At 39.4% G+C, this 119,128-nt stretch overlaps 1 protein-coding gene across 2 annotated transcripts; it reads left to right on the forward strand.

The window, feature by feature from the left end:
* The first annotated feature begins 2,983 nt into the window (after window positions 1–2,983).
* On the forward strand, window positions 2,984–118,414 carry POLR3B (RNA polymerase III subunit B). 2 transcript variants are annotated; one of them, XM_082850196.1, is made up of 28 exons: window positions 2,984–3,161; window positions 6,739–6,771; window positions 10,639–10,695; window positions 10,780–10,844; window positions 12,939–13,014; window positions 15,656–15,756; window positions 19,797–19,888; window positions 21,062–21,179; window positions 22,846–22,954; window positions 31,848–31,970; window positions 37,563–37,682; window positions 42,863–42,997; window positions 54,191–54,352; window positions 56,973–57,173; window positions 59,102–59,264; window positions 60,512–60,665; window positions 63,608–63,682; window positions 64,275–64,373; window positions 69,868–69,995; window positions 78,299–78,508; window positions 80,873–81,031; window positions 82,543–82,660; window positions 84,165–84,307; window positions 103,180–103,283; window positions 104,221–104,387; window positions 109,659–109,772; window positions 112,536–112,709; window positions 117,653–118,414. In XM_082850196.1, exons 1-28 carry the CDS (start codon window positions 3,090–3,092, stop codon window positions 117,780–117,782), a joined length of 3,402 nt encoding a protein of 1,133 aa, XP_082706322.1. In that variant the 5' UTR covers window positions 2,984–3,089; the 3' UTR covers window positions 117,783–118,414. The 2 variants fall into 2 exon arrangements, with proteins under 2 accessions (XP_082706322.1, XP_082706323.1); XM_082850197.1 differs by lacking the exons at window positions 2,984–3,161; window positions 6,739–6,771; window positions 10,639–10,695; ... (1 more) ...; window positions 12,939–13,014; window positions 21,062–21,179.
* Window positions 118,415–119,128: the final 714 nt, after the last annotated feature.

Raw genomic sequence — 119,128 nt, forward strand, 5'->3', positions numbered from 1 at the left:
ATGACTAGATGGCTAGATGGTCATCTGGCCCCATCTAACTGCAAAGGAGTCAGGAAGATGTGCCCAGGAGAAAAGGCGGGTGTGGGTGTTGGGTATTGGTAAGCATTAGCAACAGTCTCCACCTCAGATCCCTCCAGTTTCCTTGAATAAGCTCTATGAATCATCTTTTTATGAAAATAAGTTTATTTTTTTAATGAACAACAGAACTTACTGGGTCCTTGCGTTAATGAAGTGCTGGGCATTGCCTAGTAGACCATGCAGGAATTACCTGATTCCGCCCCCCGCCCCCCACTTTGGCCATGCCACACGGCATGCAGGATCTTAGTTCCCCAACTGGGGATCGAATCCAAGACCCCTGCGTTGGAAGCGCAACGTCCTAACCACTGGACCACCAGGGAAGTCCCATGAAAATAAGTTTAAGGTCATGTGTCTGCTCTGATCTTTTAGTATTAGCTCCCAGAGCACTGTGTTGAGAGGATTTTGAAGCTAAATCCAGGACAAGCAGTAAAGAATTCTGTGGCTGATTGGCTAAGTATGCCATGGGCGTGGGGAGTGCCATCTTTTGTGCAACATATTTTTTTCACTCGAATCCTTCTTAAAACTAAAATTCAGCCTGTTCTTCCTCTGATGATGTTAGGTACCAACATTTTCCACTCATTATTCAGTAAAAGTAGCATGGGACTGAGAGTCACAGGACCTGAGTTTGAATTCACTTCTGCTTCTTAGCTATATGACCTCAAGCCAATCTTTTAGTCTCCCTGAACATCCATTTCCTAGCCTACCTGACTGCCTCGCAGAGCTATTGTGAGAATCAAATGAGATAATGTATTTGAAATTGTCTACAAACTCTAAAGCATAATGTGGACAGAATACATTACAATAGCTCAATTATTTGTCCTAAATCTCTTTCACACTTCAAGAGGTTTTAGTATTCTGAGAAGTGATGATTGAGTACTTAAGTACATAAGACCAAAAATTGTCAAATCATATCACAACCGTGGTTCATTAAGCCCAATATTGTCATTGGCAGAGAAACTCAAGGGTACATAGAAGGCTGCAGTTATTGTCCTTGCTGTCAACTTCAAAGGACAGTGACACACCCAACATGCTCTAATTTCATTTAGTAAATCAGGTATGGCTTTATCCTCCATGATTTAATCTAACCTTTTAGAACGTACATTTGTACTAGCAACTTGTACCCTCTTGTTCTCTGTTTTTCAAGTGAAGCTTTATCTTTTCATGTCTAAGCTTGGTATGTTAGCCTTGTTCAGCTTTCAAGGGAAAGGGACCTAGGGATTTATCGCAAGGCTTTATGAAGAAGAAAGGAAACCTAGTAATCTGTCCCAGCAGCTGCACTTGCCGGCATGGTAGGGAACCTGAATATAATTTTTTTCTTTCAGAATGTAGTAAAATAATTACTTACCATATTATGGCCTAAGCACTTTATATAAATGATCTCATATAACTGCACAACCCGCTACAAGGCAGGCTCTATCATTTTTAAAAAATTTTTTTAATTTTTTGGCTGTGTTGGGTCTTCATTGCTGCGCGTGAGCTTTCTCTAGTTGACGCGAGTGGGGACTACTCTTCATTGCGGTGCGTGGGCTTCTCATTGCGGTGGCTTCTCTTGTTGCAGAGCACGGGCTCTAGGTGCACGGGTTTCAGTAGTTGTGGCTCACAGGCTCTGGAGCGCAGGCTCAGTAGTTGTGGCGTACGGGCTTAGGTGCTCCGTGGCACGTGGGATCTTCCTGGACCAGGGATCGAACCGGTGTCTCTTGCACTGGCAGGCAGATTCTTAACCACTGCGCCACCAGCGAAGTCCCTGTAAATTCACTTTAAATTAGGGATACCAATCCTTTCTCTTCTGCCAACTTGTATTTCTTTCTTTCTTTTTTTTTTTTTTTGCGGTACGCGGGCCTCTCAATGTTGTGGCCTCTCCCGTTGCGGAGCACCGGCTCCGGACACGCAGGCCCAGCGGCCATGGCTCACGGGCCCAGCCGCTCCGCGGCATGTGGGATCCTCCCAAACCGGGGCACGAACCCGCGTCTCCTAGAATCGGCAGGCGGGTGCTCAACCACTGCGCCACCAGGGAAGCCCCAACTTGTATTTCTTGAAAACCATTCATGGTGATTTTTAACCATCTGTTCAGAAAATTTTAAATTTTCCGTGGAATCATAAACCTATGGCTAGAATTATATTATCCAATCTATGAATATTTTCCTTTATGATTTCTGACTATATTGCTATCCTTGAAGGTGGCCACAGCTCAGTGTTATTTTACTCACTTTATATTTTCTTCTAAGGTTTTGTTAACATTTAAATATTTAATCCGTATAGTATTTACTTAGATGTATTTTTTTTCTAAATGGCTAATCAGCAGCTCCAACATCAATTTTTGGATAAGCCATCTTTCCCCTGCTCTTTTAAAATGTCATCTTTTCATACTAAATTTCTGCTGGAATTTACTCCTGGATCTTCTGTCTAGCCCTTTTAGAATATAACACTATCTTAATTACTGTCCTGTTATGCTTTTCTCTCTAGGTAAGTTAACTCCTCCTCACTTCGTGGTCATTTTAATGATTGTATAATAGGCCATCACACGCATGTACCTTAATTTTTTAACCAATCCCCTCCTACTAGGCATTTGGTAAATTTCCTATTTTTTCCATACTATACAATGTGTAGTTTGGGCTTAAATTAAATGAATTCGATGCCTCGGTGGCTCAAGTTGTGCAAATTATCCATTTACCGTTTTCTTTGAATTATTTTTAAAATGAAAATACGCATTGTTGGTCTTGATTGTGGGATAACTGCCAAAAATCTGTCCGCTGGGGTTTAAGATTACCCAGGCGAGACTTCCGAGCGACACCAGGGAGCGCAGTTTCCAAGCTCCGCCTCAGCCACATCCGGGTTCAACCGCAGGTTCTGACCGAGAGCAGGCGGAACCTTTCTTCCGCGACTCCAATTAAGTTGCGCGGCGGGGACTATTTAGGCCACCGCGCACCGCTCTTCACGGGTACAGCAGTTTGCCTGGCGCAGCGAAGGGGTGCGTGAGGGTTCTGTTTGCGCCTTCCTTTGTCGTGAACAGCATGGACGTGCTTGCGGAGGAGTTTGGGAACTTGACCCCGGAGCAGCTGGCCGCGCCGATCCCGACTGTAGAGGTGAGGGCAGGGCACGCGTGGAACGGAAGAGAGGCTGGCATGCGTCCCCGGGAGGCGTTGCCCCGAGAACTCTGGCCGCGGAGGGGGGCGGGCCGCGTCTTCCGCGCATGCTCAGGACTCCGCGCGTGCTTGGGGCTCCGCGCGAGTCCTCTCCAGAGCCGGGCACTGCTGTTGGTGCAGGGTCAAGCTGAGGGGAGATGTCAGCCGCCGCGCAGACCCAGCGGCTCCGCGCACGGCTCTCGGGATGGGCGCATTCCAGTGTTCGTGTGTTATCAGGGGAGGACTGACTCTCGCCCACCTTGGGGGGACATATTGCATCTTTGACGGCTTATAAGGGATAATGAGGTCCAGGGAGCTTAGGCCACGTTGGTGAGGTCCCACAGCTGGCTGTGGTGGGAAAACCAGACGTCTGGATCCCAGGCTAGTAATTTTTCCTTTTCACCGGGAACTCAAGTTTGGGCTGCAGGAGTATTTTAAACGCCGAGAAAATTTACTCCAAATTTTGCCTAGGTGTTTTCGGGGGAGTAGCCCCGTAGCTTTCATCAGATTCTCAGAAGTTAAGGATAACTGCCCTACAGTGAGCTGCCTAATGAAGTTCAGATGTTGACGTAATTTTATTTTCTGGAAAGGTACATATAACTTCTCTGGGCCTCAAAATCTTAGTTGGCATGGGATGGGAAGTGGAGAAATAGTCAAGGGAGAGATTCAGGCAAAGGGAACAGGACACTGGAAGCCTGGAAGCAAGACCATCTGTTTTTAAGGAATTAAAACAAATCCAGTAGTACTGGAGTGGAGAAAAGTAGAGGAGAGACTTAAGGGTGACAGATAAGGATCCTGATTATGAAAGGTTTTGTTAGACATCTAAAGGAGGGCTGGGATGCCATTGACAAGTTTAAGGAGGAGAATGGCCGACAGGATCAGTAAATCTGTTTCTTTAATAATTATTCGGCAAATAAAGGAATTACAATCAGTCTGTTAGATTCAGTCTGTGAGTGCCTGCAATACACTGCTGATCTTCATTGGGCAATACTGGATTTTTAACTTTTTTTTTATATTGGAGTATAGTTGATCTGAATTTTTAGCTCTTGAACAGCTATTTAAGAGCCAGCATTTACTGAGCACGTATGTGCCAGCTCTGTTCAAGCCTAACGAGCATTGTGTATTTAATCATCTGAAGCAAGTAATATTTTTGCCCCATTTTGCCAATGAAGATTTTTAAGGCTCAGAGAGGTTAAGTAACTCACCCAGTTTCAGAAGGTTGTTAAATGGCTGATCTGTATTTTGGACCCTGGCAGTCAGACTCCAGAGCCCTCATCCTTAACTGCTGACTGGACTGCTTCTCCAGAGAGCTGAAGGAATAAGCCTAAAGGATTTCTGTGTCTTGTCTGAATTTGCACAGCTGTGAAGGGACCAGTACTACATTTCCAGTCTTCTGATTCAGGAATAACAGTTCCTTTTCCTGGCCCTCTGCATCCAATCCACCGTCCCATCTTAAGGGCCCCCAACTACAAAATGTACTCAATTCTGAAACTTCCTTTCTTCTGTTCTCCAAGTCTGAACCACTGTCATCTCTTATTTCCTAGGCTCCTGACTTGTCCCATTCCAACAGTCTGTTCTCTGCTCTGTAGCCAGAGCCATCAGTTTAAACAGGCAGATATGATCACATTACTCCCTTGGTTAAAATTCTTCAGTCTGCCCATTGCTCTCAGGGCAAACTCTAAAGTCCTTACCATATTTATATGAGTCCTTTTCTCATTTTGGCCACTGCTTACTTCTCTAACCTGTTTCTGCCCCTCCCCCACCCAGATCTCCTCAAGATCTTTCTACTCTCCTCATATAGTCTTCTCTGATTTTTCTCGCATTCTTCTTTGTAGATTTACATACAGTAAGATGCATGAGTACTAAGTGTTCATTTACATTAGTTTTGACAGTTATGTATACCCAAATGACTAGCACCCCACACAAGATATAGAACATTTTCAGCATCCGACAAAGTTCCCTTTTCAGTTTGTGCCGTACCACACCTTTTGATTTCTATCATCATAGATGAGTTTTGCCAGACTCAACTTCTTTTTTTTTTTTTTAAGATTTGACTTTTTTTTAGAGAAGTTTCAGGTTCACAGCAAAATTGAGAGGAAGGTATAGAGATTTCTTACGTACCCCCTGCCCCCACCTACCTTTTTTCTTGAAAAATGTTTTTACTTTTTCCAGGTCGTCTGCCTCCCTCTCAGGCCATTCCTCAGTCTTCTTTGCTGGATGTGCTTTCTGCTCCTCCTCTCTAAACGTTGGAGTGTTTTTGATCTCACTTCATGGAACTCTTCTCCACGTGATTTCATCTGTTACACGGCTTTAACTACCCTCCATTTGCTGACCTCTCCCTGATTTAGATCTCCAGGCCACTCTCTTCCCAAGTTCCAGACCTATATTTGTTGTCTATTTGGCATCTCCAAATAGACAAATGGATATCTCAAACTTAACATGCCCCCAACCAAACTCCTGATGACCCCTGCACACCTAAACCTGCTGCTCTGACAGCATCCAGACATCCAGCGTCCTCCTCATCTCCAGAAATGGCAACTCTAAGGTGTCCGTCTCAACTCTTCTTTCTCTCAGAGTCTCCATCTAATCTACTGTCAAGACCTTTTGGCTCTAACTTCACATTGAGTTTCCTAGCCAACAGTTTCTCACTACCCATATTGTTATCAGCCTGGAGTATTGCAGTGAACTCCTAAATGATCTCCCTCCGTCTAACCTTGCCTGTTCTCACCCCAGCAGCTAGAGTGATCCAGTTAAAATGAGTCACATCATCTTGTCACTCTTTTGCTCAAAACCTTCCAATGCTTCTCCTGTTACTCAAAGTAAAAAAGTTTACAGTTCTTGGGAAGTCTTACATGATCCTGGAGCCCTTACTCAGAAGCTGTGTATTCTTACTTAGGACTCAGTTCTAACCATTTGTCAGATTTCCCATTACCAGATTAGATACCATTCATGAAGAGTCTTATCATGGTAGGCTATTTACGACCTCAGGAATGTGTGAAGAGCAGGCCTAAGAACTCAAGAAGTGTGGCAGTTTGCAACCATTTAAAGTAGGAGGTGGACACCATGTGATATCCTTCTGCAGCCTGAGCTCTGACCAGGCACTAGTTGAGAAAAAATAAGGGGAAGAAAGAACTCCCTTTGGGTTGAGAGAACTAGCTTCCACACCAGCCTCTCTGAAACTTACTCACCCTTCCTCAGACTGGCAAACCCTGCTTACTCAGGAAGTGTCATGAGAATAAAATAAAGATAAAAAGTACTTGGAATCTTGAGTCACCAAGAAGAGATTAAAGTATATTCTATTTAAGAAATCTGTGGTTTATATATACTTGTGTGTGTACATGTTTGTATACATGTACATACACAGCACATATATGATTTCCATAAAAGTGGTTGCAATGTAAAAATTGTTCGTTTTCATTTACTTTCTTTTGCTTACTGTGATGAAGTGAGTCATTTTGGGTACATTAAAGTAACTTCTCATGAAAATATTATGATTGCTAGCACAGAGTTCTGATACTTTTATTGTTCTGATTCACAGGAAAAATGGCGGCTGCTTCCAGCATTTTTAAAGGTAATTAATATTTAATAATAATTAGTTGTTTTTCCAATGAAGAGTGAAGAAATAAGCCTTTTTTAAAATTAATTTTTTTTCACCAACATTTTTTGACTTTGTACAACTGTGTGCTTTTCTAGGTTTTAGAAGTACAAGAAATTATAAGGCAGTATCCCTGTCTATAAAATACTAGTTAGGGGATTGCTAATCTAATTTTAGAGATAGGAAGTAGTATACGTTGTAGCATGGCACATGAATAATACAAACCAAAGTGCTGTTGGCAAGAGTGATGCCACAAGTGGTCAGAGAGGACCTCCCAAAGGAGGTGAGATGTAAGCCACATCTTAAGAGGAAAGGAATTAACTGAGCTGAAAGGTAGGATGCAGGGAGCATGGCTTAATAAAGGTGCTGAGGAGGAGCCTCCACGGGGTCTGTAGGAAACAGAGTCCAGTCTGCTTGGCTGGAATGGGTGAGTGGCGAGACAGAGGAACTACAGATTATACGATTCCTATTATTATTGAATTTCAATTTTAAGGAGCTTATGCTGAGTAGTAGCAGGTTCCACAATGATAGACCACTTGACACACAGTAGGATGGTTATAGTCAAAAAAAGACAGTAGCAAGTGTTGATGAGGATGTGGAGCAATCAGAATCCTAACGCTCTACTGATGGGAATGTAGGATGTTGCAGCCGCTTTGGAAAGCAGCCTGGCAGTTCATCAAATGGTTAAACATAGTTACTGTCTGATCCTGCGATTCTACTCCTAGGTATTTACTCAAGATAAATGAAAACGTGTCCGTGCAAAAACTTGTACACAGATGTTCCTAGCAGCATTATTCATAATAGCCAAAAAGTGTAAACAACTCACATGAACACCAGCTAATGGATGGAAAAGTAAAGTATGGTCTATCCATACAATGGAATAGTATCTGGCAATAAAAAGAAATCAAGTGCTGACATATGCTACAACATGGATGAATCTTGGAAGCATCTCGCTAAGTGAAAGAATGAAGACTTGAAAAATGAGTAGAGTTTTGTCCAACTTAGTTTTCTGTTAATAGGCAGAGGGGAGAGTGCTGGGAGAGGAAGCTGGGAAGCTGTCAGGGCCAGATTTCTGACCAGATTTTATGGTTAAGGAGTTTGATGTGAAGGATTTTGGCTTTTCTTCTAACAGCAATAGGAAGCTCTTGAAGAAGTTTTAAGTAACCAAAAATGAAATAAAATGATAGTAAGGTCAAGGGAAGTTGTTGTTGTTGTTGTTTTTAATTATGACTTTTTTCTTTTTCAAAGGGAACTATATATATATATATATATATATATATATATACACATATATATACACACACACACACACACACACATACGCATAAGCAGAGGAGAAGGGGTAGGATTTATGATTCAAAAAAGAGGAGACAGTTGGTGGTATGTGGTCCAAGAAGAGGTTGTCTACTACATATTGGCATTTTCCATTGGCACTTGCCATCTACCTCTACAAGGATTAAATCATGTGCTGCTACAGCTGCTGACTTTCAACACCCCCTGAAAGGAGTTCAGGGTGGAGAGCAGAAATGAGGCGCTGTGTGCTCTAGGAAAAACTGGCAAAACAGGTCTTCAGATAGTTAGATATATATTTTTTAAATTTTATTTTATTTATTTTTATTTTTGGCTGCATTGGGTCTTCGTTGCTGTGCACGGGCTTTCTCTAGTTGTGGTCAGCGGGGGCTACTCTTTGTTGCGGTGCACGGGCTTCTCACTGTGGTGTCTTCTCTTGTTGTGGAGCACAGGCTCTAGGCACACGGGCTTCAGTAGTTGTGGCGCACGGGCTTAGTTCTTCCGCGGCATGTGGGATCTTCCCGGACCAGGGCTCGAACCCGTGTCCTCTGCCTTGGCAGGCAGATTCTTAACCACTGCGCCACTAGGGAAGCCCAATAGTTAGATATTTTCAGGAGCCAATTTTATGAGCCCAATTCTTGCATCTCCTCGTATCTAGAAAAGCGCTAAAATCCTTCATGGTGACGTCTGCGCCTCGTGACTAGCAGTAACCTTCACGAGAGTAGCGGAAACCTTCTGCGAAGAATGTGTGCTTGATTGCATGTGCTCCCCCTGCACCAAAATCACATGTATACTGACCGTCCGCCCTGTGTCTTTGGAGAAGTTTCTCAGAGCTATCTGGGATGCTGTCTCCTGGCTGTAGTCCTCATTTTGCCCCAAATAAAACTTAACTCGCAACTCTCATGTTGTGCATGTTTTTTAACTCGACAGTTACTATGGCAACCTTGAAGGGACTCGAACCTTCAATCTTCTGAACTGTCGACTAGAGTATTAGTGCTTAGATGGCAGGTGCCAATGGAAAATGCCACTTTGTAGTTGACAAGGTAGAGAACTTAACAGAGACATGAGACTACAGCTATTTCATTCATTTAAAGTTGGGGTTCTCTTTTACTCAGACCACCTTGAAATATATTTGTCCAAGAACAAAAATGTAAAGATTTTTCATATGTAACTGAAGACAGGAACTTGAAGCTTGTGAGGCTGCAGTGCTGTGGGCAGGTAGAATCCAGACTTGGAATGTTAGGTTGGGGTGACAGCAGTGAAGAGGGACTCATGTAAGTCCCTCTTAGTTTTGCACAAGTACCCAATGGGGTGTGCTCGACTTAATAGCATTCTTTTGTGAGCATAAACAATTACCTTTTGAGTTTTAGTTGATCAGCCTGTAACGTGACCTTGTTTTTTAATAGCAGTGGTAAAATATCCAGAGTGAGGGAGGTACGTAGTCGCCCCAGTGTACACTGGTCAGGCTGTGGAGGATTAACATCCACGTGATGACAGCGTGGAGCCCACTCAGGAGCGGTTCATGGGCTGCTGAGGGGTCTGGAAGGCATGCCTGCGAGAAATAGGGGAAGTGCCTGTTCAGCCTGGAAGTGAGAACGTGAAAGAGAGATGTGATCACTCAACAGACTGTGGTAGAGCAGGCATTTTCTCCAGAAAAGACAGTTAAGCCCCAGGGGTGGAAACTGTGGGAAGGCAGACTGCGGATCATTGTAAGGGTGAATTTTTCCCCTAACAATCAGAACTATTTCATAATAGGATGGCTGCTTTGTAAGCCAGTGAGATCCTGAATAAGGAGGTGGAATTAAAGCAAAGGCCCTGTGATTATCTGTCTGTTGAGAGTGTTCTAGAAATGTTGAACTAATTGTGTTTGAAGATTAATGTAAAATGATGAACATTACAGTCCTTTAAATCCTAAGACTGGATTCTACGTGTTTATCGTTTCAGTGTTTTTCATAGCTCTTTGTGCAGCCATACTGACTTGTGAGATGAAAGGAAGTCGCTGCCAGCTGGTCGATCTTAGGTCCCTGATGTTCACTCTGCTTCCAATTTTAAATGCAATTATTTTTGGTTTTCTTAATAGAGATCCTTGTTTTTTCCCTTCATTCTTATAAAAGTGATATGAAAGACAGATATGTGGAAATCATAAAACTGCTTACATAGGAGCAAGACAAGAAAGAAAATAGATGTTGTTTGAGGGTTGAAGAGATGATGCTCAACTGCTGTATTTGTTTCTGGGATTTTTTTTGTAAATTCAAAGCATGTAGGGAAAATCCTGCCTTATTTGTTAGCTCATGGGGAGTCATTAGGTATATTCAGGTACTCATATCTTGAATTCCAAAGGTCAGACTGTTTTTCAGGGAGGAAAATTTGAGGGTGTTCTAGTAAGATGGAGGAGAGATGGAGTGAGGACACATAAATGTAAAGCTTTGCTAAGTAAAATTCATGGATTTTTTTTCTCACTTTGGTTTTGAGGAAAATTTATGGATCAGGTGAGATCCATTGTGTAATCTGCTATTTTGTTGCTAACCTACTTTTTGCTTTTTATCTGTTTAGGTGAAAGGCCTTGTGAAACAGCATATAGATTCATTTAACTATTTCATTAATGTAGAGGTAAGCATCAGATCTTGGAAAAGGATATGGTTAAGAATTAACTGGAAGCCAGAGTCTTTCCTCATGTTACTCTTTCCCCTGCAGATAAAGAAAATAATGAAAGCCAATGAAAAGGTTACGAGTGATGCTGACCCCATGTGGTACTTAAAGTAAGGAAGCAACTACTCTTAATTTGCTATTTTGATTATGTCTAACATTTTTTTATAATGAATGTAGTTGCTGTCAAAACTCTTTTAACATAATTCTCCTTTTATCTGTTTGATAGGAAGATATTTATCAACTGCTTAATTTTTAATTGGTAAGCTAAGGGTAACAGGTAGTTATGAGTGAAAAGTTACTGAAACTATTAGGTTTAAACTTTTTTAAAAACAATTTTAGAGGAAAATTACAAAAAGAGGACAAGGAGTTCCCATGTTACACTTCACCCAGTTTATACTAATATTAACATCTTATGTAGCCATAGCATAATTAGCAAAACTAGGAAATTAGCACTGATACAATACTGTTGACTAATCTACAAATCTTAGTTTTCCCACTAATGTCCTTTTTCTGGTCCAGGATTCAATCCAGGACCTGCATTATGTTCAGATGTCATATGTCTCCTTCATCCTCTCCAATCTATGACAATTCTTCAAGCTCTCTTGGTCTTTCATGACCTTGACACTTTTGAAGAATTCTGGTCAGTCGTTTTGTAGAAAGTCCTTGATTCGGGTTTGTGCGGTATTTGCCTGTGGCTACATTGGGTTATGCCTTTTTGGCCAGAATACCACAGAAGCGATGCTTCATGTCATTCTCACTGTACCATATCAGGGGGTACAGATGTCAGTATATTTAACGGCTGGTGATTTTAACTTTGTTCACTTGATTAAGATGGTATCTTCCAGGTTTCTCTACTGTAAAGTTACTAATTTTTCCTTCAGTAATTAATCACTATCCTATAAGGTGATCCTTCGAGACTATGCAAATATCTTATTTCTCATTGCACTTTACCCACTACCTTTAGCATGCATTGATGATTGTTGTAGCAGTTACCTACAACAGTAATTGCTGTGGTGTTTACCTATTGGCAAGTCTCTATTTCCATCATTCTTTCTACATTAATATTAGAATTCTACTGTGAGGAGGAGCTTTTTCTTCCCCTCATTTACTCTCTATCTGTAATTTTATTTATATTAATATGAACTCATGGATGTTTATTTTATTCTATGCATCATAATCCAGTACTGTCATTGTTTTATTTCTCAAATGGTCCCAGATTTGGCCATAGGGAGATTCATCAAGTTGACTGCTGCATCCTTTCAACATGCCCCTGTGAATTTTCGAGCACTCCTCTACTTTCTGGTACCATGAGATGTGGTCCATCTAGTATTTTTCCTGTCCCAGCCTGGAATCAGTCATTTCTCCAAGGAGCTTTAGTCTCTTTTATTGGAGAGTAGTGTTTAGACACCAAGATATGGGTACTAAAGTCTCAGTAGACAGAGCTATATTTACTTACTTATTCAGTCCTAGGATATACATAACTAGTTTCAGAATTGTTAATTCATCACTGTGAGAATAAAATTTACTAATACTTGTATACTGCTTTTCTGTCTTTGCTGTATCCAATCAAAATACTGTTTTCTAAAGTTACTCAGGTTAGTTATTTTCTTTCTTACCTTTTCAGTGCCGTTATATTATTCATTTGTAGTGCAGTAAGGTTTGTATGCCATTTTGGGTATGTGAGACATTATTATGGTTGTAAGAGTTAGACCTATAGAAAAAAGTCTATTCAGAAAATTGTCCCTCCCCTTCCAGTTCTTCCCACCGTGTTCCCAGTGCTCCCTGTAGGTAACCCGTCTCTTTAGTTTCTGCTTTCTTCTTCCTGTTTCTTTTGCACAAATGAGCACATATATTTTTTCCTCCGTATCCTTTCTTATGAGAATGGTAGTGCACTATAGCTACTCTTTTGCATTTGCTTTTTTCCTTAAGTATCATTTGTAGGGAGCTATAGTTTCAATATTTTTGTAAAGAGATTTACAGTATTTGTTTTTTAAAGATAACTTGATAACATTTTCTCTCCTTTGTAAACTGTGTGTTCTATGACTTTAAGATCTCCAATTATAATTTGTTAATTTGTTAATTTGTCATCCTCTGCAAGATAAGCATTTGTCAAAGGGCAATCTTGTATTCGGGAGGAAAATAGCTTGATTGTTTATATGTTCTTTGAAGAACTGTAATTGGTTCTGGAATAACTTGCTTTTCAGGTATCTTAATATCTATGTCGGGCTTCCTGATGTTGAAGAAAGCTTCAATGTAACTAGACCAGTGTCCCCTCATGAGGTAATTATCAACCTTAATTTAATTGGATTTGTTTGGTTTAACTGGAAGAGTCAGTGCCCTTAAAATATATTCTTAAAAAATGATTTAAAAATGGGAAAAAATCTCTTATGAGACAAGATAACCAAAATAAATAAGCACCTGTATAATACCATACTGTATTAGGAAACAGTTTTGTATTAGTTGGTTTATCATTTAATCCTAGTTAACTTGCACTGTTAGGTCACTGTGTCTTTCTTATGTCCTGTTTCTGAGTTTTTTCATGGTCTCTCCACCCCCGCTCCTTGCTGACCACTGGTGTCTGGTGCGGTGTGCTGTTCCTGCAGGGGTTTCTCGCTTAGCGCGTATTTTGAGGGTCAGCAGGCCTTGCGTTTGCAGAGGGACTGAGGACAAGGAACTCATGGTCTAGCAGAAGAGGCAGAGGAGAAGAAAATGTAAATGCCAGGGTTTTAAAAAAGCTACAGGCAACGGCTTTTAGAACAGCCCTGTTTATTGACTTTTAACGGATTCTAGATTTCTCTTCAAATTCTTCCACTTAGTGTCCATAATTGGGCATTGATTCAGGAAGGAAAATGATTTTTGTAGATTTTTCTGGTTTGTATTAATGTAAAGCTAAAATAGCAATTAGGGAACATAGCACAGGAATCTTTAGTAAAGAACAAGTAAGGTGTTAGAGTGCTATGGTTGTTGTCTAAGCAAGGTGAAATAGGAAGTGTGATCAAGTACCCAGATATTTTTTATAGGTAATTTTGGTATTAATCACCGAGTATTGATTGAACATTTATTTTGTGCTGCAAAATTGGAAGATACAAAAGAAATAAGACATAATATCTTTGCTCAAGTTCATACTCTTATGGATTAAAATAACAAAACAAATGAAACAGAGACACCAGGGTTTGCAGCCTAGACGATAGGTAAGGCGAATATGTGACGTTGGACTGAACAGGGAGTAGTGAGGACTGGATGTTGGAAACTGTGCGCCCCGATTTGGCTTTCCCCACCTCTGCTTTCCATTTGGCGAGAACTTTCCAATTTTTCAAGAACTAAACAGCCAATTAACAATCTCCAAGTCACCTTCTAAACTAGTATATTACTGGGTTCAGAGAAGGGAGAAGACGATGAATTCGAAGTAGTTCAAGAAGGCTGAAGCCACAGTTGTCATTATAATAATTATTCCTGATGTTGAAGAAGACACATGGGTATTACTGCAATTAGAGAAAGAGGGTGCAAAGATTTCTTGGAGGGTATTGACTCTTAGAGAGATGGGGAGCGTGGGAGAGCAGGTGGATGGGCAGTCATGGGACCCACAGCAGGACTGGGGGTGCAGGTACTGCAGGCTCTACCCACACAGCCCTATTCCTGTTGATAAGAGAGAGTTCGAGGGGGACATAGGGGGCCCCAGAGGTAGTTTGGGGCCCCATGTTTACCACTTCTGTCAAATTTCATTTCCATTTGAAGGGATGAGTTTGTTAAGACCCATGAATATCTGCCTATCATGGGTGTTACATTAGTTTTATTAACAAAAATGAGATAATATTTATATAGTACTCTGTACCAGGCACCATTCTAAAAATATATACTCATACTCTTGGGAATTAAAATTATTCACATTCCCGTTTTACATATGAGGAGACTGAGATGCAGAAAGGTTATTTAAAACTTAATTGGTAGAGCCGGGATTTGAACACAGAAAATAGAGTCCACACTCTGATCATCATGCCACCCTACCTTTGGTCAGGCCTGCAGGAGGCTTGATATAATTAAATATAAGGTAATATACTGGTCAATAATAGGACTATATAGTATTTTTAAATCCTAGGCACTGTTAGGCTAGAAAAAGTTTGTATCTGTCTTTGGTGCAGTAAAAGCCAGAGAGAGGATTCAGCATCATGAATTGTATGGTTGAGGTTCAGAGAAATTCTCTTTTTGAGACTGCAAGGCACCTGAGGACCATCAATATAATGGAGAAGTCATCGGAAGATTTTGATGGGTTTCCTGATCATGGCCCAGGCAAGGGCTTCTCTTAGTGAGTCATCACCACGTGAAAGTAAAGCGCGCACCAACAATTTCTAAAGTTCCGCAAGTGACTCAGAAATTGTTAGAATGATGTGTTGAGTGATTCATGCTCTGACATATCCCTTGGAGAGGAATTTTGTGATATAGTTTAGTTTGTTTGGAGAATGAAAGGAAATATAGTTTAATTCTTTTAGTTTGTGCGTGTACATACTTTAGTTATTATTATACTGGTTGTTAACTATTTTGAATAAAGCAGCCATATTGATGACTCTCCAAGGACCCAGTTTGCAAAGGATGATCTAATGGCTTCAAAGATATGGGAGCAGACTGGTGATGGCATCAGATCAGTGAGAAGAAAATCAGTACCAGATTTATTGTCCCATTTCTGGGCTGGCAGGGGTGGGGATGCTGTGGCAGTGTCTAGATGCATGGCTGGCATCATCCCCTCATGGAGAAGGTAAGCTTGTAATTCCCAGTGCCCTTAAGGCAGCACAGGGGGCAGCTGTGTTCCATGGCGGGATCAGAGTCCAGCATGGGCCATACTTCTACTCGAGAGGAGCTCTTTGAGGCTGCCAGGATCCTTTCTTTTCCGGAGAGGAGGAGCCGTGATTGTCTGATTCTCTTTCAGTGCCGGTTGCGGGACATGACGTACTCCGCCCCCATCACAGTGGATATTGAATACACCCGAGGCAGCCAGAGGATCATCCGCAACGCCTTACCCATTGGCAGGTGAGGACTGACACCTCCTGGAGCCTCGCCGCCAGCATTGCGGCCCTGTGAGGTGATCGCGAGCAAGTACTAATGCTCTTCTTGCCCTATTTCCTCATCTGAGAAATGGGGGAGTTGGAGCCTACTTCACGGGGTTATTTTATGGGTCCAGCGAGTCAGCACATGTACAGCACTTGGAGCAGCATCCGTCACGTTGCTGTGGTTGTTATATTTAAATCGTGAAACCTTTTCTATAAAGCTAAGGAAATTGCTTCCATTTCCTCCTGTAACTCCAGGCTGTTAGGGAAACATTGGGTAAGATAGCATTTCACTGAACGCTCCTGGGCTGGTCTTCTCGGTGGATTCTTACATATTTTGAGTTTTCCTGGAAGAATGAGTGTTTATAACAGTATTTAAGGCAGAAGTTATTTATTTGCCCAGAACAAGTGTGGAAATAATAGATAGCATCAGCTAGCATTTTTGCTGCCTGCTTTTCCTAATTAGGGAAATGTATTGATTCTCCTGTAGAAATGGACAGAATCCACAATATTTAATAATGAGTTTAATAATGATGTTGGACTTTAAACTTAGTGCAAATAATTACCGCTCAAGTGTTCCGCCCCCCTTCAAAAGTGCTAAGAGTTTAATAAACATCCATTTGTTCATTAAATATGCACCAGCTAACTGTCATTGTCAGCACTCTGCTGGGTCCTCAGGTAAGTAGAAGACACTTAAGACATCGCAAATTTGGCTACATTCTCCTCATTCTTCACTTAGGAAAAGAAGTAGGGATATTAAAATGTTAATCTTTGTCTTAGCACGACTGTTTATCAGTGTTAAGATCAGAGCTTCTCTCTTTCTTATAAATGGACCATACTTGTGTCCAGTTAAATCTTGGACTGTTGCTAAATGATTATCCAGTTTGAGTATTGTGAAAGAAAGGCAGGAGATACTGGAGCAAACCAGAAATGCATTTAGGGTTTAGATCCTGAGTTAAAGAGGGGCAGGGAAGGATGGGCATGTAACTGGTATTTGTTGAATACCTACCAGGTGCCAGGTCCTGTGATAGGTGATTTCATTTGTTAGTCCTGCATTCCGAAAAACGACCTCTGTTAATTAGACTGCTTATATGTACCATGCACTACCATTGGAAACATTATCTCATTTAATTGTTTTTTTTGAACTGAAAAGTTTTTAGTTTAATCCAAATAATATTTATACTTGGTAGCAAATCAAATAGTACATAAGAACATTTGATACAAAGCAGGAGTCTTCCTCCCTACCCTTCCTCATCCCTAGTCCCATTCCTGACCTTGTAACCAGTTCTGTTATTTCTTCTGGTTATTAACATCCATAACTTTAAATGCTATGCTTATACCTTTTTTTCTTGCTACATCAATTTTAGACAACTATTTTTTGACTCCTAATATAGAAGGTGTGGATTGGTTTATCTGTATCATTCACTTTCCTTCTCTCTTCCTCTTCCAAATTTTGTTTCTTATTTCTTCTTTTGGTTACTCTGGTAATTTTAATATTCTTTAAAACAATTTTTTAAATATTCTTATATATTAGTCAGTGCCTTTTTTCTTTATTTAAATATCAAAATGAGGACTTTTTTTTCTGGGTTTTTTGGTTTTTTTTGGGCCATGCCTCGAGGCATGTGGGATCTTAGTTCCCCAACCAGGGGGAACTAAGGGATTGAACCCACACCCCCTGCAGTGGAAGTACAGAGTCTTAACCACTGGACTGCCAGGGAAGTCCCAAAAATGAGGATATTTCTATCCCTACCTTCCCATTATGATTTCTTTTTTAACCTATGAGTTACTTAGAAGACTGTTTCTAAATTTGCAAATTGGTGCTTTACATCAAGTTTTGGAACTTTGTGGAGACCTGTTTCTTTTCATACATGTTTCATGTGTGTTTGGAAGCAAGGGGTATTCTCCAGTTGTTGTGTCACTGTCTATGTTTTTCTTTTCGATCAAGCTTGTTAATTGTGTTGTTTAGATATTATGTGTCTTCACTGATTTTTTGATTGGTTTTAATAAGTACTAGGAGAGATGTGTTAAAATCTCCCACTATGATGATGGATTTGTCCGTTTTTCCTTATGTTTTTGTGTATTTTTGCTTTTTGAAGTTACGATATTAGGTACATGGAAGTTTTGAATTGTTAGGTCTTCCTGGTGAATTGAACCTTTTGTTATTGAATATTAGGCATTTATCTTTATCTCTTGTAATATTGTTTTGCCTTAAAATTTATTTTGTCTGCTCTTACTATAGCCACATCTGCTTTCTCTTGGTTATTTTTCTGGCATATCATTTTTTTATCCTTTTCTTTTTATCTTTACGTCCTTACATTTTAGGTTTGTTTGAAATAAGCTGCATATGGCTAGATTTTTAAAAAATTATCTGAGAATATAGTTCATTTATATTTATTATATGTTACAGATATGTGGATATACTTCTGTCAACTTATTTTGCATTTTTAATCTGTCCAGCTTTTTCATTTCAGTTTTTTCTCTTTTTGCTTTTAGGGTTCATGGACGTTTTTTTTCCTTGCTCTCTCCCAGCTGATTTGAAAGTCATGTATAGTAGTTCTGGTTGCTTATACTTACCTCAGAAATTTTGAATTGCGTATTTTACAAAGTTTGAAAATAATATGTTTATTCTTATGGAAAGGTCATGGACCTTAGACAGCTTTAACTTGGATCAAATCGACCCTCCTGATATACATGCTTTTGTTATGCACTTTAGTTCTAGCTTGTTTTGTCTTTTTTAACCCATATATTAGAAATTATTATTATCTTAGAGCTAATATTTGTTTTTACTTACCCACATTATTTACCATTTTCTTTGTTCACTATACATTTTTGCATGTCAGACTTCCTTCAACATTTGTTTTTCATCTTCCTGTAGTATTATCTTTTAGAAAATCTTTTTTTTTTGGCTGCACCGCACAGCTTGTGGGATCTTAGTTCCCTGACCAGGGATTGAACCCACACCCTCGGTAGTGAAAGTGCAGAGTCCTAACCACTGGGAATTCCCTAGAAATTCTTTTAGTGAGGGTTCGTTAGTAGTAACTTCTTTGTTTTTGTCTGAAAATATCTTTGTATCGACTTCTTTCTGAATGGTGACTTAACAGAATACACAAACCTAGGTTGACAGTCACTGGCTTATCACTGCCCTGTCGTCTGTTAATTGTATGTGTGAAGCTATCTGTCCATCCAACTATCGTTCCCTTCCTTTAAAGGCAGGTTACCTGCCATTACCTCTGGCTGGGTTTTAAATCTTCTCTTTGTCTTTGATGTTTTGCATCTTGATTATGATGTGTCTTTCTTTTTATTTATTCTGAATAGATATTGTGTGGTTTATGCTTTCATACATTTTTTACAAGTTCACAGCCATTGTTTCTTTGAATAGGACTTCTCACACATTCTGCGTATTCTCGCTGTGTAGAAATCTGATTAGACACACATGAGGCCTTCTCACTCTCTCCTTCCAGGACTCCGAAACCCTCATATCTTTATCTCTGTCTCTAACATACATTCTTAATAATTTCTTCAGATCTCTTTTTCCATTCAGTAATTCTGTCTTCAGCAGCATCAAATCTACTATTCAGCCTACTCCTAGATTTTTAAGTTAATGCTTACATTTCTCATTTCTAGAAGTTTTGCTTAGTTCTTTTTCAAAATTGCCTGGTTAGTTTTGATAGTCTCTCGTTCCTTACACTTTGATTCATTGTGCTGTTTCTACCTAAGGGGAGTCACTTTGTTTACCACAAATGAAGTGTTTCCATGTGTGACTTTCGCTCAGGCTTGTCTGCAAAGTTTAAGTAAACCACACATTTGAGTTTTTGTTATCTGTACCAGAAGAGCAGTGTGCCTGAGGAAATACTTCATTTCACTTGGCTCTTTCATGCAATACCATCCCTCCGACTTTCCTAGCGTGTCAGACAGGAATGCAGACCCCTTGGTGATGTGTGCAGTGCCCAGTATGTATTCTTCTCAGCTTTTGTACCAGTGACAACCTGTATGTGACATTTTCTTTTGTTTTATTTTAAACAGAATGCCCATAATGCTACGTAGTTCAAACTGTGTTCTTACAGGAAAAACACCCGCAGAATTTGCCAAACTGAATGAATGTCCTTTAGATCCAGGTATGTGTGATTTCTTGGATTTGTGCCCCCTTCCCTTTTTCTTTTTTTTTCTTTTTCTTTTGTTTTGCTCTTGCTGTTGTTTCACCACTTTTCCTCAAAAACGATACCAGCCTTTCTGCTTTATAGTCAACTTGGGTAAAACTTTGCAAAAGTCTGTATTTTTAAAAGATACACCGTTTCCTCTTTTATTTCAAGTTTAAAACTTCAATACCCCAAGTTCTGATTTATTGCTGTGGTTTATCAGGCTTTCCTTTGTCCCTTTGCTCAGTGGTTTCTTTTGGTATGCTTAAAAATTCAAGAGTAATCTCACGAAGTTCCTTGTCTACCTCATCTGAAAAGTCACAAGTAGCTCACTTCAGGCTGTTTTAAATGCCATATAGAGGCAAAAAATGAAGGTCTTCTGTTTAAATTTTTTTAAGTTATATTTTTGTACTTATTTCTAGGCAGTATTTTTTTTAATTTTCAAGCTTAGCACTTAACAGAAAGTTCTTTTAATTCCTTAATTCATGTTTCACATTGATTTAGTTTATAGTTGCTCTACTCTAATTCCTTTAAATTTGCGTAGATGTAGAATCCCAGAAGGTTTTGGAAAGAGGTTAACAAAGAACGTGACTTTATTAGAAACAGGATTTTGCATAAGTCAAATATATTGCCTTGTTTTTGCTTATATCCTGAAGGTAAAATTAAGTCTCACTTTATCCTGTTCTGAATTATGTGCAAAAGTATGTCATAATGTTTTACGAGTTTTATTGAATATCGAATATTATTTTGGAAACCTAATCTTAATCTGCCATTGTCAATGATTTGTTAGAAAACTAAGAGAAATTTTAGCTTATATTGAAGATTGTCAGTTAATTCTGTGCTTATAAAATCTGAAGACTAATTTATTTAACATTTTTTCATTCACCTCTCATATATGTCAGCTGCTGGTGATCCATAGACCAATAAGATACGTTCCTTGTCTTCAAGAAGTTTATCATCTTGTGGTTCATTTGCATAAAATCATGTGCTGAGACTATTACCAATTCGTAAAACAGTATTGACAAACCCCTTCGAACTGAGTGATGGCCAGCACCGTGAGGTGATGGAAGAGTGATCAGGAGATCACTGCCATTACTAGATCACACTATTGGAGGAATAGCTGGTGACACCTTTCTTGTTTCCCTTGGGCAGGGGGCTACTTCATTGTTAAAGGAGTAGAAAAAGTTATTCTTATCCAAGAGCAGCTGTCTAAGAACAGGATCATCGTGGAGGCTGACAGAAAAGGTGCTGTGGGTGCTTCAGTTACCAGGTATGGATAGCAGGGATGGTGTTCTTAAGAAATATTGATCATTCCAGTAGTGTCAGATGATTATCGTTCAATACGGAGGTAGCCAGTTATTTCTCTCCAATAACAGGCAGTGCGATAGTTAAACTATCTGCATTCAATTAATTGTGTAAGTCTGTAAGCATAGAGTATTGATTTAAAATTTCCAGCGATGAAAGTGTGAGACATTGCTCAAAAGGCCATTAGTTATTTTATTCAAGTTGGACTTTATGTTAATCTGTAGCATTAAAGGAACTTTTAAAAAAGAAATTTAAAAAACACTCTTTAGTTCTTCATGTGCCTTTTCAGTCTTTTCACCATTTTACATATGTATTCCTACTCTGATATAATCAGAGACTATTTTATACTTAATGAATTGTATATCATATACTTAACATTGTATTGTTAGACCAGCCTCCTTCATAGTGTACTCATTTTTCTACAACAGTATCCCTTATATCACTCCTGTAACTTCTTTTCTCTGATTTATTATTATGTCATTTGAAATTTGGATGTTAATGAGTTCTGGGAATAAAAAAATGTGGCATAGTTAAAATGTCAGTATGCAGTAGAGTTTCTCTTCTGACAACCTACAGTGAACAGCTTGGCTTAGAGTTTCTGCATTTTTCCTTTCTGGTGGAGAGGCAGCTAACAATAGTGCCCATTTATTGAGCAGTTACTAGGAGCCAGGCAGTGTACTAGGTGCTTTATATATATTTAATTGTCACCTCAGCCCTCCAAGATAAGTGCTGTTATTTCCATCTGAGTAACAGGCCTTGAGCACAGGGTGACATCGATCTTGAGGAAGCCAGCATTTGAATCCAGATCTAATAATTCTGCAAGCCACATCTTCCTGTTGTACGCAGCTTTTGAAGCCAGGGCAATCAGGACTTGAATCCCACAGTTGTTTACTAGCTATGAGCTAGTTGGGGGAGTAGTTACTTAGCTTCTCTAAGCCTTGGTTTCCTCGTATGTGATTTGGGGGCAACACTTCGAAATAAGTCTTAGTATGTAGGAGATTAGAGCTAGTGTAAGTAGAGTGAGTAACAGTGCACACAGCATGTAGTGGGTGATCAGTATGTGTTATTATTGTGGTTGATTAAGGCTTGGAAATGTTTTTAAATCCACTAGGAAAATTACAGCTAACAGATCAATAGAAGGAGATTCCTTAGTTTCTTTTAGCTTCACTGTATGCCAAGATTGTAGGTATATTTTATTGGATTATTAGTTTAAAAACTCATAGTATTTATTCATTTCCGTGTAGTTTTCCCATTATAGTGTAGGCTCATTTTGAAGTTTTTCATTTCAAATGTATAAAATTGATCAGAGATATATCCCACACTAGACCAAAGCAATTCAGGTGGAATCAAAGTGAAGTAGGTCAAAATGAATTGGTGATTGTCACTCATTCACGCATAAAACTTCCACCATAATCTCAAAGCTAAAGAAACAATTCTGGTGTTTTAAAATGTTGATGGAAGTGGCGGTGGAGGCAGGAGAGGAGTTGTGTAAAAAGACACCTATTTGGAAGGACCTTATTGATCGTTGTTGATCAATTGAATCTTATTGATTGGTGGTCATTTGCTACTGCATATTAACTAGCTTGGAACTAAGTGGGGATGTAGTTTAACCAGCTTGTGTTTCCTTACAGCTCTACCCATGAGAAAAAAAGCAGAACTAATATGGCTGTGAAACAAGGACGATTTTACTTGAGGCATAATACTTTGTCAGAAGATATACCCATTGTCATCATATTTAAGGTGAGGCTGCAGGTATCTACTGAAAATTATAAAGAATTCTTTTTATGGTTTATTTTCATATGTAATTAGAAATTTGGAGCATAAGGAGTCCTAAGAATAAAAAGATTTGTGGCATAGAGAAGCTGTCAGTATTTAAAATTGAAAGCTAATAAGGCTGGGGTTCAGGTACTTTTAAAAGTAGTGATCTATTTTGTTTTTTTTAATAGATACATGGTAAAGAATTCCAAAGGTACAAAAGGGTATACAGTGATTAGTAAGCCTCCCACCCACCTGTACCTAACTGCAGTTATCCTACCAAAGGATACCACTGCTACTGGTTACTTGTGCATCTCTCTAGAGATAGTCTGTGCATATACAGCACATGAGTACGTAGTAGGTTTCTTTTCTGTTTTTTTTACTTAACATACATTGCACACTATTTTGCACTTAGCTTGTTTTCTTTTTTGTAACTTACATCTTGGAGATAGTGTTATATTAGTTCATACAGAGCTACCATGTTCTTTTTTTTAAAAATAAATAAATAAATTTATGTATGTATGTATGTATGTATGGCTGTGTTGGGTCTTTGTTGCTGCGCACAGGCTTTCTCTAGTTCTGGCGAGTGGGGGCTACTCTTCATTGCAGTGCGCGGGCTTCTCATTGTGGTATCTTCTCTTGTTGCAGAGCACGGGCTCTAGGCACGCGGGCTTCAGTAGTGCCACAACTACTTGTTGCAGAGCACGGGCTCTAGGCACGTGGGCTCAGTAGTTGTGGCTCTCGGGCCCTATAGTGCAGGCTCAGTAGTTGTGGCGGACAGGCTTAGTTGCTCCATGGCATGTGGGATCTTCCCGGACCAGGGCTCAAACCCATGTCCCCTGCATTGGCAGGCAGATTCTTAACCACTGCGCCACCAGGGAAGCCCTACCATGTTCTTTTTAACCAAGGGTTCCATTTATGGGTGTACCATAATTTATTTATCCATTCCCTTATCAGTGGACATATACAGCTCTTACTATTACAGAGCTGCTGTAATATTTTATACAGGGCAAGGATATCTGTAGGCTAAGTTCCTAGCAGTGGAATTTTCTAGGTCAGAGAATATGGACCAAGTTTTTTGTTCTTTTGTATGGACTTCAGGATTCTGGTGAATTTCTTCATATACACGAATCTTTAAAGCTGATTTATCTTGTTTGTGAATTGTTGACTTAGAACCCAAAAGACATTTTCCCATAGAAATAATATTTAAATGGTATAGTCTTCTCAGATAATTCTCAGATAATAGTGGCCCATTTAGCCTGCTCTGCGACTTAAATATTATACATATGCTATGAATGGTTATTTGTAGTATTAGTCATTAATCAAACAGAAAAATAGTCAACATTATGTGATACAGTTGATGCTCAGTAATTGCAGATTCTGTATTTGGCAATTCTCCTACTTGCTAAAATTTATTTGTAACCCCCAAATCATCATGTGTGGTGTGATTTTACTGTTATTCACAGACACGTGCAGGCACAGAGCAGTGAAAAATTCGAGTCACCAAACTCGTACATTCCCAGCTGAGATCAAACATGGGGCTACCCTGCCTTCTCATTTCAGCTCTCGTACTACAAACAAACGCCCTTTTTGCAGTCTATTTAGTGCCATGTTTTTCAAATTTTTGTGCTTTTTGTAAGCGATCTTGTCATTTAAAATGGGCCCAGGCATGGTGCTGACATGCTGTGTAGTGTTTCTAATCACAAGAAGGCTGCAGTGTGCCTTACGGGGGAAAACGTGTGTGTTAGGTAAGCTTCATTCAGGAATGAGTTACAGTGCTGCTGAATGCAATCGCAGTGTTAATGAGTCGACGATGATGTATATTAAATAAGATGTCTTTAAACAGAACACACATAAAACAAGGTTCTGTACTGATCAGTTGAAGAAAGTGTAACCAGAGGCTCACAAGAACCTAACTCTGCGTTTCTCCTGGGAACAATGTTTCACTGTTCACTAATTCAGTGTTTGCAGCAACTTTGTAGAACATGAGGTATATGGGTATAAAATGAATCTTGACAACTAGGTTGATTGAAATAAAGAGCTCAGGTTATTTGAGGAATTACTGAAAGATACTGGGTAATTCAGATAATTTTAGAGGTTGATAAGCCGCCAGTTGTTCATAGGTGTTGAATGGATATTGACAAGTCAGGTTCATTAACTCAGGACATATCTGTATTCTAAAAGCAATTACAAGAAGGAGGTTGTAGGAAATTTTTTTAATGCTTAGTATAGCTTAATGTGCTTTTGAGTTCTCTAAGTGAGATGATGCCATTTATTTTCTTTTTAGAATGATGATGATGATCGTAATAGCAGTACCATTATATTGGTGGGGGGGCAGAGAGAATTCTTAAATTTACTTTTTTATTACCTTTCTTCAAAGTTTATATTTTTTGTAATTATAATTTTTGTAAAAGGCAAAGTAATTTTGTCTTTTTTTTATAGGGATCCCACAGTGCTCAGCGCAGTATCTTGTGTACATAGTGGGATTTAGTGGATAACGAAAATTTTATCTGTGTAAAATTACGTCTCCAGCAGAGGGCAGTATGTTACCATGCATCAGAAGGACTTTTATGGATGGTTTCAATGCTTGAAGGTGCATAGGACTGCTTTCCTTAGACCAGAAATTATGAATTAATTATAATGCAGATAATCTTATATCACTCATATGGAAAATGGATCACTAGATACATGCATGCCTTAAAACCAGAAAATCTTTATTAAATACTTTTTTTGACTAGTTGACAAAAGTTTGATAAGACAGTTTCTTCTGTCAAATTTGTTTAATATTATGTTGTAAATGTATACATATATTTATAGATGACTTATTAAATCCTTTTTAGAATGGTGCTGTAAATTTACAGTGTGCATTTTTATGTAGCCAGTAGTTGAGATTTCAAACTTCTCCCTTTCTGATTATAAAATAGTCCTTGCATTGTAAAAATTCAGAAAGCCACTAAAAAGTATAAGTACTTTTTTGGATATATTTTTTTCAAGACCTTTTTTCCTTTGCTTTTGTAATATACACATTGATTTTATTTTATTTTTTTCATTTAACAATGAATTGTGACTAGCTTTCCTCATCTATTAATAAAATCCACATCATTATTTTTAGTAGGTATTGTATTATAGAATGTGTGTATGTGGTATAATCTATTAAGCAAATTCCTATAGTGTGACATTTACATGTCGTTTTTTTCCCCTAAGTTTTCACTCTTATACACAACTCTGGGAGTCCTTGTACATACATGTTTGTGCATGTTGCTGATTATTTTGTGAGACTTGATTCCTGGGCATGGGATTATATATCTTTTTAGAAACTTGGTGCATGTCATTAAATTTTTCTCCCGAAACGTATTCATTACATTTTAATCAGCAGTATATATGAATTAAAATAAATATTTAGAAATTTTCAGTTCAAGTAAATTGATTAAATTCATTGGTCACATATAGTCATTTTTTTGGTCTCCCACAATAGGGATGTTTTAATAAACTTGTTTGATAACCACTCTTGAGACTTTCGCATCTGGGAGGGAGCATAGAATATTGGTATCTTAGAATCAGACTGATCTAGGTTGATTTCCAGCCTCTCCACTTATTAGCTATGTGTCCTTGGGCAGATTTCCCAATCTTCCGGAGTCTTGGATAACTATATCTAGTTAGTTATCCAAGTGAGCATTTCACCTAAGGGGGTTGTTTGAAGAGCAAATGAGATAATATATATTTTGAACAGTAGACTGCATAGAAAGACAATGCTATTTCTTTTTACTAAGTTCTCAGAAGCCCCGGAAAATAAAGTAGGATACGAGAAAAGTCACATCATTTCTCTTTTTGTGTTGTGTGGCCCTAACAGAGACCTTGACAGTTATTAGGACTTGATGGTTGTTGATTGTAGCCAACAATTGGCTAAAAGTGACAGAATCAGCAGGGTTTCCAGACTCCACGCTGAGTCTGAATATGACGGATAAAGCTTTTAAGGCCTAGATCAGCCTTATTAATGGACTTGAATCACTACAGACGTTCTCCTGCCCATGAATCTTCCCTACTTTACATTTGTATCCGTCAGTATTCAACAGTTGCACTATGATGGCATCTGTAGTTTGAAAATTTTTATGGAAGAGAGGACAAATAACGGCATTGTATTATATTGAGATTTTTGATCTTTAAAGAGAAAAAAATAACAAAGTTAAAGTGGGCCATCACAGTTCTTTTATTATCTGCTAGAACTGCTTTTGGTATTGATAGGTTGACTTCTGTCTACTTTAAAGAAAAATAAGTGATTTCTGAATGTTAGGTATTTTAACAACTTACCCGTTTTCCTTCTTCACGTAATATGTGTCAACATGTCATGGTTAGCTTACATATCATTCTCTTCTGCTCATTAGTATTCTTCTTTCTGTCTCTAAAAATCACACTTTTAGTCATACTTAGTGGATATCCAAGGAGAAGACTTCCTGCCACTTTTTAAAGAGCACTTCCCCTTATTTTTGTTCTTATTGCTGATCACCAGACTGGGTGACCTTCTGCTGAAACGTATTATCTCTGCTATTTTTTCATAAGGTTATTGAATAGCATTCACTTTTTAAAAAAATTTTTATTTTATTTTTTACATCTTTATTGGAGTATAATTGTTTTACAATGGTTTGTTAGTTTCTGCTTTATAACAAAGTGAATCAGTTATACATATACATATGTTCCCATATCTCCTCCCTCTTGCATCTCCCTCCCTCCCACCCTCCCTATCCCACCCCTCCAGGCAGTCACAAAGCACCAAGCTAATCTCCCTGTGCTATGCGGCTGCTTCCCACTAGCTATCTACCTTACGTTTGGTAGTGTATATATATGTCCATGCCACTCTCTCACTTTGTCACAGCTTACCCTTCCCCCTCCCCATATCCTCAAGTCCATTCTCTAGTAGGTCTGTGTCTTTATTCCTGTCTTACCCCTAGGTTCTTCATGACATTTTTTTTTCTTAGATTCCATATATATGTGTTAGCATACACTATTTGTCTTTCTCTTTCTGACTTACTTCACTCTGTATGACAGTCTCTAGGTCTATCCACCTCATTACAAATAGCTCAATTTCGTTTCTTTTTATGGCTGAGTAATATTCCATTGTATATATGTGCCATATCTTCTTTATCCATTCATCCGATGATGGACACTTAGGTTGTTTCCATCTCCGGGCTATTGTAAATAGAGCTGCAATGAACATTTGGGTACATGGCTCTTTTTGAATTATGGTTTTCTCAGGGTATATGCCCAGTAGTGGGATTGCTGGGTCATATGGTAGTTCTATTTGGAGTTTTTTAAGGAACCTCCATACTGTTCTCCATAGTGGCTGTACCAATTCACGTTCCCACCAGCAGTGCAAGAGTGTTCCCTTTTCTCCACACCTTCTCCAGCATTCACTTTTGACTTATTAGTTAGGTGAAATGATTTCAGATATCTGGAGTACAAAGAGTTCCATATAAAGCTAGTTTTCAGATGTCTGAATTATGTCTGTAAAGCAAACTGGTTGGGCATTTTGCTGTCATTTCCATAGCAATATGTCATTTATTTGTAGCTGTGACTTCCAAAGGCTAAATAGTCATAAAGTCAGTTCCATCTTTGGAGCTGGAGCACCTGACTGAGTTATCACCCTGTATTTCAGTGATCTGTTATAGGAAGAGTTTAGGCCTTTTAGAGCAAAGCTTTGCCACTGATCATTCTTTATGCACATATGGTGTCATTTACTGTGTGCTTGGCATATCTTTGCTTCATAACTTAGAAATATTTGGTAGGCCTCAGTCTGTTTAGATTCACGTTAGGCCACTCAAGAGTTCTGTGCAATTATATAATTACTGCCTAGATCAGCATCAGGACAACTTGAAGTGACCATCCATATGTCAAATAAGGAAGGACTTTTTCATTATTAAACACCAAAAGAGGCAATCAAGTATATAGTCTTTTTTACTTGGAGATTACTGAACTAACCAGTATTAAGTTAATATAGGTGGCATTCAGATGATTTAGATGTTAGCTTGCCTAAAGAAAGGGGGCTCAACCAGAAAGCCACTGCCATTTCAACTCTAGGATTCTATTTATGTTTTAGTGAGACTTTTTCCTGCTGCTTGGTTTGCCATCTCTCCTGTATAGCAGCAGTCCCAAACCTTTTTGGCACCAGGGACCAGTGTCGTGGAAGACAGTTTTTCCATGGATGGGGCGGCAGGGGGGATGGTCCAGGCGGTAATACGAGCGATGGGGAGTGATGCGGAGTGGCAGATGAAGCTTCGCTCGCTCGCCTGCCGCTCACTTCCTGCTGTGCGGCTCGGTTCCTAACAGGTCAAGACCGGTACCGGTCCACAGCCCGGGAGTTGGGGACCCCTGCTATATAGGTCTCTTTTTAGTGTTCTGGCTTTCTTCTGAGAAGGGAGGTGCATTAGTTACAAAGTTTCACATCAAAGGTTTTAGAGAAGGTGACTGCAAACTATTGCCTTAGTATTTTTTAAAAAAATGTTTTGGTTCCATTGAAACCCATATAACATTATTTTGAGAGATTGACAAGTAAAAATTAACTTATATTCTATTTAGCTTTTCACAGAGAAGTATTCTCATCTGATGTTTCTGAGTGGCTACTTGGCAGACCAAGGAGGAAGTGCAGATGGTTCTACAGATACGCCATCACCATTGGAGTAGCTGCAACTCAGTGTGTTTGGTCAAAGGATAATCCAGTTTTTTGTTGTTGGTTTTCATTTGTTTAAAAATTAGAACCGATAATTTTTTAGGACTGCTTTCTTCTTTAATCCATGAAAGGCTAAATGTCTTAATGAATTTGTGTAATTTTTGGAGTTGGTGTCTAGTGTCCATTTGAATAAGTACATCGTATCAGAGATTAAGAAAACATGAAAATTAACATACAAAAAAGAGATCTGTATCCTTAGAACTTCTTTATTTGTTCACTAAACAAAACTTTTTTTGAACAAAACAAGTTATACACTTAAAATATATTTTTTTAAGTTCAGTAGATTTAATTCCCAAAGTTGGTCTATTAGTTATCTGTGCTGAATAACAAATTACAGCAGAGTCTCTGTTGGTGAGGGGTGAGGGCATTGCTTGGCTGAGTGCTTCTGGCTCAGGGTCGTTCATGCGTCGAGGTGTCAGCCAGGGCTACAGTGGTCTGAAGACCGAATGACTGGAGCTACAGGGTGGCTCACCATCGGGGTAAGAGCCTCTGCTCCTCACCACTGGACCTTCCATGGATGCTTGAGTGTCTCCATGACATGGCTGCCGGCTGCCACAAGGGAGCCAGCAGGAAGCGGCAGTGCCTTCCATGACCGAGGCTCCAGAGTCATGCAGTCTTTTCCACCTTTTCTGTATAAATGAGTCATTAAGTTTAGCCCACCCTCAAGGGGAGGAGAATTAGTCTTTACCTTTTGAAGAGAGTGTCAAAGAATTCGTGAACATTTTCAAAACCATCACAGTTGGCCTGAAAGGGACATAGCATCTATTTAACTGCCCCCCAAAGCTTCAAAACTTTAAATAAGCTTACATCTGATCCTGAGGTGTCCAAATCGAATTTTAAGATACAGACTACTAAAATTCAAATGTAGAGCTGTAGAATGTTGAGCTGGAAGGGGCCTGGTTGTGCCCTGTCGTGACAAATGAAGAAACTGGGGTGGAGGAGGTGACGTGTAATAGCGGTTGTCACGCCTGTTGTTGACATTCTCTCTTGGCTTTGGAGAGGTTCCCTTTCTGTTGTACTCAGGTTCATGTTCTCCATGTTCTGCATCGGACTCAAAATTCCTTTTTCCTTCTCTCTCTCTCGTGTGTGTGGAGAAGAACTGAGAACTAGATCATTAAAGTTTAACTAGACAAGTACCTCTGGTTCTCTTTTCTCTGTGTAGCTAAAGGAAGAATTTTAATGCAGACATAACTTTCCCCTTCACTCCTCTGCCAAGAGAGGTTTACTGAGATTATGCTGTATTTCTTGATACGGCAGAATGCCAGGCAAATGTGTGAAGGAGTAAGCCTTAGTACCATATGGAATCTACAAGGACCTGCGTTGCCGGCTGCCACCTTGAAACACTTAAAGATAAGTGGGTTTGGGCTTCCCTGGTGGCGCAGTGGTTGAGAGTCCGCTTGCCAATGCACGGGACACGGGTTCGTGCCCCGGTCCGGGAAGATCCCACATGCCGCGGAGCGGCTGGGCCCGTGAGCCATGGCCGCTGAGCCTGCGCGTCCGGAGCCTGTGCTCCACAGTGGGAGAGGCCACAACAGTGAGAGGCCCGTGTACTGCAGAAAAAAAAAAAAAAAGATAAGTGGGTTTCTTAAACCTAAGTGTGTTCTTGGTTTTATAAAAATCTCTTTAAAAACCTGCATTAAGTAGAGCTTGATATCTCTAGAATAGTGAAGTAAAACATCCGTTAAGAAAGATTCTTTTAGCCTGAAGGTGCATGATTTGACAGTTCTCAGAGAAATTAATCTTGTGGCAGAACTAACCGGGGTTCTGTTTATTTTCAGCCGTGCATATTTTCTGATTTACTGCTCTTTGCCTGTTTTGTTTTTTTTTCAGTTTGCCTTTAACTGTGACCAGTGTCTCCACTATACCTCCCTACTTCTTTCTCATGATGAAAATCATAGGATACTTTAAATTATAGAAGACAGTACACATACAAAAAGTGCTTGAGAATGTTTGTTTTCCTCTTCCTAATCAAAATTTCTGTTTCAGGTTCTTCTGCAGCTTGGGCTATGGCTGCCAATGCCAGGTGGCACCGTTTCTGAGAAAAGAGCTAGCTTTTGCTTAGAAGTAATACCCACAAACAATGCCAAATTAGCATAAGCAAATGTCAGTGAGTTAACACAAAGCCAACACTCATTCTATCTTTTCTTTCCTTCCTAGGCCATGGGTGTTGAGAGTGACCAGGAAATTGTGCAGATGATTGGAACAGAGGAGCACGTGATGGCTGCATTTGGGCCCAGTTTGGAAGAGTGCCAGAAAGCTCAGATTTTCACACAGATGCAGGTGTGTCTTTTCATGTTGTCCTTTGCTATGAAAGGGAATTGGAGATTTAATGCTGCTCATTGATAAAGCATCAGATGCAGTGACTTTTAAGGGTATAGGTTTGGGGAGGATGTTGGGGAGATGGGAGGAGTGGTAGAGAAGCTTTTTGACTCATTATCTGAGGGATTGGAGGAAGGAGTTTGCCTAGACAAATTATCAGCCTTTGGTGTGTAACTTAGAAGCGGGGGGACCAAGAGGCTTTTATTCTGATAGAATAGCAACTACTCTTCTTTTCCTTATTTGCCTGAGTGATACAAGTTTTTAAACTACAGCAACTCTAGTGTAGAAGGTTTTTTTTTTTTATGTGTTTCTCTTTAATATTCCTTTTTTATTCCCTACTTCCAGTTGCTTTCAGCATCCAGTTGTATGTGGTCTGTATCCCTTTTCCTGAATTCCCAGTGTGTCCAGCAAGAAACACCCAGGTTTAGAACCCCTTTACCACCACAGAGCCTTCGTTGACCTGCCTTGGGCACTACCAGTTGGAACCTGTGGATTGTAGAACAAGACTCAAAGATGAAGTTAGGGAACTGTATATATGTTAAACATAATCAAAATAATTGCACTTCCCTTCCTATGTGACAGGGAGCCCTAATTGCCATACTTAGGATTTTTAGTTATACATTTGTAAAGTGCTTTCCTAAGTGTACATCAGTAGTGACGTTCCTCATAGTCATCCTGGGAGGTAGGAATTCCTTACTGTAGAAGCACAATGGACAGTTCTTATATATCCATACATATATTGTCTGTTCTCTGGGTTGCTTACGAGGTATAAATTCCATGCTGCTTTTTTCTTGTCACCCAGGATATTATTAGAGATAGCATCTTATATCTGTTAGTATGTGTTCTGAAAAGTCAAACCAGTCTTGATATTTTCATAGACTGAGCCAAACATTTAGGAAGGTTGGTTGTCATATGTGAGTACATATAATTCAAAAGCACAAATCAGTAGGGATTATTCTTATCACTGCCTTCTTTTTCTGTAGTTAATTAACAGTCACCTCTAGTTATCAGGCAGGCAGCATCAGGAAAAGTTGTTTGGATTTAGGAGATTCTAATTTTGCTCTTCATCGAAAGTGAAATATTTAGTGAATATGCATTTTTGTTATAAACTGAAATTACATTGTCCAGGGTCTCCAAGAACGTGAAGAGAAAACGTTAAGAAACACCGAGGAATTGGCTCAATTTTGGAAGATGCACTGTATGCTTTAAAGCTATATAATGCCTTGGAAGAACGATTTACCTTAATGCTACCCCCGTGGATTCAGTGAGATCCATTATTCATTTATTACAAACATCATTGTCGGTCAGATAGCCTTTTCACTGTAAAGCTCTTTGAGCAGGGGTTAAACAGTGGGTTGGAAAATCATTCATTTATTTCTCTTAAATAGGTACTGACAGAAAATTTTAGTTAACGGAACTAGAAAAGTTCAGTTAAAAGATGAGGAGAGGGGCTTCCCTGGTGGCGCAGTGGTTGAGAGTCTGCCTGCCGACGCAGGGGACGCGGGTTCATGCCCCGGTCCGGGAAGATCCCACATGCCGCGGAGCAGCTGGGCCCGTGAGCCATAGCCACTGAGCCTGCGCGTCCAGAGCCTGTGCTCTGCAATGGGAGAGGCCATAACAGTGAGAGGCCTGCGTACCGCAAAAAAAAAAAAAAAAAAAAAAAGATGAGGAGAATGTGCAGTTATTTAACTTAAGAAAGACAAATGTTCCTAATGTGAGAAAGACAAACAGGAAGTAGAAGTTTGAGATGGCTTGTTCTCTGTATGCTGGATTAAAGCAAAGATTAATTATTTGCAACTGATGAAAGGTTACAGAGGCACAGGTAATGCAAAATGGTTGATAAATTGAACATATGAGTTGGGGTAACATGAATATTTTATGTTATTCTAATGGAAAATGTAGCAAGTACACTTCATCTTACGTAATAGAACTTTTGACGACATGGCACTTTAGTGGATTGCTTAAAATCTGTGTTTTGTTTTGTCTTTAATGCTTCCCTTTTCAGTGGTTCCTCCACTTCTGCTCACAAAGCCTTTTTGCTGTTACATTGGTCATGGATGTTTTACATTTTCATTGCCAGCGGTTCTGATAAATAGAGAAGAAATTAGTTATTACCTTTTTGGGAGGATAGGATGCACTAGGGGTGTCATCTTGGCCTGTTTGGAACAGATTGGGCTCTTACCCTAACCCTCATACTGTGAACCCCTGGCAACTTTATTAGGTATTCTAGGGAAAAGGTGACTTTCTCCTACATCAGAAAGAATACCAGGCTCCCCTGTGTTCCTCTGTTTCTTCCTCAAAGAAGTGAAGAATCTTTAGCCTCTTTCCCAAGGGAACTAGAAGACCAAATTTTTTTTTTTTTTTTTTTTTTTGCGGTACGCAGGCCTCTCACTGTTGTGGCCTCTCCCGTTGCAGATCACAGGCTCCGGACACGCAGGCTCAGCGGCCATGGCTCACGGGCCCAGCCGCTCTGCGGCATGTGGGATCTTCCCGGACCGGGACACGAACCCGTGTCCCCTGCATCGGCAGGTGGACTCTCAACCACTGAGCCACCAGGGAAGCCCTAGAAGACCAAAATTTAATGAAGACAGCTCAGTTTAGGGAAAACTGAAGTGCCTGTCTATTCATGGTTCCCACCAACTGCTGACTTGCCTCAGTCAGTTACTTAGTTACTACTTACTGCTAGGTTACCCGCAGCTTGTGTTTTAAAGGTCTTAAGTTTATCTTACACTCTAAATGACCTTTTTTTTTAACCAGGGAAGATTCCTAGATTTGATGTCCAGTCTTAACAGAGGAGTTCCATTTAGTTCTAGGCACTATTTTAGTTGTTAGGAATCGAGGAAGAAGATGACATGTCATCTAGTAAGAGAGCCATACAGGTAAATAGACAATTAAAATATAGTGTGATCTGAACATGAATGGAAGTACTCAATTCTTTATACATAAGAAATTAAAATAGCACAGAGAAAGGAGTGTGGTTAGGAAAGGCTTCAAAGAGGAAGTGATACCCGATCTAGGTTTTGCAGCATGGAGAAGAAATTTCCCAGGCAGGTAACTGGGGACAGGAATTCCAGGATAAAGAATCATCCCTTTCTTCTAACTGAAAACCAGTTAAAAAAAAAAATGCATTCATTGCCTTTACAAAATAATAAGAACCACATTATCCTCTTCTTTTCAAACTTTTTTTGGTGGAAAATTTCAACATATACAAAGTATACGGAATAGTATTATGAACCCCATGTGCCTATCACCCAGCTTCAACAATTAAAAACACTTTGCCCTTCTTGTTTCATCTAGATCTCTACCTCCTCCTCACCTATTACTTGATTAGTTTTTAATATTTCATTTTTTAGGTAAAATGTATATATACTGATAAGTACAAATCTTAATTGTATAATTTTTATAAGATATAGAATATTTCCATTACCCCAGAAAGTTCCCTCGTGCCCCTCCTAGTTAGTTTTCACTTCTGTTATCTTCTTCCCCCACTGATCTTATTTCTTCACCGTAGATTAGTTTTGCCTGTTCTAGAATTTTATATATGGAATTATGCAGTGTAAACTTCTTGGTGTCCAGCTTTTTTTGTTGAGCGTATTGTCTTAGATTCAGCCAAGTTGTTCCTCTTTATGTCATCTATCCATGTGGTCTGTTCCTTTTTATTGTTTTTTTTGTTTTCTGTGTGTTTTTTTTTTTTTTTGTCTTTTTTTTTTTTAATTTGGCCACACTGTGCAGCTTGCAGGTTCTTAGTTCCCCAACTAGGGATTGAACCTGCACCCCTGCAGTGAAAGCACAGAGTCCTAACCGCTGGACCACCAGGGAATTCCCATGTTCCTTTTTATTGCTGAGTAGTGTTCCATTGTATGAATATACCACAGTTTGTTATCTTTTCCTGTTGATGGACGTTTGGTTTGTTTCACTCTTTTCCTGTTATGAATAAAACTGCCGTAAACGTTTGTGTACAAGTCTCTGCCTGAACAGTTTGGCATTTCTCTTGGATAAATACCTAGGCGTAGAATTGCTGGATCAAAAAGCAGTTGTGTATGTAACTTTTATAAAGTTGGAACTGCCAGATCTTTTTCCAAAGTGATGGTACCGTTTTGCAGTCCCCCCAGCTGTGTCTGAGAGTTCTGATTGCTTCACATCCTCACCAACATTCAGTGTTGTCAGTTTTTTTAACTTTAGCTATTGTAGTGGGTGTTTGGTGGTATCTCATTGTGGTTTTAATCATGCATTTTCCAGATGACTAAGGATGTTGAACACTTTTTCATGTGCTTATCGACTTCCTTTGTGAGGTGTCTGTCCAAATCTTTCGCTCGTTTTCCTTATTGAGTTGCCTTTTTATTATTGAATTTCAGAGTCCTCTTTAAAAAATATAAATATAAAATTAAAATTAAAAAAATATATACATATATCCTGGATATAAATCCCTTGTCAGGTTTATGTATTGCAGGCATTTTCTCCCAGCCCATTACTTCCCTATTCATTATCTTAACTGTGATGAACAGTTTTTAATTTTGATAAAATCTGATTATCAATAGGGTGTTTTTATTTGTTTTTTTTAATGGTTATTGATTTCCATTTAAAGAAATCTTTGCCTACCCCAAGAGCAGTAACATATTCTCCTGTGTTTTATTCTGGAAGCATTATCGTTTTACTTTTTATGTTTATGTCTAAAATCCATCTTAAACTAATTTTCTATTTGGTGTGAAATAAGGGTCAAGGTTAATTTTTTACTTTATGGGTATTTAGTTGTTTTGACATCATTTATTGGAAAGACTTTCCTTTGCCCATTGAATTGCTTTGGCACTTTTGTCAAAAATCAATTGACCATAAAAGTTGGTTTATTTCCGTTTGTCCTTAACCTCACATCACACTGTCTTGATTACTATAGCTTTATAGTTGAAATCTGACTTTTTCAGGATTGTTTCGGCTGTTCTTTTTCATTTCCATATATATTTTGGAATCAATCAATTTTTGTTTTTTAAAAAGCCTGCCAGGAGTATAATTAGCAATTATGATATATCTCTTGGTCAGTTTGGAGAGAATTTTAATAGTAAGCCATCTTAACACTATTATATGTTCCAGTCCATGAAAATGGCATAACCCTCAATTTATTTAGGTTTTGTTTTCTTTCAGCAGTGCTTTGTTAATTTCAGGATAGAGGTCATACATGGTGTAATTCCTTCTTGAGGGGAAAAACTACTACTCCAAAGCATTAACTATAGACTGTGGTGCTCTCTGGGAGGAAGATTGACGGCTGATACATCTATTTCCTCTGTATTTTCTAAATTTCCTACAATGATCATGTATCAATTTTATAGTAAGAAAACAAATTATAAAATAAAAAGGGAACCAGTATATTAAATAGCATGTAAATGCTTCTTTGTCATTGGTTTATGACAAATGTTGATTTTTGACTAGGACCAATCCAGCTTTCTCTATAACCAGGATCCTTGTCTGTTTTGCTTAATAGTGTCATGTATGGGTAGTTTAACAAATTCTCTCTGATGATGTCATTCAAACATTATTATAAATATATTCTGTCTTTTCCAGGCTTTAAAATATATAGGGAACAAAGTAAGAAGGCAAAGGATGTGGGGAGGTGGACCAAAGAAAACCAAAATAGAAGAAGCGAGAGAGCTCCTGGCTTCTACCATTCTGACCCATGTACCAGTGAGTAACCCCTTTGCAACTGAATAATGATCATTGTGGGGTCCGTGCATTTCTGTTAAAGAATTTTGAATGCAAGTTTACATTAATTAAAGTATAGCTCCTTAAGAAAAGAGAGAATCCTAAAGAGGACTCTCCAGTGGACTGCCCTGGAAATAATCTTCCATTATCAATAGTTTATTTGTACTTAGAGAATGTTAGCTGTATTGTATCATCATCATGTTTACTCTCTCTTGGTTCTTCTTTCAATCCAAAATTACAGTTTTTTTATATTCATGTATATAGTAGCACTGCTACTAGATTTCTCCTTTTGAAGGACAGGGATGGTGTCTTAGATATTTTTAAATAACTTAAAACGAGCTTACAGTGCCTTGCCCATATGGATACTTTTTTTTAAATTGTAAAATATACATAACATAAAATTTACCTATTTTTTTAAAAATTTTTTTATTTATGTATTTATTTTTGGCTGTGTTGGGTCTTTGTTTCTGCGTGCAGGCTTCCTCTAGTTGTGGCGAGCGGGGGCTACTCTTCGTTGTGGTGCACGGGCTTACTCATTGTCGTGGCTTCTCTTGTTGCGGAGCACGAGCTCTAGGCGCATGGGCTTCAGTAGTTGTGGCACATGGGCTCAGTAGTTGTGGCACATGGGCTCAGTAGTTGTGGCTCATGGGCTCTAGAGCGCAGGCTCAGTAGTTATGGCACACAGGCTGGGATCTTCCTGGACCAGGGCTCAAACTCGTGTCCCCTGCGTTACGAGGTGGATTCTTAACCACTGCGCCACCTGGGAAGTCCCCAAAATTTACCATTTTTATATGTACATTTCTGAGGCATTAGGTACATTCTCAATGTTATGTTACCATCACTACCATAGATACTTATTAAAATATTGGATGGGCTTATCTGCTAGACCTTGAATTTTAGAGTTCACATTGTCCAGCCTCCTTCACTTACAGTGAAGATGCCCAGGTCTGGCAAAGCTAGATGATTTACCTTGTCATCCAGCTGGTTAGTTGTCAGAGAGAGAGAGAGCTAGAATCCCATCTTCTGACCCTTAATATTTATTTTTTTAAATTAAACAGAGATCAGCCATGTTGGCAAGAGTCGTTCTTCCCCGACTCCCATTTAATATATATGCTACTCTTTCTAAGTTATAAAATTATTTGTTAGTCAGACTATCTTGTTAACCAAACAGTCTGGTTTTTGATGAATTAGCATGTGTATTATGCACTATGATCTAATTCAGGGATTGCAGACACTACATTCAGGGGCTGATTATAAATAAAGGAAAGTTGAAGGAACTGCAGAAGTGAACAGTGACCACCTAAACTGAATCTTAATGATTGTTTTCTTATTTTGAAACACCTTCTTAGCCAAATAATATGGGTCTCTGATTCTGCCCTTTGGCTGCCACTCATTTATGTTTATCCTTGATCTAATTCAAAGAATTAGAAAACTCTTAATGTTAAAGCTGTGTCTGAACTGAATTTTAGGTGATTAGAAAAACAGTTTATGGGCTTCCCTGGTGGCGCAGTGGTTGAGAGTCCGCCTGCCAATGCAGGGGACACGGGTTCGTGCCCCGGTCCGGGAAGATCCCACATGCCGCGGAGCGGCTGGGCCCGTGAGCCATGGCCGCTGAGCCTGCGCATCCGGAGCCTGTGTTCTGCAACGGGAGAGGCCACAACAGTGAGAGGCCCACGTACTGCAAAAAAAAAAAAACGCAAAAATGAGTAGTGGAAATAACAAGGGCTTCAGAGCCAGAGAGACAAGGGTTCAAACTGGGTTTCTTAACTTCCTAGCTGATTTACTTTGGGCAAATCTTAACTTTTCTAAGCTTCAGTTTTCTCATCTGAACAATGAAACTAATACCATTGTGCCAATTCAGTGATAGGGTGCACATAAAGCTCCATGGTTTGCTGGCTCCCAGACATGGCCATCACGTCTCCATTGGGGCCTCACTTAGCTTTGTACAACAGCTGAGGAGACCTTTTGGTTAAAGAAGCCTTAGCTGATAGAATGCTGGCTATACCAAAACTTATTTATGTAAATTGATAAAGCTGAACATTGGTACTTTTGTGTGGTTGCAGTGGGCCTAAGCTACCGTTTCTATAGTTTTGTTAGGGCTTCCCTGGTGGCACAGTGGTTAAGAATCCACCTCGTAACATGGGACATGGGTTCGAGCCCTGGTCTGGGAAAATCCCACATGCCATGGAGCAACTAAGCCCGTGAGCCACAACTGCTGAGCCCGCGTGCTACAACTACTGAAGCCTGTGTGCCTAGAGCCCATGCTCCGCAACAAGAGAAGCCACTGCAATGAGAAGCCTGTGCACCGCAATGAAGAGTAGCCCCTGCTCACTGCAACTAGAGAAAGCCCCTGCGCAGCAACGAAGACCCAACGCAGCCAAAAATAAATAAATAAAATAAATACATTTTTTAAAAAAAGAAGTTTTGTTATATATGATCCAGTGAGGAGTAAAGTCAGAATAGATAAACCAAGAAAAGACCTTCATTTTCCAGAATGGTTTAGGATGGTATTTACCTAAGAATACTGTTAGAGGTGATTTTAGATTATGTAAGGACATTTTTCTTTAAATAATTATGTACTTATTAGAAAAAATACAACTAGCACATTAAATCCATTTCTGTGATATTTAGGATTTTATGGTATTATTGTATAGATGAAGCTTACTTAAAAATGAGTTGTTTAAAGTTGACCAAAAATATTAAATAATTAGGACTTTAAGTGTTACAGAGAGATGACAATAATCATGATGGTGGTACTTGAATGACTAAAATGTAGAAAGCACTGGTTCAGATGTATCTACATAGAGGGAGAGAGATAGGCAGGATGCTCAGCAGTCCCTACACTTGTACTTGAGGCTTTGGCTCCGAAGCCCAGCCTCTCAGTTCCTTGGAAGTGAGAGTTTTTCAGACTACGTAGTAGAGTCAGCATCACCTGAGAACTTGCCAGAAGTTCTTGGACTCTACCATAGACATACTGAGTCAGACTCTCTGGGAGTGGGGCCCAGCAATCTGTTCTAACAGGCCCTGCAATAATTATGATGCACACTAAAATTTGGAAACCACTGCTCTAAGGGTTTCCCCAAGATGCCTAAGACCTCTTTTTTCCTCCAAGATAATATTAAAAGGACTCCAGAGTTTTGGCGGTAACAGTTCTGTTTCAGTGTTCCAAGCTCATTTGGTAGGTCTTTTTTCTCTCCCTCTTTCAGATAGTTCACAAAGGGATAACGGAACTATTATTGGCATTCTACCAAAAAGCTACTAGATTAAAGGATTCCCACTCTCCATATCAGTAGGAAAAATGGGCTCAGTATTAACTTATTTTTTCAATTTAGACCTAAGGTTTACTTTTCAGCATATAGTAGTTTAAAAAGGGGGGAACGGCAAAATGAGTTAATGTTCAAGTGCCTTTTAAAGTGCAGTGGGGCATCTGCTGTAAATATCCATATTTATTTCTACTTATAAACGTCTTGAGAGAGTCTCCCACTATTTATGCAAAATTAAACACGTGATTCGGACTTTGTTAAAAGTTGAAAATTTGGTTAATGAAAATTTGCTTCATTTTTTTCATTAACAAAAAAAGTAAATACAACTAGAAGAGTTACATGTTCAATGTAACTCACCACATTAAAATCAGAAAAAAAAATAAATTAGATGTATCTGAATGGAGGACCATACAGTTTGTAAATACCAACTGCGAATGTAAATTACTTATAGCTACTCAAAGACTGGGCTCTTCTGCTCAGTGTTGTGGTAGTTGGTGTTAGGGTTATAGGGTTTTTTTGTTTGTTTATTTGTTTGTTTGAGGATGGACCAGAGACTTTTCTTTTTGAAGATCTAGATTTATTCCAACCTTTCTTATTGATGTAATTGTTTTGTGAGTACAAGATGACAAAATAGCTTTTAGGGCTGCTTTTTCTCTTACCAGATTCCAAAATTAACACATTTCTCTTAACACATTCTAAAGTTCTCAGTAATAGAAAGGGGATAAATTGACCTAATGAAGACGTGAAACTTCCTTTGAAGGAGAATGAACTTTTGGAAACATACAGAATTTCTAACATCCTATATCATTTAGTGTAATTCCTTAGCAGCAACAGAAGAATCTGTGAAGGAGACCGGTTGCTGTTCTTTAATCTGTCAGTGATAAACTTAATAGGATATCATTGGGCTCTTACTCAATGATTAAGGAAAGTAAAACAGAAATTTTATAATATGAATTTTCTATAGTCAAGCCTATAAAATGTTCCTTAGAATTGGCAGAAGCTTAGTCCATACTCTCAGAACTCATCGTTTAGGTTGTAGAGAAAGAATTTACCTAGTTACCTAAGGTTTTTGTCTCCCCAAACAAACCAGTGCAATGATTTAACCAGTTCTGATTTAACTTACTGATTGGGCCAGATTTGTTTATGTAGATTTCAGTTGTAGAAGAGAAGATTGAATAGAACATTTGCAGCAAATTTATTCATCAGTCTGTTGATTCATTCCATAGATATTTGGTGAGTCCTGACAACATACCATTCCTGTTATTTATTGCTGCATAAGAAACATTTCCAAAATTTAATGGCTTGAGATAACAGTTTTTTGCTCTCTCTCATGGTTCTCTGGTTTGACTGGGCTCGGTGGTGGGGAAGGAGGTTCTCAGTTTGGGTCTCATGAAGTTGCAGACAGACAGCAGCTGAGGATGGAGTCATCCAAAAGCTCGACTGGGGTGGACATCCAAGATGCGTCTTCACTCATATCTCTGGCTCCTCATTGCTTTTCCAAGTGGCCCTTTTCTCCCCAACAAAATTTCCTAGACTTCTCACATGGTACTTCAGGACTTTAAGAAAAAGGAAGTGGAAACTTCTAGTTTACAGGCCAACCCCAAGTGGGTGATGGACTCCACCTCTTAATGAAGGAATGGCATAAAACATATAGGGAGGGAAGGAGTTGATGGTGGTCATCTTTGAAGAAAAGTTACCACAGGTATTGAGTACAAAGATGAAAAGTCATCATCTCAGCTCTCAGGAAGTTTATAGACTAGTTGCATTTCTTTGAATGGGGAGAATCAAAACAGTTCATTATTTTCTTATTTAAATATGATAACATTGACTGTTTTCTTGAGGCACCTTAAATTTTAATGTGCATTGTCTCAGAAATTTTCTCTGATTTCTGAATTACAGGTTAAAGAATTCAATTTCCGAGCCAAATGTATCTATACCGCAGTGATGGTGCGAAGAGTAATTCTGGCCCAAGGAGATAATAAAGTTGACGACAGAGATTATTATGGTAACAAGCGATTGGAGTTGGCAGGACAGGTGATTTAATTATTTTATGTCAGGAATCTTATTTTATTTTCCTCAATAAAAATTAATTTAGTGTTCATTTTAGATAGGAGGAAGAGATGGTTGAATGGAATATAGGTTTTGTATATTTGGAGTATAAACATTCACACATGACTTACTATCTCTGACTTAACAATTGCTATGAAAACTCTTAGTTCTTATATATGTCAATAGTGTTACCTATATTATATCTTTTTTTGAGATGTTTACCCTCATTCTGTTTAATGTAGGACATGATGTATGGCTTTAAGTAATATCATTTATTCAGTTAACAAATATTTATTAAACTCCTATCGTGTGCCAGGCATAGTTCTAGAAACTGGTATACAGGGAAAATAAGACAAAGGTCCCTTTTCTCTTAGTCCATATAGTCTAGTGAGAGAGATAGACAATAAATAAGTAAACAGTCCCCTAACTTTTTTGGTGATGTAGTAGAAGTAGGTTAGTGAGGACATCTTTTATCTCATTTTCAGTCTTAGCCTGATAAATTTTATCTTATTTTGAGAGTATGTATCCCCTTCAACTGGGTAACAGGTGTCTAAAACTTTGAAACTTCATGTTTCAGCATTTAAATCAGAAATTCCCTTTAAATCAAACAGCTAGAATATAGACCTGGCTGCTTTTGATATTTTCTCTCTGTTTTATTTATTTAGTTGGTTGGTTGGCTGGTTGCACTGGGTCTCAGTTGTGGTGGGTCTTAGTTGCGGCAGGCAGGCTCCTTAGTTGTGGCTCCAGGGCTCTTTAGTTGCAGTTTGCCAGCTCCTTAGTTGCAGCACATGGGCTCCTTGTTTGCAGCAGGTGGGCTCCTTACTTGTGGCATGCAAACTCTTAGTTGCAGCATGTGTGTGGGATCTAGTTCCTTGACCAGGGATTGAACCCAGGCCCTCTGCATTGGGAGTGCAGAGTCTTATCCACTGTGCCACCAGGGAAGTCCCTATCTTTGGTTTTAAAAAAGTGCCTTGGTGTGGTGGTCTCTGTTAATATCCTACTTAAGGCTCACTAAGTTCTTAAGTCTGTAAATTTATATCTAATCAAATTTGAGACATTTTTAGTCTTTATTTCTTTAAATATCTTTTTTGTACTATTCTTTCTTCTCCTTCTGACTCATTATATTGTTAGGCCCTTTGGTATTAACGCTCTGTTGATTTTTTTTTCAATTTTACTCTCTTTTTCAGATTGGATAATTTCTACTGATCTATTTTCAGGTTCCCTTACTTTTTCTTATGTTGTCTCTAATATGCTATTACACTCATCCAGTTAAGTTTTTAGTTTAGATATTGTATTTTTCAGTTGTAGAAATTTCATTTGGGTATATTTTCTCTACTGAGATTTCTTGTTTGTTTATTCATCACAACCATATTTTCATTTACACCCTTGAACTTTAACAGCTGTTTTAGAATTCTGGTCTAATTCCAACATATCAATCATCTCCGGATCAATTTCTTGATTAAATTTTCTCTTGAGCATGGGTCATGTTCTCCTTTTTCTTCATGTGTGTAACAATCTTGGATTGTATCCTGATGGACATTGTGGATGTTGAATGGTAGAGACTCGGGATTCTCTTTTATTCCTCTGAAGAATGTTTGTTTTTTGTTTGTTTTAAGGCATTTAACTTGGCCGTAAACCTCTGAATCCTGTCTCCTTGCAGCAAACAGCTGAAACATTCTGTATAGTTCTTTCAACCATAGCTGGACTGTAAGATGTTCCTTCCCCCATTCTTGTGGTTATTTGTCTTACCAATTTAAGCAAGTATTTTTAATTTTTAAAGAACAATGTTATGATTAAAATATAATGTAACAGTAAACATTATAAAAGCAGCAGATATTAAAATAAAACTAATAATACACAGTAAAAATGTTTTTAAAACATTTAACATTTAACAAAAAACATTTAACATAACATATTAGCACAGTAAAAAGACTTTAAAACAATTACAAGGAAGTTTACAGTGAAAATGAGTCTTTCTCCCACTCTGACCCCCCCGACCCTTTCACCTGACCCAGTTCTCAGTTCCTCCCTCCAGTAATGGTTACTTTTCCCTTCATCTCCCCTATCCTTCCAGAGACACCCTATGCATATACAAATATCTTTATTAACTGGCTTTTTAAAGTTTTACTGTTGGAAGCTCGTGGCTTGTGGACATTCAGGCCTGTGTGAATTTATGCTAAGTTTTCTGGCCTCCTTTGGGGTCCTTTGTCAAGGGCAAGTTTGGAGTCAGACTTTGCAGTTTTAGAAGAAATCACATAAAGGAACATTTTGTCCTCATTAGTGTGAAATGTATATTCAAAGCAGTATGTCTGCTTACTTAGTGGGGATTTAATCATTAAATGTGTGTGTTGCCACAGAATTTGACATATGCCTGCTTTTGTGTATGTGCTTTTTAGTTATGAAAATTTTCATGTATATAGGACTATATATAACACGTATGTGTGTTTGTGTATTAAGACTCAATAAAGCAGATATTCACGTGTCCCAACTCAAGAGTGAACACAGCATTAGTATGTTTGAATCTTTTTATGTGCTTTCTGTGATTCTCACCTGCCCCTCCCATCTGTCTGTTCTGGAGGCTCTGGCCAGGTGCCTGCCTATTTACCTGGTGCAAAGCCATCCCAACACATTCCTGAGCATTTACTGTGAGATTCGGTGAAGCACAGGTCCATTTCCCGGGAGCATCCCTCAGCAGGCCTGAGCTTCAGGTGTGAGTTTCAAGATTTTTAAAGCATGAAGTCTTACTTAGAATCCCAATATTGAAACAGATAAAAGTTGAGCCTCTCTGGTTGAGGTGGGGTATAAGGGCTTGTTTCTCTGCCTGTTTGCCCTTCCCCTGAAACTCCTCTGTGAAGTTCATAAACACAGTCTTATTGCTCTACAGAACCAGGTGTAGACTCTTTTTTTTTTGGCCCCGAGGCATGTGGGATCTTAGCTTCCCGACCAGCGATTGATCCCGCACCCCCTGCACTGGAAGGTGAAGTCTTAACCACTGGACCACCAGGGAAGTCCCCAGGTGTAGACTGTTTAGCAGGCTTGTCAGGGTCCTTGATGATCTTGCCCCTGTGCACCTTTCCAGCCTCATCTCATGCTAAGGTGAGCCACTCCTTTCCAAACAGTGTGATGCTCTTTCATCCTTTGAGTTATGTCTTCTGCCCAAGTTGCCCCTCCCTTATCTCCCCTTCTCCTTCCCCATCATGAGGGGCTCCTACGCATTCATCATTCTTTGAAACCACCTGTGAACCCCAGGAGTAGTTAGTAGCTCGGTTGTTTAGGTCTTTATTTGCATGCTGAATTGCTGTACAATTCTCTACCTGCTCGCTTCTTTCCCCCTTTAGGCTGTAAACTCATTGAGGGCAGGAACCACTTACATTCATATTCATCTCTCTGTCCCCAGATAAAGTACTAGACACCAGAGATACAATAGTGAATGAGACTTGATGGGGCACCTGCTCTCAACAGTGTACATTTTGGTAGAGGAGACAAACAGGGAACAAGTAAACAGTAAATAAATGTGATATTAGATGGTCATAAGTGTTTAAGGCAAACCAAAAACAGACTAATTAATATTAGAGCTAGAGTTGGGATGTTGGTTGGGGGAAGGGGTGTTAACTTTATTCTGGATGGTCAGGAAAGACCTCTTTGAAAAAGCGATATATTTTAAACCGAGCCCTCAGACATTCCAGCTGAGACTTGAGTGAGGAGAAGCCAGTCTCACGCAACCTCAGGAACTGCATTCCATCAAGAGACCCGCACAAGCAACATACATCTCCAGGCAGCGCCTGTATTGGAGGAACTGGAAAAGGAGCATTGTGGCTGGAGTGTGAGGTTTAGGGGTGGTGAAAGAGGACATTGTAGAACTAGCATCGTAGGCCATGGGAAGAGTTTTGGATTTAATTTCGCATGCAGTGGAAAACCACGAGAGAGTCATAATCGGGGAAGTGACACCATCTGATTTTCAGTTTAAGAGATCTGATTTGGAGATGAACAGACCAGGAATGGACCAGTTAGGAGACTACGCAGTATTCCAGATGACAGTAATGGGGCCTGGAATGATAACAGCAGATATTAATTACCACATCTAAAATGTAAAAAACTGGAATTGAAAAATTAGAGCAGTTTTAGGTTTTGAGAAAAAATTAATGCCCGGAATACTTGGGAAGTTCTGTCTGGTTAGTGGCTAATGCCAACAGGTGGGTTTTTGGCCACCTTCAGATTGACCACTGTTCAGGGGATTGTGCGAATCCCCACCACCAACAATCCCAATTTTTACAGTTTTTTATTTGGAAAAGAAATCATGCTGTTAAATGAGTCCTTTAAAAAAAAAAATGTTGGGTGTTTGGAGGACTAAGGAGTGGAGTTGAGAGGGGAGAGGAGAGACTATCCTGTTGCTTAAAAAATTGGAATTAAAAAGAGGGTTCCCATGTGCAAGGAAACATCGCTTTATAAACAATGTAAAGACATAAAAGACATTGTGTTGGCAAAACTGTGTAAAAACAATATCTGCTAATTTCACACCCCGTGGGATGAGGGAGTATAAATGTGCTTCAGCTTTAGATAACAGAGCTGTATCCACTGGCCAAGCCGGTTCACAGAGCTTTCCCTTAGTCTCACTGCCACCAGAGGGCTGGCCGGCCAGCCGCCAATAGAGGTGTTAGCAAAACCTACCGATTTCAGGCTTAATCTTTTCACCTACCTTTTCTTTTTCAGTAATGTGTTCATTATTTGCTGAGCATTACTCTATTCTTCATCTGCAAATTTTTTTGTTTCTAATGCAGCTTGCTTTGTATGGGTGAGATATGGAACGGCACCAAAATCCGGCACCCTGGAAAGCCAGGGATTTCCACCCTGTGACAAAAGAATGCCGTCTTGACTTCAGAGATTGCCTAATCCCAGCTGTTCTGATAATGTAATTAAGGCTGCCTAATGTCTTTAATTTTGCAACCAGCTTGTGTGAAAAGGAGAATTTGGCACTCTGAAGGCTTAAACACTAAATAGCAATCTCAAGACGCCTAATTAGAATTCTCTGACATTAAGCTAATTGGTGAAACTGTATTTCAGCAGCTTAACTTCTTTATTAATTTTTTTAGCATTTTCATTGAAAATCAATTGATGAGCTGTCAGCATTTTTTCTTAAATATAATTTGCTCTTTAGTGCTCCTGTCTTAGGCAGGCTGAAAGGCCTCATGCTAGCAATGAAAGGTATTGAATATTATCACCAGCATTCCATCCCTTTTAATCATTTTACTCTTGACCTAAATAATGTGGCTTATTGTGTGACTTGGCCTTGTAGCTTCTCACTGCTCTGTGAACTGGAGAACGTTATTTCTCTTACGTTGAAATTTTAAGGGTGGAGAAATTTACTAATGAGGCATTAGTTTTGTTGAGTGTGCTCTTACATTTTACTTGTTTAGTACCGGGGCATTTCCTTGTGCTTGAATCAGGGGGCTACAACAAATTCAGCTAGGATCCAAAAAAACTTTGTCATAATTTGAGACGCAAAATCTAAGTGTAAGGAACTAATTAAAATAGAGCTGAGCTTTTGTGGTTTAGGTTAAGGGCATTTGCTTCTGTTCAAGATGCTTATTCAAGTTCCTTTTGCCAGTTTACACAGGAAGTTGCTGAAATGGGCTTCTCCATCCCTCTCCTCCCCTGCACCTGCTTCCATTCCCATATGCTTTCTTCCATGAAGGAAACTGCTGGGTCTGAGTAGAAGATAGGATTAAGCTCTCAGAGGAGGAAGTTTTCTTTTTAGAACACTTCTGACATGGTAAATCAAGTTCAGGATCCTGACCTTCCCATCTGCAAAGTTGATTTTAGTAGAAAAGTGGAAGGACTTGTCTACCTTAAGGGAGAAGAGTGTAAAGTAACGTTCCATTTAGGAAATGCTTTCTTCAGCAGTGGCTGGAGGAGACTCATTGGTTTTAATGTCTTCATTTTGAGTCAGAAAACTACCAGTGGGTTAGAAGCATTCAAGAATAGTGTGAAATTTGGAAAATCTTTAGCTTACAAGATTTCACTGAACTTCAGAATTCCTGTTTAACTGTATAATGGGTGCATATATAATGTCCCCCAATATTACATTACTGTTTGGTTAGGTAGCTTAGATTACAAATATATCCTACTTTTTTCTTCCTCTATAAAGGAAAAAAAACCTAATATAATTAATTTTTCAGGGGAATTTAAGTCATTGTAATAATATATTTGATTATTGAAGAAGTATGCCTGCTATTTATTTGTCATAAGCCACTTATTTAGTTTTGAGAACTGTATATAAATGGTGTTCTGGTTATATCTGTTTCTGCATTGCATGGCTTAAGACAATCACCGTTTTGTTGTATCTCACAATTTTGTGGGTCAGGAATTCAGGCAGGATTTGGCTGTGTGATTCTTCTGTTTCACATGGGGCTCGGCTGGTAGTTGTTCTGCCGGAGGTGGTGGGGTGTCTGGAAGGCTGGGCTCAGCTCGGTCTTGACCATTCCAGTGCTGTGGCATCAGAGTGGCTCAGGACTCCAAGTGAGTTTCACGTGCACAAGAGAATCTGTGTGGCCTTAATGACCTGGTCTTAAAAGTCACAGCTTCACTTACTTTACTTTATTGAAAAAAGACTTTATTGAAAATTGCAGTCACAACCCACACCTGATTTGGGGCAGTAGGGGACATGGGCCACACCTTTCAATGTGCAGTTCAGGGGTCAGCCAGAGAGTTGGGCAAAGTTTATATACATAATCTTGGGGTTTTCTCCCAAGATTAAGTTGGTAGTGGATTTGAGGGTGTTGATTTTATTTGTGGTTCTCTCCTTTCTGTGAATTTCCTCTCACTTTCCAGCTACTGTGGTGGCTCAGATCTTTTCCCTCTGGTCCTTCAATCCAGTAAAACTGTGGGTCTCTCTCCGAGTTTTAGCTTCCAGTGTAGCTTGGACCCTTTTTGTTAATGTGTCCTACTCTTAGTTGAAAAGCCTTAAAAACGGAAATGCACTTTCGATAAGTGTCAACTTTCCTTCAGTTTCTGCCTGCTTTTACTCTCCAGTGCCTTCAGATAGTTTCAATATTTTGCCCAGCGTTTATAATTTTTTATGAGCAGATGAATCCATCTGATAGGAGGTACTCTATCAATTCTGGAGACAGAACCATCCTAGTCTATTTTTATGACTTCCTATTCCATCCCATTGATTTGTTTTCCATGGTTACTATGGTTTAATATAATTTATTATATAATTTTTTAACATAAAAAGTATAAACAAAAATGTCACAGATATGTAAGTTATGAAGGGGACAAATAAAATCAACACCCTCAAATCCACTACCAACTTAAGTAATTCTTAATAATTGACCGTTAATTACCATTTCATTTACTTATATATTTCTTCCTTACTCTGTCTTCTCTTTTCCCCACTATCCTGAATTTGAGTACTTATTATTTTCTTTTTTATTGCATCATTTATTTAAAATTTTTAAAATAGTTTATTACAATATAAGTTTCACTTTTTTTATTGAAGTATAGTTGATTTACAATGTTGTGTTTCAGGTGTACAGCAGAGTGATTCAGTTATATATATGTTTGTGTGTTTGTATGTATGTAGATTTATATTCTTTTTCAGATTCTTTTCCATTATAGGTTATTACAAGATACTGAATATAGTTCCTTGTGCTATACAGTAGGTCCTTGTTGTTTATCTGTTTTATATAGTGTAGTGTTTATCTGTTAATCCTACGCTCCTAATTTATCCTCTCTCCCCTACCCTTTTCCTTTTTGGTAACCATAAGTTTGTTTTCTATGCCTGTGAGTCTATTTCTGTTTTGTAAATAAGTTCATTTATATCATTTTTTAGATTCCACATATAAGTGATATCATAAGATATTTATTTTTCTCTGACTTACTTCACTTAGTATGATAATCACTGGGTCCAACCATGTTGCTTTGAATGGCATTATTTCATTCTTTTTTATGGCTGAGTAATATTCCATTGTATATATCTACCACATCTTCTTTATCCATTTATCTGTCAATGGACATTTAAGGTGCTTCCATGTCTTGGCTGTTGTAAATAGTGCAGCAGTGAACATTGGGGTGCATGTATCTTTTCAAATTATAGTTTTCTCAGGATATAGGCCCAGGAGTGAGATTGCTGGATCATATGGTAAGTCTGTTTTTAGTTGTTTAAGGAACCTCCATACTGTTCTCCATAGTGGCTCTACAAATTTACATTCCCACCAACAGTGCAAGAGGGTTCCCTTTTCTCCACACACTCTCCAACATTTGTTATTTGTAGACTTTTTAATGATGGCCATTCTGACTGGTGTGAGGTGGTACCTCATTGTAGTTTTGATTTGCATTTCTGTAATAGTTAGCAATGTTGAGCATTTTTTCATGTGCCTGTTGGCCATCTGTATGTCTTCTTTGGAGAAATGTCTATTTAGATCTTCTGCCCATTTTTTGTTTTTTTGATATTGAGCTGTATGAGCTGTTTGTCTATTTTGGAAATTCATCTCTTGTTGGTCACATTGTTTGCAATATTTTCTCCCATTCTGTAGGTTGTCTTTTCATTTTGCTGATGGTTTCCTTTACTGTGCAAAAGCTTTTAAATTTAACTAGGTTTAATTTATTTATTTTTGTTTTTATTTCCATTACTCTAGGAGATGGATCCAAAAAAAACATTGCTGTGATTTATGTCAAAGAGTGTTCTGCCTATATTTTCCTCTAGGATCCAGTCTTACATTTAGGTCTTTAATCCGTTTTGAGTTTTTTTTTTTTAACATATAGTGTTAGAGAATGTTTTATTTATTTTTTAAATTAATTTTTATTAGAGTTAGTTGATTTACAATGTGTGTTAGTTTCTGCTGTACAGCAAAGTGAATCAGTTATACATGTACATATATTCACTCTTTTTTAGATTCTGTTGCCATATAGGTCATTACAGAGTATTGAGTAGAGTTTCCTGTGCTATGCAGTAGGTTCTTATTAGTTGTCTCTTTTTTTTTTTAATTTTTATTGGGGTACAGTTGATTTACAATGTTGTGTTAGTTTCAATTTCTTTTATATAAAATAGTGTGTGTATGTCAATCCCAGTCTCCCAGTTTATCCCTCTCCACAACCCTTTCCCCTTAGTAACCATAAGTTTGTTTTCTACATCTGTGACTCTATTTCTGTTTTGTAAATAGGTTAATTTATACCAATTTTTTAGATTCCACATATGTCATACTGAGTGAAGTAAGTCAAAGACAAATATCATATGATATCACTTACATGTAGAATGTTTTAATTTCATTCTTTTACATGTAGCTGTCCAGTTTTCACAGCACCACTTAATGAAAAGACTGTCTTTTCTCCATTGTGTATTCTTGCCTCCTTTGTCATAGATTAATTGACCATAAGTGCATGGGTTTATTTCTGGACTTTCTATCCTGTTCCATTGATCTATGTATCTGTTTTTGTGCCAGTACCATACTGTTTTGATTCCTGTAGCTTTGTAGTGTAGTCTGAAATCAGGGAGCTTGATTCCTCCAGCTCTGTTCTTTCTCAAGATTGTTTTGGCTATCTGGGGTCTTTTGTGTTTCCATACAAATTTTAAAATTATTTGTCCTAGGTCTGTGAAAAATGCCGTTGGTAATTTGATAGGGATTGCATTGAATCTGCAGATTGCCTTTGGTCGTATGGTCATTTTAACAATATTTGATTCTTCCAATCCAAGAACTTGGCATTATTTTTGAGGTTTTGAGTTTTATAAAAATAGATTCATATCATATACGTTCTTCTGCAACTTTTTTCTTCATTTAACATTGTTTTAAAGGTTCATCTATATTGTTTCATGCCACTGTATTTCACTTTCATTTTTGTATTCAGTTGTGTAAAGATATGATACATATGATAAATATCCCTTTATCTATCCTACTTATCAAGACCTTTGTATGACTTCCCTTTTTTTAAAAAAAAGAACATTTTTATTCATATCTTCTGGTGCCTACATGACAAGAGTTTCTACAAATAGGATTGCCCAGTCATGGAATCAAGTTAAATCTTCAACTTGACTGGAGAGTGTCAAACTAGTTTCCCAAGTATTTGAACACTGCACTGTACATAAGTCCTGATGGTCTCCGTCCTATGACTTAGTGTCAAAATTAAACATTTTTGTCTGATCTAGCGGGTGCACAGTACCACCTCCTGGTGGGCTTAATTTGCATTTCCGTCATTACTAATGAGATTAAGCCTCTTTTTCATATGCTTATTGACCATTCCTGTTTTTTCTTAAATGTCTTTTGGGCTGTTTGTATTTTCCTTATTGGTTTTAAGATTTTTTTGGTGTTCTTTGGATCCAGTTTTTTGTCAGTTACATGTGTTGCTGGTATCTTCTCCCAGTCTGGATTTTTTTTTTTTTAACTTTATGGTATCTTTTAATTCTAGAAGTTTGTAATTTTAATTTGTCAACCCTTTCTTCTTTTTAATAGTTAGTACTCTTTATATTTTAAACTTATGCCTTTGGTTTTTGTTGGATTTTGGGGTATGGAATGAAGTAAGGAAGCAGTTTCATTTGTTTCTGAAATGAATAACCGGTTGTCCTAGCACCATTTATTTGTAGTCTTTCACTTACTTACTGATCTGAAATGCCATCTCTATCATATGACAAATTTTAATATGTGTTGTTTCTGGACTTTTTGTTCTGTCCACTGGTCAGTTTATCTATACGTTAATCAGTCCATTTGCCTTCTTTTTCAGGAGTGTCTTGGCTATTTTAGGGTCTTAGCTTTTCCACATAAATTTTAGAGTTAGCCTCAATTTTCATTAAAAACCTGGGGATTTTGATTAGAGTTGCAGTGGAATTTTAGATCAATTTGGGGAAAATTAGTAACCTTAAAATGGTCTTCTTATCCATAAATATTTTCTTCATTTATTTAGGTCACTGGTCAATGAAATCTCAGTCTGGGAATGACTGGTCTAAATTAAAAATCTATGAATGCAGGGATTGTCATCTTTGCTCTTATTCCCAACACCAAGCATAGTGATAAGCACATATATCAATAAAAGTACATGTTTATCAAATTGAATTTTAAAATATATTTTTTTCAGTTTTAAGCAGTTTCTCCATCTTTTCTTAAACAAAGTTTAATAAGGACCTAAAACTTAGTAAATAAGCTAGTAATGCATTTTGAAAGTTCACCATATACTTTTTTTTTCCTTTAGCTTTTATCTCTTCTTTTTGAAGATTTGTTCAAAAAATTTAATTCTGAAATGAAGAAGATTGCAGACCAGGTGATTCCTAAGCAAAGAGCAGCCCAGTTTGATGTTGTGAAACACATGCGTCAGGACCAGATTACCAATGGCATGGTGAATGCCATTTCAACTGTAAGTCTTCAGTCATTTGGGTAGAGTTTTGTAACTTATTTGTGAACCTGTTCAGTGGGAAATTTAAAGTACTGATACTTTGAGAATCTAGGTGAAAAAAGTATATATATATTTAAGTCATAAATTTTCTACTTTGAAAGATAGTCTACAGTTTAAATCAGTAGGAATTTTACTACTATATGACTTCATTGCCAAATTATAGTTCCTGTTATATGAGGCAATAAGAAAATAGATATACTTTTACATAAAGGAAAAATCTTTTAGTTTAACCGTTAATAACCATTCTTTCAATGGATACTTTTCCCCATTTTCTTCTGTCATAAAACTGATATATTACAAGTAGGTTTATTAATGACAACATTTGTCCAAAACAGTACAACATGTTTCATTTCATTGTAGGTTTATATTCCTCAAAGAGCTATCAGCTGTTCTCACGTGAGTGATGAATTCAGGCCTCAGCAGCTGCTGTGTGTTCAGGGCCTCCGGCTGTTCATAAAGGGTTATCAGATAGGTTTTTGCTCCCTTTCTTAAAGCGTAACATCTATAGGTCTATCTGATAAAGTCTTGTTCACGTTTTGTATGCCAGACGTAAAATTAGTTTTATGGATGGGATTTGGTCCCAACAAAAGAATAGTATAGTGTAGCACGTGGACTCCCTTAACAATGAAAGAATTAGTGGTCGACTTGCTGCCCTACTTGACTTGAGAAATTTGCCGTGGGTCTGTTTGAGCAGCCCTCGCCATGACAGCTCCCTCTAGACCTGAGGGGAGCCTGGCCTTTGTGCCTCTTTAGGCCCCTCACACTCCTGTGGCCCAAACTTGTCTGGAAGTAGATTCCTGAATATTTGAAGAGAAGTCTCCAAAGAGCACTTGAACACACTTCTGTTAGAATGACTTTTCTTTGCTTTTGACCCATGATTTTCAGGTCAGAATAGCTGTTTTGAGTAGTTGTTTTGCCCCTAAGTGATACCACTTTACGTCTGGGAGCAGACTGCTTATTAGGAAAATCAGTAGTAGGCCTTGTTACAGGTGAACCCCAATCTGTAGACAACCGGAAAAAGATCAACTTCTAAAATTGTGATTGTTGTCATATGTAGACTGTTTTCAACAAATAAATTTTCTCAGAGGAGCAGTTTTAGACGCTTTGTCTGTTTCTCCTCTCTCCCTTTTTAAAACTCCTGAAGAATATTGGAAAAGATTATCTTGCTGAACATCTCGGCTTCACTCCCCATCTACTTCCTGTTTGCCAGCAGCTGCTGTCTTAGTTGAATTCTGTGATGAATATTTATTTATCTTCCTTGCTCTTACTTTGTGGTCATAAGTCAGTTTACTAGGTTCATTCTCATTCAAAGAATAAAAGGAGTTAACTCAACAAGCAATATGAGAAGTTAACTTGTGGGATCAGTGTGTTTGCTCCATTTCTTTGCTTTGTAATGCATCAAGTTCCTTCCTAGGTTTTAGCTTTTTTCCACTCTATCAAAAACTCAAGTTTCTGAAGTGATAGATCTTCACTGAAATAATGCTTAAACTTTAATTTGTGAGGAGCTCCCCTGAAGTCAAATATTTAAATTCAAACAGATGAGTTTTTCTACTGTGAGGGGTTTTAATCTGGGATCCATGAGTCCTTCCTTGAAATTGAAGGCAAATTTTCTGTTTGTGGTCCTATGTGCATTTTTCTCGAGAATAGTCATAGCTTTCATCAGATTATCAAAAAAATGAAGAACCACTGTTTAGCAGATGTAATTTTTTCCCTTTGAATCAGAAAGATCATTGAATCAATCACTCTGACATTTTGTTTTCTACTTTGCTTTTTCTCTGCATACTATTTTCTGTTAATTCACATTACCATGAGTTGAAAACTTAATGATTCCTAACCTTAATCCTGAATTATCCTTGAGAATATTTAATGTGTACAATTAATAGCACTATAAAATAATATATTTAATATATTTCAGTACTTTCAATGCATAGGAGATAAGGTAAATTTAATGTTTAAAATTTATTTCATATGAATCTATTTTAAGATTGACATGGTAGCCATAGAAGGTATATAATATTTATTAATATGAATATATGTGCAACTTTTAGCCTTGATTAAGAAGCCTATAGTTATTCATTTTCCCTGGTAACTGCTATTAGAGTCTTTTTTCTATTGCTATATTTTCCTCTCATTAAAACTAATTTTGGAAGACATCCAGATAATGGCACATTGCAACATGAAATTATCTCTTTGAGCTTCAAGCTAGTGTTACCTTAAATGTGTGTAGAAACTGCTAGTGTTCTATTAGTTGGCTTATTGCTTCCAGTGGAAATCTTTGGTTGAACTGGCTTGTTCAGAACATAATCAGTTCTTCAGAAAATACCCACTCTGATGTGATAATGTTGATGCGTTGAAGCATTCCGAGGTGGTTGCTAGATGTAGGTAATATCCATGAAATTCCTAGAAAACCCCGGTGAGTAACTTGGCTAAATTTTAATTGTGACATTTTGATTTCTGAATATATATCATGGCTCTCATTTCACAAACAAGCAGTTCCTATGCTGAGCCTCTCCGAGTGACTTCAGAGTATCAGGCCACATGAATGGATCAGGGGTAGCTCATGTCTTTCCTCTCCCTTCAGGGAAATTGGTCTCTGAAGAGATTTAAAATGGATCGCCAGGGTGTGACTCAGGTGCTGTCTCGCTTGTCATATATATCCGCACTGGGCATGATGACAAGAATCTCTTCCCAGTTTGAAAAAACAAGAAAAGTGAGTGGTCCTCGATCGCTGCAGCCATCTCAGTGGGGAATGCTCTGCCCTTCGGACACTCCTGAAGGAGAGGTAAGGTCCCCAAGGAGTCTCCGCTGTGTCAGTGGTCATGCCTGTTGGTGATGCTCTGCTTCTTCTCCCGTTCCCCCAGGCTGTATCGTTTTTGGGGTCAGCCACGTATCTGGCAGAGAAATGTTGATGCAGCCATCAGAATGTCATGAGTATCATTCCCGAACAGTACCTACAGAAGTCTTTGATTTATTATCTCACCTAAATAGAAATATTGTCCAAATTTTCTTGCTTGTTTTGGTTTATCCCAAGAGTCAAACCAGGCAGTGAAGAGGGGATAAGAATATGAAGGAAAATTAAAGAGACCCATCACCTTTGCTCACAAGGAGCTCTTTTTAAGCAACTCCTTATTTTCTGTGGCTGTACTTAAAGGACATCAGAGTCAGAGTTGCAGCCAACTAGGAGCACACAGTCCAAGACCTAAGTTGGATTCCAACTCACTTATATAGGAAACATAAGCAGTTACCAGAACACTAAACCAAGGAGTTTAAATTGGTTTACATCCATTGCACCCACTATTCCCTGTGTCGTGGCCCTTTCTACTTCATGTTAACCACTGTTGGTTTCACTTGATTTTATGCCTTCTAAATTGTAAAATTCTGGAGGAAGGAACCATGTTAGGTTCACCATTGTATCCCAAGGTCCTAGCCCAGAGCCTCATTCAGACTAAAGGCCCCATAAATATATGCTGAGTGAATAAATAAGTTAAATATGACAGGTAAAAGATATATGTTCCAAAGTGTAGGAATTAGTTATGACTTGGGAGAGGTGAAAAATACAAGTCCATACAGGGTTATAATTTTTAGAAATTATCATTCTTCTCCTGATTTATCTTAAACCATATGGAAATTCACATTAAAATTTTCCAGCTTGTCAAATTTGCATAACTTACACATCTTGAGTTTTGGAACACTAAACTTCCCAGAGATTGCTTCAACTAATCTAGATGAAGTATCTGTTTTGTGCATCACTACAGCAGATGGTTTCTAAGATTGAAGATGTAATCTTTACATGTCACATGTGTCTCAAGTGTTTTTGTTTTTTTTCTTAATTTGCTGTATTACGTCCTTGTTTATATGTTTGCTTTAGATTTTTTTCCTCTGGTTGTATAGAAGTTTTAAAATATTTTTTTCATTTCCTTCTTACTTTGAAATAATTTCAGGCATACAAAAAAAGCTGCAAAAATAGTGCAAAGAATTTCCATGATCCTTCACCTAGATTCCCCAAATGTGACATCTTATGTAACTATAGCACAGTTATCAACCTCATAGCCCCAGTTATCAACTTTCATAACCCCAGTTATGAAATTAACACTGACAACAATATTGTAATCTGTAGACCTGATTCAGATTTTGCCAGTTGCCCCACTGTCTTTTTTTGATCCAGGATTGCTCTCAGTTGTTGAGTCTCGTTAGCCTCTTATTCTGAAGCGGTTCTTCACTCTTTGTCTTTTATGACCAAGAAGCTTGGAGAGTACCGGCCAGTTATTTTGCAGACTCTTTCTCATTTCAGGCCAGCAGTTTTATATTTTTATGTATTCACAATTATCAATGTTTTCCTTTACTGTTTTTATACAGTGTCATCTTAATGACTGTGGTGTTCTGTTGTCAGGGAATAGCAATTTAGGCAATTGGTTTCTTTGGGGAGGGGACATTTATAATGTCATCATTATTTCCAGTTCAAATAGTACTGTGCTGAGCATGTCTGTGGCTAAATCTACGTTTATATCCTTGCTTTCTAGTTCAGGATAAATTCCTCTAGGATAAGGGGTAGGTATATCCTTAAGGCTTTGTATGAATCTCCAAAGTGTTCCCTACGAGGCTGTACTGCTTTGCCTTGTCACCAGTGGAGTGGTGAGCTATTTTCAGACACAAACTGTACTTTGTGTTACTCATGTTCATTCTTAGAAATGACTGTCTTTTGTTTTTTAGGCATGTGGTTTGGTTAAAAACTTGGCCCTTATGACGCACATCACAACTGACATGGAAGATGGACCCATTGTTAAATTAGCCAGTAACTTGGGAGTAGAAGATGTGAATTTATTATGTGGGGAAGAGCTGTCTTACCCAAATGTGTTTCTTGTCTTTCTTAATGGTGAGTATATTATGGAGACATGTTGATCCTAAACAGTCTGTTTGGGAGGGGGAGGGAATCGACTATTATCCATGTGTATAGAGCACAAATATACTTTAATTCTGCAGTCAAATTCTCTGCCACTGAGCTGTACCCCCTGAGTATACTTTAATTCTGGACCCAGGTTGACATTAATTGGAAGGTAGAAAAAATGGTAACAGAAACAGTTATTCCATTGGCTGAGTGATCCAGGTTCTGAGACAATACAGCTGTCAGAGCTAAAGGGTAGCTTTGACAGCTGGCAGCTTACGCACAGTGGAATGAGGCTCAATACGGTATCTTTAAGTTCAAGTTAAATATGTGAGACATTCTGCAGAAATAATCAGATCAGCCCTTATAGTGAGATGACTTGTATTCAGCCACTGAGTGAGTGATTGTCAGCAGCCTCTGGCGAGAGGGTCCCTTTCCTTCAGCTTCTGCTCCAGTTGCTTCTCTCATACCCCTTCCCACCCACTTGAGAGTCCTCCAGAGATGCTGCAGCAGGTGTGGCTTGGTGGCCTGGGTGCCTGTCCCCTCACAGGTGTGCTGCATGTGCTCATCCTGGCCTCAGCCCCCATGCTCTTCTCCCCCTTCTTCCTGCTCTGGGAGGCCTTCACCATTTCCCGCGTGGGCTGGTGAGAAGGAAAACAGGGCTGTTGGCTGCCTGCCTCGCTCAGTGAATTCTGGCAGCTGACGCTGAGTAAGTCCTTACTCTGGGTACTCACCCAGTACCTCTCTAAATCCTCACACTAGCCCTGGGAGCCAAAGGCCATTTCCCTCATTTCTCAGATGATGACAACAAAACCGGTTTAAAAATAGCAGTTACTAGGTGCTATGTCCAGTTCTAAGTGCTTTCCATGAGATCAGCTCATTTAATCCTCACATCGACCCTGTAGAAGTGGTAGAGCCAGTGTTCAGACCCAGGGGTCTGGACCTGAGCTCATGTCCCTGCACGGTGCTGACAGACGAGGAGACTGAGGCTGGCTTCACCAGTGTTATGCAGCCAGGGTGTGGTAGGCCTGGCCCTGGACGCCGGTCCCCACCCCGGGCTGCCCTTGACCACTCCACTCTGCTGCTCCCTCCAGCCTTGTGGACTGGCTGCAGGCTTAATAACAGTACTTCCAAATGACTGCTCAGTGCTGCTTATTGTTTTTGTTGAGTAGATATTTTAAATCCCATTAGATTTATTTTTTATTTCGGTCTTGACTATTCTTATTCTTTCTGCTTAGGTAACATCCTGGGCGTCATTCGAGACCACAAGAAGCTGGTGAATACATTTCGACTGATGCGAAGAGCAGGATATATCAATGAATTTGTTTCCATCTCAACGAATCTGACAGATCGGTGTGTCTATATTTCCTCTGATGGAGGAAGGCTGTGCAGGTAGATGTGGCTAGAAAGAGTTGTTAAGATCTCTTTATGTTTGCTTTTGAAAGAAATGGACTTGTTTTTATTTTTGAAGCTGCTTTAACCTCTTTCATTGTTAAGATAAATTTAATTCACTTAGCAAACACCTCATGAATATGCATACTGGCTACTGGGGATTCAAAGATTAATGGGAGTCAGTCTCTGCCCTTAGAGAACTCAGTCCGCTGGGAAAGGCAGAAATAATTAGTAATAACAACCAACTCTGCGAGTAATAAGTGCTAGCCATTATTTATTATCTTAATAGATGTATTATGTGTAAGGCTTTAACTACATTCAACCCTATAAGGTTGGATTATTATTTTCATTTAACAAATGAGGTACCAGGGTTTAGTGAGACTAAGTAAATTACCCAAAGCCAGATAGTGGTGGAGTCTGTTTTTCACCCGGAAGTCCTTAGAATTCATTTGACTCCAACAGTCTTGATTTTACCCACTATATTCTGTTGCTATGAACTGACCTTTAAAGGATGAGTAGGATTGCTTTAAAGGATAAAGGAGGAAAGGAGAAAGGCTAAGGAATGGCAAGAATAAGAAACATAGAAGCATGAAGAGATACCATAACATTAGATCCGGTAGAAGAGTAGGTGCCTTATGTTCATTCCGCACATATTTAGGGCCTATTTTGTACAGGTGCTGTGTCGGAGGTGGGGTTATGAAGATGAACATGACATGGTATCTGGTCCTTTGGGGACAGGCAGGGACTTCAGCTGAGGATGTCACCTTGTTTCATAGGCCTTCACTTGATTCACCAAAGTCTGTCTTTGTGGACCTCAGGTAGTGTGAGGGCACAAGTCAGTGAGCTGGCAGTGGTTAGAGTGGTGGCAAGAGCTTGGAAGTCTGCCCAGCTGGGAGAGAGGACTGCCAGTGTCTGTGTCTGTCTGGCATCCTTGTTTCCTTCCAGTTACCCTCCTCATTCTCCTTTGAGGATTGCCCTTCCTCACTGGCAGTCTTCTTGGGACGGTCAGTCAGGTGCTCTCTCCTGCTCAGCCAAAGGACAGGCGGCTGACCCAAGCCAGGCCAGTCAGACTGTCTCTTCAGAGAGTTTGAATCCCAAAGAGAATAGCTCGAGGGAAGAAGTGGCTGGAACAGATTCATCCTGGCAGCGATGCATACAAGAGGCTGCTCATTACCCCTGCCTTTCTGGATCCTTGGGACTGTTCTGGCTCCTTTTCTTTCTGAGGCTGAGCATTGCACCTTTTTTCTTTGATTCTTATCCTTCTAGTAAATTCTTAGCCTTTTGGTAAACTCCTTAAAATTTTCTTCTTATTTTTTTGTAAATTCCATCTTTGCTTAAATCTGCCAGAGTTGGTTCCTATTCTTTGCAACCAAAGAGCCCTAACTGATGCTATACCTGTGTGTGAATCCTAATGTCCCACTTACTGACTTGTGTGACTCTGAGTTTATTACTTAAGTCTCTGGGCCTTGATTTCCTCAGCTGTAAATATGTAAATAACAGTGCCTCCCTAGGATTGATATAAGGTCTGGTAAGTGCCTTGTAGGGTGCCAGGCAAACACTGGATGCTTATTTATAGCTATTAACATGGTCCAATTAAGGGTGGGGAAAACACTGACATTTTCTAGCTTACTCTTTTTTAGGATTTTTCTTTTTCATTACATCCCATATAATATGGCATAGCCTAAAAGAAAACTAGTTCTTTTTTCTTTTAGAAGTGATTGTATAACGACACAACATAGATCTGGCGGGAAGAATTAGTAGAACTCATTGAGTAAACTGAAAGGTAACTGAGGTGGCCAAGTGTGGTTCCCTCCCTCTCCTACCCCTGCTCTGCCATCACTTCTCAGTCTCTTAAGCTGAGCTAAACTGCAGCCCCAAATGAGGGAGGCAGCAGGGTCTCTGCTTCCCTGCCAAGGGGCAGCCAGGATTTTGAGGCAGTGTTGAGTCCCATGAAGAGTTCACCCTGTTCACTTTCCAGCAGCTTGTACCCCCTTTTGTAATTGTGCAGCTCCTCTTCTTAACTGTTTAAAAGTGCTCATTAGTCCTCAAATAGTTATTTGGACTTGAGGGTGGAGCGCACGAGTGTCTGCTGGTTACTTGCTCCTCTCTGTAAGAGCCGCTTGTCCAAATAGCAACAGCCCTTGACGTTTCGTGCCGCGTGCCGTTCTTTGTGTCGGGTGTTTCCTCGTGGTGGCGAAGCCCTCAGAGGCAAATCACCGCTGACAGTTACAGGTTAATCTACCAGAACGTGTGGACCAAAGCTCTCTACCTTACGCCCATTACATCACTAAAAATCCCAAAGTGAAAAAGCTATATTCCCTGCAAACTCATACCTACTCTTTGGTTGTGGGTAGCTTTAAGTACCCTGCTAGTGTAGCCCAGGGATGTTTGTCCTAAAGCAAACCACTCTAGACAGCTGGAAGTCATCAGACCTTCGCTACAAAATGCCATTGTTTTCCTTGGTGATGGTTCTCTGCCTGCTGACCTCTCCATACTCCCAGTATGAAATCAGGAGAGGCTTTTGGTATGATGGATGCATTTACACAGTTTTAAAAAATATATGATATTAAAGGTATTAAAGGTTTTGTTTTTTTTTCTAGACTTTATTGAGTATCATTTCATACTGCTTTCTCATTCAGAACCAAATATTTCCAAAGATACTTGGAGAAAGGACTGTGTGTTTATACATGTATATATGCACACATGAGCTGGTGTGTGCGTGTGCACGTGTGTGTGCGTGTGTATGTGAGAAAGAGAAAATAGGCCCCTGTGCACTCACATTTGTAAAAAATACCTGGTGTCCTCAAGCACTCCAGAAATAAGTTTGATCATATCTACCGCTTCCCTCATTTCACTATAGTAAACTTACTGATTTAATTCTTTTGTTGAACTACTGTAAATCTGTTTTGTTTTTTGGGTTTTTTTCTGTTTTTCTATTCCAGACCCTATATAATTGTTAAGAAACAGAAGGCTGCAGTCACAAATAAGCATATGGAAGAGCTGGCTCAGGGGTACAGGTAAATAGCCAAAAGCAAAAGTCCTCAGTCTCCTTAATACTCATTTATATGATCTAAACAGAAGTAATGTTATTTGATGTGAGCTTTTAAGAAAAGTATTAACATATTTTCATTTTTAGTCTCTTAATTCCTCTCTACCAGCTATATCAACCTGTTAAAAACCTGTTCTTTTCTATGTGAACTTGCTTGGACATTGTAAAATATTTATCAATTTAGATCATGAGGATTACAGAGTCTTGGTGTAAATTAGCACACTCTTCAGCGTTTCTGGGATGAGAAGGATATGTTGATGTAGACATCTGACGTCCTGTGGGTCTCTCATCATATGGGGTTTTTAAAGTCATAGAAGGTATTTTTTAGAAGTGGGACCAGATTGATAAGAGTCACAGATGTTTTACTGTTTCTATTTTGGTGATTTGTGATAACTCTATGATCTAAGAATAACGTGTTTCAAATATCCCAATGTATTGATACTTTTTGGGAGAGAAAGATGCTTTGGGCCTAAATGAAAGCATGTATCTTCCACTATTGCATATAAAATACTGCAGTAAAATGCTTTTTAACAATGTCCATTTCACCAATATTTTCCCAGGAATTTTGAAGATTTCTTGCATGAGAGTCTGGTTGAATATTTAGATGTGAATGAAGAAAATGACTGTAACATTGCACTCTATGAACATACGATTAATAAGTAAGTAACAACCATAATTAAAACCTGTTCCGGGGCTTCCCTGGTGGTGCAGTGGTTGAGAGTCCACCTGCCAATGCAGGGGACACGGGTTCTTGCCCCAGTCCGGGAAGATCCCACATGCCGCGGAGCGGCTGGGCCCGTGAGCCATGGCCGCTGAGCCTGCACGTCGGAGCCTGTGCTCTGCGATGGGAGAGGCCACAACAGTGAGAGGCCCGCATACCAGAAAAAACAAACAAACAAACAAAAATCCTGTTCTGATGATAGACACTATCTTCTTTTTTCACTTCATCTTCAATTCTATTGTGTATTCCTAGTAGGAACTGTTAGAAGTATACTGTTAAGGAAGCATAACCCATAGTTTATCCCAGGAGTATCACAAAACTGCTAACGAATAATCTTTAGATTTAATTATCCTTCCTTTTCATTTTACACTCACCGTACATTTCTTAGAAGGAATTGCTTCTCTGATTTTAATACTCGATTACTGCCAAAATTAAACTAATGAATCAGGCTACATAATGGTGTATTTATCTGTTCCAGGGTTGATTTTGTCAGTGGATGTCTGAATTCCTGTTGTCAATGCAGGAATTCCCTACCTTGTATGTTGTAAAGATATCTCTACACTTATGTGCAATATAGACATGAAATGGTGATATGTTCACAGTGTTTCTTCTAGAACAGTGATATTTTTAGAAACATCTTTGTTCCATTTGGAATACATTATAGGACATTTATATAACTTGCTGTCTGATGCATGTGGCTGAGGTACCACCTACCTGAAATTAGAATGTTTGCAATTATGCTATTAAATGGTTAGGGAGTTTAATACTGCCACCTGATAACTATTTTTGTCTTCAGTCAGGAAAGTAGTTTTTGTTTTCCACTACCAACTGAGATATACCACTTTATTTTTGTCTTACTGTAATTTAATAAATAATGCTTTTCAGCAGAATTTTTATTCCTTAAAGGTATGAATCTCTCAAAGTACTATTTTTATACCCCTCGTTTAAAGATTGACTGGAGGGCTTCCCTGGTGGCGCAGTGGTTGGGGGTCCGCCTGCCGATGCAGGGGACGCGGGTTCGTGCCCCAGTCCAGGAGGATCCCACATGCCGCGGGTGGCTGGGCCCGTGAGCCATGGCCACTGAGCCTGCGCATCCGGAGCCTGTGCTCCGCAGCGGGGGGTGGGCCGCAGTGATGAGAGGCCCGCGTACAGCAAAAAAATAAATAAATAATAAAGATTGACTGGAGAATTATATAGTAACCCCACAAATAACGATTCCATCCTGGTTACTCAAGCCAGAAACCTCAGTTTCAGCCTTGACTCCTCTTCCCCTCTATACCCACATCTAATCTCGTAACATACCGTGTGGACTTTCAAAGTATACCCGGAATCTGAGCTCTTTTCACCACCTCCACCTGCTGCCCTACTGCAGGCCACTGCCATTGCTTGTGTGGATCCTTGCAAAAGGCTCCTGACTAGCTTTGCACTTGTTCCCATATAGTCTGTTCTTTATAGATCAGAATGGTCTCGTCACTTCTCAAACCACGCCCCCAGCCCCACCCCACCCAGTGGCTTTCCATCTCCCTCTGAAGTCCTTACAGAGGCCTTCACGTTCCTACAAGGAAGCTATGGCTGCAGCATCATCTCCTCCCTCTCCCCCCTCACTCTGTTTTAACCACACTGGCCTCTTCATGCTCCTGCCCCAGCCCCTCTGCCCTGGCTGTCCCCTCCACCTGGAACTCTGTCACCTATCTGCATGGCTCACTCCTTCACATCCTCCAGGTCTTCACTCAGGTACCACCTTCTCAGCGAGTTTCCCTGACCACCCTATTTAAAGTAGAAATCCCTCCTCTGACCACCCCTCTTTGCTGCTTTATTTTTCTAGTGCTTAAATCTTAAAATCTGTAAAACGTGTATTTTGTTGATGCATCTGTGTATTGTCTGTCTCCCGCCACTAGAAGCTTCATGAAGGCAGGGATTTTTCTCTGTTTTGTTCACTGCCATAAGGGAATATAACTATCAATATCACCCAATCACCACGCTATCCCATACATCAAATTAATTTATTTTAAAAATAAGAAAAAATTGGTATTAATTCATACTTATGACATTTGTTAAAATGTAGAAATGCATAAAGTAAGTCCCCATCCCGCCAAACTCCACCCTCCAGAAGTAACCAGTGCAAATGGTTTAATATGTACTCTTCTAGATTTTTTTCTAAGTGAAGGCAAACATACATACGTTTTGCAACTATTTTTCAGTGTCTTGATTTTTTTTTTTTTTTTTTTTTTTTTTGTGGTACGCGGGCCTCTCACTGTTGTGGCCTCTCCCGTTGCGGGGCACAGGCTCTGGACGCGCAGGCTCAGCGGCCATGGCTCACGGGCCCAGCCGCTCGGCGGCATGTGGGATCTTCCCGGACCGGGGCACGAACCAGTGTCCTCTGCATCAGCAGGCGGACTCTCAACCACTGCGCCACCAGGGAAGCCCAGTGTCTTGATTTTTTAACTTAATGTAATTAACATTATCATCCTGGATATTTTTCCACATTAATGTATGTATATATATTTATATATATATATAATTTTAATTGCTTTTTATTACATTGTCTGACTACATATAGATAACTTACTTAATTGTTCCCCTATTGATGACTATTTAGGCTGTTCCCAGTTTTTTCACTATTGCAAGCAACAGGTCACTTAGTCTTAATTTGAGCTAAATTTAAGGCCCTTATGCATAGTGAACAGGAAGTCTCCTATTTCCTGTTCAGGATAGAAACTTAGGGTGGTTATAATTTTGAATAATAATATTCCTCCCTGTTTTGTAAAATTCGAATCCAGACTTTCAAAGTTTGGACTTTCAATAATTATTAGATAGTAAGATAGTATATGATCTTATGTATGTTGTTGTCATGAAAAAAGAAGAAACTTAGATCTTTACCTTCTTCATTTTCAGCTTACCCCAATCTTTACATTGGAAAAAGTAGTTTTAATTTGCATTGGTCAAATTGGCAGTATATAAACAGAACAGTACACTTTAAACAAACTGTTTTATTCTAGGCTATAAAATGTCACTATAAGCTGTTTCTCCGTAAAAAACAGAAACAAAGAAAACAAAACCTAGAGCCCCTTCCCTCTCTGCTGACAAAGGCCTAAAGTGACTGAGAGGACTGAGGTTCTGCGAGGTCATAAGGTCAGAATTATATTCTTCAAACCAAGAACTACATGGAAAGCATCCTCTCTAACCAAACGAGGGACACAATTCAATACATGTGTAATGAAAAACAAATAGCTGGATAACTGTATAAGTGGGAGATCTTTTGCCATATACATTGCAACTAATTTTCCATGATGTGTTGGGTTATCTTGGAAATCACTTCTCTTCAGAAGTACTGTAGTGCTTGCTTCGGCAGCACATATACTAAAATTGGAACGATTCAGAGAAGATTAGCATGGCCCCTGTGGAAGGATGACATGCAAATTCGTGAAGCGTTCCATATTTTTAAGAAAAGATGAACATAAGACAGATAATTATTAATCTATTTCAGTTTCACCAGTCACATAAAAAAGAAGAAACATCTTCTTTGGAAAATTATGAAATAGTAAATAAGAACATCTCATTATATACCTATGAAGTATTATGTTGATATATAATGTATATTTAAATTGTAATATAAATGTAAGAGATGGTAAATCAGATCCTCTCAATTTGTTGATTTCAGTGGAATTTGGTACAATTATTTTGTATTTCAATTTGACTATCGAGAATAAAAAAAAAGCTATGTCATTTGGCTCAGGAAAAAAAAAATAAGTACTGTAAACTGTTGAAATTATGATTAAAGTTATGCTTCAGAAACACTTGAGGAAGGGACAGAAGGTCATTGGAGACCACAGATCCTGGATGTGAGATCTGTTACTTTCAGCAAGACCTAAAAACAGTCTGGCTGCCCTTTCCCATTCAGATAGCTGAGTTGCTTTATCATTTAGCCAAAACTGAATTTTCTGCAAAAACATATTATGAAAGTAACCAAGATTCTAACATCTACTACATCAAGTCTTACTTTGTGCCCCGTATCTATAAAAATATAATGCAAGTCACCATATAACTTTAAGTTTTCTAGTAGCCACATTAAAGAAGTAAAAAGAAACCGATGAAATTAATTTTAATAATTTTATTTAACCCAGTGTATTTGAAAGATTATCATATCAACATGTAGTCAATATAAAAATATTGAGATATTTTACCTTTTTTTCCTACTAAGTCTTCAAAATCTGGTGTGCACTTACACTGCATCTCAATTTGGATGCTAAATTTTCATTGGAAATACTTTTTTTTAATGTATTTTATTTATTATTTATTTTTGGCTGCGTTGGGTCTTCATTGCTGCGCACGGGCTTTCTCTGGTTGCGGTGAGCGGGGGCTACTCTTCGTTGTGGTGCATGGGCTTCAGTAGTTGTGGCTTGCAGGCTCCAGAGCACAGGCTCAGTAGTTGTGGCGCGCGGGCTTAGTTGCTCCGCTGCATGTGGGATATTCCTGGACCAGGGCTTGAACCCATGTCCCCTGCATTGGCAGGCGGATTCTTAACCACTGCGCCACCAGGGAAGTCCCTCATTGGAAATACTTGATCTGATTTCATAACATTTACAATTGAAAAAGTAGAGTAATACATGTAAGTGGTTACAAACATAACTAAAAGGTTTTAAAATAACTGAACTGAGCTATTTCAATATAAATTTGAGCTTTAAAATTAATGTAAGATAATTAAAATTAAGTAAAATTAAAAATTCAGTTTCTCAGCCATTCTAGTCTAACAAGTGCTCAATAGCCACACTTAGCTAGTGGTTACAGAATTGGTCCCCATACGTCTATAGTAACTATTCTTAAAGGGGATATAGTCCTCTCTCTAAAATGGTAATACAACTTTCTCATTGATATACGTTGGAAAAGTGGGGAAAAGCAGGCCACTCATCCATATAGTTATATTAAAAAAAAATTATTTTTAAGACATTTTATTGAAGTACAGTTGATTTACAATGTTGTGCCATGTAGGTATTTTTGATACTGTATTTCTATGTGCTTAATATAGTAATTTCTTTAAATGAGTTATTATTATTAGTTAGTATGTAATGATGTTTTATTTTTTATATAGGCATTCCATATTGTCTCCTATCTCTTATATTTCTACAAATAAAAGTTTCACTCTTTAGTTTCACTGAAGAAAATAATTTGCTGTTATATTTTAAGTATATTTTTCTTCTATCATTTTTACTAGCATCAAATTTTATTGTTATGAGGTTTTATTATTATATTGATATAAATGTATTGTATGTGTTTTTTATATATATATATACATTTTTGTATGTATTTATGTAAACTTAAATTTTAAGTTTAGTCCTCAGGGACCTAGATAGTAATATTTTTTTATACCCTTTAAGAGATATTTATTTTAATACTTGGTGCCTAAGATGTCTGATTCTTAATTCACTTGATAGAGATACCACCCACTTGGAGATTGAACCCTTCACTCTTCTTGGCGTTTGTGCTGGCCTGATCCCATACCCTCATCACAACCAGTCCCCAAGAAACACATATCAGTGTGCCATGGGGAAACAAGCCATGGGTAAGAGTTCCTCCTTGAACTTGGTTCTAAATACTTGGATAAATACTTATGTCTTTATTCTTTTTTTTTTTTTTTTTTTTGCTGTATGCGGGCCTCTCACTGTTGTGGCCTCACCCGTTGAGGAGCACAGGCTCCAGACGCGCAGACTCAGTGGCCACGGCTCACGGGCCCAGCCGCTCCGCGGCACGTGGGATCCTCCTGGACCGGGGCACGAACCCGCGTCCCCCACATCGGCAGGCGGACTCTCAACCACTGCGCCACCAGGGAAGCCCCTCTTTTTTTTTTTTTAACAGCTCTTTATTGGAGTATAATTGCTGTGTTATTCTTACTTCACTAGTGTTGCATGTTGGGCCAGGTCAGGCGTTGCTAACACCTGAGTGTTACCAAACTCAGGAGGTTGTCTGTGGAATTCTGCAGTGCTTGTAGGTGCCCCTGTCATGTCTAAAGCTTAAACAAAAATGGAGAAAACCTCTCTGAACTTGTACTCTTGACCAAACAAAGGGATATATAATAACTATCACAGAATTACAAGGGGGTAAATATAAAGAGAAAAGCCCTATATAAATGTAAGTAGTTAAGCAGGAGAGATGGAAGAAAGAGCAGGAAAACTCGAGGTTAAGGGAGGAGAGCAAAAGGCAATAGAGATAAAGATGCACAGTGTGTATTAGAATGTACTTAGTAATTGTCTGGGTGACAGTCATTGAACCCATTATATCCACGCAATTGCTCCTATAGCTCCTGAAACACTCAGTATGTGTCACACCATTTTCTGAGTTCATTTTCCTTTCTTCTTTCTATTTTTCTTCCCTTTCATTCATTTATCTATTAATTTATTTATCATCCGTAACATTTATTGAGCATCAATAATAAACCAATCATTGAGGCTGGAACCTTAAAATATAGAGATAACACAGAGCCCTGCCCTCAGTGAGTTCACAGTCTAGCAGGAGAGACCAACAAATACAACAGTAATTCAGTACAGTCTGATAAATGCCATAGTAGATGATAGCCAGAATCTAAGGGACTAAGCAGAAAAAACACCTAAGGTTAGAGAGTGGGTCGTTTCTGAAGCCTAGAACTGAACTGAGCCTTGAAAGATACTGAGTATTTCTCACAGGTATGGAAACGTAAGCAAGCAGTGTGTGGGTCGTTTTGTATAGTATATGCTGTAGTATGGACATAGAAGCGTGGTGGAGAGATGCCATATGTTGGGGAGTTTGAGTTTTGTCTTGAAGAGGATACAGAGAGGACACTAGCAAAAAAAGTTTTGCTTATAAGCTTTTTTTTGAAATGTTTTTAAAACTCATTTAAATCCTAATACGGTTAATAGGTTTTATTTTCATATATGTCTATGACATCAATATGACTTGTCATCTCTGATTTAAAGTATGATACAAGGAGGTTCATAAAGAAACTGTAAAAGGTTTCTGCATTGCATTTGGGTAACAACTAGAATGCAGTTAGCTGCTCAGTTACTTACAATTAGCTACAGTTGACCATAGCTTGACAATTAAGTCATTCTGTTTCTCCTACAGATAAAGAGTATGTATTTCCTTTCGAGTTTTTATATTGCCCTTTGGTTGGCAACAAAGACATAAGAAGCATGTTGTCCTGCTACCATTTACCTGAATGATGTAATGCCTGGACAGTTCAGAATAATTCCCAGTGGGAAAATCTAAACAGCGGCTCATCAATTTAGCCTTTCCCATTCATACTCAGCAGCAGTGTAGGCTGATTTCCCGCTTGTGCTTCTGACTTGCTAACAAGTTGAAATATACAGTACTGAATCCTGTGTGTCATGAAAGGGCTATCACTTCTATTGGGTTTACCAAACCATTTTGTTTCATGATGTGAATCCCAGCTGAAACAATACACCTTTTGTGTAGAACTTTCAGCAGAATTAACGGAAGACTAATCACTTCATCGCTAATGCCGCTCTTTAGTGTGTTTGAAGATTGAAACAGAAAGAGCTGCATCTATCTCAACTTGGCAAATCTTTTTTTTTTAAATAAAGAAGTGATTGAATGAAAGAAATAATATTTTTATTTTTGTAACTCCTCTTCCTACCAAAAAAAAAAAAAGCCTTTTATTTTGTAGCCATGAGTATCTGAAACGTTCGGCTAGTTACCACACACAGTTAAGCAGGATCAGTGTGTACAGAAAGCCAATTCAGTGTCTGTAGAGTTCTTTTGTAGTTTTCTGTGTGAAGGTTTTTTTTCTCGTTTTGTTTTGAGTGTCATTTGCAATTCATTGTCTGTGTTTTCTGAGGTTGGTGTATTCAGCTGCTCTGACCCTGGGTCCTGCACATTTAGCTCCTTGGATACAATCCTCTGACGTGACTGCTGACGCTAGGAAGACAAAAGCCACTGAATATCTTAAGTAATAAAAAAAAGCCTTTGTTACTGTTTGTTATTATAAAACACCTGACTGGAAAGAAAAGCCATGAGATTAAAGTATATTTAAAGTTTGCACATGAGAAGGCCACCTTGCTCTTTGGACACTGTAGTAGCTGCGGAAGTATTGAGCGAGGTCTATAGGAAAACTCGCAAAAGGAAAGAGGCCGGCAGAGGGAGAGACCCAGAACAGAGACCCGGGTCTGAAGAGCAGAGATCCAGAACAGAGACCTGGCTCTTTGAGTTGGACTTCTCGGATTCATTTTAATTCCCTGCTGTCTTGACAGCTGATAACTAAAAGTCACTCTATCCCATTTTAAATATTAGCCATGCTGAAGACTATATACATCTCAGAGATTCTGTGTGGATTTTCTAACATAGTATTTTAGTTGCTGTTCATCTGTTAGTCCATGTGGAAAGTGAAAGACAAGATCCCAGAATTAATTTGCTAAATATTCTTACCAACCTGGAAGTTTACTATATACCTTTTACTACCAGTCCCTCCCATTCAACAGAGTGAAAAAAGAAGAGAAAGTCATTTCCTGTCACTACGAAGGAGACCAAGACAGCACAAACCACAGAGACTGAGAGCCTTACCTTGTACATAAGAGAGGGCTGACTTGATTCCAACATGAAACACCAGCAGAGGGTGTTTCTTAAAATCTGAGGCTCTTTAAATTATTCATAAAGTTCAAGTTTCCACACAGCGTCTTACTGTGCTACTGGGGAACACCTCCCTTCCATGGATATGGCTCTGTTTGTTGTGACATGGTTCAGAGCAAGAAGTCAGGTAGACGTGTGTGGAAATGGCAAGGTCTCCAGGTCACTCAGTGCTACAAGTGAAGGCTGTGTGATGGGGCTGCATTGTATGCTCTCTCCCTGGCGCCAGACGCCAAGTTCACATGAGTCACACTTTCATATCCTGCCCATTTTATTAGTTGGCAATCCTCTAGTGGAACACTTTCTCCTCTTTAAAAGGATCTTTTAGTCACTATCAGCTCGGTTAATGAATATGCATCACATACCTCCTCCAGCCCCCGCTCCTTCTCACCACCCCTTCCTCCTTCAACTCCAAATTGCTGGGACTGTTTTGTTTTTTGTTTTTTTAAAGTCAGGAGCTAATGCAACTTCTGTTTTGGTTTTTGTTTTCAAAACAGTCTCTTCTTAAGTGGGTAGTTCCTTCTCTTGTATCCCCCACTTTACAGTAGGATGGGATGTACTAGAAATAGGCTGGAGAATTTTAAAGTATTAAAAACACATAATATACAAAGATCCTCATAAAATGTTGTTTCATTCTGCATCTCCTCTTCTCCCACTTTCTGTTTGAATTTTTTTTTAGACTATTTATTTTTTTATCCATTTGGGGATACAAAATGAAAAGGTGTCTTGACCAAATTATCCCTGGCAATTCTTTTTTAGAATTCTGTTGGTTAAAAAAATATATGATCATTGTAGCTATTTTAGATGTAAGCTTATGTGACAGTTCCTGAGACTAGAATGTTAATAATGAGCACTTAAAATTGAGGTAAAATTGAAGTTCATTATGTCGGGTTAGAGTTGGAGGTAGAATGGGTGGTATTGCAGGGTGATGGGTGTATATTTTCATTACTAATATTGTTAATATTAGTCATAATGAATGCTTCCACTTAGTGAATACCCAACTGATTTACGTACATTTCTTTTAAATCATCTTAATAATCCTGTCAACTATAATACATACCTTTTTTGTTTCTGACAAGGAAACTGAATTCCAGTTTGGTTGAGAAACTTATAAGAAGTTACATTATATCTGTTATACCATGACATTTATAAAACTTACTAAAATTTTTCTCCACTGAAACTAACTTCTTTCCTCACTTTTTCCAGTTTGCTGTGGGTCATGATGAAGATACCTTCCCTGCTAGACCATAGATTATAAGTTCCTTGAGGACAGGGACTATGTCTGTTATTTATTACTATATCCCTTGGGCCTAGCCTAGTGCCAGTTTAGTAGGTACTTAATAAATGTTTCAACAACGAATAAATCTCTGAGCACATTAAAATTGTTAAGAAATCAGATGCAGATTTTTGAAAAGAAATGAAGAACTAAGTTGGAAGACATACAACCTGGTATTTAGACTTACCCTAAAACCACAGTAATGATACTGACATAAGGGTAGACATATAGATCAATGGAACAGAATCCAGAAATAGACCCACACATTTATGGGCAATTGATTTTTGATGAATATATCAGGGCAATTTAGAGGAAAGGAAAATCTTTTCAACAAAATAAAATGTCTCAGTATCTATATAGAAAAAAAGGAACATCAGCTTCTACCTCATACCATACAAAAAGTTAATACAGAATGAATCACAGCCCTAAATGTAAGAGCTAAAACTGTAAAACTTACAGAAGGAAACTTAAGCAAAAATCCTTGTGCACTCAAATCACCTAATATTTCTTAGATAGAACACAAAAAGCACAAACTATAAAAAAGGGAAAAATTAATAAATTGGACTTTCTCAAAATTAAACTTTTTCTCTTTGAAAGAAACTGTTCAGAATATGAAAGACACCGTTAAGCCACAGAATGGGAGAAGGTATTTGCAATACATATATCTGATAGAGGATTTGTATCCAATATATATACAAAGAACTCTTCGATAATAAGACAACCCAAGTAAAACGGAAACAAAAAACTCAGACACTTCACAAAGGAATAACCAATAAGCTTATGAAAATATGTTCAACGTTATTAGTCATCAGGTAAATGTAAATTTCTGTGAGATATGACTGCACACTCATTAGAACGACTCAAATGAAAAAGACTGACGTTCTAAATGTTTGTGAGGATGTGGAGCAGCCAGAATGCTCACACACTGATGAAAATGTAACACAGTAAAATCACTTTGGAAAATTCTTAAGTTGTTTCTGAAAGTTAACCATACCCTCAGCAAACAACGCAGAAGCATCACTCCTATGTATTTATTCAAGAGAAATGAATATACAAAGACTTGTGCTTGAATGTTCATAGCAACTTTATTCACAGTAGCCCCAAATGGGAAACATCCCAAATATCCATCAACAGTTGAATGGATAAACAAAATGTATATTCATATGATGGAATACTGCTTAGCAATAAAAAGGAATGAACTCTGTTACACACAGCCATGTGGATGCATCCCAGAATCATGCTACATGAAAGAAGCAGCACAAGAGTGTACATACTGTATGATTCCATTTATATAAAATTCAGAAAATGCAAACTGATCTATACTGATAAACAGATCCTTGGTTACCTGGGGCCAGGGGCAGAGAGAGGGACCTTTTGGGAGTATTGGGAATGTTCTGGATCTTGACTCTGGTGGTGGTTTCACAGATGCATATATCTGTCAGAGCTCATCAACTTGTACACTTTAAATGGGTGAAGTTTATTGTAATTCAGTAATATTGATTAAATAAAAAGAAGTTGGGCAAAGGAGGATGGAAAAAATAGTTAAATGTATAAAACTTCATTTTATGTTTCTCGGTATACATTTTCTAAACTATGTGCATCCTTACTTTTTTTCATCTCACTTTAAAATAATAAACTTCTTCACTGTTTTAACGTGCATTTACATACCTTGTTATGCCAACTTGTGACTCCTTAAGAAAGTTTTGATCAAGAAAATAAGAGTTTATAGGAAAGATTATGTCCTGGGTAGTAAGAAAATGAAATCATTGGAGATTATAGTTATACCAAAATGGGACAGTAGAAGGAGAATTCAGCTTATAGATATATTCTTGTTGTGTTAGTTATTATATATATGCAGTGCCCTTAAGAAAGCTGAAAATACTAATAGAGGCATCCCAGTTTGAGCACGTGCTTCACCACAGGCTAGTGTTATAATGTAATTTCTACATGACATTTTCTCAAAAAAACTTGCTTATTGGTAAAAGTAACCAGTCATTCATACTTTTTATAAAAATTGTGGTGTGTGGTGGCATTTGGAAGTTTTATAATTTAGAAGTCATAGTTTATAAATCATGTTTTAACCTACACACCCGTTGTGAGTGCTGCTAAAGATGTGTATATATGTATACGCCTACAACTTCTTTAAAAAGTCTTTAAAGAAAAATTTCTGTTGAGATCACAGGCACCAAACTTTTGCGAAACCATTTTGCTGTTCATCTATTCGATGGTCAGTTGCAGTGCCCAAGAATTAAGTTCGGGGCCTGGTAGCACAATTTATAGCAGGATCCCATCTCTTTCACCATTGTTTAGAGGTGCAGGCAGCTATGCTTCCCTGCTGCATAATAATGCTCGTCTCAGGTTTCAGAGGACATGTTTAGCAGCCTAGTGGGACATTGCCTGAATCTTTGTCTCATTGGAGCTGAAATCTCAACATAAATTTGAAATGATTTCATGTAAAAGAACCAACTTATTGTCAGTGAACAATCCAAGCAGCAACAGTTTTCTTTCTAAAACAGGAAGTGATCTATTACCAGGTATCCTGCCCAGTTTATTAGTTGGCACTAAAATAACATTAATTGGCAATTTATAGTGTAAACTTGACAAAAATTTGATGAGGTTCAGTTTAGCTGTTGTTTTTCAGCTGACACTTGATTAATTTTCTAGAGATTTAATTACAAATATGTATTCTCATAATTTCATTTACTTGACATTTATTGGGCATCGGTAGTGAGCCCAGCACTGTACCAGGTGCTCGTTTCTTTAGAGCCCTACAGATTTCATTATTTCTTTCTATAGTAATCGTCAAGGAGTATTGTACCATACCATTTTTGCTGCCTGAATAGGTTATTTTCATCCCTGAATTGAAATCGCCATTGATTTAATGACCATAAGAGAAAAAGGTAAAGAACATAAATACTGGGTTTTGGTATCTGCTCACATTAAAGCTTAACTCCATTAAATGGCACGTTAACGTCTTGGGGTGGGTGAGGGCTGTAGATGCGCCACTCAGGGCAGGAAGGAAGAGATACCTGGGAGAAGCCCACGCTCAAGCTCAACAGTAGGACAAACATGAGTTTCCTGGTTTTTAAGGTCTCTGAGTAGGAGTGATTGTGTGTTCACAAGCCCAGGAGACTGAAAGCCTTTTCTCAGGCAGGTCTTTGAACCCTAATGCACCCCAATGGAGAAAAAGGAGAAGGGTAGGTAACATTCTGGTTTCACTTTCAGATGACAGTGATACCCCTCCAAGGTCCAATCAGGTGGAAAGGCTGATTGCTAAGGAGAGAAAAGCCTATCCCTGATTGGACAGGGCCCTGGATTCCCTAGGGGAAGGGACCCTGCCTTTCCCCATTTTATCTCCAATGCTGGGCACAGAGTAGGTGTTTATTAACTGCTTAATAAATGAATAGTTAAGCAAATGGATAAGTCTACTCTTCTCTGCTTTCACTCTCCTCTTCATCCTGTTCCCTCCCTTTTTTCCTGCTTTCTTTTCATTTAGAACATTTGTAATTGTTGATTTCTTTTGATGAAATGTATCTGTTTGTCCTACTGTATAAGCTTTTTGCCTCTCAGCACTGGGGGTTGTTCTCCAATTGCAACTGGAAATGTGCCTGGAACATAGTAGAACCAAATACAGAATTGTTGACTTACATGTGAAATTAACCAACATGTGAAATTAACCAGTGGAGACTAAAACTCTTCAAATGGGATCAATTTTATAAATCCAAAAAGTTGAAATTACTTAGATTAGTATACCTTGAATGTGATTTTTCTTCTTTGTAGGATTTTTAACATAACTGAGAAAAATTGTTTTTAAAAGTTGTTAATCACTATGAGAGTATTGCTCTTTAAATATTTGACCTGAAGATTTTCTTCATCTAATTAGTAAAATTAATGTGTTTATCTCTGTATTCATTGGTACCTAATTATTTGATATAATAGAAAGTTGCATTTCATTTTCTCCAATATCAATGAAGGTACCATTGGATACAACCAGCGGAACAGAATTGATACTCTCATGTATCTCCTGGCATATCCACAAAAACCCATGGTTAAAACAAAGACTATTGAGTTGATAGAATTTGAGAAACTGCCAGCTGGACAGAATGCGACAGTTGCTGTGATGAGTTATAGTGGCTATGATATAGAAGATGCTCTTGTTTTAAACAAGGCTTCCTTGGACAGAGGTAAGTGAATTTTCAAAGCTCTAACACCAAAGGTGCTTTGTGCAGATTTAGATACAGGCATGATCAATATGAAAGTCACTTGATGTCAAAATGGTAATGTCAGTTTCAAGTGATTTGAAGTTTATAATATACAAACAGGAGGTGGTGATGTCCTGGTGTTAACATTTTTTAAATGAATATTATATAGAGGTATTAGTTAAATATTAATAAGGAATCTTTTTTTCCCCTTTATTTTAATTTATTGCTGACTTGAGACAATTCAACAGAAAATGTGTAAGAACTTGTTTATTTCCTAGCAGGAATTACAATAAGTGAAATATGTTTTTTGAAAATAGTTATATATTCAACAACAAACCTGTTTGAGAGGCCAGTAGTAATATTTGTATGTAAAAGGCTATTTTTTAAATTGTATATCTCAACCCTATAATGCTGTACCTTTTTGTTAGCAAAATGATAAAAGTACACATACACAAACCCTGGCTCACTGTTTTTACGTTTTTCTTCCCCGGTTTTGACAGTTTACTTTTGCAGGTCCCCACTTGGTGGTTTGTTAGCCATCACCTGATCCTCAGTCTGACTTCTGTCTTCATCATCTGTTTCTCTCCTTCTTCCCTGCGTACCCACTCTGCCTTCCCCTTCACTCTTCCTAGTTGCTAGGCAGCCATAATAGTACTCCTAGACATGTGTCTTTGGCATTAATGTTGGCTGCACTTAATTTATGCCTCTTTTTTTCCTCCAAATGACAACAGCCATGCTTTAAAACTAGGTGTTTTCCTTTCTGATTAACTGGTTACATTTATGTGGAAATCTGAAGACTTTGTGATATCTGTCAGAAACTCCACAACACAATTTAATGATCTGAGTTTACTGTCCTCTTGCTTTTAAGCTCCCACCTGTAAATAAAATGTCCATTTACATTTAGAAGAAAACACTTCTGATTTCATATTCACACAGCACTCCAGCACGTTGTACTTAATGGCCATTGTACAAAATTTCAAGATCATGTAATGTTTCCAAAGCAGCTGGCTCTCTGAGCCGAGCTTATTATGGCCATACACAATTTACCAGGAGCCATAATGACGAAGACCTTTCTCGAAGACACACAAATATCTTCATCTACTATCCAGTTGTAGAAATGTGTTGTTACATCGCATGGTCACCTTCATATTTAAAAAATTACATTAGAGCACTGAGATTTTATTTAGAAATCCACTCTTCCCTGATTGATTTTCTGACTCACATTCTTAGATTTCTTGAAAGAGTTCTGCTTTTGGTGGAGAATCATAAGCAGAGGATTTTACAGCCATGCATTTATTTCTTCAGTAATAGCTGGCATTTAATCTGGAGACTTTTTCCTGTTTAAGTGAACTCTGACATGGCTCAGTATATCCTCAGGAGACTAGAGGGAGAATCCAGTTTAAAATAACTGCTTGACCAAAGGGGAAAAAATAAATACAGCCACAGCATGTTAGGAAATGTTATTTAGTGCAGGATTGGCAGCTCTTTCGAACAACTGACGAATCTTTTTGTGGGATTCAGTGGTTGAGTTTTTTGCTCCATCTAAAGGTTTTCTTCTGTTCATTTTGCTTACTTTTCTTAATGTTTAGATTGTTAATTGGTCCTAGAACTTTTCCCTCATCCACTAGATAAATGTGGTCTAAAAATGTAATCAAAGTAAACTCTAATCTTCAGGGCAGCGGTGAACTGTCTCTCCCATAGAAATTATTTGATCGGTCCTTTTTATTCTCTCTCCTCTCTGGAGAAAAATTAATGTTTTTGTTTGCTTGTTTGGGACTTTCTCTAAATGCCGAAATCAGCAAAAGGAAAACCTTCCAGAGAAGGTTAGCAGAAGTTATGCACCAAAATGATGTATGAGAAGAATGCTGGCTGATCAGTGAACTCGGTTTGTCTTAACTCAGCCACCACCTTGCTGGGTGACCTTGGCCACTTAATTTCTCTGCTACTCACTCGTAGCACCTGTAGGATACAGGGGTTAAGCCAGGTGATCTCTAAGGCCCTTTCCAGTTTTCATGTGCTATGGCTCTGTGCTCTCAAAGAATCCCAGTGACATTCTTAGGTTTCTCTCACTTTCCTCCAACCTGACAAGGTATATTCCATGCTGGAAAATGGTTGTAGAGATTCTAGTGTTAATATGGTTAGTAGAGATCCTGAGCCAGTTCTTCAAGTTATCAGATTGTTATATGGTTTGGCCAGTCTCAGATTATCTAAATGTAGAGCAGTTTGGGGGTGTTTTTTTGGTGGGGAAGGGAGGTAGAGTGTGGTGGGTTGTTGAATAACACAAATCTTGACCTCTCATAGTTTCATATTACTTGTGGTTCTGAACCCATTTTGGTTTCATTTTAGGCTTTGGGCGTTGCCTTGTATATAAAAATGCTAAATGTACTTTGAAACGATATACCAATCAGACTTTTGATAAAGTGATGGGGCCGATGTTGGATGCTGCTACAAGGAAACCCATCTGGCGACATGAAATTTTAGATGCAGATGGTATTTGTTCTCCAGGTAAAAGCCTTAAAAATTTTTTTTCATGTATACATTTTTAAATTATGAAAGTTATTCAACAGTATTTCTAAATGTTTGGTATACAGGGCAGAAAAAAATAGCAACCTGTAAAACCCTCTCCTAACTCAACCGGTGTGGTCACTTTTGATGAATTTCCTTCCAGTCTGTTTTTCTGTGCATACGTTTTTACATAACAGCAATCTATTGTAGTTATACTTTTCTACTTATTATTTTGAATAAAGCCACTTTAAGGAAATATTTAAAATAAGGTCGTGTCCCTGCATCTACACCAGTATTTCATCATTTGTGCATTTAGCTTACAAACTGACTTCAGAATCCTCTTCCACTAAAAATTGTGACTCTGTTGTACTTATAAACCTGTGATGAATTTTGTTGATACAACCCACAGCCCCTGCCCCGATGAGTCTTGTAGGCTAGTGTGGGAGACTAACGTTGATCAAAGGATCGCACACAAACATAGGTCAAATTACAACCAGGTTAAGGAATCATATAAGGAGCTATGGGGCAATTTTATGGCAAGAGTATTTGACCTAGTCAGGAAGGTCGAGGTAGCCTTCCCCGGGGAGATGACCAGCAGCTGCAGGATAAGTGGAGTTAACCAGTGAAGCAGAAGTGGGGGATGTCTAGGCGTGGGAAGGGCTTGTGCAGGTACCCTGCAGCTCACTCACTAAAGGACCCAGAGGAAGGCCAGTGTGCCTATGGGGATGGGGGGGAGGGGCAGGGCACAGTGTGGAGAAGAAAGTAGAAGGGAGCAAAGATAGAGGGGCCAAATGAGAGCTCTTGAGGCCGCTAGGCGACAGGAGCCGCGGGGAGGTGGCGAGAAGGGGGGCTGGGTTGGAAAGGTGGCTAGGAGAGGAAGTCCACACAGCCCTGCCCACGGGTGCTGCCCAGGGGGTGAGTGCTGGGCGGTGATGCTGCATCCGCCCGTGGTGCCCCGAGCCACGCGGTACATGGCTTCCCCTCCCTCTTGCTGCCTTTGTACTCTTAAACCTGGGTGCTGTGGCAGGGAAAATAAGCGCAGTGACAGTAGTGTAGTAGTTGGTCTTTGAGCTTACCATGAACAGGTACCAAGCAAAGGTGAGAATAGCAGGAAAATCAAAGAAATATTTGTATTTTCTCATTGTCCAGGTTAGGTTGGTGGTGACTTATTACTGGTTGAAATAACTAGTAAGTGGCCCAAACCTGTTCTAACACTCAAGGAGATATTTTAAATTGCTACCTATTGACATGAATTTTCTCGCATTAATATGGTCTCCTAAATGAGTTTCTTAATTTTATACACAGTGTGATCTTAATCTATGGGTTTTTCAAATGGGCTTGCAAAATTACAGACAAGCCCTGTTGAACTCTAGTTCCCACTGTGTGGACTCTTTTTTCTTCCATGTCTGGATTTCATGCACCAAGTCTAATCACATGGTTTTACGCACCAGCAATCTTTGCGTTCCATACAGATGATAGTGATTTGTCGAACACCCTTCTCTCTTTCTTAGGTGAGAAAGTAGAAAACAAGCAAGTGCTTGTAAATAAGTCCATGCCCACAGTGACTCAGATTCCCTTGGAAGGAAGTAATGTGCCCCAGCAGCCGCAGTACAAAGATGTGCCCATCACGTATGTATTGGAAATACATTGAAAGGTTTTTAAAAAGAAGGGATAGAGGAAATTGGAAGTTAGCTCCTTTTGGCTGGTGACTCCCAGATAGACATCTGCTCAGTTTCAGCTCCATACCAGCACCTGGACAGCAGGGGCCCCAAACCCAGATCCAAACCATCTTTCTCCCCTCGCCTACCCCAGCCTCAGACATGCTCCTTCTGGGTCCCTCCCTTGGTGAGTGGCACTGCCATCCTGACTCCTTTCCATTACAAACCTTAATTTGGTAAATCCTGTAAGTTCTCTCTCCTTAGCAGTTCTCTAATCCACCGATGACAGCTGTAGCTGTCTGAGTTTGGCCCTCCTCTCCTGCCGGACTCGTAGTTATTGGTGACCACTTATCCGCCTCCAGTCTTGAACCTCCCCACATCTCTCAGGCTCTCTCTGTTACTGCCAGAGTAATTTTTTCCCCTAAATTACTCATCTCTTCATGTTACTCTATTGAGCAACTAGAATAAAACTTGAGTAGATTGAGTAAAACTCTCAGTGACAGTGTTGCCTGTAGGATAAAGGCCAAATGAAATAGTAATACATACACGACTGTCCATGACCCTTGGCGTACGTCTCTAGCCTTACCCTTTTGCACATTGGCCCCCATATTTCTAGTAAATTGTCTCTTATTCTCCAAATGTTCCATCTGACTTCAGTGCATTTACTCATGCTGCTCCCTCTGCCTGGAATTTCATTCCCCCTGGTCAGGACTCAGCTCTAGGGTCCCCTCCTCTGGGAAGCAGTCCTTGATAGCCTGCCCCTCCCTGCTACCACTGTCATCCCCAGCCCCTGGTAGGACTGACTGTCATCTCCCTTGGGCCTTTCCTCTTCCCCATACCACTGATAACCTTCTTGCACTTACCTTTCTCTCTTCCTTTATTGGTTGTGTGTTTCTTTGGGGCAGGAACCATGTCTACTTAATCTTTGTATGTCCAGAGCCTACAAGGATCTGACACAGAGTAGACTCTGAATAATGGTATGAAAAACAGATAAGAGGTGAAGTGTGTGAAAAAATTCACGATGGGAGAGCTGAGTAGATAAAAGTAATATTTAAAAAGTGGTTAATAATTTGGAGTTGAGTAACAGGTTCCAGCTCAAATCCCAGGTCTGCTTTGTATGAGGCATGTGTCCTGGACAAGTGCTTATTAACCTCTCTTAGCATCGGTTTTCCTATAAGTTTTCCTTATTCCTTATTTCCTGTAAAGGAATTACAGCGTGTGAATAGTATGTGTGGTGAAGATTAAACTGCATTATGCCTGCCTCATAATAAATGTTAGCCATTTTAAACTAGGACTGTACCAGGGAAATTGTCACATTTGAATTTGTTATTGAAAAATGAAAGTCATTTTTTCAGAGCCCAAAATGGGAATGTCAAAATATTCTGTGATAGGTATTACATAAAATATGGCCAGGGTGATAGGTTCACAAAGGGCAGTTTGAAAACTCTGCTTTAGTGACTTCCTCTTAATATTAGCTACAAAGGGGCAACGGATTCATATATTGAAAAAGTGATGATATCTTCAAATGCCGAAGATGCTTTTCTGATCAAAATGCTGCTGAGACAGACAAGGCGTCCAGAAATTGGAGACAAATTCAGCAGTCGTCATGGGCAAAAAGGTAAGTTGTTTCATTTCTCAACTTTTTTATATAACTATAGTAAAGTATTTATTAACCACTTTATATAAGAACTACTTTATAACTGCTCATTAGAAAAATTTAGTATGTTTGAAAAATTATTACTGTGTTATCAGAAGTATTCTCGTTTTATTTCTCAGATTAACCTGTTTATATTTTAATGGCATTTAAAAATATACCATAGTTTTGCTTCTCTATGCTATTTATTTCATTCTGCAACTGCTTGGGCCAAAATTATAATTATAAATACATTCTAGATGGTGTACCTACTAAAGTACAAGTGGCTGTTCAGAAATAAATAGTAATACCTATTTTTTATGAAAGGTATATATTTAAAATACTGTATGTTCTGTTGGGGCATGGTATCATAGGATGTCAGCACCACAAGATACCTTCATCTGCCCCTTTAGTTAACAGATGAGGAAGTTCACACTCCGCTTGGTAAGCAGCCAGTCAAGGCTGCGCAGCTGGTCACTGAGCTGGTGTTAGGACCCTGATCTCCCGCCTGCAATGCAGTGCTGTGTCCACTGCATAGTGGTCTTTCTCCTACACGCTGCTTATCCAGCTCATCCCACTGGCGAGCCTCACTCTTTCCGTTGGTGGTTAATGCTGGGTTTTCATTCATTTTTGGTTTTGTTTTGTTTTTTTATCTTCAAGAAATGTGTGTACTGTGTCACTGTTGATTAACTCATTATCAGTAAGGTCTTTTTTAGTCAATATATACCTAGTATTTAAGTTTGTCCTGGGTTTGAATTTTTTCTCTGTTTGCCACTTACTAGTTTTAAGAACAGCAACAGCAGCTAACACTTTTGTAGCACTAACTGTGTGTGTGGCAGTGTCTTCAGCACATTATATTTCCTAACTCATTTGTTTTTTACACAACCCCAGGACGTAGGTGCTGTTATGATCTGCATTCTATAGATGAGGAAGCAGAGGCACAGCAAGGTTAGCTGCTTGCCCAAGGTCCCCAGCTGGTGGCAGGACTCGTTTCTAAACCCTAGCAGCTTGGCTTCAGAGTCCATGCTCTTAACTAACTACTATGCTATCCTGACTGTTAAGCAGTTAGGATTGTGCCTGACACATAGTAAGTGCTCAAGAAGTGAGAGCAATGATCATTAATATTGGCTGTTATTCATTCACTCTTCAACTTTGAACCTCACCTTTGCTTATAAATTGCTGGTATGGTTCTTCCTGTTTTTAATTGATTGGTTTGAGGATAATTATGCGTTGTATTCTTGATGATTTTGACTGTTTATTTGCCAAGCAAGTATATCAAATTTTACAATTTGTTTGGTCAGATGAATCTAGCCTTAGTTGTCATTCCATCAATGAAACTGTTTCAGACTAAGATACTATTTCATCAGAAGCATTTGTTAGTTCAGTTAACAGACACAAGATTATTTCAGCCAATCAATATTTTATAAGAAAGAATTGGTTCCATCTATAAATGTGAATTTGACACCTCTACTTCATACAGTTTCCTAAGATGCTAATTCTTAACTTTTGAGTGGTTTTTTTTTTTTTTTTGAGTGTTTTTAAACATATCTTGAGGTTCTCGTATTTTCCACTGCTTACTAGTGAAAGTCAAATTCTCTGTATTGAGACTGTTTCTCCTTCTCTCTTGGTCTTGACAATTTCTGAGGTACACTCCTGAGTCTTTCTGGGGTAGCCGTGGCCTTGTTAACAGCCTCTATTTTACTTGACCTATTACCTAGACAAGAGCAAAGCTTGATGCTTCCCTTGTAAAATGTTGGCACTGGAAGCTTTACAAGAATGCACACCATAAGAGGACATCTCCACGCTGAATCAGTTTGCAAACTTGAAGCCCAAATCCTTGTGCATTACTCCATCAGAGTATTGTGTAAAGAGTTGAAGGCTGGAGTACATTTCAGTGATTATCCACTGTGTTCTCACGCCACTAAACTCCTTGAGGACAGGGACCGTGTCTTTATATTCTCATAAGAGCCTTTCACATAGTAGATACTTAGTAGGTAGTTGCTAACGGTTGAATATATGAATGAATTGAAGGTAGGGGGAAAGTGAAAAGGAACAGATTCCCCACTCTTGTTGGATTGATTTTACCCAGGTTTTAATCTGTATATTATATATAAGTGTATATATGTTACAGTATAATCAACGTGCTACTTTTGAAAATGAAAACCACACTTGATTAGTAAGTTCCTGTGAATGCAGACCGCTAGGTAAAATGTCAACAAGTCTTTGTGCTGTTGCATTTTTGCAAACAATTATGGATAATGTTCATTGACAGAAGTGGTTTCCAACTTGCAGTGATCTGAAACGTAGCAGATTTTAAAGGTCTGTTCACTCTTAGGGGGCTTTGACTAGTACATCACTATATGAAACTGAAAAAAGTCCTCCTGGGTCTCGATGACCTTTCACTTGTAGTGAGGAGTTTATCTTGCTAGTTTTCCTTTTCCAGATGGCTTTTAATCCAAGGGTAAAACCTTCTGATTAGCCTAGATTCCCTTGATATTCCCTTCTCTTACAGCTTCATTAGATTTATTGAAAAGATAGGGGGGAAAAAAGCAAACAAAAAAATAGGTAATGTAAACTTTGCCAGAGTAATGGGAGGAATAACATAGGACGCTTAACTGAACATAATTTTTATTTCCTTTAAGTATAATTTTTTTATTAAATAATAAATGCACATGGCTTAAAAAAGTCAAATAGTACAAAAAAGTGTGGCTTGTACTAAAAAACATAAGTCCTTGCCTTTCTTCCAATTCTGCTTCCTAGAAGCAATTTCGTCTCATCTTCATCTTTGTATTTCTAAATAATATTCTTAAGCAGCCCTATATTCATTCATCCATTTTAGATGTCACCTGCTGATCTCCCATTGTGACAGGTAGGAGGACCGAGCACTTTGCTACCTCTCTTTCCTGCTCCCAAGCTCCATTCCCTCATAGATTTATCATAATTTTGAGTTACTTAATTATTTAGATTGTATAGTTTGACTACATAAATATTGTTCATTCCCAAACCAAGTAATTGTTGAGTGTATTTCCTTTGCTATGTAACTTTATTTTTTCAGAAGTTAATAATTATCTCATTTAAAATTTTTGCTTTATTTTCTTTATTCTCCTTACCATTCTTCTATACCATCAGCAGCCTCTCAGCACAATCTTCCACGTGATCAGTAGTCTGTTAGGATCATTTTTTCCCCAGATGATTTCTTTTATAGCACTCTGACTCTTCCTCCTCCAAACTGTGGTGGTTATATACTCTGAGCCAGACCTTCCCAGCCAGCGTTTTAAGAATCGTAATAGGTGGACTGAGAGATTAATCCTTGTAACCCTCAGGAATGCAGAGCAGAGCCTGGGGCAGCCAAGGCCCTGAGCAGCTCATCTTGTGTGCCCTAAAATGTTTTCCAAAAAGGTTGGGAAGCACTCTGTGTTAGTTTGCTAGGACTGCCAAAATAAAATGCCACAGACTGGGTGGCTTACACAATAGAAATTTATTGTCTCTCAGTTCCAGAGGCCAGAAATGTAAGATCAAGGTGTCATCAGGGTTGCTTTCTTCTAAGCGCTCTCTCCTTGGCTTGTAGATGGATGGCTGTCTTCTTCTGTGTCTTCACATCATCTTCCCTCTGTACATGTCTGTATCCACATTTCCCCTTTTCATAAGGACATTAGTCATCCTGGATTAGGGCCCACCCTAATGACCTCATTTTAACCTGATTGCCTCTTTAAAGACCCTGTCTCCCAATAGGGTCACGTTCTGAGGTACTCCAGGAGTTAGGACTCCAACATATGAATTTTCGGGCACACAGTCCACAACGCACTCTAAGTCTGCTGAATGGTAGTCATTTATGAAATTCCCATTTGAGCCCCTGTTTCTTGGCTCTTCCCATGTCACTTTTCTCTCCAGCCCACCCCCACCCCCATAGTGGGATAGTCCGTCCGTTACGTTGCTGAGAAAGTGTGCATGGAAAGTAAATTTTTTGAGCTCATGTATGTCTGAACATGTTCTGTCATCATACCTGATGTATACTTTGGTTGAATATAGAATTCTAGATTTTAAAATTCTTCTCCCTAAGGATTTTGATCGCATTGCTACATTATCGTCTGGATTCCATGCTACTTATCTGAATTGTAATGTCATTCTTCCTGATCGTTGTGTGTATGCTCTGTTTCTCTCTGTTTTCCTCCTTCCATCCTTCTCTCTTTCCTCACCCCACCCTGCTCTCTGGAAGCTTTTACTATCTTCTTCTTGTCTTGAATTCTGAAATTCCATAGACCCTTTTTTCATTCCTTGCCCTTGGAAATCAGGCACCCTCTTATTCTGGAAGTTCGAGTTCCTTCAATTCTTGGACATTTTCTTATATTTCTTGTTGGTAATTTCTTATTCATCATTTTCTCTATGTTCTTTCTGGGTCTCCTATTAGTTAGATATTGGATCTTCCAGATTGATGCTCTAGTTTTCTTACCTTTTCTCCCCCCACTCTCCATTCTTTTCTCTTATTTTTCTTTCTAGGTGATTTGATCGATTTTATTTTCCAGATTTTTTTAACCTACCCATTATATTTTTAATTTCTAATTAGAATTTTAAATTTAATTTGTACTCCTCCTTTTTACAACAACAGGTATATATGTATATATTTTTAGTTTTCTTTTAGCTTTACTTTTTTGGTTTTGTTTTTCTTCTGTTTCTAATTTTGTCTCTGTTTCTAGAGGGTTTTTTTTCCCTCCTGTGTGTTTTAGGGTCTGGTGGTTGTGGTTGGAAGCTTTCCTTTAATGTCTGCTGCCTCCTTGAACTTTGAAAGCTCTGTGTCCCAGGGACAGAACTTGTTGACTGGTGGCTGTCATTGTAGGTTGATCAGGCAGCGAACCATTCAGTTTCTACATAGTAGGATCTTTCTAGCTACTGCCTGAAGGTTGCAGCTGGGCATGAGGGTGGGTGCAGTGCTTAAGGCTATCAGCTGACCTTCTGGAAGCCAGATAGGGGCAGGGGGCTGCAGCCCCTGGTTCAGTGCACAGACTTTCACTTTATTCCTCTGTATCAGGCCAGCCCCTCACCCCACCCTCTGCTGTAATTGCTACCTGTGGATCATGGGTCATTGTGGTTCAGTTTCTCGGGTAAGTTTTGGGGTAGAAGGGTAGTTTCTTGGCTGTATGGGGTGGAGAATAGAAACGCGGGTTCTGATGATTTCTTATACAAACATATATTTCTACAGATGTTTATTAAATATCTCCTAAGATGTTTATTAAATATCTCCTACTATTTTAGGCCCTGGTGATAAGCAGTAAACAAAACAGACAAAATCCCAGCCCTTGTGGGGCCTACATTCTTGTGGGCAAGAGAGATAATGTTAAGTGTTGAGAAGACCAAAAAAAAAAAAAAAAAAAAAAGGGAGCAGAATAGGAAGCATGTGGGGCAGGAGTGGTTAGTCCTGAAGTTTTAGGTAAAGTGGTCGAGGAGCAGCACCTCATTGAAAAGATGACTTTGAGGAAAGCCCTGAGAGCAGTAAGGGAGCAGACCCTCTCAGGTGGACGAGCAGTGGAGGGAAAAGGAAGGTCTGAGGCTGCAGCCAGCCTGGAGTGCTCGAGGCCTGGCCACGAGGCCAGTGTGGCCGGAGCAGAGGGAGTCAGAGGTGAGGCCTCGATGGTCACTCTGAACTTCGGCTTTTACTCTGAGGGAGAGGGACGCCCCTGGAGGGGCCTGAGCAGATGAGAAATATGATAGGGCGAGTGAAGGAGCAGTGATAGCAGTTAAAAGGCTGTTTTAAGAGCCCAGGTGGTGAGTGGGAAAAGCCTGGTGGCGGGGGAAGTGGTGAGAAGGGATCAGTCCAGACACATTTTTAACGCGGAGCCCAATGGAACTGCTGATGGATGGGGGCCTTTGAGTCGGTCCTGCTGCCCTCAGCCCCACACCTCATCCCCCTTTTGCCAGCAGTTTGTGCTATTTCCTGAGCCTTCCCGGGAGTGGCAGTGAGGGCTGAGTCAGCTCACTTCCTCGTGCCTCTGCTGCAGGTACTTAGGTTTATTTTTCTCCTTCTTTCAAGTCACTTACTGTTCTTTCCTCTATTCATCAGCTTTCAAAATTCTCTCTTGTCCATTCTTTTTCCTTATAGGTTTCTACCTTAATTTTGTCAACTCTCCTGTTTGGAGAAGGAGTTTTGATAAGGAGTTTGAGAAGGAGTAGAGATAAACGTGTGTTTCATCTGCCCTGTTTACTGGAAATCCATATGTCCATTATTCGAGAATTATCAACACAAGAATGCTTAGTGTGCCTGGTTGTTTTCTCTGCAGCTTATAGAACTGAAGTTAAAATTATTTTAATAAAAGGTGAGGAGGGTTTTTAGAGCACCAACCTTTTGTCTGCTGACCAGAGCCTTGCCTCCAAGGTACCTTGTTTTGTTTTTTTTGTTTGTTTTTTTTTTGGTTGTTCTAATCATTTCTAAGATTTAAAACTAAATTAAAAATGTTTAAAGTTCACACACTCAGAATTATGACATAAATGCTAACAATTATCAGAAGAGTATTAACCACATTTTGTCAACTCTTAATTATCTGAGAATAGCTTATCTTTTCCCTGGATTATTATTGTAACTAAGGTCTACCATTTTGATCCTTTCCTTGAATGTCACCCATCTGAAGTCAGAGGCATGACAGTAGCAGAAGCCTATTTTTTCAAGTTCTTTTCATTTATATATAAATTGTAAAGATTCAAAAATAGCAATGGTTTTAAAATATTTGTATATGTTGTTGCTAAATATCAGAATACCTTGTTTGCTAACTTTAAGTATATTTTACATTTATCGAGGATAGGAAACATGCCCTACTAATTTATTTAACCCCCCCAAGCCCCCATCACAGCACTTTGCATATTATATGGTATTCACTCAATGTGTCTGTGGAATAATTAAATATCTTAAATGTACAGGTATAACAAGACAAAATCTTCCCTCCCCAAATTAGTATAACTTATTCTTCCTAGTAAATATCAGAAATGGGATGTCTCATCTTTATCCAGACTGGTGCTAGGGCTTTCATCACCCTAGATTCATAGCTCCCCAGTCCAACTGGCCAACTGGCCACACAAGCCCACTGAAGCTTTTCCAACCAAAATAGCTAAATGCATATGCCACCCATATGTGCACCCTGGGCTTCAGTGAGAATCTGCCTTGACAGCCCAAAGAATCTATTTGGTCATATTTAAGTCACTGCCATGGGCTCAAAACCGCGTTGGGCTCTCTAGGACGTAGAAAGGAAACTCAACCCTTGGCTAATGCCCCTAAGGAGTTGGCAAAAAGATGAATACAAAGGATTACATATAGTTAAATAGTAAACTATATGGTGAAGACCATTCATGAGAGAGAAGTTGAGAGCTTATTGTAGATAGGGACAAAATCTCAGAGTTTAAAAAGACCTTTTAGAAGTCTAGTCCAAATCCATCTTCCCCAGTATAAGAATTTCTTTTAGATTAGTTTTGGCAGATGGTTTTCCACTTCGCACATGAGCTGTGGAGGGGGGCCCTTGCTGCTTTCTGAGGCAGCCGTTCTGTGGTGGCACCGTTCCGATGGTTATATTGAGCCTGAGTGCGCTTTCCTGTAATGTATACGCGTTAGCCCTGCCCTGCCTTGTGGGCTTACTGAATGGACACATTTCTCCTTTTCTTCATGGCCACCTCTGTTCAGCGTTCAAAGAAAGCCTTCAGGTTGAGAAAAAGTATAGCAAAGAGGTAGAGGTCCTGAGCGCTAAGTGAGCAATTTTATCCCTTTGAAATGGAGACGGTTTCCTAGGAGTTGTTACTGGGATTAAACAAAATGATGTGTGTAAAGCAGGGAGCACAGCGCCTGGAGCACCGCCAGCAGTCAGTAAAGGTAACTGCTGGTAGGTCTGTCCCCTGTCTTCTCTTGCAGGCTGGGCAGGAAAGGAAGGCAGGCTGGGTGGGGTCTGGACTTGGAAGGCTGTGATGAAGATTTTTTTTCCTGTGAAAGAAAAAATGGGGAGCAACAGTAAAGAGCAAATCAGTGCAACGTGTTGACCGACAGGAATAAAGAGAGCCAAGGAGAGGAAGGAGGCCACAGTGACTGGTTTTAAGCCTGGAAATGAGGGCACCGATCTCAAAGCAACTCTGTGTCTTGTTGAACTTGAGATGATGGAGGATCATCTCAAGTGCTTATATTATTAATTAATTGATCCATTTCTGGAGCTTTCAGTATGTACCAGGCACTGTTCTAGATACTGGGAATACAGTGGTAAATACTGACAGGGTCTCTGCTTTCCTGGGGTTTATGTTTTCTTAGGGAAGGAAACAGATGGAAAAGAAGTAAATAAAAACACAAACACAATAATTTAAGATAGTGATAAGTGCTGCAGATGAAGGCTGATGTGAAAGAGTGACTGGTTTGCGGGGAGAGGGGGCGTACTGTGGATTGATGGTCAGGGATGGCCTCTTGCACAAAGCGACATTTGAGCTGAGACCTGGAGGATGAAAAGGAGCCAGAGAAGCAAGGGTCTGGGAGAGTGAAGTTCAACAGCCCCGAGGTATCAGTGAGCTTGGCATAGTCAGGGAACAGACATAAGGCCAGTCTGGCCAGGCACGTGCCTGAGGAGGAGCATGGTTTGAGATAGTGAGAGAAAAAGGATGAGGCACATACTACAGGGCCTTGTGGCCGAAGGAAAGGAGTTTGGACTTCATACTAAATATGCTGGGAACCAATAGGCCTGTTGGGTGGTGAGTGTAAGCAAAGGAGGACAAGATCTAATTACTATTTTAAGAAATCACCCTGGATTCCATATGGAGAGCAGACTGGAGGGGAACAGAGAGGGAAGCAGGGAGACTGTGGCAGTGGTCCAGGGAGGAGAGGACGGTGGCTTGGACAAGGGCAGTAGCAGTGGAAAATTGGAGAGAAGTGATGGATTCTGGATATGTTCTGGAATTAGAGCCAACAGGACTTGCTGATGGCAGAGATGTTGGAGGAGGAAAAGACAGGAACTGAGGGTGAGTTCTGTGGCCTGAGCAACTGGCAGGGCTATTTACCAAGAAGGGGAGGACTGGAGAAGGAATGGTTTTTTTGGAGTTAGGCAAGGGCAGGGGTTGAGATTTTGGCCCTCAGGTTCGAGATGCCCATTAGACTCCAAGTGAAGAGGTTGAGTAGGCATTTGGGTATAGAGTCGGGAGCTCCAGGGAGAGGTTAGGACTAGAGATAAAATTTGGGAGTCACCTGCATTTATAGTATTTACCTTTTGTGTATTAATTGTTTATAAGCATTTTCATCTATATTCCATCCTCTAACCTTTACAATTCTAGTTGGTGTTGTTATTTCTACTATACAGAATAGGAGATTGAGAGTTGTGAGTAGCTTGCTTGCCTACTACAGCTTAGTGTTGGCAGAGTCAGGATTCAAATCCAGATTTTTGATTCCAGGTGCATTGCCCATTCTGTTAATTCCAGTTGAGGTGTTTCTTTTCTCTTTTGATATCCCATTACCACTCTGCCCCCAAGGTTGCCATATTTCCTGAGATTTCCCCTTGGGAAAGATACAACCTTTCCTTGGGACAGAATTCTAACATTTCTTAATATTATATTTAATATTAGTAATTTAAGTATTAATTCTAATATTTCCTTAATGAGACACAAAATTCCCTTTCTTCCTAGATAAGCAGCTTCACATAGCACTCCTGCCACCACTCCAGGGGAAGCAGTATCCTCACATACCTTGTTTTAGAAATGTCTGCCAAACCCCCATATTAAGATATACTCCTAACACAGAGCTGTGTTTCCAGGTATTCCTGTCTTTCTAAAATCACCTCATTGTAAAACACTGTTCCCACTCCCTTCTTTAATTGGCCCTCTGGTCAGGCTTGGTAGCTTTGGTTAAAATCCCAAATCTATCAAGAATTTGAGCATAAATAAGAGGAAGTAAATTTTTGAGTTCTCCACTTTTCCCATTCTCCTGATTCATCTGGCTAGATGTGATAGTTAGAGCCAGAAGAGGAGGGGTACTTGAGGGGAGTGGCTTGGACAGTGCTGGCGGGGAGCTGATTTGGAACATTCACATGCAGCAGGCACAGCTGGCGGCGTCTGTATGGAGCCGTGCAGCAACCCAGCCCTAAGCGTGGGACCCAAAGATGAGCTGGATGAGGCCTGAAAGAGTTGGATGCCAGCAAGTAAAAATGTGAATGAAACGGAGAACAGTCCACAATGTCGGTTATGCTATTGAGGTTGTCATGAAATGAGCTGATGCAAATTTCATGTGTCTCACCGTGACTCCTACAGTGATTTCTTTCAGTTTTGGTCTATATATACACCAGCATAAGTGCAGTAGTTAGTTGAACTTAGTTTTTACTCTTGAAATATAGAATTGTTTGGAAATTACATATATATATATATATAGGTAACATCTGCAAGCTGACACACATGTGTTCTCTATGAGAAAATATAAAGATTGTTCTGATGTAGGTCATCTTTATGCCCATCCCTTTTTGCCCCTTCCACTTAGAGCATTGAATTTGTTATTCTCAGTTTAGAAAGCGATGTGGCCCTGCAGATGTCCTGATTTTTGTCTTTTGTTAAAAGTTTACTTTGACAAAGCTGTTATTAGGAATTCTTTTTGTATATGCATACTACGTAGATGGCATTTCTGTACCTAATGCCTCTTAAAATATCCTCTCTAACAATTAAAGGAGACTTGAAAATTTAGTTTCACGGAACATGAGTGTCTCTCCTGCTCAAGCCTGTTCACTTCAAAGGTGGTAGGATAATTAGTAGCTAAATGAAATAAATGTGAAGAGGAAGCTAAACAGCAGTAGCTATGTGTTCTATGTTATAAAAGCTCAGCAAGAAGATTGAAGAGGCCACAGTAAGTGGGTGATCTGGGGCAGGAGAGTCAGTACTAAGTAGTTGGGAATCAGCATCAGTGCTGTGTACTAAGCAAAGCTTGAATGTAATCGATCAGACAGAGAAGCCCCACTGGAGAAGTGAAAGTGTTTGATCAGTAGCTGTTAAAAATGTGACAGACCCAGTAAACAGCATCATTTTCTGTGACCTGGGTAATGGAGGAGGACCAAGCAAAGAGAGCCAAGCGTGGAGGAAGGAGAAACTATTCCGTAAGGAAGAGGGTGTCACAATTAACATGAAGACTCCTCCAGCCTGAAAAGCAGGTAATATTCATTCACAGCACACTTTTTAGATAAGGGAATTCCAACATAGTTTTCCAATGAGAAATTCAAAGAATTTTAATGAAGTACATTCGTCCTTTGGGTCTTTGTGAGGTCCGTTGCACATCTCATCAGTAAATGCACAGTGAATCAGCTCCCCCTCAAAGGAGCTGGCCTTTGGTCAAGAATCTCAAGAACAGTTCATCCTTTAGTAGTATGCAAAATATTGGAAAAGGTGAGATGATTTAGTAATAACCTGTACACCAAAGTTATGAAATGGTTGTATGTTTGTTTACCAAGGAAGGAAAGTTTAGTTTTGTTTTAAATTTGGGTGGTGGTGGGAAAATATTAGAACCCCAAAGTCTTGATCTCCTTTCCCAAGTGTTCTAGACTTCTAGGTACTTCAGAGTGAAGCCATGACTTACATAATAGATGCATAATGATGCTCCACAGGGGAAAAGAGAGCAGAGATGGGTCTGGAATGTTCTTCGTGTTTTCTCTTCACATTCTTCCTTGATCAGCTTTATAGATAGAGTTAAAGATAGGAAGACACATTCACACAGAATGCTGATTGGAGTCATGTTTGGAACTAGAATTCTTATTAAAATCAAAATAAGTTATGTAAGCCTCTTGAACTTTGGCATAAGTTCTATATGAAGGGAACTCGCCAAAGGCAAACACTTTTATCTTGAGCCTTGCTTTCTATGATGGTTAGTGCGTTTATTAGAAGGGTGAGCAGATTCCCTGCTCAGTTGGGTTTTTTGTTTGTTTGTTTTATTTTTTAATCCTTTAACAAAAATTATCTGTCAGCCTAAGGAATTCCCCAAGTTAAATTTCATTTCATTGCTCAGGAAACCAAATTATTATATTTCCAGATTTCCTCTTACTTTTGCTGCCATTCACAATGAGGGAGGAAAAAGTGGACTCCTTTGATGTAGGGGGAAAAAAGGCAATATATCACTTCTCTGAAAGAACATTTCTCAGTCTCTCATGTGAAAAAGGATTAGCACCTCCAACAAAGGTCCTGTAGATCACAGAATCGGCAGCAATACCAAACAGTATTCCAAAGGAGAGGAAAAACTGTATTTGAGCAAGAGTGTTTGTCCTGGCAAACAGAAGCTTCTTAATAACTGCAAATCTGAGATAACGGTATACACTCCTCAGTATCGCCCCCTAAATCCTCAGACAGCTAGTTTAAGTGGAGTGAAGTCAAACTTCGTTTTAAAATAGAAATATAGTCTTACTAAATGCAGTTTTTTCACAGTATTGGTTCATAAGGATTATGCATTTATGGGTAACATTGTTTGGAAGGTTTGTCTTTGGCCCTCTCTTGTTCAACAAAAGTTTCATTATAAGGTCACTTGCCTCCATTTTGCATTAATAAAAGTTATTCAGCAACCTGTTAAATTAATTTATTAAGATATTAACTGAATGTTTATTAGAAGAAAAAAAAGTCTACCCTGACTTTCCAACACATTAAAGAATCTTTATACAGTAGGTATGAAGAGGCTGTGGGAAGTAAGAAAATATTAATTTGTGTGTGGCAGAAAAGCCAAGAGGAAAGTTTGTTTGTTAAACAAGTCTTGGCAAAAACTTTGCCTTTTCCAGACCTTCACTTGTTATTTCCATTCTCTATATTATGTTCTCTAAAATTGAGAGAATGAAAAGACTCTGATTTAAAGTAATAATAATAACACCTTGTACTCATGTAGCACTTGAGACTGTCTAAAATCCCCTCTGCTAGTCTGAAGCTTCAAAGTCTGGATGTCTTTGGCTCCCTACTTTGCTTGATCCTGCTTGAATGAAAGACTCCAAGTGGGAGGGGAGACGGGGGCCGATGGAGCTAACAGTGTGAGCCCCAAGATAAGGTATATGATGCCAGACAATCCTTCAGAGTTTTGTTCCAAAAAGAAGTTCTGGCAACTCTTACTTTAATGTTTGAAATCAAGACTATTTTGTCCACATAGACACCTCGAGAAGATTTTATTTTAGTTTTTTAAGAACAAATTTTGGTCTTCGGTAGCTAGTCAGTAACCCTCTGACCTTTCAGTAAATATCCAAGTAAAGCTTTGAAATTAGGGTGTTTAGTGTTTTATGGCCCAGAATAAAAATCTCCAATTCTGTTTCCAAATAGTATAGCCTCAACACATTTTATTAAGCTCTTGACACATTCAGCCATGTGTATTTTGTAAAGTTCCTATGGTTATTGTTTTACAATAGCTGCTTCCAGAAGCATTGTAAGGGTTTCAATTAATCAGCCCTTTGTGTGCTTCAGACTATGCAAATTTATCACATCAAACCATTCAACTGCTCATGGGAAAGCCGTGTAAAAACTGTATTGTCTTCTAGCGCCTCCTCTCATTTAGAGTGATGTTTTAATAAGAAAGCTAATCAAGTTTTCTTATGCATTATTTATCTGTTAACATGTAAGGAAGAGCCGAATTAAAATTATGTCAACCGGGATATGGCAAGTGATGTGATAGATCTGGAAGCGATTCAGCAACAGAACAAAGCTAATATGATTCAACAGTTTTTGTCTCCTCCCCTCCCCCTTGGGATTATTTAAGGTGGTGGTGTGAGAATAAAAGAAGGTTAATTCAATAACTGGAAAGGGGGAAAGGAAGAAAGGAGCAACCACCTGTGTTAGCCTTCACGTTTTGATTTAGAGACTTACATTTCTGAATATGTAAAGGCTTATCGAGATGCGTTTGTTCAAAGTAGAAACATTTCTTATTTAACACGAACAGTCGAACTTGAAAGCATTCCTCCTGCTTCTTCGGCCCTGTTTACCACCATATTCATGAGCAGCAAGTTACTCTGCCCTGGAAATCCGCAGCCCAGGTCCTGTGAAGTTCTGACGTTATTAGGAGACACCATCCTGATCGTGTGAAATGATCTGAACCCAGCAGAGTGAGCTGCTTTTCGGTCTCTTCAGCCACAGTTAGTGCAACTGCATCTGCCCCTTCCATTCATTAAGTTGGTCTCCTTTGCGTTGCTAGTTTGCTTCCTGCTGAGAGTAATTAGGTTTCTTATATAATAATAATTCCTTGTATTTAGATGCCGCCTTTCTCTGAGGACCTTAAAGTACCTCTCAGACATTAGCTCATCTGTTCTTCTAACACAATTGCCTCATGAGATAGGTGCTAATTATTCCCATTCCAAAGACCAAACAGCTAAGGCTCACCAGAAAGTGGTGCTTTATCCCCAAGGTAACAATATCAGTTGAACAGCACAGAGACAAATTAAGGTCACCCAATTCCAGGATGTCCCACCGTACACAGGTCTGAGTGTCCAAGGGGTGATGAGCCCGTTATAGATCGCGTCCCCCGACCCCCATTTATGAACCTCATTAATACCGGGCATTAATACAGTGATCGCTCCTTCACCAAACACCAACCCTCTTCTTGCACTAGGACTGATAGAGAAGCATCGGAGCATCATTTCACCTTTGCTTAGTGACAGAGTGTTAAACTGTGCAGAAAAAGAAAAGTCTTGTCTAACTGGTACTCACAGAAAGTAGGCAGTTTAGCCTCTGATTAGTGTTATTTCAGCAGGACATACTGCCTGATTTGCTCTGCATCTCTTAGAGCATTAGAACATGGTATGCTGAACTATCCAGGTGTTTTCATGGTCAGTATTCAGTTAGGCTCCTCTGCGTGGGACACCTCTTGAGTGGACTCAAGTCTCTGAACCTCTTCGTATCCCCCGCCTCCGTCACAGCATTTGTCACGCAGCTTATTAACTGAGGGCATCGAGGGAAATGATTCTCTTTTCTCACTCAGAAAAGGAAGAATGAAAATATATATCAACCTGAGAGTGATAAATTTAATCCAAAAGTGGTTACATAGAAGGTAGACTTGCTAAATAAAAATTTTTTAAATTAAAAAGTGAAGCAGAGTGTGATCCTAAGGGGAGACCTGGCTATCAACAAAAGAGAAAACCCTTTGCTAGCTCGTTCTCAACACGTTAAAGTCACACCAAAAACGGATCTCAGATTAAAGACGTTATTACAGTTGTCTTTTGCCAGTTGTTACTTGCTTTCCTGTCTTTATATGGTAATATAATGCTTTAGTTTTCTTCCTTATCTTTTTTCTCACGTTCTTACCTTTTTTTTTTTTCCTATTTGGATTGAGATGGATCCGTTACACTAAGACTAGTTGAAAAAAAAAAAGTCCACAAATGACTTTTGAACAAGTGAATTGCTGTTTACAATTAGAAATACTTTCTAAGAGTGATTTGTCAGATTAACTGGACTTTTGCTGGGTATTCTTTAAATGATTTACGTGTTCTGCGAGGCCACAGAAATAGAAATAACAAATTGGTGTAAGAGCCTCCAGTGTAGGGGCCGTGACACAGAGAACTGTGGCAGTGGATCCCCAGATTTGCCTTTCCTGTGTGGCTTGGCGGTGAGATTTGTGGCTTCCTGAGACTCCCTAAATTCTTTACCTTTACAACTTGAAATTAAGATTGACGGTGATGGAGTAATATTTTAATGACTGGGTATCTGTAGAACCTTTCTGCTCTAACTTTCTGTGTTCCAGTTTTTCCTTGTTGTCTGTTTTCATTTGTCAAAAGTTCAGTAGTGTAATCTATGGTCTAATTCCCATTTGGCCCCTATGAGGGCATTAAGTGTTCCCGGTCCTGTTAGACTGGTGTATTTGCAATTCACTGCCAGGAGGTTGTGCTATAAACAATGGAGTCGAGACACCAGCATGAGCCGGGGGATGAAATTTTATTTTAAAATCTGAAATGCTGTGTAAGCATTTAAGGTATGAATCAGTAATTGTTTCACAACAGCTTCCATTAGATATGGTTTATTTGTAGTCCATCCCCTTTTCAAGGATCCAGGGGAGTGTTAACACACTGAAGCGTACTGCATATCATTTACATTTTAAAACCAGTGTTAAAGGAAACTAACTATAACTTTTAAGAGTTCTAAATATTGGAAGAGATTTTTATGCCTCTGTCCCTGGAGAAACCAGAGTTTTAATTTTTCATTTGAAAAATAAGAAAAAACCTTCCTACTTTAATTAAGGATTTGAATAATTCTGAAACAGAAATACCTTTAAAAAAAGAAAGAGAAGTCTGGTTCTAAGATTGAGAACTCTCTTCCCCCCACCAAATGAATTCAGTAAAATACAAACTTTAAAAAATCATTTGTCTAATTTGAGATTCGAGATCATCAAATTCTGTCTAAATATTTTGTTTTAACTTCTAAGCTCATTATGGTTTCTTTGTGTTAACTTGTATTAAAATCTGTCAGCTATGACTGGTCTCATAAGCACAGTCAGCGGACCAGAATAAGTTAATTATTTACTTGTGTCACTAGTGCTCTTCATCTAATGAAATGCACAGCTGTGTTAGATCTGCAGTTGGATGTGTAGCTTCCATTGTTCCACAAGTCAGCAGAGGGTAGAAGCCGCAATGATGGAGAGCCCTCAGTTCTTTCTGCTGTTCTGGCTTTCTGTGTCGATTTCATGGATCTTTTATCATTCACTTTCACACAAAACAAACAACACAGGCCTGTCTGCTATGGGAACCATCTTGGCATATAAAAGGGTTTTCAGAGCCTAAAGTAATTTTAAGTTAGCTAAGATTTAATTTTTGGCTTACAGGTGCCCTTGATTCAGATGTGGCCAAAGCCATTCCTATAATGGAATGAAAAAAATCTGTAAGTGACTTATATAACCAATGTATTTTTAAACTGCAGTGTCAGAAAAGGCTGATAAGAAAATAACTTCCCAAGAAAGGAATCTCTATACCAAATATTAATCAGATTTCAAGAAGAGTTATTGGAGATTCAGATTTCAGATTTTAATAACAAAATGAAGTTAAATTTGCTTGATTAAACTTGTCAACTGAGACTGAGAACACAAAATGCAAATCATCCCACTCCTTACCCTCCCCCAATATGAGTGTGTCCTGCTTCCGCAGTGGGTTTCTGTACCTCCTGCACCTCACTCCCACCTTCTCTTGTCGGGGGTGAACAGGCAGCTTCCTCTTGAGCAGACGCCAGCATCCGCCTGTGAAATGCTGCTGAAGGGGTGCCGAGGCTTTTCTTCAGTTTTGTTTTTAAGGGATGTAGCTGAACCTTCCACCTCCTCACCAGCTAAAGTGACATTCTCACCCAAGCACGTCCCAGGGACTGGCCTCTTTAGGAATTGCTGTTTTTAACATTTTGTTCACTGCTAAACAATGTTGTTGTCGGTTGCACCTAGATTTACAGTTTGATGTCTTTCAGAGTAGATTTCCCAGTAGCCCCAGTGTTTTGTCAGATAATTTCAGTGTGGACAAAGATGGATTTTTGGAGGGGAGAAAGGAGGGTCACAGACTCTGCTTGATTTAAATTCTAACACATTGTAGCTGAATTTGAAATAAAGTGAACTGAATGTTTCTGGGCTTAATGTAGGAAAGCATATGTTCTTTATAATAAGCAATACAATTTCAACCAAAAAGGCATGCTCTAGGATTCAACTTCATAAACCGAGTTACCATATCGTTCATAGCCACTGGAAATCTGAACATTGATAACCGATGTTAAATAGGCAGATGGCACTCTTTCTCTTTAGACTTCAGGTCTTGGTGATTATAACATGCACAAAAATTTTATTTTAAAAAAGTTTGAGTAATTATGTAGAAATCAAACTGAGGAAAGAAACATTTCTTTGAGAACAGTTTCTTTTCAGTAGGTGCAGATGGTTGATAACTTTGTATACAAAGGAAAAGAAAGTTCATGTTAAGAAATATAAAAGCATTTTTTTTCCTGGTCCAGTGCCATCGTACAGTAGTTTTCTAATTCTGAATTAGGTAGCTTGTGGTGAACAATCTAAAACTGTACCCGTATAGTCGTTCTACCAAGAAAGAAATCAGAGGAATTTAAAACTATTTAAGCAATAAGATCCCTTACAGGTTAGAATAATATTTAGGGAGTAATAAAGTACAACTAACTTAAGAGACCGTCAGTAGAGTGCAGAGAGCTGGTGGGGTTTGGTTTGGTTTTTGTTCTTAGAATTTCATTTCTGATTCCAGCCTTTTCTTCCAAGAGTAATTTGGCATTTAATTTTCTTGTTCAACTCTACAACTTCGACCAGAGGTCACTTTTCTAGCATGCCATAAGCTATAGGAATTACAGTTCCCTAGGGCAGCTTAGGCTCGGCCAGGGGAGCCCTGGCAGAAACCAGCCCGCCAGCCAGGGCTCGGCAGCCAGTAGGTAGACCTGTCAGTGCATCAGCCACTGACAAGGACTCCTTGTCCCACGTTTTAAAACCACAGTCTAAACACATCCCCTGCCCAGTCAATTCTGGTGATCAGAGAACTCGCATTCCTGTGCTGTGGGTACGTTAGGTAGCAGATCACAGACTGGCTGACAAGGAGCGAGATTGCCGCTGACTTGCCGTGTCAGGAACGACGATGGGGCTGGGGCGTGGGGAAGCCACTGCTCTCCCCTGTCTGGGGCAAGAGAGGCCGGGCAGACGGCCTGACGGCACGTTGTGTGTCGTGCCAGAAGGCCAACCCGCAGGCTGCAGTGCCTTTCCGCAAGGACAGTCGTTTGTGAACTGTTCGTGTAGCAGGATTGTTGGAAGTTGCTTTTATTACTCTTGATGGAGACCACGGAGAAGGTTTGAGAGCAGTGGAAATAGAGACGGCAGCAGGGAGATCCCAATTAAGTACTGTGTTCTTCCTTTCTGCCGGTTGGCTCTACGTGGCATGAAATCTTCTCTCCCCCAGGTGTTTGTGGCTTGATCGTCCCTCAGGAAGACATGCCATTTTGTGATTCTGGCATCTGTCCGGACATCATAATGAACCCCCATGGCTTCCCATCTCGAATGACGGTCAGTACAGGTTTTTTTGTTTTGTTTTGTTTTTCTGTTTTAGGAAGGAATGTTATCTTTTTTTAAAAAAAATAAATTTATTAATTTATTTTTAGCCACGTTGGGTTTTTGTTGCAGCGCGCGGGCTTCTCATTGTGGTGGCCTCTCATTGCGGAGCACGGGCTCTAGGCACACAGGCTTCAGCAGTCGTGGCACATGGGCTCAGTAGTTGTGGCTCGCAGGCTCTAGAGCACAGGCTCAGCAGCCAAAGTGCACAGGCTTAGTTGCTCCACGGCATGTGGGATCCTCCGGGACCAGGGCTCGAACCCGTGTCCCCTGCATTGGCAGGAGGACTCACAGCCACTGCGCCACCAGGGAAGCCCAGTTACTACGGTTTTCAGAGGCGCTGCCTTTAAGGAAAAAGGCAGGCAGTTGGTTTGTAGTGAGCGGAGGAGATGGGGCCCTGAAACTGATTTTCGGAAAGGGCCCTTTTACCTCTTGCCAAATAAATAGGTCCCTAGACCCTGACAGTGGGGGCTAATCTCCTCTACAGAGGGGGTGTGGAGAGGTCTGGGCTTCCCTTCGAGAGCAGTCTTCTGAGTGATGAACTCACCCCTCAACAGAAGAACCCCATGTATCAATGTATCTCCCTTTCTGTGGTTACCATTCTGTCATCCTGGCTCCGACACTTAGCAGCTGTGGGACTTCAAAGTTGCTTAACCCCTCTGTTTCCTCAGATGTAAACTGAGGGAGGTAATAGTACCTATCCCATCGGGGTCTTGGAGGCGTAAACTTAGGTCACAGTAAGAGAGGATAAATATTTGCTACTACTGATTTATCACTCTTATTAATAGTAGTAGTCTTATAATCTTTTGGAAGAAACAGGCCAGAGCTAAATAAACAGACAGAATTCCTAAACCACAGGAAGGTGCTCACTTAATTTGTTCACATCCCACAGGTGGGAAAGTTAATAGAGCTGTTGGCGGGCAAGGCCGGCGTGTTAGACGGCAGATTCCACTACGGCACTGCTTTTGGAGGCAGTAAAGTGAAGGATGTGTGTGAGGACCTCGTTCGCCACGGTTATAACTACTTGGGGAAAGACTATGTTACCTCTGGCATCACAGGGTGAGTATGTGTTTAGACGTCTTAAAGGAAAATTACGATTTTATTAAAGTAAAAGTATTAAAGTAAAAGTATGATTTTATTAAAGTAAAAGGATAAAAGTAAAAATATGATAAGGCGTAAGAGCCCTTAAGATATACGGCTTTACTCCTTTAAGAAATCTGATACAAGAAAATCCAGATTTATGGTGGACGTCACAGCTAAGCTATGGTGGTAGTGATTTTGCGGTATGTGTGTATCACATCAACACGTTGTACACCTTACATGATGTTATTTGTCAATTATATCTCCGTGAAACTGGGGGAGGGGAGAAAAGAAAGTCCAAATTTAGAAAACTAATAAACTAAGGAGTGCCCTTTTGCCGATAAGGCTCCCATTTAAAAAGTAGAAAGATCTTACTTACCAAAATAGGATTTCTGCACAGCTTTTAAAGAACACATCAGTTGTCTATAATACAAAATCTCTTAACTGTTGGCCTTTCTCTGCACTACTGTGATGAATATCAGATACTTAGTGCTCTGACAGGTAGCCTGAGGCGTAACATTTGCGCGTTCATTCACCAATGACGTGTTAAACACCTAACATGTGCTAGGTACTAAGTATGTAACAGTGAACAAAATAGACGTGGTCCCTGACCTATGGGGCTGACCACTGAGATTTGTTACTAGACATTAAAAAATAAGACAAAAAGTAACTTCTCAGCAGGGCCTACCCTGACTACTTACTTTAAAACCACAAGTCAGTGTTGCCCATTTCCTGCTGTATTTTTCTCTGTAAGCATTCATCATTATCTAGTAATGTAATAATACCATATAATATCACTATCTGTCTCTCCAATGGGAATGTAACCTACATGAGAGCAGGGCTTGTCTGTTTTGTTTACTGTATTATTTCCAGTGTCTAGCACAGAGCCTGACATACAGCAGGCACTCCATAAATGTTTGTTGAATAAAGGAATGAAAACAAATCAACACAAGTACAAATAGCTCTCACCAAAATGAAACCAAAGAATAGGTTAGAAGACCCCTGTGAGGAGGTGGCTATTTCAGTGGAGATACGAAGGATGAGAAGAGACATTTGGAGAGTGTTTCGTGCAGGGGAGAAGTGTGTTGAACACCTTACAAGGGGCAGAGCTTGGGAAGTTCAGGGAAGTGGAAGAGGCAGCGGCTGCAGCCTGAGGGGAGGCTGGAAAGCAGCCTGAAGGGAGACACAGCAGAGCGCTGGGTCTTCCTGGTTCCCTGGAGAAACAGATGTCCCTGAGGTTACCCTGAATGATCAGGTTTTCAAACTTGACTCACACATGGTTTTAAAGGATCAAATCAGTTGCTTAAATTAAGACCCACTTACATATTTTATGCCAGATAAAACTGTGGGACATAGCATTTATACCGTTCTTCTGAGGTTTCAAACTGCTTGAGCACAAGTGAAACTCAGCGTGGAAGCATGTGTGAAAACACAGAGCTTGATGTTAGTGCTGCAAATAGACTATCCAGATATGATGAAAATGGCCAAAATCTGTATCTGTTAAAATTATTGCCTGCTTTCTCAAATGACCTATCTGGACTGTAATAATGTGGATTTCTTTAGGTGTATCATAGTTGAGTTGTTACAGGAAATCGCATTACAGGGCAAGAGTGATGGTCCATTTCAAAAATGATTCAGTGAAGTAACTAAGGTCCATTTCAAAAACAGTTATCACTGCTAAACTGATCATTTTAGTCTTTGCTTCTCATCCAGAAATAATGCAGTAGTTGACCAGAAAGTATGCAAATCCAGTGAATCAATTGCCGGACCTTCTGAACGTAATTTTACTGGAAGATTTGGATGGGTTGTGCTCTGCTTCCTGTGGACAGCTGTAGGCTCTGTCTGCACCACTTTCCCCAGTGCCCCCAGCCAATAAGTGTTTTCATTTCTTTGCCATTCATCTCAGTTGTAAAGTTTGAGAAACACTACTTTAGCTTGTTAGTTGAAAGTTTCATAAAGGGCTTAAAACCATATTCACCCACCAGCTTTCATCCGTTGTCACATTTTCGAGCATAGCTAGGAGGAAAAATGGCATCTGGCTTTATTCAGTTAATGATAGAATGGCATTAGGTGACAGAGTTCTAGAAATTCTACTGTGAGCAGCCATACAGTGGAGGAATTAGAATCATTTATTATTAAAGCTGGAAAGAACTTTAGTCTGACCCCCTTGTTGTACAACTAAGAAAACTGAGATAAAGAGGTCTTTATCTCAGGGACTTTATGCAGGGACTTCCCTGGAGGCGCAGTGGTTAAGAATCTGCCTGCCAATGCAGGAGACACGGGTTCAACCCCTGGTTTGGGAAGATCCCACATGCCTCGGAGCAGCCAAGCCCGTGCGCCACAACTACTGAGCCTGTGCTCTAGAGCCTGCAAGCCACAACTACTGAGCCCATGCACCACAACTACTGAAGCCCGTGCACCTTGAGCCCGTGCTCCGCAACAAGAGAAGCCACCGCAATGAGAAGCCTGTGCACCGCAACGAAGAGTAGCCACCACTCGCCGCAACTAGAGAAAGCCCATGCGCATCAACGAAGACCCAACATAGCCAAAGATAAATAAATAAAAATAAATTTATATTAAAAAAAAAAGCTTTCCACTGTCAAAGCACTTAAATATTCACTCTCTTTTTAAACTCTTACTACGGATTTTCTAAAGGCTCATGAGTCAGCTCTGTGACAGACGTTTACTGAGTATCTGTTGTGTGCCAGGCAGGGTCATTAGTGCAGGGGCCACAGTGACAAGGAGATGAAGTGCTTATTCTGCGGCATTTACTTCTTCTGGGGAAAACAGGTGATAATTAGAGAAATAACAAATGTGTACTTTAATAGCAAACGGTGACAGGTGCTCTGAAGAACATAAAACCAAGGTGAGAGTTGAGACTGCACTGGCACTGTGATGCTGGGGTGGGAGGAAGGCACCTCTAGAGAATGTGATTGGGGCGCACCTCTCGGAGGAGGTGAAGGGTTTGGCAGGGCCATGTGAATACCTGGTGGAAGAATGTTTCAGGCAGAGCTGACAGTAAGCGCAAAGGCCCTGGGGCAGGTGGGCTTGCTACATTTGAGGAACAGTGAAGAGGCCAGTGCTGCTGGAGTAGAATGAGCAGTGGGGAAGGGGAATAGCAAATGAGTCAGGTGGACAGGAGCCAGGTTGTGTTAGACCTTGTGGCCGTGATACAATATTTGGGTGATGCAGAGTCTGAATGTAATGGGAAACCATTGGGAATTTAGAGCAGAAAAATGACCTGCTATGATTTATGATTTAGAAGGAATCACTCTGGCTTGTTGTGTGAAGAATAGATCGTTGAGGGATAAGAGTGGAAGCAAGGAGGCGAACTGGAGGATTGTCTGCAGTAGTCCAGGCAAGAAAGGATGGTGGCCTGACGAGGGTGGCAGCAGTGAAGGAGGGACTGTCTTGTTCCCACTGTCTCACAACCTGTTTAAATTTTTTTTCACTATTTTTTTAATTGAATGAACGATTCTTTAAATTCTATGGTAGTTTACAGTTTTCAAAAGTTTCACATGATTTCATATAATCCCATAATAACCCTTTTTTCCTATCCCTCATATTGCCCCTACCCCTTCCCTTTCCCCGCTGGTAACCACTAGTTTTTTCTCTATATCTGTGAGTCTCCTTCTTTTTTGTTTTATTCACTAATTTGTTGTATTTTTTAGATTCCACATTAAGTGATATCATCCAGTGTTTGTCTTTGTCTGACTTATTTCACTTAGCATAATGCCCTCCAAGTCCATCCATGTTGCTGCAGATGGCAAAATTTCATTCTCTTTTATGGCTGAGTAGTATTCCATTGTGTGTGTGGTGTATGTGCGTGTGTGCGTGTGTGCGTGTATATATATATATATATATATATACACACGCACACACGCACATACACCACATATCCGTTCATCTGTTGATGGACACTTAGATTGCTTCCATACCTTGGCAATTGTAAATAATTTTAAAATTTGTATGGAAACACAAAAGACCCCAAATAGCCAAAAAAATCTTGAGAAAGAAGAACGGAGCTGGAGGAATCGTGCTCCCTGACTTCAGCCTATACTACAAAGCTGCCATAATCAAAACATTATGGTACTGGCACAAAAACAGACACACAGATCAATGGAACAGGATAGAAAGCCCAGAAATAAATCTACACACTTATGGTTAATTAATCTATGACAGAGGAGGCAAGAATATACAGTGGAGAAAAGACAGTCTGTTCAGTAAGTGGTGCTGGGGAAACTGGATAGCTACATAAAAAAGAATGAAATTAGAACATTCTTTAACACATACAAAAATAAACTCAATAAAAAAAAACTCAATGGATGAAAAACTTAAATGTAAGACTAGATACTATAAAACTTCTAGAGGAAACATGGGCAAAACACTCTTTGACATAAATTGCAGCAATATTTTTTTGAATTCGTCTTCTAAAGCAAACAAAAGCAAAAATAAACAAATGGGACCTAATTAAACTGAAAAGCTTTTGCACAGCAAAAGAAACCATCAACAAAATGAAAAGAAAACCTACTGAATGGGAGAAGATATTTGCAAATGATATGACCGATAAGGGGTTAATATCCAAAACATAAAAACAACTCATACAACTCAACATCAAAAAAGCAAAAACCCGATTTAAAAATGGGAAGAACTGAATAGACATTTCTCCGAAGAGCACATGCAGATGGCCACCAGGCACATGAAAAGATGCTAAACATCGCTAATCATTAGGGAAATGCAAATCAAAACTACAGTGAGAATCACCTCACACCTGTCAGAATGGCTGTCATCAAAAAGAACACAAATAACAAATGTTGGCGAGGATGTAGAGAAAAGGGAACCCTCATACACTGTTGGTGGGAATGTAAATTGGTGCAGCCACTGTGGAAAACAGTACGGAGGTTTCTCGAAAAACTGAAAATAGAATTACCGTATGACCCAGCAATTCCACTCCTGGGTATATATCCAAAAAAAACAAAAACACTAATTCGAAAAGATACTGCACCCCAATGTTCATAAATTTTTATTTCTTAATTGAACAATGCATCTGTTATTGCATCCATGGTACTTTTATATTTTCAGTTCTAGCATATTTGTTCACTGCAGACTGAAAATCACTCTCTTCCATTCATTCAGTCATAAACTTGTTCATAAACAAATAAGGGCCTGCCAGTGATGAGTCCTAGAAAAGGCTGTCTCTTGTTAGCCCAAACTTAGTTTCTTAACCTAAAACTCTGACCTTTCTTGCAGTGAACCCTTGGAAGCATACATCTATTTTGGCCCCGTGTACTATCAGAAACTGAAACACATGGTGCTAGATAAGATGCATGCCCGGGCACGGGGACCACGAGCTGTCCTTACCAGGTAAGAGAAAAGCATTTATAATGCGGTTAAGTCTACCTTGCATTTCTCGGATATAGCAATAGGCAGATGTCAAAATTTGGGGTGTTAGGCATCAAAAGTCACATATGTCTGATTAAAATGAAAAAATAGCAACCAATTAAAAATCAATTCATAGGTGCAAGAGCAAGCCCACCGTAGGTCTTGCCAGTAGTCTCCTAACAGAGTCATTTGCATTTATGCACCAGTTTAAATATGGTCCTGTTTTACAAGGTTCAAATATAGGAATGTAGGTACACTTTACATGAACACATATCGATACACCTGCATGCTCCCATGTGTACACAGAAAACACATACATACGTTATTTGGTAGCGAGGCCACAACTGTCATTTTTTAAAACTGTTACTGGAGCATAAGGCACCTGTACTTGCATGCTTATTAGAATAAGCTCTGGGAGGTTAAGGTCCACATGTGCCCTTTCACCAGTGTGTCCTCAATTCCAAGCACAATGTCTGTGTGTTGATGAATGGGTACAGTTGTTGGGAAAGGGAATTATAAATACTAGGTTTCACATGTTCTTAGTACTACATCTTCCATTTGGAGAAGCAGGGTCTAGGGCAGTGGTTCTCACCCAGGGGCGATTGTGCCTCCCAGGGGACATTTGACAATGTCTGCAGACATTTTGGGATGTCACAACTGGCGGGTGGCGAGGAAGCTACTGGCATCCAGTGGGTGGAGACCAGGGATGCTGCTGAACATCCTACAATGCACAGGCCAGTTCTCACCACAGAGACTTGCCCGGCTCAATCTGGCAGTAGTGCCGAGGTTGCCAGAGAGGGTGGGCCTGGGGAGACAGACAGACATGGATGTGAACTCATCTTCACCTTATACCACTTCCACCAGCCTTGGACACATCACTTAGCTCCTCTCAGCTTCAGTTTTTCCCGTATATTAAGTGGAGACAGTAATTCCCACTTGGTAGCATGCTGGTGAATGTCAGATGTTTTAAAATAGAATGTATACCGTGCCAATTCATGGGAGAGGCTCAACAAATATCCAGTTCCCTGCCCACTCTGACCTGGCAATGCAACTCTCCCCTGAATGCTGTCCCCTCCAGAACTTCCATTTCAGTTACAACATCCAAAAACTATTTCAGGGAATTCTCCGGTGGTTAGGACTCCGCGCTTCCACTGCCTAGGGCCTGGGTTCGATCCCTAGTCTGGGAACTAAGATCCCACAAGCCGTGCGGCACGGCCAAAAAAAGCAACAAAAACAAAAAAAATACTATTTCAGAGTAACATATTTCAAAATATGTTTCCTGTTTTTTGCCTTGTTGTGTAAAAAACGTTGCTGCTTTAGAATTACTTTTGTGTATTCCATATGAATCTGCCTGGAGTGTATTTGTAGTCTGTGATCTCAGTTGGTTAAAATCCAAGTTTTGGGTTCTGCCCACATGTGATCAGACCCCCTTCACTTGTCCAGTGACCACAGGTGTAGGGATGCCCCCGACTCCCACCCTAGATCAAAACATAGATATCGTGCTCAGTTATGAAGTGGCTACTATAATGTGTTCATTTAGACCTATTTGTAAGTTTTTCATAGGTAGATTTTCTTTCATCAAATAATCTACGATTTGATTTCCCATTGTAACTTTCAACAACAGAAGGTAACATTTCAGCATGGGCTGGTGTACACTGTGTTTACCTTCTTAACTCTTTGGGAAACTGGAGGCAACAACAAAGATTAAAAATGCTATGGAATGAAGCAAACAAGAGGTTTACAGTCCACCCCTGCTCAGACTACCTCTAAGGACTGTCACTCCAAAATCAACCAGCCAGGGAGCTTGCTTTTTTCTTTTTCTCTTTCTTTTCTTTACTTTTTTTTTTTTTTTTTAATAATTTCTGTCATCAGTACCTAGGTGGGATCTAGGTGGATTTGCCTGAGTTGTTTCAGAATCCCCTAATTTTACCTACATCTCTGGGTCTTAGATTCCTAACCTTTTAAAGTATTCTCAAGCCCAGCAGATACATAAACCACAGGGAGTCCATTCAGGAGTCTAATAGCTAATTCAGGGGTCTAATAGCTAATAGCTTCCCAGTTCTCATACAAGAAGGAACGACCTGAATGGGACACACAGAACTTTCCCAGTCTCTGGGGAACCTCCCATCTGGCTCAGGTACTCCATCCTTCCAGATGATTCCTGATCTATTCCAAATTTTATAAAACTCTCTTTGCTTCTTTCCATGCTCAATTTATTTCTTAATAGTAAAGCTCTTCCCTGGAGCCCTGGCAATAACAATTGGGGACCCATGTTTCTCCCATAGTGCATTCTGCTTAGTTTTTCTGCCTTTAAATAACAGAGAACTGAGACATCTTTGAAGGTACCCAAAAGACATTCTACCCTGATTTGAGGACTATACTGTGCTAATAATGATGAAAGTGATGGTAATAGTAATGCTAGCACTGCTGTTTTATATGATTATATATTAATTTATTATTATATCACAGAAGATTATGTAATTATTATTTCTATCTAATAATAATAATAGCAACCACTAGTGTTACATCTCTTCTCCTTTAAGCCTCTTTGGGATAGGTTGTCTAACATGCGCTTTACAAATGAGGCTGAGAGGCTGAGCAGCCTGCTTTTGGTCACTGTCTAAAAGCAGTTTGAATCCCGGTGAGCCCACTCTGAAGCCTTGTGCAAGATCTTAGCTAGCATGTGATGCTGCCTCTTTGTTTGTTTAGTATAATAATAACACATTTGTCTAACTTGTTTCGAAGGCAACCTACTGAAGGTCGATCTCGTGATGGTGGTTTGCGTCTTGGAGAAATGGAACGTGACTGTTTAATCGGTTATGGAGCAAGTATGCTTTTACTAGAGAGACTGATGATTTCAAGTGATGCCTTTGAGGTTGATGTCTGTGGGCAGTGCGGACTTCTTGGGTACTCCGGCTGGTAAGTGGATACCACATGTCTCTCATACCACATCCCTTGCCTCTTAAATCACAGCTCAGAGTTTGGATCATACCCACGTATTCTCCAGCCTTCCCCATCCAGACATTCCTGGAATTGGGGATTCTGTATGTACATGCTTAGCTTGTCTGCCTAATGTTCTGCTGTCTACAGCCACTAGAGTTTAAGCTCCCAAGGAGACTTTATTTTCTTTTTAATATTATCTCGAGTACCTTTTATAACACTATTTATCTGTAAAAATACTAGCAGATTCAGAATTACAGCATATTTTAACTGGCAGCTTTTAATAGAAGACTGTGTTGAATGCCCTCGTTTAACCTCAAACCCAAAGAACCAGGTATGTTGCCCCAGCTCTTATAGCAAGTTGGTGACAGAACCAGGACGTTGTCTGTACTCTCTCTGCTTTACACTTGGACTGTGAATTCCATGAAGACAGAGACCATGTCTGTCTCAGTCATTCACTCAACAAACATTTAGTAAGAATCTGCTAAGTTCAGACACTGTTCTAGGCCCCAGAAATACAGTGGGGAGTAAGACGGATGAATGGCTGCTTACAGGGAGCTTATCTTCTAGCTCATTCTAACTCCAGTCTGTCTTGTTTACCCCTGCTTCTCCAGCCTGTGACCTGGTTGTTGCTAAATAAAATATAATTGCTTAGGATTGTCAATAGGTAAATTATGTAACTCATAAAGTTTGTAATTTCTGTGTAGAGCTCAGTACACAAAGGCCAGCTTAAAAGATGTTGCTACTTATTTTTTTGTTGGTGTTTGTATAGTTAGAACACCTTTCTTCCTTATAATGGTTCCACTCTACCACCAAAGGGCAGCTGCTCTGTTTAGGGTTAGTCATGATCCAGGAGAGCCCCGAAGTGCTCCTGTAGGCAGGAGGGCTGGTAGTTCCCCAGTCTCTACTCACTCTTCCATCAGAGATGAGGTCTAACAAGTATATAAGGCAGATGCTGCGGGGACCGGAAATAGCCTCAACTCCCTCATCAGCCCTCACCCACCCTCCCAGAGCCCCTTTTCCCTGGCCGGGGGTGGGGCATCCTCAGAAGGACAGGGTTAGGCCCAGATGAGCGTTCATTGCCAGAGTCTGAGGAATACAGGGGCCACCATTTTCCCATCGAGCCCCCCATCAAAGCCTCCTTCCAGAGAGAGCCCCAACTTTTTGCCATTTTAACGCTGCCAGTTTCTTGGCGAATGAAAGCAAATCAGGAGTCGGAGTGAGTGAGCTTCTTAGAACACAGTATACACCTTGCTAGGTAAATGACAAAACCCTTTAGCCAATTATTTTATGATTTTTTTTGTGTAGAAGAGTTAATGAGAAGAAATCGTTGTCTGTTTCTTCTTGTCTGTGAAGAAATAGTTTCATTTTAAAAACTAACGCAAGAGGTGGCTATTTGCAGTTCGTTCCTTTCATAAGGTGGCAGGGATGAGGTGACATTATTCTAAGCATAAGCCTGAGTGTTTCTTATATCAGTGACATGGAGCAGATGTTTCAGTTCTGAGATGTCTTTTTGTCTCTTGAAATGCATATTGAGTTTTATTGTCCTGGTTGTGTAACAACAGCAACAAAAAAGTATAATAGGAAGGTGCCTGGAACCTAGGTCTTAGGTCTTCAAAGTTGGCACAAGGGTTTTTAAGTAATTTATTTTGAAAAGATGGTACAGAGGAGTCATTTTATTAAGAATAGGGATCATGAAACTTCAAAAAGAGTTTCCTTTTCTTCTCCATTCTCCTCACATTCCCTCCCATGCCCCCTAACGGAAGAAGAAAGAAAGAGAGAAAGGGAGAAAGAGAGAGAGAAAAAAAAGGAAGCAGTAGACCAGCTTCCTTCATGCACTTTGAAAACCTTCCCCTCTCTTCCTCTGAATACTCAGGGAAACTCACATAAACAGTAATTGATCCCAACATTATTCTGTTAAGTTCATATCTCCTTTCCTGCTTCGTTTCTGTCTCATTTAGAGATCATCTGATGGCAGTGCCTGATTTTGAAGCTCATGTGTTCAATGTATATTGTATTTGAAATCCTTTGAAAGAGGACTAAATCAGGTTACACTGTGTAAGGGTCTTTACTGTAATTAAACAGACCTGGATATACCATATGTCTGATTTTGAGTGGCCTACTTATACCCTTGTTGCCAACAGAAAAAAATCCTCATCCAGTCTGGTAGTCTCGCAGCCTGCTCGTGCTGCTTTCTGGCAGAGGAGCATAATGATGCTGTCATTTTCCCGTCGTTACCTGATCGTGTGTGATGGGTTGTGTGGGAGGGAGCACAGGCGTTTGTTGGAGGAAGTCGGTCTTTAATGAACAGCACAATGGAGGCTGAGTAATTAGAGCAGTTCAGAACCTTGAAACTGGCCTTTTGTCAGTGATTTGCACATTAGTAAGGCATTGCTATGGGGATGTTTACAGCAAGACTGTTGTTCTGCAGAAGACACGGAGGGCATAAGTCACAAAAGAGAGGAAAACTGCTGAGAGAAGAAAATCCCTATTAAGATAATTAGCTTGTAGAGGATATTTTACTGGACAGTCATTCCTCATGTGAAGCCACAGCCGCCTCCTTTTGCTGCTTTTCCCTAAAAAATCAGTTTATTTTATTGTTGTTTGGGTCAAGTTTCTTTCTTTGGAAATCTTTCAGAAATAGGGTAAAAATTTTAATATTTTTCTTTATGTGTATATATATATACGCATATGTATGTATGTATGTATATACATGCATTAGAACATTTTAAATAGTTAATAATAGAGAAGATTAGTGGGCTTTCTGGATTATGAATCAGCACATATGGAAGTTTTAAATGGATTAGCTTGACCTGAAGTCACCAGGTAATGTACTGGACAGGAGAATCAGCAAGAAGTTGCCCCAGTTAAATCTATTTCTCCAGTTTAATTAAAGCATGAACATGATTCCTGGATAAATTAGATCAACCCAGGCACATTAAAAACATAATTCTTAAACTATAATGCATTAAAGAGGTCTTTAGGTAATCTTTTAGGAAAAAGTCATCCACCATGTTCCTATTATTACTGTTGATGGAATCAGATCTCCACAGTGCTTGTTAAGGCCTCTGCAAGTCCCCTGTGGGGACACGAGCACAGGTCCATCATGGCTCATCCCTTTTCCATACTCTTCTCCTCAAGAAGTTCATATCTGTATACTCACTCACCACCACATTCAAATTCTCAGCCTTAATACTTTTCTTTTCTAAAATAATAAAGCTTTATTTTACTGGTGGTGAAAATGATCCCTGCTCTTTGTAAAATATTCAAAGTTATAAAAAATGTTAATGATATATATATAAAGAAGAAATACAAACAGTCACACTAATTTGTACCATCCACAGATGACCACTATTAACATTTTAGTGACTCTTTTGGGGACATCTCTGTTTGCCAGTAGTCCTGTACCCTTTTTTATTTTCAGTCATGAGCCCTTTTGAGATTCTGATAATAGTATAAAAGTAAAAATACGTACACCAAAAAATCTTGTTACATATGATTTTGGGGCTTCATACATTTACTGAAACCCATCTGAGGACCCCCCCCCCCTTGTGATCACACTGTTTAGCAAACTGCTTTTTCTACGCCACAGTGTGTCCTGGACACCTTTACATTTCACTAATGTGGGTCTACAGCATCACGTTCAATGGCTGCACAGGATTCTTCTGCATAAATGTCCTGTAATCACAGAACAAACTGCTTATTGGACACATGAGCCATCTCCTGCTTTATGCCGGAGTAGTATGCATATGCTACTGTGTGTTATAAGTAGTGTGACCGTGAACATTCTTGTGTACATATTTTGCCACTTTTGTGATTACTCAGTGAAATAACATGTGTGTCTACGTTTTTAACACACATCCCTCCAGAAGGGCCTTTACCGTTCACTAAGGAGTCTCGCTCTAGTCCCCAGTCAGCACTGAGTCTTCTAAGCCCTGGTTGCTGTTCCTCTTGCACTCATTTTGCCCCCTGTTAACTGGGAGGACCTAGTTTTCTACATATTAAGTCTCAGGATTTTTACTGGAAACCTATTGTCCCAGATGCCCCAGATCCTTGAGGTATAGGGTAAGGTCCTATTTTGGTCTGAAACCTGAGAAAATAATTCACTTTCTCCCCAGGGACCCTTCTTTCATTGTAGCTATTGACTAAGATCTAGGTTCAGTTCACTGGCTCTTCCTGAAGGAAAAGAAAATCCTAATTGGAAGAGCAGGCACAGTGGTCAGGAGCAGGTGCTGTTGTGAGGATTGAATGAGAATATACGCACACGCACGCGCACACAGGTTCCTTGGTTTCGCACAGGGGCCAGTGCGTTGTTCAGTGCAGTGGCTTCCAGGACTAAGAGAAATAACCACGCTTGAAGAGTGCTGGAAAAATAGGTAGCATTTGATTGGATACCACCTTTCTATATGAAAGTCTTCTCTTTCCCATCACACTTGAGGCATTTCAGTGACAGAAATCAAATTGAGCATCTTGTCTAGAATAGTATAGAGTAGTAGGCGCTTTTCAAATACATGGACATGGCTTCAGTCGGTTTGGAACTCTTTCAACAATAAAAAATGTCTAAATCTGAGTAACTTTCAGACGGTTCAGATTTTTGGGCCTCATTCAAAATAAATACATAGGCAGATATTTTGCATTTTAAGGAGAAAGGTCTAGAAGTGTGGAAGTACTGATTAAAATTCCATGCTTTTAAAACTGGGGGAGTGATAATGTTTTGTTCTTTCTTTTCCTGCCTTGGATGCTTCTTTCTATTTTGGGGGCACATACATACATATTTGATAGTGTGACTGAACACTGAGGTATAGAAAACGAATGAACTTGATAGGATGGTCATGGAATTTTCAGAGCAAATCCTCACTTCCTGTGTGCAGGCCTCTACCTCTGAGTTGCTGTCCATCTAACACAGCTGACTTGGGTTTCAGGTGCCATTTCTGCAAGTCGTCCTGCCACGTGTCCTCCCTGCGCATCCCGTACGCCTGCAAGCTGCTCTTCCAGGAGCTGCAGTCGATGAACATTATCCCCAGGTTGAAACTGTCCAAGTACAATGAGTAAGGATGGAAAAAACGGTTATTTAAAGAGAATAGTTGGTATGTTAAACACAGTGGAAAGCGGAAGGGTGGAAGGCATGAGGACCACTTCTGCTCCCGGGAATAATTCCTTTGAATGTTCTCTTTCTCTGCAAAAACAAACAAACAACAACAACAAGAACCCCACGAAATTGATGGAGAGGCTTTTTATACATTAGGAGACTGGCTGAACAACCTCGATCAACAAGCCACGGGCCACGGAGGAGGTGCCAACAACATGGACTGTAACAAAGTCTCTCATCCGTGTACCGAATGTGATTCACAAGTGGACATGACCTAAAAGATAAATAAACTTTTATTTATGTTCTGGTATCTTGAAATTTACTCATTAGAAAGACCTTCCTCCTTAAAAAAAAAAATATTAGGGGTTAAATAAAACTCAGATTCTTGTGAAGCGGGAAGGACGTGAAGAATCTTTTTGAGTTGGTTGACTCGGCCTTTGTCCAGGAGGCTGATCTGAGCAGTATCTGAAGGAAAGACAACTGCGGGAAGCTGGGAAAGCGAATGGTAAGAGGGTTGCGGTTCTTGTGCAGTGAGGAGATAAATTTTCCCAACAAATGAATCTTGTCTGTATATACCCAACTTTTAAATTCTAACCTTGGTAAAGATAATAAATATCTTCCTACCATCTTAAGCAAGTTTGCCAAGGATGTCACATTTTCTTAAGGACTGCTACTCTTCTGAACCTCCGTGATCGTACCACACAATAATATTTGTTGAATATCTGCAAATAATTCCATGGATGCTCTGTAAGTTTTCTGTCCTTTCCATTCCTGCCAGGCTGTTAGCTGTCCATTTTGTTTTTAATCTGACAGCCTTCTTCATCCAATTCTAGGTTGTTCTTAATTGCTGTGCCCTGAAGGCAGATAAATATTTGTGTTAGGGATTGTTTATAAAATAAGTCAGAAAAGCTTTGAGTAATGGTCTGAGGCTGCATTCCCAGCATGTCACATTGAACATGTCCCACAGAATATTAATAGGTATCATACACCAACAGGAATCAAGGTCCAGTGTCAAATAAGGTTGAAAAACTGCGTGTATCCCAGTTAAACACACCAAGGACTTTTTCAAAGCCTTTATCAAGCTACTGTGTGCTGGGACTCTTCAAAAGAGGGAGCCAGGCTAGTCGCTGACTTGAGAACCCAACCTTGACAGTCTCACTCAGGTGTAAGAGTCTTCGAGGCTTCACAGGACACGCTCCAGGGGAGTAAACCATCCCCAGACATCTCCACGTGTCTCCATTCCCTTCAGGGACTCAGTAGGATTACGAGGGCAGAGGAGTTTGAATGCCCAGATCTTCGGTTCTGTCGG

This window comes from Leucopleurus acutus (assembly GCF_964270905.1).
Source record: "Leucopleurus acutus genome assembly, chromosome: 11".
In the NCBI taxonomy this organism is placed as follows: domain Eukaryota; kingdom Metazoa; phylum Chordata; class Mammalia; order Artiodactyla; family Delphinidae; genus Leucopleurus; species Leucopleurus acutus.

What these genes read in the sequence shown, in the direction of transcription:
- POLR3B (XM_082850196.1), top strand. Translation starts at nt 3,090, where the DNA reads ATGGACGTGCTTGCGGAGGAGTTTGGGAACTTGACCCCGGAGCAGCTG. An exon ending in TGGTGAATGCCATTTCAACT is followed by an intron (nt 54,353 to 56,972) that starts GTAAGTCTTCAG and finishes CTCTCCCTTCAG; the next exon opens with GGAAATTGGTCTCTGAAGAG. An exon ending in GATGGAGGAAGGCTGTGCAG is followed by an intron (nt 60,666 to 63,607) that starts GTAGATGTGGCT and finishes TTTCTATTCCAG; the next exon opens with ACCCTATATAATTGTTAAGA.